This window comes from Dicentrarchus labrax, unplaced genomic scaffold (genome assembly GCF_905237075.1).
Source record: "Dicentrarchus labrax unplaced genomic scaffold, dlabrax2021, whole genome shotgun sequence".
Classification (NCBI taxonomy): domain Eukaryota; kingdom Metazoa; phylum Chordata; class Actinopteri; family Moronidae; genus Dicentrarchus; species Dicentrarchus labrax.
Genome location: NW_026136712.1, coordinates 19,861,672 through 20,005,850, shown reverse-complemented (window position 1 = coordinate 20,005,850; position 144,179 = coordinate 19,861,672). Strand labels below are relative to the sequence as shown.

General features: G+C 41.1%; 1 protein-coding gene across 1 annotated transcript; it reads left to right on the top strand.

The window, feature by feature from the left end:
• The first annotated feature begins 26,343 nt into the window (after nt 1-26,343).
• LOC127373613 (thyroid hormone receptor alpha-B-like) lies at nt 26,344-143,146 on the top strand. Its single transcript, XM_051418244.1, is given in 12 exon segments — nt 26,344-26,362; nt 26,461-26,543; nt 57,969-58,047; nt 100,303-100,653; nt 110,811-110,872; nt 114,884-114,984; nt 115,984-116,131; nt 116,557-116,762; nt 125,315-125,461; nt 127,535-127,708; nt 127,710-127,794; nt 129,342-143,146. Coding segments are annotated over 9 exon segments (1,230 nt in total). The 5' UTR covers nt 26,344-26,362; nt 26,461-26,543; nt 57,969-58,047; nt 100,303-100,597; the 3' UTR covers nt 129,593-143,146.
• The last annotated feature ends 1,033 nt before the right edge of the window (nt 143,147-144,179 follow it).

The following is a 144,179-nucleotide window of genomic DNA, read 5'->3' as shown; positions in this document are numbered from 1 at the left end:
TGTAACTATGAAGATGCCCTTGTCCTCACCAAGTTTTGAGTTTTAGTAACATTTAGTTAGTTTAGTTTCAGATTTTTAGTCACACTGTGGCACTGTTAGTCAAAGGTCACCACTTTGGTCCAGACTGAATTACCTTGACAAACTGCAGATGGATTACTGGGAAATACATGGTTTCAAGACAATGTATTCCGATGACTTCCTCGACTTTTTCTCTTGATGGAGAGTGAAATGTCTTTATAACTATCGGATGGGTTACCATGAAATGTTAAAGCATAACCTGCTTTATCATCTATTGTACTCTAAATGGGACTATCATTTTCAAAATTAACATAATGCTGTATTGAAAAAGACTTGAAACTAGTGACTGAGACCATAAACTTATTAGGAAAATGTTTACTAGGGTAATAAATCAAGAGAGTAAGATAACTTTTTCTCCTAAGCTTACATTCAATCTGACTTATTTCTTAAACCAATGGACTTGGCCCCTGCTGGTCATTAGAAAGAATGCAGGTTTCAGGAACTTCCGCATTAGCTTCACTCTTCAGATCTGGAAGCTATGTCCACTATTTCTATGGACTATGTCTATGGCTGTACTTTGTGTTTAGCACTGATTAGCAAATGTAGGCATGATAACATGGTAAATTAAGCTGCTGACCATGACAAACAACATATCTGTTAACATTCTGCACACATCCGCTCTCTGGACTCCACTGACTCTTTCAAGTCTCAACTCAAAACACACCTTTTTAAAAAGTCTTACTTGCTATAAATACTCTGGCCCCCAACTGTTTTACTCTTTGCATTCATTTATTTAGCTACACTGTATTTTCTTTGTAATTTTATATGTATTTTATATGTATTTACTGTGCTGTGTATTTTATGCCTATTTCTGCAGTTGTTTTTTTACCTGTAAGGTGACCTTGGGTGTTGTGAAAGGCGCCAACAAATAAAATGTATTATTATTATTATTATTATTGTGTGAACATGTTAGCATGCTGAGGTTAAAGCTGCTAGCAGAGTGATTCCTTCTTAGTGTGACTGCACTGATAAAGATGAGTTTGCCAAGTCAAGAGGGTATCTTCTTGGCAATCATGCATTTTTTTACATTTTAGTTTTGTCCCCCTACTTTTCAGTATAAGGACATATTCCTCCACCATGGCTCAGCAAGAAAACACTCGCTGGAAACATAAAGGAGGAATTTCATACTAAGACCTTTGAAAGATACCAACTTGTTTTGGCTTAAGAATGCAATCACAGAATGAGGACTGTGGATTTTGGAGTTGTGCTAGTAGTGGATCGCTTTAAAGCCAGTATGGACAGAAGGAGTGATTACTGCAAGCAAGAACTCTTTCAACCGACATATGGTATGTCAGTATTAACATAAATCCAACCATATTCTTTTAACATGATCATTACCTAACCTCATAGTTTTAGTTCCTTACGTTCAACCTTAACCACACTGTAGTTTCCATACAGACAGATTTTAGCAGTTAACATTCAAAAACATATTGATCATAATCTGGGGTTTTGCAGAAACCTCCAATATCATTTACTGTTAGCTGAGTCACACCTGCATGCTGACCTGTCCTGAATCTGACCTGACATCTCCTCTGATGTCTGACAAGCTGTGGGGAATCTGGTCAGCGATGTCCTGCAGTAACTGGTTGTCACAGCAACTCAAACAGATGACATTTTCACTCCAAACTAGACGCAACCCTCTGAATTATGCACACAATGCAATGGCCACATTAAAGGGAGCCAAAAACCAACACGATCAAATACAGAATTTATTCATTAGCATGTGGGAGTTCTCAACATGTCCCTTGTTTTGATTAGACTGTCAGCGGTGGACCTTATTTGGTTGATCTACTTTATTCTAGACAAGAGACCGTTCCTGGAACTGGAAGGGGAAATTAAGCAGTGCCACGAACTACACCAGCATGTAATCAAATATCCACTTGTATCAAGATATTTTATACACTTCCACATAAAACGTCCAAGTCTTGCACAGGCATGTGGACACTCACACACACACACACACACACACACACACACACACACACACACACACACACACACACACACACACACTCTTACACAGCCACAGATAGTGGTTTCAGTGGATGTGTGCTGCTGCAGCATTTGCACTTAAAATAAACCTTTATTCTCTTCCACCTCCTCCACTTCTCTGCAATTGAAAACCATCAAATGTAAATGTCACACTTCGGGCTATTCAGCGCTACACGATTGTGTTACTCCCAGCTGGTGACTTCCTGCATATTTGTCTGTTAGATTAGTGACAGAAATAGCTAACTGTTTGGAGGCTTCAGTCAGCATACATTTGCTCAGCACCAAATTTCTTCTGAGACTGAGGAGAGGAAGGAGAAATCTTTTGACTCAGAGCTGAAGCCATCCCATTGAACATTAGTTCCTAAACCCTGCCTGCAGTACGTGGGATTGTATGAATAAAAAAAGCTCTCACATTGCCATATGTTGAAAGATTGCATGGCTACATTGACGTCAGGATCCTATGTTTTCAGGATGGTGTCGTCAGCGCGCGGCCTAATTGAAGTAATGAGGGTAATTTTGTAGCGGGAACGAAGGTTCTGTTTATGCTGCCGTTATTTTAAACAAGTGTATTATCTCCTTCCGTCTAGGCATCTATCTGTCTTACCGTCTGTACATTCATAGATTTGTTGGTGGCCATTAGATAAGTGGAATTATGTACAGCAACCCAGGGATTGTTGCTAAATCGAAGAGTGAGCGCCGATCCACTCTGCTTGTCTTTATTCTGTGATAACAACCACCATGCTGCAAAGTATTGCTCACAAATTACATTCAGAATCAATACAATATGCTAAATGTCACCAGTTCAATTTTGTTTCTAATTCGATTCACTGTTTAAGGCAATGATTAAGCAAAAATGCCAAGCATTTGCTGGTTCTAGCTTCTCAAATGTAATGATTCTCTGCTTTCCTCAGATGTACACCACAATGTCAACGATTCTTCAGAAATAATTGTCAAATTAATTGCTAATAAAAATAATAGTTAGTTGCAGCCATACTACAAATGACTTTTCTCCAACCATAACTTCAAAACCCAAAGATATAAATTAAATTTACAATGATGAATAAAACAATGCAAAGCAGTAAATCCTCACATTTGAGAAGCTAGAACAAGACAATGTTTGGTATTTTTGCTTGACGAATAACTTAAGTGATAAACCAATAATCAAATTTGCTGATGTGTTAGAAGCAGGAAAAATGGGCAAGAGTGAGGATTTGAGCGACTTTGACAAGAGCCAGATTGTGCTGGTTAGACGACTGGGTCAGAGCATCTCCGAACCTGCAGCTTTGTGGGGTGTGGCCGGTCTGCAGTGGTCAGTAGCTATCAAAGGTAGGCCAAGGCTCATTGATGCATGTGGGGAGTGAAGGCTGGCCCATGTGGTCCGATCCAGGGAAGCCCAGGTGGTCATAATGTTCTGGCTGGTCGATGATTATCTGCAATTAATTCAGACCACTACTGTGCAGCCCTATGGAAACATGGACTCTAGCGTTCCCCCATTTAGATGGAGTGCACACTATGATAAGGAAACTGACAATTAATTGTGAGGCTCAGGTCTGGATTAAGGATTAATGACTTGATTAATAGATCAATGAAAATAATTCTAATTGCGTGTTTACTCCTTGAAAATATAAAATGTACACTGATAAAAAAAACACATTTGAGAAGTTGGAATCAAAAAATGTTTGGCATTTTTGCTTGATAAATGACTCAAAAACTGTAATTGGGTTATTATTACAGCACTAATCAATGGTATTACCACTCCAATCATGAGTGATTACATTCTAATTATATATGGTTTATTATGTGTGTATATTGTATATTTTATGTGGATTATTCTCTTAAGAAACACCTATATCAGTGCCATAGACAACTAAAACATTTAACAATTAGGGGACAATGCTTCACCAAATCCTTCCTGCCAGGTGGACTAATCTCACCTTCCAAAGGGAGGAGGAGGAGGGAGGAAGGAGCGCTGTGATGCGCAGTGATGAAGTCAATAAATAAGGAGAGGCGACTCAAGACAGGGAGGTGGGGGCCGATGTTCCGCATTTCACATCCGAAAGCCTCAACATGTGTTTGTGTGTACAGTGTGTGCTTTACAGTGGTGGTCCTGTAGAGAGCGGTAGATAGTTTTAATAAGTGGCCACACAGCCGAGCGCTCGCTTTACTGTACTGTACATCAGCGGAGGGAGGAGCGAGCGAACCGTGTAGTATTTCTTTTTGGTTCTTTCCCTCCAGTCGTTGCAACCCGTCCAATCGCTCCTGGGAGGTAGCAGAGGAAAAAAAAAAAAAAAAAAAAACTCACACAAGGAAGGTGTGTGGGGGGAAACAAACTACTTATTTCCACGAGAAAAGCGTTTGTCGGAAGGAGGTCCGGGGAGCTGCGAGGAAGGAGGCTGATTATTTGACAGTACGAGGCGGAGCAGCGGGGCTCGGAGTGAGGGGGACGTGGACGCCACTCAGCGCTTGCCGCTACCCTTGTGCAGGAACCGGAGGAGAGAGACCCGCTGACTTTTTCTCCCGCTTCATTTCCGCCTAACGTCCCAGTATCCAACCCGAACTGGTGCCCGGACCGCGTGGGGGCGGGGGGGGGGGAGAGGAAGAAAACAAAAACCCCCGACGGTAAGTGTCGTTATTAGGCTTTAACCCGACGACAACACGGTGCGGTTGTGCATGCAGTTGTTTGTTTGGCGGTGCTAGCTTCTGCAGCCCCGGGGGTTGCGTTTGACAGATGAGATGAGCAGCCAAGGTACACACGGTGTATCGTTACTGTACAGTAGGCAGGGTCTAACCTCGCTGGTCTGCAGCCATTCCGCCACAATTGTTGACTGTTCCCCCCCCCCAACCCTCCCTCCACCTCTGGTTAGTAGTTGTTGTAAACGAGTGCACTGCCGGATATAAGTGCACAGCGGTAATGGAAGCATTTACAACGTATCATGCTTGCACCGAGTGCTTGCACACAGGCCCGAACTTGGGTTTATGCTTGCTGCACTCTGGCGCGCGCATGGTCCGGTATCACGCATGCACACGTGCACTCAAACGGAGGCTTGATAATGCTGATCGATAAAGCTCAGCAAGCTAGAATGCAGCCTCGGTAGTCCGACAGGGAGCGTTTCTGTTCACCTACTTCAGCCACAGTCGGGTTTCCCCATTTTCTCCTTGAGGTGTCATTCTAATATCAGTATTATCAGCAATATTATCGTGTTTATCACAGTGCTATTGATCCACAATAAGTCTGTGATCAAAGGGAAACCCACCCTAAGTAAGCTTGCATCTCCTTATCTTTGTATATGAAATCCAGCATGTGACGATTGGATCATTTAATCCATGCATCTCTGCAAAATATACTTTATTATTGTGCATTTTCTATTACTGAGTGCAGCCCATATGATCACTGTCTGATCCTGTCAAGTTGATATGTATCAGAACTTGGCAGTTTTCAGAACAGACTGTTCTAGAGAGCCACAATGTGCATTTCATTAGAACTGTCAGAGTCCGTCTTAAATTACCATAGATTCTGTGACTCAGTTGTACACACACACACACACACACACACACACACACACACACAAAAAAGCCGTGTTTTAGGAAAACATGCCCACAAAATGCAGTTCAACTCAAATACAATGGGGTGTACTTTTTGCTCAAAGACAGCGTTGGCCAGGAAGTTGCGTAGACATGAATGCACTGATTCTAAAAGGCATTAAAATGTTGCCAAGAAACACTTTAATAATATAGCCTGGTGTCCCTGCCATAGCCCCGACTGACTGCTGACAGGCAGTTCGGACACTTTATCATTCACTCGGACCATGTGAAAATCTCCCCAGTGAAAATAATCTCTGTGCACGATTGAGCGCAGCAGATCATTAATATATCGGTGACAGTTTATTTAATGCGTTTGCAGCTGTTTGTGTGTGAAGGCCTTCATCGCCACATTACAGCACTGTAATAATTAAATCACTCACTGTAACCACTCTGCTCAGAGCCTTTTCAGGGTCCCGATTCTCAGTCGCATTCATTTTCACAGTAGTATCTTGCACTGTGCTGATAGAAAGTGACAGTCTAAAAGCTGTGTGCTCTCGCAGTTGAATCTATCAGGCTGGCAACAGAAGCATTTCCTCTGGCACTGAAGCTTATTTTAAAAGGCACAGCGTATGAATCAACACGGTAACCAGTGAACATTTTGAGTAATTGTGATGCCTTATGTCTAAATTATTACACTTTAGATGTCTTTGCGAACTTTTGAAATGTTGTAGTCTAATTTTACAGTCGGAATACAGAAGATTAGGCACAAAACATATTTCTCACAGCCTGTCTTACTGTGACATCTCATAGAAATAAAATTAGAAACACCAGATGAAGTTATGTTGTTGTTTTTTAAGTTAAGGGATGAGATTATAGGCTTATTAATTCTTCCAAAAGTTCATACACCTTTATTAATAACTAATGGGTCTGCCATTATTATGTAACTGTATGTGGTGCTAAACCACTGTAGAGTCTTAGGGTTTTAAACAGAAACGGGCTTAAACAAAGCTAATTTATGTAAGATCAGCCGGTATGGCCCCAGATGCCCACTGTTCATTAATCATTAGCCATCAGTTTAAATCGCAGTGTTCTCTCCCTCGGTTGATTATTAGCCCCGGACAAATGCGCCATTCAAGTATAAACATTTTCTCTAAGGATAAGTTTTTTGAATACTGTAGACCCAGTGTGGGCTAGAAGAAGGCAAAAATCAGTTCAAAGCAGCTCAGAGGAGTTTTCCACCACAAACAAAGTCCTAAAAAACTCTTAGCTGATGATTTCTCACACGCTGGAACTCTAATTTTTCCCTTTATTGTAAATAGTTTTTTTTCCATGCATAGGAGGAAAGCAAATAGGATTGGCATCAGTCCCACGGAGTGATGTAACAGTGTTGTACATGAGAGAACACACAGAAGGTGGATGGGTGTAGCCCCATGTGACCTGGTCTATATCTTCTCTTCTCGTCTCTTCCTGTTGGCTGGGGCTCCTTTAGGGGGCCAGAGGTGACCTTCTTCAGTGTCTCCCAGCAGCAAGCACCCCAGTGGGGCCTCTCTTTTTATGACCCTGTTTCTGTCTGTCTCTCTCCCTGGCCTCCTTGCTCCTTTTCCTTCTCTTACCCTCTCCTCTCTCTCTCTCTCTCTCTCTCTCTGTCTCCCTCTCCTTGCCTACTCCCATCCTCCTCTTATTCCCCATGGTGGGGCAGCAGTGCTTAATGCTTAGAAACATAGCTCGTTCACTTATATAACCTTGGCTGTGCAGCTGATGCCTGGTCTGTATCTGCTGTATAATGATGTCAGAGCTGTCTAGAGAGGCAGAGGGCATGCTGGGTAGGCCAGTATGTTATATGTTGCTATTCCTGAACTGAGCGTGGTGAGTGGGGTAAACCCAGGATTTGCCTCCCATTTCTCCCCCTTTTTTTTTTTCTCAGGCAGGATGACTCTGGAAGTCATGTGGAGGATAATGGAGTTACAGTTGATTAGGTGTTTGTTTTGTTTCTCAGTTTTAATGAAACGTGTGAAAGATGCCTCTCAGTGTAAGGAATGTCCCCGACGTGGCAGTAATTGTCCTGGGGGGAGCAGCTACATCGTTTGCCCATATGTCAAGCCGAATATCTCAGCGACCCTGATTTAGATTTTTCTGCCGTTTTTCGAGCATACTTACTCCACATCGGGGGACGTTACAACTACAGGTCAGCAAAGAGGACATATTTGTAGCTGATTAACAGAGGTTAGCGTCATATGTGACTAATGTAGTGCATGTTCCTTTATAAATGCACATCTTAGACTACAGTAGAAGGACATGCATGTTATTATTTTGCCTTTACTTTTTGCTTGACCTCAGCTGACTGTTGCTCATCCTATAGAATCCACAGCCCTGTACCACATTGCCAGTGTTTTTCACTATGACTAATTAGATTATAGCACCCATCTGCTATAGACTTGTATTTCGGTAGGATGTATTCAGCCAGGGCGAATGCAGCCAACCACAAAATGTCATCTGATCATCACGGGTTTCTGCACTGGAAGTGGGCTAATAGATTTTGTGGCGGTGTATAGTATAGCTTGTGTTTACCAACATAATGAATTTAGCTGCATTATCAGAGTACTAGTATAGAAATGTTGATTCCGTTTAATTCCATTTGAGCGAAGAAATCGGCCTCTATATGCATGAAAGGATTGCTCACAATCAGGGTTTTCCTGAAGGATATGGAGTAGCCAGCTAGACTGTAAAAAACCCAAATCTGGTGGCCTCTGGCACATCCCATCATATACACGCATCTTAATAAAGAGTTTGCCTACTTGACTGTAATAGTGAATTAATGGAAAGGAGAATTAGGCTTCTTGTGCGTTGTAGCCCAGTCTGTAAGTAGCTATTAACGTGTGAATATTTTAATTTTGTTAGAAACAAAACAGGAGAAAATTACTCCGTGACAGGATAAACAAAAATGCAAATGTGGAAAATAATAAATATATATTACTGCAGGCAGTCCCATTACATCATATTTTATTTTTTAAACAGTATTTGGGGCATTAGTTGGTCACTGGCAAAAAAATACAGAAGCATTTTTTACACTGTAAGATTACACGGTGAGGCTGAGACATGGCCTACATTTTACTCATATAACACATGACAACAGTGCCTCTTATTGTGTTTGTTTACAATGCTTCTTAGAGCTGCCTCTGCTCTAATAAGAGCAATGTAAATAAAGATAATTAATTCATTTGTTCATTCATTAAACCCACAAACGTCTGTGCTGCGTATACGGAAAGTGCAGTCCTCTCAGTGGACTTTTTAATGCCAACTGTGCAATCGTCGAGCTGCTGCCACCGGTGTCTTCCAAAGTAGAACGTCTAATGAGGATGTCCCGTCTGTCCAATCAATGCAATTCTTAAAGTGTTTTGTCATTAATTATTTTGTTAATATTTGTCAAACACTGAAGACAGCTCACCCGTCTCTACTCGGCAGGACACAACCTCTCAGCTGAGCGCATACATGCATTCATATGGAGCATGTGGGGGCAGGACTGATACAGACAGACACACGTTTCTCCATCATCACGCTCACATTGTTTTGAGGCTACTGACGTAAAATGTGCAGGTATAGCGAATTGAATATAGCTTCTTAATCACAACCGTTCTATTAGAATCAAGAATTAATTTAATAAAGTAGCCTGCGGGGCTTAAATAAGTAGTCGGCTGTTCGGCCGGCAGCCGGCGCTTATGGAGAGCTCTGTCAGATGACACTCATTAAGCCGTCTTTGTCTGTATATGCATATAACTCATTATGCATACTTATTAATAGAGCGCCAGCACAAACAAAATCGTGTCCTGCTTGTTTGGTCGGGTTAGTCACTGCCTCAGAGACATCTACTTCTCACAAACTTCCTCTTGTTCCACCAAATCCAGTTCTGATCAACAAACAAAGTAACAAGAAACAGCAGCACAGAAATTCCAAACAAAGTGACAGTTAAGTGTCCCCATTATATAGTTTGTTCACCAGACAGCACTGATAAGTTGAGTGTGTTTGTGAAGACCAACACGATGCTGAATATTAAATTCTCAATCAAATCTGAATAATCTGCCACAAATTCAGTTCTGTCATCAAAATATAAAGTAAAAATCATTGTTTGACCTTTGTAATTATATAGCAAAGAGGCGTGATATGTGACATTGTAAGAAGGTTACAACAACAGGTCCCATAATAGTAATACCTTTTGTGGTTTTAATCTTTTAAGCCAAACGAACTTGCTGTACAGCAAAGCTAGAACCTTTGGTATTAATCAATCAAAAAATGTTTTTGAATAATATCTGCCAGTTAATCAACGCATCATTTCAGCTGTCATGTGCAATCACATGAAATCTATTGTGAAGTTTTTACATTCTTCAAAAAGTAGGCCAAGTCTGCTCATATCAAAAGCAATGTGTACATCCTCTGTCCTCGCTGCCATAAAGGAAATTCCATGCCATTTCCTGCTGTAATATCTGGCACGCAGCGTAATGAGTGTGTCCTCGTCGGCAATTCAAACCTCATTAGCTGAGAAGAATGAGGCTAACCTTTCAGTGTGATGTCGTGGCTGGTTTGTGTTGCAGTGAGAGGCCCGTGAAGCTCCACTGCTGATAAGCATGCTGTCGTGGTGAACACGACAAGAGATTATCAGCGCGCTCTGCACCGGTCCTCACACAGACCACTGGGGGTCCTGCTGTCTTCGAGATACTGTAACATCTCATCCCCTAACACACAAACACAGACATCAGATGGCAGCTAACGTGCTCCAAGTTTGTGGCTTTTGCTCAGTGTTCTTTTTTGCCCCTCCCTTTCGTCTTCTCTTAAGAGGTTAGGTTTCGTTTTATTCTTTAGTGGGGTTTTTCAGTTGTTTCTGTTGAGCAGGAGTTTCCATGCAGATGGTTACCAGAGGCTCCCCATTGTCTTTTTTTTTTTCTTCCTCGTACCATTGAACCATTGTTACTCTCTGCTGCTCTCTGTCTCTCTGTGGTCGTCTCAGCCAGCTGATGTTTCAGCAGCTTCCAAATCAGCGGGGAAAATAATAATTTGTAAAATGGCCTTTATTGGCCAGAGTGAGTAACAAGGCTGTTTTACACAGCCGCACTTCTCACTTATTAACACCAGTCAGCTTGGCTCTGTCCGGGTACAACTGGGGCCACTCACAACTGGCTTTTCATCAACGGGAATACTTGGCACCGAGGCGTGTGAGGTTTATTTTTGCCAGGGTGTAGTGGAGCACTTTACGAGGAGGAGTCCATCCCACATTTGCTGGCGCTGAACTGCTTTCAGTCGCTCTCTGTGAGAACTGCCTCAGTTTATGCAGTGGGATAGAAATAAAGTCACTACGCATTCGCAGACATATTAAACAACCAGTTCCCAAGACAATAAAGTGGCTTTTTTTTCTATTGTGTCATAAACACTGAGGCGTTGTGGCATACAGAGGGATTCCCTTCATGTAGATTTGAGATTAAACTAGCAATAACAACTTAAGTATCTCTGTCCCCGGGGCAGAAGATAATCAGTTTATAATCAGAGTTCCCGAGAGGAATTAATGTGTGTGAATATGAGTCAGTTTGTGTGTTGGCTTTAGAGAAGGGAACTGGAAATGAAAGTAGTTTAAAGATCATAGATTTTTAATTGATAACTATTTTGCTTCGTCAGACGCAGTGTTGTATTACTTATGCTGTAACTACATACGGTAAGGATGTCACAATATCCCCAAAATATATGATTGATATCACTATCAATAAAAAAACTAAATCAAAACAATAAATCCCATGTACTTTACATACACTGCTTTAATAAACGTTTACATTAGAACGTTACAAACAACCAACAGTGGCCCTTTTATTATTTACATAATTCCCTACTGAACTCACAAACTCTACGGTACTGTGGAAAAACCAGTATTGTAATATAGTATATATAACACATTGACAAATGTCTATACATATGTACTAGGGCTTTAACTTATGATTATTTTCATTACTTATTAATCTGTGTGTGTTCATTCCTCAAGTAATTGATTAATGGTAGATAAAATGTCAGAAAGTTCCCAGAGCCACATCTTCAAATGGGTCCAAAACCACCAAACATTCAATTTACAATGAAATAAAACAGATTAAAACAACAAATCATCAGAATTGAAAAAATGACAGATGAAATTTAATAAACTATTTAAATAATTGTTCCAGCTCTAGTATTCATTGCACAATAGTATATATTAGCATTACAGTATACATTTGTACTATGTGTATATACAATACACAAGTCTTTATACGACAGTCAACCGCCTCCCGGTGGTAGAGGACAGCGTGGTTGATGGCTTTAATGATTAAGATAATAGTGATAATATGCATGTGATGAGAGGCAAAAGAACAAATCTGTCATAGCGCTTCCGCTTGGAAATTTTCCATGCTTCAACATATTATCTGCTGAGGTAATGAATAACTCTAAGCAAAGAGATGCTTATAAAACCCCACAATTAGAATTTTGGCCGAGACCCAAGTCCTACTATGGCTACTCTGCTCTTCCAACATGCACTGCATATAGGTCAGCATTTCATTAATGTCGGGGGAAAAAAGCCCTGAGTACAGAACAGTTTGACCTTTTTCTGATATCCCATCAGTGTGAGTTTAATGCGCTTTCCTTCATGCTTTTGCAAATAAAAGCAGGATTTCATGTTTTGGTAAACAAGGGTAGGAGATGATTTTGAATGTTTCTTACCAAGCCTCCACTGCTTGGATTCCTCTTGAATACCCCTGAATTAGGAGCTGGGGTAAGTGATTGGAAAGGCTGGAGTTTTATTGCTCCCTGTTTTGTAATCTGTCATGCTTGAGGAGATTTGGATGGACCAACGCCTGATAGTTTGGCAAGCTTCACCTCTTGATCAGTGTATTTTTCTTATTGGGATTGGGGGCCACCACATATGCCAGACGACTACAGTACTTTTGCTATAAAATAGCTGCATAATTACAAGACCAATATAAAGACCTCCAGTTATACAGTTGGTCTTCAGAAGAGAAACATGTAGGTTTTCATTAGGGCCATGACTTTTCACTCCAGACAGTGTGGAATTACAAGTGTCAGGAATGAATGAGGCTATTAAACTTGTTCTACAGCAGCAACCCTTTTCTGTCACATGTACCCCCGTCGTATTCATAATGTGTTCAGTTGAATATATTTCAAATGGGACATTATTTAACTATTAATAATATATAAGTGAATATAGTAGCTTTTTTTTTTTCATACAGTTTATTAATGTATAGGTTGGTTTGGTTAAGTCTCCATATTACCAGATGGATGTTCCAGCCATTTATCCATAACCTTTCGCAAAATATTTAAATCATTTTTTATCCATTACTTTTACGATTTAAATCATGTATCTATTAGTTTAGCTAATTTACTTTTAGCTATTTCTATATTTATCAGTTTCTTCTAGCTTGCTATTTCAGCATGCGTAACAGACTGTATGGTTTTCACACACTTTCAATTGCAACATTATTCAGGCAATATTTTTCATTAATCAATTAGTAAATTCTGTTGTATAACATAAAGCCCAGTGATAAACTATTGATCTTGCCCAATGTCAGCTGATATCTGACAGATATCCCCCCCCTCACCTCCAAAGGATAACCTGTAAATGAGCTCAAGTTCCCCTTTAGAGTACCCCAGGTTGTGAATCACTGTTCTACAGTTTCCATACAGAGTACAAATATGTCTTAATAAGCTTGTTCTGTACAGGTAATATATTTTATCACTAGGCATTAAAGGAGATTGTGCTTTGAAGCCTTATTAAGGTTTTAATATGTTCAGCTATGGCAGTTTGCTTCTTTCTAGCTGTTACTGCACACAGCTCTCTTATTAATTCTACAGCAAGCTGCTTCCTCAGTTGGTGAATGCCCTAGGTTTTGGTCACATGTCTAGCTTTCACAGTGGTCGAGTCACAGCACTGTCTGACTGGGGCAACAGGAGTGTATGTGTGTGTAAGATATTCCTCTGGCTGAAGAGTTAGACTTTGGTTTATGTTATGACTGTCTGTGAGGTTAAAGATCACTTCAGAGTTTAGTTGGGCGTCTTTGAAGTGTGACTGACAGCGACCCGCTCTCAGCTGGGCCTCTCCTTTACTGCCCACCAAGCAATTTTCTGTTTGGGGAAACTTTTCTTTTGCAGTAATGTCATCCAAACCTTTTCTGAAGCTGGAATTGTTTTCCCCGCCAATGGCCAATTTTTTTCTTCCTCCGATTATTTTAAGTGCTTCAGAAAGAAAGTTAAGTCGGCCACTTGTTGAGTCAGGTCAGTGGATTTGCTGAAGGAATCACATATACAGTGCCTTCCTGTAGTTTGGCAGTGGCTTTGTGAATAATAACTGAATCGAATCATTGAACAATGATGGTGGCGGAAATTATGTGCCATTAACGCGTATTACAGCTTACAGCTGCAGGTGGGTATGCTTTAGTGAGTGGAGGGCCATGCTGGTAACAGGAAATACAAGCGTGTCACCTTTTCAACAGTTGTTTTGATGTTCGATGCCAAAGCGAATTCTTTCTCTTGATTATTATCTCAAGTTCCTGCACAGTCACACACACTCGCACTCTTGTTGTTTGAAACTGTGCCTGTTTTCTTGTTTAGTGAGAGATGATCGTTTGTGATTTTCAATACTTAATTAATGTTTTAATATATGTGAAGATGTTGCTGTGATTAAAAAAAAGACAATTATTTTGTCCATTCTCTCTCAGTCCTTGTTGCTTTATGGACTGAATTTGTCAGATGCAGCAACACCATCAGCGGTAGCACTTTAGAGGCATGGTTCACCTGGAAAGTCTTTCTAAAAAGGGGCAAAGTGACCTTTTTTAATCCAAAGCAACCCTGCAGGCTCCACTTGCTGATGCTTGCAGGCTTGGCTTGCTGATGCTCGCTCTACATATGGATTTAACCTTTTAAACCTTTTATCGCAAACTCATGCTGTGCAGCCAAGCACGGCTCAAACCCAGATGTGAGGATTTGATTTTTAATAAAATTCTTTTTTTAGTCATAATGGACAGTGAACTGAATATCTTTGCAGTTTGGACTGTTTGGATGTTTGAAATCATAACAAACTGTTTTAAAATATTTGAAATGATTATATGAGGAATGTGGGAAAGGATGATTTTTTCACCCTCAAAGCTACTGAAATGGAAGATAAAATGGGAAGACTAAGAAGGAAAGTGCCACTGTTTGTTTGTGCTGCTTCATGTTAACTCTGTATTATAAAGTATTATTGACAAAAATGCATGTAACTCAAATGTAAATAGATTTTTTTTAATACCAGGCTTCTCAGTTGTTCATCATCCTCATTTGAATGCTTGCTTTGGAGTGATTTTAATGTGTTCCGGGTAAGATTCGAGTGAAAGAAAAAGGATATTTGTTCAGCTCTAGGTGTGAAACTTGCAAATAATTAAACAAAAGATGGAGCAACTGCTCTTGTGCTGGCAGCCAGCCCTTAATAAACACAATCAGACCTAATTGAATCCTCATCCAGAAGGCTGCTGCACAAGGGCCCTCTGCTGTTTATTAACACTCTGAAATTAAGCCTTTATAAAACTTAATGTGGGGCATGAACACTTAAAGATCACCAAGTTCCCTTCACACAACCTAGACATTTTTCAATTTGAATGCACCACTAATCCAGAGATTTGCCAGGCATTTTACCTGAGCCAGGGAGCGTGTTTCATCTCTACCTGTTCGGGTTGTTAGCCAAGAAGAGGGATGGAGAGATACGCACTGGGAGGTCCAGAATGCCAACTTAATGCCAAGTGCCCTGAGGCTGTGTGTGTTGTGTGTGTGTGTGTGTGTGTGTGTGTGTGTGTGTGTGTGTGTGCGCGCGTGTGTGCGCGTGCGTTTTGCTTTGTAAAAGCATTAAGAGAGTTGCTGATCTGGCAGGCGTGCACATTCCTCATCGGAGATGTTTCAACTGCAGCCAATCGTCAAAATCTGGCATATAGTATGCACTGGAATAACTTGATTCAGTTTCTTGCTGATATTGACAGTAACACTTCTTCTTTTTTGCGTGTGCACTTGTTGGCATTTGTTTTATGTTAATGCTCGCTATGTGTGTGGGTATATTCAAGGCGGCTCCCGTGTGAGCACTGTATTTCTGCAGCGTCTCCATGTGTTTGGTGTTGAGGACAGACTCTTGTTTCCTTCGACATAACTGGTCCGGATAGCAGGAAACTCAATAGGCAAAGTGTGAGGCAGTCACTCTGTGATTAGTGTATATACTACCGTCTTGCAGTAGCTTTGGCGCATCCACACTGGACACAGAAGTTCAGGGAGATTGCATGCAAGCGCTGCATACTTGCACAGCCACTCATATGCATGCATGTAGAAACAAGTATTCACACTAGCGGAGGTGCATCTGACGACTACACACATGCAGGCAGCTATTCTTAGTTGAAATGTTATCACTCAAGCTTTTACAGATGACCACACTGTGAAGAACACATGTTGCATTAGATACTCAGTGTTTGGTCAGTACTGTACATAGTGATATACACAAAGGCACTTACAGTTAATTTTTCACTCAGCCTGATCCCTGTTTGTACAGCTATGTCTAAACTGTCTCCAGTGAGTGTTCAGAGCGGTGCCCAATAACAACTGTTGAACTTTGTTTAATGCAAGATGACACTGAGTGGAGCAGTAAGCTGCCAAGGGCCTGTATCACTGGAACAACTTCCTGTATCGAAGCAATTGGGTGTCAAGTTTATTAATTCATTACTACGACATATTTTTATTTGATTTTGACTTTGATTTTTACATGTGCAATTTGTGTATTTTGATGTTATGTCTTTAGTAATTTAATGGATTTGATAGGACTATAAAATTAAACCCTTCTGTCAGACAACTAAGAATATGAATACATTTTACAAAGGTGTGAAAATGAACAGTGAAAATAATCAAATTGGGCTCACGGAGCATTCATAGATTTGGATCTGGATAGAGTCCCAGGGTGACTGACGAGGGTGACGAGGGTGACGAGCAGGCCGGGCCCTGAGAGGAGGCTCCAAATGCTGCCTGTGTTCTCTCAGTTGTGTCCCTGACCTTTGTCCAGGTTGGACGGGCTCCAGCTGGTCCCCAGAGCGAGCTCTCCCTACTTTCACATCTGTAGTCCTCTTCTGTGCCAAGACAGGCAGCGCTGACCCTGCTGGTGTGTTTGTGTACGAGAGAGAGAGAGAGCGAGAGAGCTATTAGCAGTTAACATTAGAGTGAGGAGCTAGCATAAAGGGAGAGGCAGTACACAGATCATGTGGACTTTGAGTTAATGTATTCTGTGTGTGCCTATTTGTGTGGGTATCATGTGAAAGTAAATCGTTTACAGTCCATTGCATCCCCTTGTTATTCCTGTGTGTACGTGTGTGTGTGTGTGTGTGTGTGTGCGCGTGTATGTGTTGGCAGACCCTTATCTGACACAGGGGGATTAGTTGACCGAAGGCGACCCCTGGTCTCCTCTGCCCTCTGCCTGTCGTAGTCCTTCCCCTTGTTTTTCCACAGATTGTAATTTAAGCATGTGTGCTCTGCTACTGTAAAACCAGACTCCGTAGTAGCTTCTGTACGTTAACTAAAGGACCATCAGGATCGATTAAAGGACCACACTGCTTGTTTTGCATGGCTTACTCCATTAAATACAAATTATGCATTCTTGACACTCCTGTTAATAATTTCCTTAAGCATACCATACCATTTTATAATGATTTCCAAGCTTCCAGGCAGCCATTGGTCTCATTCGATTTGTATTTCAGTATGCTATTAGATGGTCACTTCACCCATATTACAAAGAAAACACTGACAGTGCTGTGCAGTTTTGGTTTATTTGTCCACATTTTTCAATTTTTTGTCATTAAAGTCATAATCCTTTTTTTAAGTAATAGCCATTCAGTGTACTTACATTCTTTGAATACCCCCCAGATAGTAGTTTTCATTGTTAGTGGCGGGGTCAGCCATTCCTGCGCAGGATTCATATTTCCTTCTCACGCATGAGGGATTCACAAGGAACGTTCCAGCATATAATCCAACTGTAACTTTATCTCATTGATATCGGCCTCACCGTTTACTGTTCACTCTCCTGCAGCTGTATCAGAGCTGCAAGGTCCTGCAAATATAAACCTCAACATCTCCCACTGCTGCTGCTTCACATCAAAGTGTTGCTAGCGAAACATGATGTAGCTTTTATTGTGAAGCACAGCCTCAGTGTAGTAGTATAGAGCTGTAGTATTAAACTGCACTTGCTGTTGCAACAGTAACTCTGGTTATGTTGCCAAATCATCCGGGACTCAAATCTTACAGGATTATAATTTATTTTGATGCAGTAACCTGTGGCACTCATTTACAACACAGGTTAAGTACGGTGACTGTATGAGACCACTCATTCAGAAGGACTTTTGAGACTTCCGCTTCAACCCTACAACAGTGAAGGTGAAGGAAATGTTTCTTGAAAATGTCACCTGGAAAATGTGTTTCTTTTGAAATTTCAGTGAACCGCTGCTTTAAAATTCAAACCTAAAAGCAGACCTATAACTGAAGATGTAGTTAAAACATGCAGATACACAGTTTGCTGTAACCACTCTGTACTCTTCATGTGCTCACATATAGAAAGCCAAAGATTATGATGTGAAAATGCACCAATTCTACCAGGAGAAATGTCCCCTCATTATTTTATGTACAACTGTACGTACAACTTTATCCGTCATCATGGCCTAATGGGCCTCAGTTTCATTCTTTGGAAATGCAATAAATGCATATTCATGTCTTTGCATCTAAATCTAACAGTGGTGGCAAATGATTTTATTATTAGAAATGAGCTCCAGTATGTTTCCAGCAAGTGAATAATTGATTATTGAACTGTTGCTGCTGGAACACAGGCCTATATGCATATACTGTTGAGCACATGCAACACATGCGCCTGCCCCACACAAGGGTATACGCTCACAAACATGCACACAAATTCCCATAGAAGCCCACAGCAGAGAATGTGATATTGCTGTTGTTGCTGTTTTCTAGTTCCACTTTTTGCTGTGCCGTACTGTAGATCGGGCTGGGTATGTGGACGTTTCAGCGTGCAGGTTTGGGTCCTGGTGCACTGCAATTCAATGAACCTGAGTCAGACGGCTTCTTTACTGTAGATTAGAGGAAGGAAGGAAATAAGTGAGAAAGGAGGAGAGAGCGAGAGCAGAAAATGGGTCAGACATCTGAGAGCCAGGCATTCCTTTTTCTGCGATGGGTGTCAAGACATTATCCAATTGCACCTCTTTTTTTCCTTCTTTTTCCCTTCTTGCTTTCTCTTTCTCTCATGCATGTTTTTTTCTCTCCCCACTTTCCCTGGCCAAGGAAAAGTACAAAGAGAGGAGAGAGTTATTATGCTTGGCATGTCTGCAGCGGACAGGCTTTAATTTGGACATGGCCCAGCTGATCAATCTCCACATTGGCTCAGTTACAGCACTGTGTGTGTGTGTGTGTGTGTGTGTGTGTGTGTGTGTGTGTGTGTGTGTGTGTGTGTGAAAGAAAGAGACCACATGTAACAGCTAAGCTTTTAAAGTATGCAAACCAGCAGATTGCTCTAAAAGTAAAGCATACTGGATTAATCCTGTGTGGAAATGACTTATTCTATACACAGAGCCGTGGAGGAACAATGAATTGGATTAGAGCTGAAATGAGCATTAATGGAATACATGCTGCACTCATCTTTAACAAAGTAAAAATAGAGGAAATCAAGTTTATTCTGGGCAAGAAGGTTTGGATAGGCGCATCAGCTGAATGCCTGAAATGGAAATACGGAGTGCTGTCAGTGGCACATCTGACATGAGTGATGTTAATGTGCCACGGAGATTGTGAGCTGATTTGGAAAGGGGCTCTCTCACACGCAGACGAACACACATTTCCTCCGATTTACACTTAAGTAACTCAGGGTGATTTGCATAATATGCAAACAGATGGATGTGATTCAGCGGGTGGTTTGGCAAAGTGTCAGTGAGCCTGCAACATTTCCTGTTTGAGGCCTTTCTCTGGCATCGAGAGCACTTAGCCCACTTCTATTAGTCCTAGTTGTAGTTGTGTGACAGCAGCTCTCAGAAACAGACTGCAGGCAGGATCCCCGCAGAATACAGCTTATTCATACTTTTTGCTGTGAAGAGACTAGGGCTGATTATTTTCTCAATTAATCGTTTGTGAAGTAGTTTCTTCCCGCAGCCCTAGGTGACGTCCTCAAATGTCTTGTATTATCCAACCAATGTACCTTTTTTACAGCAGCCACTTAGTAGGGTAATCACAGGTGTTATAATTGGTACTACTTAAGGTGTTAAGATGTTTGCTCACTGGAAAGGCTCTGCTACACTAAATAGAACGTAGCTTAATTAGTAATCATTCATAACACCTGTGTTTATCCTACTGTTTCAGGTCAAAAAAGTTGCTGTGAAAAAGAGAAAAAAACTAAAAATCCTTACATTTGAGAAGCTGAAATCATTTTTTTTTTACATTTTTGCTTAAGAAATGATTGTTCAGTGATCAAAATAGGTGCTGATTAATTACCAGTTGCTCTATTGCTGTACAAGAGAAGAACATACTAAAAGTATAGGTGGACTAAAAGTTTCTTCCTCGATATTTGGCCCAGTTTCATTTTAAAATGAAAAAGCTTGATGTTGTTTGTAATATGAAAACAGCTCTGTCCCAAACGTCAGATTTGTCTGAAAATATTAACAATGGCTGCAGTCTAGTTTTGGGAGATGCTGTCATCTTACAAGAGAGATTTTTTTCATTGTGAAGATTAAGCATCACAGTCTGCCTACAAACGTTGGTGTGCAGGATGGGCACACCAATGTGTTATAAAGAAAGGGACAATACTTTAAGTATGAAACAGCTTTGCATGAAAACATAGAAGGTGACATTTTCTTATTATTGCCTTGATAAAATGAGAAGACCCGTATTTAAATTATTCTTTTTATGAACAATCCTCCAGGAAATATGCCATCTCTCAGTATTAAGAGGATGATTGCAGAGCAGACGAGCAGGCTTAAATAAATACTGTACTGGCCTGAATATAAGACCTTCCTTTATTATAAGATGTTCCTTGTTGTAGACCTGAAAATAAGCTGTATATCGATATAACAAGGTGAAAAATGTATTGTCAACTTACAATGAAATGCAGTACAGGAAAGCAAACTGTAGGTCTAGTGGTTTGAGATCTTAGTCCTCATCCTTGAAGTGTTTTCTCTTGTAAAAATGAAACGTGGTTATTTCCAGCATGAATCTCTCCTTTTGTGAAGCTTTTCCAAGAGATTTTCCAGTAATACTTGAGGCATTCCTTCATTCTATTTTTCAGTTACGCACTCTTGTTGTACACACACTGTGCAGCAGGGATGGGTACTGCTAATCGATCTGGTACTTTAACAAACAATGTAATGTGAATTCTCCATCGGTCTGGACTAGGTGTCCAGAGAATGCTCTGAATGAACCTAAACTGGGAATTTGTGCAGTCCATATAATGGTCTGACCATTTCAAGTTGAATTAATGGACGTACCCATATTTATAGCTAAACAATCAGCTGGCTAATGGTTACTTTTAATCATTAAGTCATGTATAATTTAGTTTACTCCATGTGGGCCCTAGGCTGATGGGGCCAACGAGAGATGAGCTACGAGCTAGGCAGCTTAAAACTGTGTATTTTTCCGCCTGTATGTTGATGTTGAGGATCACTCCTGTATCCGCCCTTACAGGCAAAAGACTTGTTCCAACGGGCATCGTCCGCATTGACTCTAGTGAAGTGTAACCGGACTCTTCAGTGTTTATTTCTCTCCGCTATTGTCGCAGAAAAAAATATGAGAAAAATATGTATACCAATACCTAAAGCTTACTAACTAAATTGATGTAGTTCATTGTTTTTTTTACCCGTACACAAACAGAAATAATTAGAATATGTAACTTCCCTACATTGTTGCTTTGTAGTTCTGTCTAGCCAGGGACTGCAGATGGAAAGTAGCCAGTAGCTAAATCTGGTACAAAGCATTTCATCACATTCTCTTTGTTCGAGATCCTTGACAAATAGATTAGAAAAAGAAAAATCTGTAGATTAAAGCTACAACAGGGACTTTTTAACCCATTATGAAACAATCTAAATGAACAAAACCATAATGGACAAAAAGATTGGCTATTTCTAAATAGTTATTCTTAATGCCTGCCACCGGGTCGGATTACCATGAATCACTTGAACCAATTGGTGGTGGAAACACTACCTCTTTTGTCCACAGGGGGTGCCAGAATCAACACAAGTTCCTTATAGGGGCTGTAAAGGAACAAGACACAGTGCTGGTGAGCCTTATTTTATCACTTTGGATAGAGCCAGGCTCGCTGTTTCTGCATGCTTTCTAGTTTTTATACTAAGCTAGGCTAACTACAGTATCCTAACTCTAGCTGTACTTCACACACAGACATGACATTGTTTGCAGTGATCAACATGTTTGGAAGGACAGCAAATGAGCGTATGGCGTGTGAAAAATGTGGCATATTATTCATTGTTTGTAGCCTTAGTGTAGCATGATTCTGTCAGCAGACACTAACTGAGGACATTTCAAATGAGTAGACAGTCATAAGGTATCTCTCTCAAAAGAAGGCAAGTGTGTTCTCCCTATTTAAGTAACCGCCTCAGCATGTAACTTAATTTGAAGGAAAATCTGGGTTTCTGGGATTTTCCCCTCTTATGTTCAGAATGTGGTCAGTGGTCACAGTTGTCGATGGGCTTCAAGGAACAAGTAATATTCTATAATGCCTTTAAAACCCTGCGGTCGGGCCCATACCTTAATCTGTCGTGGCCATCTGCTGAACCTCGAAATCATGTGTCAACCTATTGCCGTCGCTGCTTGTTGTTTTGCACCAAAGCATGTCACAAGACTGGAGCTCATCTGTAGGCGTTTTATGTTGTAGACAAAATAATTCAGTCTCTCTCTTCCGGGGCACCAGAGTGCAAAGTGGAGCAAGAGCAATGTTTTTAATGGTTTTCTGCTCCTCCTCCTATCCATCTGTCCATTTTTTCTGTATTTTCTAGTGACTGTCAGTGATCGCATCATCATTGCTCAAAGGCAGGAATATTAATGAAAGTGGCTCAATTTCTTGGTTTTCTCTGAGTTATATGATCTTAAATATAGTCAAGCAGCATGACAGGAACTTGTCTAACTGAATACAAAACAAAATCAGTAAAGAACATTTTGAATCTGTCCAGACATCCAATGGCAGTTTGTTGGTCCTCAACAAGTTTCCAGATGTTGCTTCTGAACAGCACTGAATCATTACTGTGTTTCCTCTTTGCAATACTAACCTGCATCTCTCTCTCTGTCTGGTTAAAATAAAACAGAGCATATAGTGTAGATGCGCTTGAGTGCTGTCAGGTTTAACCCTGCCTCCAAGCAGCTGGCCTTCTTATCTGTCCCGCCTGTACCGATGCATATTTATCCCTCCCTGAGTGGCTGAGAGCTGGTTTAGCATACGGATTAGCTGTAGAATCAGATGCAGACCCACACTGGCCTTGAAAACCAACTAGTGGTGTTGCTTTAAGAAACGTTCACCTGAGTACTTGAGATCTGACTTATGGAAGAGGTCAGTTGTGGAGTTGTGTGTCTCAGTCTCCCAGTCAAACACAAAACCTTTGACAAATCATACAGGTCCCACCGGAGGAGTGGATTTAAAATGAAACATCTTTATGGAAGTGAGTGTTGAAGTCCTTTGACCTCCTCAGTGAATTCTGTTAAAAAATAAAAGCCCTTAGGCTTCACTGCCTTAACAAATGTGAGGGAGCATACACTTTGGATATTATCACAGTTAAGTGGTTACTGTCACAGAGGTGAGGTGTGCAATATTTGTAGTATTTATATGTCAAATATAGATATTCATTAATAGTATACTAAATACAGTAAATTGGCCATATTGCCCATCAGTAAACAGTTTAGTGTAAACTCTGATTTCAATACTTACCTATATTTTTGCACTAAAGAAAGCTACACCTAGGGGGAATAGAAAAGGATATGAGTTGAGTGTTAGCAACTTAACTCAGAATGAGTAAAACTAAGGCTGAGTAATATGGACATCTCAGATTTTTTCTTAAAAACAAATGTTAATATTAACACTTTTCATATAAATGTCATGATGTAAAGTAGTCCATGTCAGCATTGACTGTGCCAGGTTACACAGTACAGTCATATAATTTAGTTTACAGCTCAAAACAATGTATAAATGTGGAGTACCTCTTTAAATCTAGATTTTTGCTGTTTAATCAATCGATCGATAACCCAGCTCTAATCTCGGCTGTTTTCCTTTCAGCTTTTCTGAGCCTCAAAAGATTATCAAAAGATTGTTTCTTTAAGGCTACAGGGAATTTGTTTGGATGCAACCGAAGCATACCATGAGCTCATTCAATGTACCTTTTAAACATCTAATATATTTCTGCTTACAAGGAACTGCATCTAGCAGTGAATGCTTTCGTTGTTTTCACTTCAAAACATTTAATGAAATCACAGACTATTAAAGTCTTAAAATAAAAGTTTAAAATCCTGACAACACATCACTCACACGGCTTCAATGTACTGACTTTGATTTGTGAGACAATAGCAAAAGGCCACCAATCCCCTCCCGTGTTTCTTTTGAGAATGCCGCCAACAAGCAGACACAATTACTATGTGCCTCCAAGAATTACTTCATTATCTTTTCAGTGCAAGATAGGAGTTGTCTTATTTTGTCCGCCTGCCAAGTCAGGTGGAAAGGTGAGAATGTCGTGGTGCTACTTGGCTGAATGTCATCAGATAATGATGATAGTCTGACAAAGACACTGACGATAATACTATATTGTATATATCAATGGATATGTGTTTTTTTGGTCTCAATCAGAGCTGGAACTAGTTAATTTAATACATTTTTAAAAACGTTTTAGGCTTGCCTTTACTCATCACACATGTACATACAACTACATGTACATTAAAGCTGTGTATCTATACGTCTAGATGTCCAAGGTCAGATACTAAAAGTATACATTTGTAATGATATGATGTGCTTTGATTTGAAAGATAATTCCATGTGATTAGATAATTATAATAATAATTATTATTAGTAGTAGTAATTATTTCCTTATTAAATATGAATATTTCTAATACAACAATACAAATGCCACAGAAAATGATGTCATCTGCCTCAGAAACATGCTGCAGAATGGGTATTGTTTACCGCTGCTCCTGAGTCAGTGTCATCTTTCATAATTTGGTACTTTCAGTTTCTGACAGCGCTGTACACAGTAGTCGGATTTTCTTTCATTGTGGGAATGTTATTGGAGATCTGAAGCAGGTTTATGACCGGGGAACACAGTGAGCCTGCAGGAGAGTACCGATACGCTAAATCGATTCATTCAAGTTTACATTATAAAACGATGCAGACGGGGTTTCACATTGCCAGAAATATGGTGTCTTTTGTAGTTTGTTTCAATAAAAATGAAAACAATTATCACAAAACGACTGTGATGTGAAAAATTCTGAGATTTTACTTTTAGGCCGTATCGCCCCAGACCTAACCAACAAACAGTCATTTTAGAAAGATTGTTTTTTGACACTTGTATTGATTTATTTCCTAATTTCATGCTGTAGTTAGTCTTACATCGCTGAATCTGAATCTCTCACTGTTGTGTTGGATTGTCTTTACGCTCCTAATTTCATGATTAATTAACTAATTAAAAAAAAAAAAAAACCTTGAAAATAATGAAAATCATTTTGGCCGCAGTCCTAATGTCAGTGTTTTTGTGTTTGTTGATACATATGTTTTCATGTTAATGGGTGTGTATAGCATGTCTGTGTACTGGTGTGTTTATCTGACTGTGTGTGTGTGTGAGAAGCCACAGATGGGAAGCATTATTCAATTTGTTGCTGCCAGTCACTTTATTTGATCCAATGCAAAGAGGCAGATTTTGGTCCTGTTCAGTGTAAGATGATTGAATGAGATGTAAAACGTAATATCATTTACTTCAACAGTCATACATCAAGGACATCGTTATAATGGTCGTAGCCTTTTAAAAGAGGTTTCTGCACAGGTATACTGAGCATGAATGCTGTTGCAATGATCTACTTACAGTTATGCAGATTCATACGTTCACAACTCTCATCGTCACCTTGAGGATATTTGTTGAGGCGTGACTGCTAATAATTCACTTTTGCTGCCAGGATTGTGACATCTTAAGCCGAAGTGTGTGTGTGTTTGTGCGTGTGATAGTCAACCTGTCTCATTAATGTTGCCTGAAAGCCTTGTATTGTAGTACTACGTCAGGTATAAATAAAAGGCCTTGTTGCCTGAAAAGTGGCTGCAGGGATGATTAAGGGAATACCTGTACCGTGGAGAAATGCCCTTCCATCAATGCATTCCTGAACAGATAGTGTACTCCTGGCCTTTTGAAAGTCTAGCAAGGTCCATACTATAAACTCCCTTTGATTCCTCTGGCCAGCCTAAGCCTTAAGTTAGACACTTCATTTGGCTAAAGGATTAGACTACTAAGCCTTTTAGTGGTAAGCTGGTCACATGAAAATCTAACATCGGTTTGCTTAGACAAGAAAACCTTGCACCTCCTTCGGGGATTTTCCTCTCTTGAACTCAGAGACTCCTCCCATGTCATCCCTGACTTGGCAGTACACACATGCATGAGTGGCCATGTGGATTTCCTTTTGCAGAGCTGTGGCTATCTGCAGGATTTGGCTAACTCCTGTCTCGCAGGATCCCTCTGTAAGCCTTTTCACTCTCCAGAGTGTTTGGCCTGGTGGATGTTTTTCTTTTGTTGGCAAAGGTATGAAGGAATCACCGATTTTCTGTTCTGATTACAGAGTTCCATGAGACCTGCTTTTGGATAACGGCTGGAATCAAATGTAAAGAAACAACACTGGAGTGAAAACAACTAACAACCAAGGTAAGAACTGTTTTCATAGCTTTGTGTACACCTCCAGAGGATGACATATTCGCTGCTAAGTCACTCAATATTCCTGTTTTTGCACATACTTAATTAACTGTGACCCTACGTCAGTGGGGTCTGTGAGTGTATAGTTACCTCGGTAGTGTCACAAAGTCAAAAGACTGGTGGGGTTGGTTGGTTGGTTTTATTTTTCCATGCTGGAACACAGTATCTAATTTCCACAGGTGCAAATATCAGATTTGGTTTTCGGAGGGGGGAGGGAAGGGTCCTGTATGTACAGTACATCTGTGCTATATAGCACGTATGTACAGCTCACTGACATGTTTGTCCCCATGCTTTTTGCCTGTCAAGACTGCACAGTAAATTGGAAAGTGATCAAACATGCAGCGTGGATTAATGCAGTATACACCAGAAGGCTGCAGCTTTCTCTCCTGAGAGCGTTTCCTCTCCTTTCCAGATGAGATTTATAGGCACAACTTTCTCTCTCTGCCACCTTAACAGCATGAGGGTGACATATGTGGACATCAGGTCTGTGTGTTGCACCAGCCTTCATTTACTAGTCAAATTGGATGTCACAAAACTTTGCATCATCTCATACGCAGTGATTCTAGGCATAATCACATATCTCTCCTAGACATATGTTTGAAAATGGATTATCAGACCAATTACACACTAAATATAATGTGAAATAACAGTAAGTTTAGACTTTGTGTTATGTCCTTCACTTTTGTGCCACAGGAATAAACATGTCCACATCCCTGCATGTCATGTGGAGGACTGAGAAATCACTCTGAATAGACAGTAAATGGACATTGAAATTAGCCTGGTGCAGCTCCCAAAGAGCATCATCTTGCACAGTGTTGAACTTGCACTTTTTCCCTTTTGTCCTTGCCACTAATCCCAGAATAATGTGGTTCCTCACTGAAAGGTTGCGCCTTTGTTTTACAGCAGTGTTCACGTTGACTGATGATCCTTTTAATAGTTTATATGTGCACTCAAGGTCGAGCACTGCACTGTGCATCGAGAGATGTGCGGCGGGATGCGGCAGTTGTTGTTAGGGTCGGGGTTTGGTGGCAGTTTATTGAATCTGAATGCACTACTGAATCCACTATACATATAAACTATAAAAGATACAATTGAGAACTACAGTCAACTTTTTTTGGCTGAGAAAGCAGAACCTGCTTTGAGTGGCAGCCTAACAAATTTTCACAAGCTGTATCTAAAACCTGAAAGTGAGAACAGCATATGATATGTTGATGAAATATGTATCTGATGTATTAACATAACAGCTGTAGACACATTGGTGCGACAGGTGTCGCCAAGTGAACCTTGTTTTTAGGAGCTACTTGCTGCATACGCTTGAGGCCCCAATTAAGAAGCTTAACTTGATAATGATATGTATGAATGAAAGTTTAACTGGGAGATTGCGTCAAAAGAACATTAATATGCTGTTTGAATTATTGAGGTTCAAAAACGTGTTGGCCTTTGGCAGGTTACTTACATGTTACATGTTTATCCAGGCTTCCCAGATGCAAATGTGCAAGAGTGTTTGTAGACATTGGTGTGGATGTTTTTTTTTTTACATAAACTTTACATTGGTACATCCTTTACTTTGTAAGGGGCTAGTACATGAATCAAAACAAAGTGGCTTCTGTCGGAGGGACGGGAGGTGAGCATGGACGCTGCACAGACACACACATCCCGCCCTTGTGCTTCTCAGGTGGCAGAGACAACGAGCTGAGCCACTCCCTGCACAGCTGTCAAGCCCATCAGGGGAATCACTTTCCCGCTCTGGCACACACACCACACACACACACACACACACACACACACACACACACACACACACACACACACACACTGTCACAATCACAAATGAGTACACACACCCCCACCTGGGCCCACTTTCACCGACGCATATACAAACATGCACACACACATAATCAAATATGTACAAACATGCACAAAGACAGGCACAGACAAATACAAACACACAATCTCACACATTTGAATTCATACATAGATCATCTGAGCTCTGACTGTGGATCTGTAAAGTAGGACTGGCAAACTGTGAGTGGGCTTGGAGCCAGCGGATGAATTACTTTTATTCTCTGACAGTTTGACTCACCACCTGGCTGGGTAATCCCAGCGCACGCTTTTGGACAGCTCCTGTACTAAACCTCAATTTCAATGTGAGTGAATTGAATTTCTCAGATGGCCATTCAGGCTCTGCTTGGCACTAACCGGAAGAAGTAAGCTTTATGACCGTTAATGCTGTGCAGAAGAGAGACACAGTGACATTTAAAATGAAACCATTACAGTCAGACAGATGTGCGTGCAAGCTGTCCCTGTATTAATGCTGTCTCCTTTTCTGTTTGTGACATTTGAGTAAGCATTTTTCTTGCTAATCAATAAACAAACTTAATAACCAGCCTTGAGGCTCTTGAAAGTCTAGACAGAACAGAGGACAGGCAATTTTGTTTTACTCTGCAAAGAAGCGAGGGATTAATTAGTATGCTGCTAAATGATATTTCCAGGAACTGAAGGAACAATAACGAATCATGATGGTGAGTAATCCCAGGTTGAATTGTCTTTGTGCAGCTTAATTTGTGGTTGTCTTAATACTGCGATAGGTTGCGTTGCAGCCAGGAGGCTTGGCTGGGTCGTAGTGCAGCGGTGGAGGCGTGACGCTGTAATGTATTGGGCTTTATGTTTTGAAGAGTAAGAGGCTCTCTGCTTTCTAGCATATGGTTTTATTGCAGTGCAGGATAAACAAGGTGCAGCTGTAATGTTAGGTTGCAGCATCATAGAGATAGAGTGGGTGGTATTTTATGAAACTGCGGTTTCTTGGACAGCTCTTTCATTCACTGAAAGGAAGTGGTTTTTGCCTCCTCTTAGCAAAACACAAAATGTTCCTCTTTTGCAGCTCTCTGTTGATACTCTGTTATTTCATTCATTCTCATGCAATCAGATCAACATGTGCATTAAAGACAGGCTCTGTTTGGGGTCAAAAGGAAGGCTCAAGCGGAGAAGCAAACCACAGAGAGTTGAAAGTGTTTGCGGTGTAATGTTGGGTAAAATTGTTTCTGGTTATGATTACTTACCTCTGAGAGCTGTGTTTTTGTTTGAACTAGAGCTGATTGGTGCTGCAGATTGCAAAGATTAAGCTAAAGTCCAAGTTTGGGATGTTTCCAAAGGCTGGAAGTGTTGAGCTTCCAGCAGCTGTTGAGTTCGTCTGTTTGTTGCATTCTTTTAAATCGCATTTGTATGATTCCTTGTTTGTGCTGTGAGTAATCATGCATATATTTGACATTGTTGCTTAAAAGATAATTAAAGCATTTAATCTGAATGGTTATTGATACATTTTCTGTCCAACTAATTGATTAATCGACTAAAGTTCATGTGCATTCTTGTGTATTTGAAGAATACAACATACAAAAACTTCTGAAAGTTGCTCCATTCTGCCACCTGTGGTAGGACTAGTACTGCAGTTTTGAAGCTGATGCTTTATCAATATTTGATAAGAGGATCAGGAAAATCAGCTGTTTATTATTTTGATTATTTGGATATATTTAACTCTAGTTGGACAGGTGGACAAACTATGTAAAGGCAACATTACTCAAACATATGACTGGCTCATCTGTACTGAAAGTTCTTGTTTCTTGACACGCCAGTTCTGATATATCTTTTCTGATCTACAATCGTCTGATAATATCAGCCATGTCAGTGTAACAGTCTGGCTCCAAAGCTCCCACGGAACCTTTAAGTCAGTTTAAAAGATTGATGTGTTCAACCTTCAAACAAGCCATCAGAAATTCATGCCCGAGTCTCAGAACACAACAAAATAAGATGTCATGTTTCTTTTTCAACTCTGACATTCATTTAAAATCTCCAGCAGCTCAAAGGACAGGCTAAACTGTGTTATTGCTAGTCTACAGAGCTGACGTTCTTCTTTTAAAGAATATAGTACATGCTGTGAGAGCACTTTGTTTCATCACTCGGATGTAACTGTGGATTGTAGGCCGTGACAGAAGAGGAGACAGGATTGACATATTGATTACAGTGAGTAGTGTGATGACAGCTGAAAGGTTTGCAAGAAAGCTATCTGAGTGGCTCGACCCTTTGACCCCTGCCTGGTAACCTGTGATCATAGCTTAGACAAGTTACATGCGTGTTGCATATCGCTGAGGTCTTCACCAGGCAGCCTAAATTGCCTGCCACTGCAGCGGCTCCTGTCAGACAGCCAACTAGATATCATGGTGTGAAACAGATATGATTGTATCAAGTGTTATCTAGTGTTTCCAATGCACAATGAATGACTTCTTTTAGCAAAGCAGACAAGGCACATTGTCCTAAGTTCACAAGTTTCACTGGGAGCTCCAGTAACAGCTAGTCTGACAGGAATACAAATTTCTGGAGCTTCGGCATTTTAATATATTTACATACTGAGAAATGCGTGAACATTTCCTACAGCCCTGTAGCTTTGTCATTGTGTATACAGACAAAATGCTTAATATATTCTATTTTCTTAGCTGCACTACAGCTTGAGATCGCAGGATGTTTGCATAGACTGACAGTACGAATAAAAGCCAAACAGACGTTAAACCGCTACCTACCCCTGGAGTCAGCAGTGCTCTGAACCTTTGATGGCAGTTACATGTTGATAAGGTCTAAGGGGAATGTGTAACATACCGATTTCTAATTACAGAGCATGATAGGACATCTGATATAGAGGATAATGAAGCATGGTCGAAGGGAGTATGAATTAAACCGCTGTGTGCAGGACCTCCGTGGTGATCACATCACGGCGAACGGTCTCGGGCAGCGCCTGCGGTGAACTCTTCAGGTGTCTTTTAAGGTAGTCCGTTTCAGTTTTTAACCATCAGTTTTTATTAGTAATTGATGAACTATTAGTACAAAGTTGCAATAATTATTCATGTAATTGATTAGTTGACTGAGAGAAATGTTTCTGCAACCATTTTGATAATTGATTTATAATTTAAGTCATATGTAGAGTAAGAATGCCCAAAGTTTGACGGTTCCAGTTTCTCCATTGTGAGAGTCAGTTGAATATCTTCAGTTAGCTTTTGGACCGTTTTCTGATCCAGCAATTCATTAAAAGGATGAATAAAAAATAAAAATAATTGTTTACACCATGTGTCAAGTAACATTTCCAAACATTTGCTGGTTCCAGCTTCTAAATGTGAGAATTCTTCAATTTATGCAGTTTATTTTCTGTTTTTACATTTGTGAGTGGCATAACTTTGGATCTCATTGGGCTTTCAAAACTTGTGATGTGCATTTCACTACTTTTCTTGAACTATCAATCAGTTGACAGAAACAGATTAATCAATAGGAATAGTTAGCTGCAATTTCGACCACAATCCAAGATTTATTCAGTATATATAAACACTGTCATTGATGTCTTGTGCCTGTTGGGTCTGTATAATTTACAGTTCAACAAGTTCCAGAACAACACTGTTTGTCAGTAAACTGCTGGACGGCGCTGTGGGAAAAACCGAGAAAAAGATCATAGTCATGTTTTTTTTTGTGTGTGTGTGTTATATTTTCTTACAAATACATGTACAAACAAATAATAAGCCACTCACACTTATGCACAGTTTAGTAACACTCAGTTTCTGACACAATATGTCCAAATAAAAATAAACATATACGTGCATAAGCAAACAGATAATGTCAACAAATATATTTCAGAGTTTCTCTCCTTCTAAAAACTCATGATCATAGTCAAAGGTAAAACAAACTAGAACTGACTGTTGGGAGTAGATGGAACGTAATTAGCGTGCTCCCAGCCAGATGCTTTTTTGTTTGAAGTATTTGAACAGTCTCCTCTTTGTTGTGACTGTAATTACCATATACTAAAGGGCTGAAGCAGGTTAGTGCTTTCATCAAACACACCTAACTGTTTAAGCACATCGTTTCTGACACATCCTCCTATACGGGATTATTAAACATTCATCTGCAGATGACAAAGAATCAATAAATGCAAAACAAATATTGAACTTTGGTTTTTTTCCAGCAACTATAGCTGTGCACAAACTGTTCCTATAATGAGTCATTTTATGTGGCTGGTCATGTGAACAGGCCAGTCCCGCTGATGTCACAGATCTGCTGTAAATAACAGCAAAGGAGCAGTTTCTGTGAATGTTGATTACATCTGTGTTCATGCTCAACATGTACGGGTTTTTAATGGTTGACGGTCCCATTTCATCCCGCTTTCCCACCCTGTGTGTCTCCTCCCCCTCCCGCTTCATCTCTCCCCAAGGCAATGTCAGTTGAGGCGTAGAACAGGTGCAGCAGAGAGTGATATGAACACAAGTTCCTGCTCAAACAGTTGGTCCCCCCACCGCCCCCGCCACATTACATATGCAGCATACAGTCCAGTGTGCCACTGCGCCGCCATCCACGTGGAAAGAGAAAACAGGTTCAAAGTACTCAACCCCGCGCCGGGCGCCTTTTCTTGTTTAATGCTGTGTTTGCTCTCACTTTCGCCCAGTCTGGGTTCAGCTGTATGGGATTATAGATAAAGACAGCATGTAGGGCGCATACTAAGACATCAGAGTATCTTGTACCTCCGGCTGAGGACAAAAAAGCTGAACATCTGCTGGTTTACAAGTTTAATGAGTAACACATCAGCGCAGATAAGTAGGGCTGTACAGTATATCTTGGTTGGGGAGAAAGTGGGTCATTTTGTTGCACGTTCTCTGAGGCAGTACATGTAAGAACATGCTTGCTCATATGGTTCTATACTGGGGGAGTGCATATAGTGTTCTGTACGTATCTGCGTTGAATAGGATCTGATAGTGTGTACTCTGCCAAGTGATAGGTACCCAGAGGTGCGGGTGTGAAGAGTCGGTGTTACTTTCAAAGCTCCCTTCTGCTCAAGAAAGGCTGCCTTTGTGGCCACGGGCACCTCACTGAGACTCAAAACAAAAGCCACTATATCTGTAGTCAGCATGTTTATTATGTCCAAATTGCTGTAAACATGGTTCCAAAGCTCTGGAAACAGCGAACATTTCCATAATCAAGACCAGACTGCTGTTCCTAGAAGGACAAAGACACAGAAAAATAGAGAAAACCCCCACAAAGAACACAACCATTTGAAAAAGAGGGCAGAAATGGCTTGAGAGTGGTGGGCAGCATTAACCAGTTTAGAGACGGACATTCCAGCTCTTTTGTTGTCAGGCCACAAATATTCTAGTCTTCCCTGCTCACTCCTACTCTTTTGCCACACAAATGAAGTGAACTTTGGAGGACTCCAATAAAGGCGGGGAAGAGGGAAGACTATTAAATGCCTGGGGTTAGGAACGTTGGCTCAGTACACGCAGTGGACACTCCTGTATCTCTCCACGTGGTCTCAACTCCTGCAACACTTAGCTCAGTCTGGTTTGAGTTTTACGCAGGCATGTGAGAGAGTTACGAAAGGGGGTTCAATCACTTTACGCTATCAAAGACAGACGAGGGACGAACCAAGTTATCTAAAATAGTGGATTTATTCCCGCGTGCACAAACATGTACACTATATTTGAATGAATGTTTTCTCTTTCCAGCAGGTACAGAAGGGGTTGGGCACAGGAATGCGTCAGCGTACTTTTTGTGCTGTATTTGGATGAGTTCCAGATCAGTGAACCGTATTCAGCACCTTTTAATTAAAGGCACAATTCTATAAGCTATTGGACTGGTTTCAACATGCCATGACTGGTTGAAGCCATACTGGGACAATTTCCCTCCACCGCTTTGGACTAGTAGACTTTTATACGTCATAATAAAGTCAGATCAAATTCACACCTCTTTCTTATTTCACTGGACGGTTGGTGGAACATTAACTTAGCTTAGGTTTCAGTCTCTGCCATGAGGGATATCATTAATAATATCAGAGCGACACAGAAGCCAGCACTGAGGCCAGACATATGACTCATATTATCATACATATTAGACCCAAATGAATCTCATTTTAATGCTTCTTCTCGGCGGTTGTATTGTTGCTTTGTGCCTTGATGTCATTTTCTTTTCTTTTTCCGTTTGTTTGATCTGGCTCTACGCTGCCAGCTGAGGTGTTATCTCTATTACATAAATTGCCCACGTGCCTTTTGGCAAAGCATCTTGTGTAGAGAACCTCAGCCAAGTCTGTCAAGGTTAGTTTAGCTGAAATTGTGCCAGTGTGGTTTGACACACCGTGTGTGTGTGTGTGTGTGTGTGTGTGTGTGTGTGTGTGTGTGTTTATATGTGTGGTAGGGTGCTGTTGTTCAGTATCTGGCCGTTTGTCAGATAGACCTGCACAACACAAATACCCTCTTTTTTTCCAGTCTTTGAACGCTTTTAAGCTGTTGAACGTTGTACATTCCTGTGAAATTCCTGGATTTAGATAAACTGAACTTACACGTGTGGTGTTGTTGGACAAAGTTTCTTTAGAAGGGCTTGTGCTGTCTTTTTTTTTGTTGCTGGAAATCAAGAGTCACAGTATGCTGTAGTGTTGTCAGAAGACCTGCAGTGTCAGCCTTGACCTTTGACCTCTCCATACATGTCCTCAGTCTGAGCAAGGCTGCTGAGATCATATCAATCACTTGCCATGTTTGCAATGCTCCTGACCTGCTCCTGCTCCTTGACACTTCTTTGTCTGTGGTTGGAAACGAAAGAAGAGACTTTCCTTACGTATAATGTATGCCCTGCTACCGACTGCTGATTATCTTCTCTATTAAGCGACTAATCATTTAGTTTATAAAATGTCCAAAGAAAAGAATATGGCAAAAGTTCTCAGCGCCTGAGAGTATGTCTTCAGATTGATTGTTTTGTCCAACAGTCAAATAGTCGAAGATATTCAGTTTGCCGTCATAGAGGGTTGCAAGAGTACAAACGTTCATCTTTGAGCAGCTGGAACCAGTGAATCTTGGGCAACTTCAATATAGTTGCTGATTTATAGACGAATTCAACCAGTTGTTTCAGCTCCAGTCAGGAATTTTATGTAGAAATGTATCAAAACAATGCACAATAAGACAGAGTGGATAAGTGCTTGTTTGTATATTGACTTAACAAGATAATGACAAAATCACTGGAGTACTGCAATTTTCCTCCCAAATGTAATAGTCTTTTTTATAAATCTTTGCCTTTGTGTGTCCCTTTTTATACCAATCTGTGTGTAAGTGTTCCAGCCTGTGTGTCCATGCGTGTATCACTTGCTATATTTAACTCTACATGTGTGTCCTTGTATGTTCGTAGCCCTAATTGGCTTGTGTGTCCTTGTGTGGTGTCTCTGAATGTGTCTCTCTGTGTGTTTGCGACTGTATGTGTGTCCCTGTATCTTAGTGCGTGTGCCCAAGGCTGTGTGTGTATCCATTTATGTGGCTGTGTGTGTCATTTGTGTGTGTGTGTGTGTGTGTGTGTGTGTGTGTGTGTGTGTGTGTGTGTGTGTGTGTGTCTCCTCCCGTCCAGATAATTCCAGCACTCTCCGTATGCTCATGCATACAGCAGTGGGAGACGGCTTCAGAGGCATGCCTTGGGATGTGGTCAGGAGAGGCCTATGTTTTATGGTACATACTGTACTAAGCTGTACTGCTGCAGTAAAGGTGCTATAAATAGAAGCTGCTGATAAAGAGGGAGGGAAAAAAAAACGGGGCTCGGTGTGAAACAGACTCACCATGCAGGCTCCTGTGTGAACACTCAGCCAGGGGCCACTCAAGGATCACTGCAAGTCCGGGCTGAGCTAAAACCAACACTGAGGTACATAAGAGCATATAAGCCGGGACAAAATTGAAGGACCAGCGTTCTTCAAATTTATGTGTTTATATTACAGGTTACGGTTTGGGTTTCAAGACTGTATGTATTTATGATTTTCATTAGGGAAGTAACATACAGTCATGTACTTTAAGTGTGCCACACTGCAACCACATCAGACACCATCATGGAGGTCTACTAGAGAATCGTCCGTCTGCAAATATAGCTAATGTTGATCAGTGCGTCTAGAAAAACAGGGATACATGTTCAAGAATGTCGGTGTAATATTCATTAGTGTTAAAACTTGTAAAAGATAGGTTTGATGAGGTTTGTTATTTCCACATTTAGGTGACTGTAGCACGGTGTAAAATCCTAGCCTTGGCTTGCACCTGTGGTAAAAACCTACCCAAACCCAACAGACATAAATTAAATGTTCAATAACAGGACTGGTCCCAGGAAAGTCGCAGAAGCAGCAGCCGTTGAAAAGAAAAGAAAGATGTCGGGGTTTTTTTCGTGTACTTTGTAGTTCACACTCTCCGTCTCGCCTCTAAAAAGTTATTGTTAGTTAGTTGTCTTTGTTATATGCCTAAGGGGATTTTTGTTTAGATAATATAATATAATTTAGCTTTATTGTGCTTCAGCTGTGATCGTTGACTGAACACCCCGGTGGGTTTCTGAGGTGGATATGCAAGTGCAAGTACATCAAGATTGATTTCACAAACAATATATTTTGCAGTAAATCGCTTACAGGTTTTCAGGAGATTTTTGCACGATAAACCTTTTTAAAATGCAACCTCTGTAGCTGCCGAGAGATTGAAGGAGGCAGTCTGGTGAAGTTTTATGGTGGCTGAGCAAAAGAAATAGAGGAGTCTTAACCCCACGGTTGGTGACTCATTCTCAGGAAGAGGAGTTTTGTAGGTTCTCAAACAAATTGTTTGCCCTCTGATCCAGCAGGCTATAATGGGGCTTACATGGATGGATGAAGGCAGGGAACAGTGTTTGCTCAGCCTTAGATGAAGGTGAAATGCATATGGATGGAAGACGAGAAGTGTAGCTCTCTCAATGGAAAACCTGCAACTTTCCTCTTGTTATTACAGCATGAGATTTTAGGCCTTCGGTGCAGTATGTCACAAAGAAAACCTGGATTTCCTTTAAAGGTGTAAAAGTGCCTTTTGACTGTAATTTGCCTGTTAAACAGCGTGCACTCCTCCAAGGTGCTAATAAGTATTAAAGAGATTTAGCCCCGAGGTTGCACCACATCAATTTGTAAAACATGAATGAAAAGCTGGTGTCATTGGCAGTTTTTCTGTAACAACCTCCTCCAAGGAATCTCATTTAGAAAAATTTGCATGAAATGACAACCTGGCTGTGCGGAGCGGTTTTTGTTTAATTTCATCTGTGAGTGTGCAACAACACCAAGACCTTGCATGTGCACTTTCCCAATGCTGCGCATGTGTCTTCCAAACGTCGGCAAACTCAGGACACGAAGAGACTAAATCCTCAGCTGACACCCAGCCCTCATAAATGGCACTGTAACCGGTTTTATGACCTTGTTTTCCTTTTTTTCCCCCCACTCTTCTGTCTTCTCACTTTTGCCTGCTTCGCTCTCACACTCATCCTTGACCCCGATCTCCCCTCTTTATTTCTTTTTATGCTGTGCTTCACTTCTTTAAATATCCTTTATGCTTCTACACTAACACGCAGTGATACACACACACACACACACACACACACACACACACACACACACACACACACACACACGCATATGCACATGTGAACCATTGGATATGTGTTTGGCTCCATGCACACACTGCACCCCCAATGTTCCCATTTGGAAATCTCCCATTCCCCTGTTCCCAGAATCTTGTTTCACCATAGCAACACCAGCATGTCTGCGCTCTCACTCACACATACGCACAGCTATTTCATATTCCCCACATTCCCTTTTTTCCCTCTCCTTTTTCTTTTTATACCCCAGTTCAGGGCTGGTTTTTAATGGCGCCCCCCTCCCTGCTTACTGTGTTCCTTCAGGAATTTTGGCCCACGTTCAAAAATCCTAAATCAAATACAGGCTGCTACAGCACCCAGGGCCCCATCGCTCCACGTCTGTCACCCCGCATGTTGACCCCAGGGAGTGTTTGTGGATGTGGGAAGGGGGGGCTGACAGCCAACCTGTCCCGAGAAGGTTTTGCTGACTGTTATGTCGTTTTTTTCCCCCCTATCTCTTTCCTCCTCTCTTTCTCTCATTCCTCACGCGATCACTTCCTGTTTGTCTTCTTTTTGTCACTACCTGATAAATTGTCCAACAGCGTTTAACTAACCTTTGCGACCCACATCACTCTTAATCTCCTTCAGTGATGGCTGATTTTGTAGCCCCTTGTAAAAAAAAGAAACTCTTCCTACTTTATAATTTACAAGCTTCTGTATATCAGAGACCTACACTTATATGTGATAATACAAAAAAGAAATCATACTATAAAATTAAATTATGGTTCTTAGCCCTCTGGATAAATTAATGGTAGAAAATAAACATAAGATACAACAAGAGAGGGGAAAAAAGACAACCCAACATAAATTACGGTTATCCTATTCCCTAATAAAATACAATCAAAGCATCTTCATGTTCCCTCTGCGCTCTCAGATACCCCAGATTCTGATATTGTACAAGGAGAAATTTTTAGAAAGTGTGCCAAATTGTCTAAAAGTAATCACACTTATTTTGTGTAAAGTATTTGAGCTTTTCTAAAGCAAGGGCACTAAAAGATTCCACAACCTGTGTTTGGGCTATACACACATACATATATTTTTGCTTTCAAGAGGCAAAAATTAAGCAAAAATATTTAATATTTTGACATCATAAAACCCTCTGAAAGGGCTTTGAAAATGTGGTTTGTATGTACATGCACCTCACTCTAGTTTTGTCTCTGAGTCCATCCCCGCGCTGCCTTCTACTTTGTGTAAGAGAAGAAAAAAATTAGAGTGGAAGGAAATTAGTTTTACAGATGTTGTCTATCCTGGAGCGCAAAGCATAGTCATTTCTTTCTCTCCCTCCCCGTCCTCTCTTCATCTGAGTCCCCTCCTGACTCCTCTGCCTTCCCGCTACCTCTGCATGACCCTCTTGTCTCATGCGCTCATCGTTTGTCTCTACAATACATCATATCCTATTGGAATGTACATGCTGATTAGCAAACTGCCTTTATTTGATTCACTGCACTGGCGTTGTGTAAAGCTAAGATCTGCTAAGCTCTGTCAACACAGGAGTCCCTCTGCTCTGCTTTTATGTGGGTTCATATACATGAGACCTAGCGTGTATAGAGCTGCTCAAGACAGCTTTAAAGTGTTTTTTTGTGCATGTGTGAGATGCTCAGATGACAAGCCTGCTGCGCATTAGTCCAGTGATTTAGTGAGTTCGACTGCGGCGCCAGCCTCAGCCCCTCCTGCCTCGACTCTCTTGCTCGTTCATCCTCTATAGCCTTAGCCTTTGGTTGTCCATTGTGTTTGGTCTGGTTCAAATTCCCAGTTTGGTGGCTCCTCTGAAAGAGGCGGAACACATGTGCAGAGCCGATGTGTTGTCTTGCATATTCGCAGCAGAGCCAGCTCCCTCCCAGCTCACCAGCTCTCACTGTCATGTTGAAAACTAGATTTTTCATGCCTATTGTGTGTTATGTCACTGCAGAATGGCCCTCACCGGTACCTGTAAACACTTATAGTACAGTCTAGTGATTACTCTTCTCATCCGCATTTAAAAATAACATCAGAAATAATCCCTAGCTGCGTGAATGAAGTCAAAAAAGACAAAAAGCATGATGCTTATGATTAACATATTTTCAATGGGGACTCCTGGTAATACACGTGGCTTTTAATGGCTGCGCATTAATTCAGCCTTTCACAAAGGCATCAAACATATTGAAGCTGCGAGGGATTGAAAAGTGTTTTTGGAAGAGTGTTTGTGGCTTGAAGGGCTTTGGACATCACAAGTTTTCAGTAAAGGCACATCCTTTGCTACAATGAAGGGATCCTGGTTTCTGTTTTCAACTGGTAAAGCTGTCGTAATCCATCAATCCAGCCCCCTCTGTTCCCAGTCAACCTACAGTGAATGTAAACTATAGTGTGTTTATCCCATCTAAGCCCGTTGTGGTCTATCTTGAAAGCCAAATATGGGTAACAGACCTTTTCTAACTTGTTTAGGAATCACATTTTTTCCCTCATTATTACATTAGAGGTTGTCCTGTTTGATCTGCTGTCCCTCAGTTGCCCTACAGAGCTGCTTTTAGCAGTGTGTTGATTTCTGGATCTCTGAACTGGTGTTGTGCTCACAGACTTTTGCCCAGTTAGATAAACAGTTCAATCACAGCTTTGCAGATGGGATTAAAAATAGAGACATCATCTTTCCTACAAAGCTCGCTGCCTAGCTACATGCATGAAAAATGGTGACCATAAAATGGAGACAAGTGTGGATGAGATCGGCACAGCTGTACAGGTTGTTTTCAGATTAATTCGGTTTACATGAACACGTCAGGCTGAATGAAATAAATGAAACAAAATGGCAATTTAGTTAGATTTTTGTGCTTGGTCATACCAGAAAAAAGAAAAGCAAAGTTCACTTAGTGACTTTGGCACATGACTGTAGCTGGCGATCAGCTACATTGACACAGCTGTAATAGTTCGTTTGTGGAACTACAGAAATAGATATTAAACTGGCATGTTTCCTCTTCACTTGGTACTGATTGGTAAGAGCCAAACCAAACAAATATAAACCCTCTTTAAAGTTAAAGTGGCTAATATGGACAAAATGTCAGACGGAATGAGTAAAATGAAACAAAATGGCAGTTCCGCCTTATCATCAGGCACCAGAAAGGCCCCTTACACTGCAGTGGAAGCTGTTGCATCAGGCAGTTAGAAGTCTTTCAGCTGTTCTCCGACCTTACATTTCAGCAGTAATGTATTCATGCCAACTACCACAGAATGTCCTCCAGGGCTGTTGTTGTTGTTGACTTATGTCTTTGAATAACAGCCTGTGTTTTAACATTTTGAATTCTCTGGAAGAAATTACAGGCCTGTCTCGCTTTAACATTGTTCAGCTGGAAACGACATAATTATTTGATATTCTCAAATGAATATACAGTACGTCAGCTATTTATTGTACCTGTAGAAAGATTGTCAGGAACCTTTTTGCAGATGTCAGTCTGTATGTCCATTTTATCACAGGTCATATAACTGTCACATCTCCAGTTCTCTTCAGCACAAAGAGACGCATACAGTTACTCCACAAGGAGTGTCCCCCTGTTTGAGATACCGGATCCAGCCAAAACATAGTAGCTCAAATGTTGAGCCATCAATTATGTACAGTACTTTGTCAAAGGCATCACGTTTTTGTGTAAAGGGTTCCACAGTCATGGTAGAGCTTTTTCTATTTCCATTTTGGCTCCGACTTAATGCACAGTGGTTATTCTCTAGTTGATGTCAAACAGTGTGTCATGTGATCCACTGGCTCTACAGAGCACAACTGTAAAACATTATACGTCATTTACTCTGCTGTTACTAAGGAAACCAAATCAAAAGGGACCCTTCACGGTGGAGTTCCCTGCAATATTAACTGCATAATAGTAAAGAAAATCTTTTCCCAAGACAACAGGATGACATTAATCCATACGCTCATGGGAAAATTTGAGTTTTCTCTGCTGTGGCTCCCGCAGGTTAAAGACTGAAAGAATGCAGATATACAGTAGGGAGTGTTAGATCTCTACAGGAAGTTGTTGGTTAGCCGCTGTTCTACCTTTCCCCATGCATGACACAGTACAGTATCTGTGCTACGGCTGACAGCGTTGTTGTTGTTCTGCTTTTAAAAAAAAGCAACAGCGGCACATGTACACAGTCAGAAATGTTGGCACGGCGGTCAGTCACAGTGCAAGGCTGCCAGTATTGATGCTTTTTCTTGCTGCCTGTCAGACGCCCGTCTGTTCCCCCGCCAGACCTCTTCTCCAGTGTTGTTGTGCTCATCTGGCGAGGAGAAAGGAGAGGAGGGAGGTGGGAATTGGGCTGAACTTGTGACAAAGTCAAAGTTAGTTCAGATCAGCTGGGAAAATGTGGCTGCTGTGCAATCATAAAGCTGCAATGTCATCCAGCATCTTTAGCCGTTGGGAAACTGCAAACAAATACCGCTGTGTATTTACTACAGAGTTTATTTACTGTACTTGTGTTTGTTTTGATTCCTTCCAGCATTGATTTTTCAGGGTATTTAAAACGAATTCCAAGACTGCTGTTGGAAATGTAACAGGAAATGCTCCAGAATCTGACTGTATTTCTCATCGTCAACAACCCGTGATTCACATGCTTCTACCTGTTTCTAACAACAATAATTTCATGTTTGGCACAGTTCGGGCTTGAAATGTATTCCAAGAACATGCACCGCTGTGTTACATGAGTTTGGGTAAAGATACTTTTCTTTATTACCTTACTCTGAGGATTAAAAATATTTTTCCTAAAAAAGCCAAAGTTCTCAGATTTTAAATGTTGTCTAAACACTAGCAGCCAAACAAGAACTTTGTCTGAATAAAACAGTTTAACATGGGCAGAATTTGACCAAGAAATAAAAAACAAATATGACAATTAATTTGATGCCAGTGGATTTTGTCCCCCATCAGAATTCATATAAGAAGGGATCTCTTTGCATCCATTAAGGATTGGAGGAACAAAATGACTAACAGAGCTCTCAGTGCACTGTACACATGGGCTTGTGAGTATTGTTTTGTCATCCTTAGCCAAGTTTAGCACAAAGACTGAAAGGCATGGGAATCAGCATGTCTGGCTCTGTCCAATGTGAAAAAAAATGCACGCAAATACCTCTAAAATTGACATGTTTTATCTTGTTTGTTAATCCCCTAAATGAAGTGTGATCACTATTTCAGCGATGAAAAAATATGATAATATCCTAGCCAAGCCAGTTTAAACTAATACAATACTAAAAGATTTTGCTTTGCGTGGTGCAAAATAATGGCAAAGGACAAAAGTGCCTGCAAATGCATGCAAGAGTAAAGAAAACTGCTCTTTGCATTTCAGAATATTGCACTTTAGTACTTGAGCACTGAAGTGGCCCTTCTATGAGGTAACAATACCAGCAGTGGCCCCAAGCCAATTTGAGTTTGAGACCCCTGTATTAAAGGATTGTGACCAGACCAAGATATTCTGTATATACTTCATATAAACATCAGTGCTCTCTGTTGACACTATTTCTATTTTTTTTCTATTTGAATCAAACATGGTTTCTTATCGCCCAACATACAGCATACGCCGAATCTATGATAAGCTAACATATGAGATCTAGTCAAAAGCTCCTCCGGTTATCTTCAGTCAGTTAAGAGTCAGTTGTAAGTCGGGCTCTAGTAAAGAGATAGATATTGATCTTCTAATCTCACTCTCAGCAAGAAACCAAGTTATTGTATTCCTCAAAATGTTGAACTTGTTGACGTTTCCTTCCTTGCTGTTCTTCTGGAAACCTTTCCCACAAGACTGTCTTCTCGTCTTTATTTTATGTGAGTGTTTGCCATCCTTCAAATAACCCCCAGCCACCACCTTTATTGTATTGTTAGACCTACTAAAAGGCTGCAGCAGGCTGCATCACCATCTGATATGCAGTCAGCTGTAGCACAGAGCTGTGCTTGTCGGTTCACTCGATGAAGATCTCCCTGTGTTAGGTATAGCTCCACTGGTGTCGCCTCCCCAGACGGGACAATGAACTCTCACATCAGTGTCCACAGACGAATGGGCTGCGAGGTAGACACTTTTCTTATCTATGTCCTGGGTCTGAGACAGAGAAGACAGGATTATTAAGCCTGGGCCTGTATCGCAGTGCAATGTCATGGTTAAGTACCCAATGTACTATACATTACACACTCTGCACTGTGGACAGCATATCAGCATTAAAAGCTGGAGGTAAGCAGCTAGAGCAAACAAGGGTGTGTCTGCATAAGTCCTGCTATAGAATTCAGCTTAAATGACGTGTCTGTGAAATGAAAGGCTTTATCGTTTTCTTTAGAATAAAGAAAACGATAAAGCCTATGGACTGAGACATGGACTGAGACATGGTGTCAACCCATATGCAGAGTGTTATGTAAGATTCTTAAGGTGGAATGACTCTGTTAAGATGCAGATACAGCATGGCCTCTCACTCTTGGCTGATTTATAATTTTATGCAGTGTAGCTGCAGGGCCACAGGGCATTATCAATTCATCTTTGGATGAACTGTTTATTTGTTTGGTCAATGTAATGTCAGAAATGTGATGTCTTTATATTGTTTATCTTGTTTAAACAACAGTCAAATCTCAAACATATTAAATTAAAATGATATAAAACAAAGAAAAGAAGGAAATTGTTTGATAATTGTGTTTGCTTAATAAATGACTTTAGCAATTTACTGATTACCAGAAAATGTTCTCATGATCAACTAATAGTTTCAGCATTACAGCGTACTGCACTGCAAAAAAATTTACTTGTTAAGAAGCAACAAAAACAAATTTCATAGTTTCGTAAAACATGAAAAGGATGCCAGACTTATCTCACGCCTTTGGCAGTTTTCGGAAATTTCTAAGAATGAACATCACCCTCTCAAAACAAGACCGGTTGCGGCTTATTGCCGCAAACTTCTGAAGCAGAAGGTATTTGTATTGGCAGGAGGTTAAAATGATCTCAACCCATTGGCAGAATAACTTCTCTAAAGGCTACACACAAAGGCCAATGAGTCTTTACAGACACCACAGTGACTGTGATTGGTTTATTTAGGTCTCTTTGTGTTTCCCTGCACACCTTCCCTGTGCCACTGCTCTGCTTCTGTTTGACAGTGAATGTGAGAGTAGGCTGTAGGCAATGGGTCTCGGTGCACCTATAGAACCGAGGTGAAACCAGAACTTACAGATTAGTTTACAGAAGTAAGAAAACCTCATTCAAAATTACATTTGCAATAATGCAAATTATTACGAAATCAGCCCTGCTAGTTAACCGAGCTCTGCAGATGAAGCCATTTGTCTAGACATTGATGGGAAATTTCCTTCATTGTAAAACAGTGTAATATCTGTGTTCATTTCATATTCCAGTTATTAGACATTTTGGGAACTTTCTTGCCGAGAGAACAGTATGAATATCAATACCACTCTCATATTTGTCCATTAAATATGAAACTCCTGCCTGAAAACAATTAGCTTAGCATAAACTGGAAAACACAAGGTGACCGAGAGGTTGCAGGTTGTCAACCAGCAGAGACACCCCCACCCCCCTATGAAACCAGAACTTGTTTTTACATTTCATTGTGTAAGGTTTAAACAAATGAGATGCTAATTAGTGAACTTTAGAGGTGCTAGTAAACAGAGCCAGGCTCGCTGTACTTTTAGCTCTAACACCATCAGTACAGGGTCCCCTTATGGTCTGAGTGATTTCAGTCATGAAAGGGTGTACGTGTAGGCTACGTGCGGACATCCGTGTACCGCCAATTTGTTGTCACCGCACGGCCACTGCACTGTGGGGAACGCAGACTCCAGGAAATAAACACAACTACTACGTGGCTGTGGTGTCCACAACTGTCATGTGTGACCGGATGTCGTGGACAAAGATTAAGCAACAGATAAGCTGATGAAGCGTTCACGTTTTGAAAAAAAGACAAATGACAGAAATCTTCCCTTTAACCCAGTCAGCTTTCTATCCCGCTCTGTTGCACTTTCTCGTTTTTACTGTCTCTCCCGTCATCACCCTTTCTTACTCAAACTACACCAGCTCACTCTGTCATGCTGTTGCCCTTTGACAGTCTAAATTCAGTCTCTCTCTTTCCTGTCTCACCTTAGTTGTATCTGTGGAGGCCACATAACAAAGCTAGCACATGCAGAACCTGACAAAGAGAGAAACCTCACAGGGCTTACATTACATGGCACTGCTGTGCACTTTCATGCAGTGAAAATGGAAAATCCACAGAGGAAAGCAGTGAATCATAAGGGCCTAGAAAAACACATATAAAGACACATAGGCATACAAGTAGTTGGAGGCTTGAAAGGGCTTTGCAAACTCTCTCTCTCTCTCTCTCTCTCTCTCTCTCTCTGTGTGTCTGTGTGTGTGGTGCCTGTGACAGTGTGTTATGTGTATCAGCCTACTGCGAACGTATTGATTTTCTGTGAAATTAAGGCTTTTTGTGTGTTAAAAGTTTTCTGTGAATCGAATGGTTTTCTTGCAATGTCTCCCACATTTTCCACTTACTTGTTGGCCTTCCTGTCAGATAATAACATTTCTGTTTATAGCATGTCTTGATGGGCTGAAGGATGGCTTTTTTGAATGCCTTACTTTTTTATAAAATCCTTTATTTTTCATTTTATATAAGATGCTGAAGTTGTCGGATGTTGAAATTTGATCCAAACACAAGCAGCAGGACAAGAACTTTGACTAAATAAAGTAGTATAAATGGGGAAAAGTATGATTTGCATAAAGAGTCCACAGTCGATGGTTTTATGAATTATTAATATGTATAAATATAAAGCAATTTTAAAACCCACAGCCAAAATGTAGCACAAATTCAATAATTAATCAGTACTTAGTAATGCAAAGATATTAAGAAGTCCCCATATTTTTTGGTCTCTCAGAATTATATTAGACCTACAGAAGTAGCGTGCGGTGGACCATGAACCCGCTGTAACGTAACATAAGACATATGTGTAAGATATACACATATTTTAGTCTCAAAACACAGAAAATCAAGACGGCAATGTAATGTGTGTAAGAATTAGTTGCATCAGCATCGGCAGATAATTAAATTCAGGGATCAGATCGGTTGCATCTCGAATACCCTGTCTATGTAAAAAATGAATAATGTAACACTTTCATTTCAAATTGAAAAAAAATATTCTTTGTCTCTGCAAGTTCAATCTTAGGGTAAAGTTAACATGAGGCTCTCGACGACAGTCCAAAGAGGCATGTGACACTTTTTTGTCAAGAATTTGCATTGGCCTCATGAGATTAACTGTAACCGATATTTCCAACAACTTCTGGCTGTAGTAACAATGTGTCTGTATTACGGTTCTGCCTGGTCCTGCAAGTGGTAATAACATGTGAACCTGTGAAAGATCCTCGGCTCCCTTCCTCCTGTGAGTTTGGCGTCATCACGGAGATCTAAGAATGAAGGTGTTGCAACTCTTGGTGTGTTTGTTCATGTGTGTATGGGTGGGACAACTAATAAATATTTCCTCTTGCAATACTTTCCCAATACATTAAAAGCACAATATGTTCTGTTGCGATACTGAAGCGAGGGATTTTCTTCTTTTGTTACAGACATTTTACTCCTAACTGTTCTCTTCCCGTCTCTCTTTCTAATGGCTGCTTGACATTTAAATCATGGCGAGTGTGTGCTCATATTGCTTTGTGTGTTTTAAGGCTTAGTCTGTGTGTGTTTTGGATTACCGATTCATCGTCCTTTTTATCTATGAACTTCTGTTAAACCCAGAGCTCTTCATTACGCAGTAAATTAAAACAATATACAGTGTAATTGGTTCTTGCTTTTACAATTATTTTGCCATTTTAAAGTATGTTTATCTTCAGCTGCACACATATTGCAGATAGCTGGAGAATGAGCTGTGTTGGGATATCCTCACGACCAAAAAATGTTACTGTATTATTGTATAGAGTTAACAGTTTGATTCCTAGCCCTAAACGCATGCTTTGAACCCAGATGGAGGCACACATGACTTCTGCTGTAGTGAGTTATGTTACATGGTGTCAATGTCAGTTCCATGTGCATGTGTGTGTTGTTTATTTGTGCAGCGGAAAAGAGGAAAGCTTCAATTTAAAATTAAAGTAGAGATTGGGCAGCAAAAGTGGTTACAGATGGGCCAGAGATGGATACAGAGTCATAGATAACATACCCATAGCCACATGTGACATCATGTGGTGAGTCACATGGGCAGTATGTGGCAGTCTGTGTGGATGATCTCAACCACTAACTCCTAAATGTCTCTGATTGTGTCACACAGCAGTTATAATGGGGAGTTGCTGAGCAGACAGTGTGTGTTTGTACGTGCATTCAAGTTGCATGCTAATTTGGACTGGTTTATTCATGAACATGCATGTGATTGCTGCGATGACTGTTTTTATGGTGATCATTCAAATTTGATTTCCTGTGTATGTGTGTCTGCCTGTTGCCAATCTCGCATACTACTTGACCCATCAGCCTCATATTTTTTGTGCACATTTATGACTGTATGCTCAAGGACCTCTTGTGGTTGTGGTGATTCACAATGTTTGAAAAAGCTATTGTATTGGCTGCTATGTTTTATACCGCTAATGACTGTTGACTTAGGTTATGAGGCATTTCCGCCAGTCGGCTAGGCTGAAGACAGGGCTTACCTAGGCTGTTGCGGGCCACATTTTGGCCCTTGGTGTGGCTCTAAAACTGATTTGATGATGAGTTTGGTCTCATCTGAGCTGGAGTATCTGCAAATCAATAGATTACCCAATAATTACCCGGTATGTTTTGATCCACTAAAGTTGTTAGGGCAATGATACATGTTGTTTCTTTCCCAGTGGCATTCTGCGAAGACCTGTCCCTACCCTGGCTCTGATTGGCTAGTGTTGGTTTGGTTAGGGTTAGCCAATCAGAGGCAGAGTACGGGTGGGTCTTTGCAGATTACGGGTGGGAAAAAACATAACCTGGGGTGATCGTCTCCTAGTCTTTACTTGGGATAATGGATTTGTTTAAATCAATGTGTGCTGAGGGCAAATGTACGTTTCAAAGGTTAATTAGACTCATGAAATTACAGTCGTTAAAGTTTTGAATGTTAAACTCATCGTGTGGTAGAATCTGCAGCATCAGACGGCTCCTTGTGTCTTACAGCCTCTCATCACGTATGTTCTGAAGGCACTAACTTTAGAACTCACCCATGGCCTCTGCCTGCAGTGTGCTGGGTTATGTTAATGACATGGCTGCACAAAGGAACTGTCTGCTTAAATTATGGAAGAGTGTTGGGCTCATGCCTCCTGCTCCCCTTTCTTTTTCTTTGATATTTCTTCCTCTTCTTCCACGCAGTTCCTTCCTTTTTTCACTGCTCCCCTAATGTGGGCCCTTTGATTTCCCCTCCTCTGCACCATGAGGAGAGGTGGACTAATCCTCTGAATCAAATGTGTCACCTACTCTAAGCAGGAATGAATAGACCCTAGATTACCACTGGACACTAATCGCATTTAACCTCCACGATGATAGCTTCTGTTCTGGGCTGGGCTGTGAGTCTGTGGCCGGGGTGATTTAATGCATGTCCTCAGCTTTGGTGGGACCCAGCTGTTGTCATGCACCTGTTGAGCTTCTTCCTTCCTTTTCCTTCCTGGATCCTGTGGAGGGAAGCTCATTGTGGGATCATGAACATATTTATGGATTGCAAAGACAGAGAGGAGTCAAGTTTGCTTAAAAATCACATAGAATCAGCCACTTACCTCGAGAGAAACAACAATAACATATCTGTGGATCTGGACTATAACTCAGAAATACCAAAACTTCCTATTTGTTACCACTTGGATTTTATTTCCATAGCACATTCTAATTACATTCTCACCAATAATGTGCTATCCTTTAAGCTTTTACATAAACTATAGAACATCTAGCACAAACAGAAACATCATCTTTGGATTTGTGATTCTTCTGCTCTAAGTCAGTTAATGTCTAACAGAAGTTTGTGTAATTGCTTGTGGGTCGTGTAAAAAAGGCTACAGGAGTTACAGCTCTAATTCAGAACATAACGGAACTGGCATCTTCATCAAAAAGATGGGGAAGACCCATCTTGGACAAACAGCAACAAAGAATGTCCTGTTCCTTCAGTTCTTTCAATGAATGAATACTCTCCAGTTCTGATATAACTGCCCACCCCTGTAGCTGCCAGTACATCCCCAAAGGACACTGTGTGATAGATGCAAATATTGGAGGTATGTCCAATGTACCCAGAAGAAAAACTGTGTATTTACAATCTCTCTCCATCTCATGGCCATAGACAGTGAATGATTCCTAGAGCTTATTCCTTTCCTCACCCTCTGTGTCCCTTTCTGTCTTTCTCAACACATATTTCATGCAAATACAGTGTTGAGGGCATGGAGCAAAGCTATTTGCAGCCTGACCCAACAGTAAATTTTCATTTTGACAAGCCCCGTTGCATTGTCGTCTCCCTGTTAGCCATGGCCTTCCCACTCCCCCTCCTCCTTCTGTCTCCTTGAACCGTCTACTGTGCAGCCCCTCATCAACAAGGCCTTGTGTCCCTCGGTCTTTCAGCCTCCGTGTTTGTCTATCTCCTTATTGCTATCCCCCTCCTCATCTCTCTTTTGTCATCTTCTCTCTGAGTGCTGTGCATTTTATGACTGCCTGTACAGTGAACCCAGTCTTTCACCGGGACAAAACGACCGCCCTTGGAGTGACACCATGAACATTCAGTTGCCCCCTCCGGCCCCCCTTCCTTCCCTTGCTCAACCTGGAGAGATTGACGCAGTTGGCCTGAAGGCTATTTACTGTAGTTTGTGTGTGTGAGGGTTTGGGCATGCACATCCATGTTTGTGCGAATAAATGGTTTTATCCACTGTTACCCTCATGGCACATGGCTTGAGAATTGATTCCTGATGTTACAGGCCGTATCTAAATTAGTATAGGCAGAGCGAAAGAATGCATTCAAACCCAAAACATGTTCTTGTTTTGAACTACATGAAACTGCTAAAATAGCATAAATGAAACATTTTGCCCCTAACTTAAATCAATTCCAGATGGGCAATACAGATTCCATAAAAGAAGTGTTTACGTGCGTGTGCTGCTGTCATGCAATTCCCAGAATGTTGCGGTTCTACCATGATGATGCCTTTACTGACTCGCATTGTGGATCACATACACATGACATAGTGGGCTGTCACTGAAGGCAGCAGCTACCTTTCATTCCATAAAGTTGATGTAGGTGTCTCCCAGTTTGGTGAAACAACAAGGTCCAGTTTGACAGTAGTGCATATATTGTACAGAAATGTTAATCTTGTACAAAAGCCAGTTTGATATTTTACTACCCCCTAAACATTTTTTTTAGAAGTTTGATTTTTTTTCGATAGTTTCAAGTAGTGTAAATTCCTCCTATTAGTTAAATAGAAAGGTTCAGTTATCCATTCTTTAAAACTAAGTTTCATCACAAATATGATGTTTGTAGGTTTATATACATTCATTTATTATTTCTCATGTATAATTCGTAAGAAGGATACATCATTTCCCCTTTTAGATAACAGTAAAACTCAGTTTAATCTGCAAATAATTCAAAGATTGCTATCAGCTCTTTATAATTTAAAGTATACTTGGGTTCATTAGTGGTGCACTGTGGTGCTTACAGTATTTGTGTTTTTTCCCCATTTTTCTCTTCTCTCATTTGAATCTTAACTGGAAATTGATGTGGTTAGAGTCTTCTTACATGCTGCAAAAGCAGCATGTCAGCAGCTTCAGTCCTCTGTCACTGTCTACACTGAAAACATTCAACCACACTACTGCTGTGGGCTTGGATGTTTTTCAGCCCAATGCAAAATAAATGTAGTTCAACATGCATAATACCCTCATACACATGCACATAGGCAAACTCCTGACACAGATTGCACACCACTCTCTCAAAGCCAGAAAGACATTTGTGAAACAGTAGACAATAATAACTTTTCTCTCTTGTTATCTGGCTTGCGCTTTCTTGCCAGACAAGTTTCTGATCCCTCAGGCTGCTGGCATTGATGCCTATAAATTACTGCAATTGTTTCACAATACTTTTTCATCTTGTCATTGGTATATGCGGGTTGGCTGTGTTCTGCCTTCTTCCAAAGACCAAAAGGAGCTTTGGATGGTAGAGCTTATTTACTACTTATTTTGACAAAGTGAGTTTGGTCAAAGTTAAGTGCAGTAGACGCAGGAGATAGTGTGCAGGTGGTAATGAGCTGGATTAGGATCCCACTAAGGATCCCAGTTTTCATGTGAACTCAGCAAAGCCATTGACAGGACATCTGCTTTATACCAAGCCACTACGGATTGGTTTTGAGCCCTTTCCCACAGAGAAGTCACAAGAATATCCATGATGCGGACTGGAATCTTGGCTGGAATTTCTGCTGAAGTTACACAAGTTCCCTCCACCCAACCCAGATAACCAGTTGATCAAAACCATTGCAGTACACACTTCTCTTTTAACTTCTTCTGCTTTGACTTCCCCCTTTAAAATATTGAGTTGTTAAGAAAGCACCTCAAAGTATTTCTGGAGGCAGCTGGTGTGTCTAAAACTGCCTTGTTTTTAGGTGTAATTGGGGCTTTTGTACGTTAAGATGACACTTTGTAGCCTCAGAGCTCTCTATGACTTGCACGGCCTGCATTGTCAGATGATCGTCTCCCCGAAGGCACAACAGCGAAGCAGGAACTGATTTTTCCCATCCGCCATCACTCATAGCCCTGACAGGCCAGTGAATTCCCCACACCCCTTCCAGCCTGTAGTTCAAAGCCTTACATTTGCCACCAGAGAGGGGGTGCAGTGGTGAACTTGGGGCCCACTGACAGAATTTACCCTCAAGATGTTTTCAGTTGAATGTCCTCTGAAGTGGGAGGATTTTTTCTGCTTCTGTTTTAGACGTCCTCAAGTCCACTGTGGGTATTTTATGTGGTGAGATCATATTGGTGGTGCTTTCACTTTGGCATCTTTTAGACACTCGGAGGAAGTACAAGAAGCACATATCCTACAAAACAACGCTTTCTTGCAGTGTGCATCAAAGGCACTTCTGTGGCAATGTAGAACTTCTAAGTTGTAACTTCTAAGGGTTGTAAGTGCGACGCCTTTGCTGCAGTGTCAAGAAACAGCACTGCCTTTTGCTTTGTACCCACTTATGATTGTCGTCATCGTTGGATTGAAAAATAGTAGGAAGCAATACTCTCTGTTAATATTCCCCATAAATCTCTGACATACTTAAATGACAGTCCCATAACTTCCCTAAACGAGAGCTTGCGGTCAGATTGTTAAAACATCATAAACTGTATTTACAAGGCAGGTTTTACAGTCTCTCTGAAAATGTAAAGATGTGGTGGTGATTTCGGGATGTGGAGGGCCGACTCGGTCAGATAGATCAAACAACCAGTCACTGTGAGCACGGGACTCAGCCTTTTGATCAATTTTATCAAAGCCCCCCACTTCCAGACTGTTAAGGCTAATTTAGAACTATCAGATAATCAGATATCTCTTTTGGTTTTGCATTTTAATGGAACAAGGTCTCCATGTTTTTAAGTGCTCCTAAATCAACATAAGCAAAGATTAGCAATGCATTACCTTGCATATTTTCTTAAATAAACCATAGATCCATATTCTCTTGTTCAATGTTCTCTTTTCACCTTTGTATTCGTTTCCAGAGGTGTCATCTGCAGCACCGAAGATGCACTTTGCTATGCAATATTGATAATGAATCTTTGTGCATTGGCATGTGCAACCTCCCATCCTTGTGTTGTTTACTCGTAGCACCTGTGGTCGCTTTGTTAACAGGAAATAGGAAGTTGCTAACTTACATCTTGCTCTGCCATGACTTTATTGTTGATGCAACTGATGTAGCTGCCTCCTCAGACGTCTGACGTGACTTCTGGGCAACACACATATATATTATTCAGTGCAAAGAAAAGAGCAATCCATCATGAACGGTTTTGATCATATGTGCTGTATTACCCTTGCTACAGTTTAGTGATGGCCATACCTGTGGTTTAGACCAGCCTTATATGCTGTACAATATTATTTGACATTGCACCAGGATCAGCTTAGATACACTATATAAGATAGCTATCCAGTCAGTACAAATATAGCACAAGCATGTGATCACATGCCACACTAACGCTACTGAAATCCAACTTGACACAGGACCCCCATCAGCATGTGCAGAAGGCCAACATAGTTTCACACATACAGTACAGAACACACACACGAGACAACTGTATATTCATTTATAATTCTACAAGGCTAATGCATCACAGATCAGTCCGACTCAGTTTAGTATTGGACATCCATAAATGTGGGGGAATTGAAACAGCAGAGGCTGAGATATCCTGACATTTAGTTCTTAGCATGAGTCAGCTTTACAAACACTGGATCCTATATTTCTGCCTGTTAAATGCACTCATCTTTCAAACTTCATGCCCACAGTTATTAACACAGGTTTTCTCCCAGATATTCTGCCAAAGGTCTCAAGCCCATCTCATAATGACACCGGTGACATCACATTGATATCACCAGGGTTATTTTTATTCCCAATATTTTTTTTTTTGTTATTTTATCCCTATGTATCCCTTCATAGACACAGATTTTCTTCTTATGTGTCAAATCGGTGGAGTTCCCCTTTAAATTCTACCTGAACGTCACACTGTCAGCTGTTGACAGGCGGGATAGTTGTTACATTTTTGTAGGTCAGCCATTCTCCAACAATTCAATGTAAATACCAACAGGAGGATTCATATTCGGTTTTTGACAACCCAATGCTGGTTAACCACCTGTCAAATTCCTGCCTTGAAAACCAACACAGCATGGGGACCGAGAAATTCATTCTCCCACACACACTCTTTTTCCTCCCCTCTTTTCAGAACACTCAAATTATATCATTAGTTAGTTTTAGCACCAGCGGGAGGGCATCATATGACTGCTTCTCCATTCAGGCTCCTTGTTGTTTGCCCAGCTTTCCTCGCAGTGAGCTACCTCTCTGCCTCTGCCCCGTCTTTTTTGCCCATGCAGGTCTGCAGGGGAAGAGCCCTCGAGCTAATTAGAGGCTTGCCAGTGGAATTTCACTGCGACAAAGGGAGCTATTCATGTCGGCAGGATGGTGAAAAGGCCGCACTGGCAGCAGTGATAGCATTGCTCGGAGGGGTTAGCAAAATGAAGAGACTTGACTTCCAAAGACACCCAAGCTCTCAACTCAATGCACTACCCCCACTGCTCTTTGTTTCTGTTTTGCCATCTATCATCTTCTGTTGCTCTGCAGTGTGGATCGGGTAGATCTGAGTTGGCCCCTGTCACAGACCGTTGGCACAGGGGCTAAATAGTTGACCTCCCATCTGACCATCTTGTCCTCAGTGAGTTGATCTGGTGTCTGTGTGGCATGTGTGACCCATATTTCTTCAATGCACTTTTCATTCCAAACCGCCATACACTGCACAGACACAATCCATTTCACCGCCTCTCACTGTTAGTCCACTGCCACAGAGATCCTTTGTGTAAACTCAGTGTATAACCTTTAGCCTCATTTATTAGAAAAATTAGTGATGTTGCACTTCTGTTTTACTTCCATCCATCAAACTAACCATCCGTCTACCCATCCATCTCACCATCCTTTCCTCTCCGCATCATTTGTGTAGGAAAATAGATTCTTTATGTTCAGACAGAGGGGAAACCCCCTCCATGTACTATGCAACCCACCCATGTCTTTTTCATCACATTTTCCATGCATGCTATAATGGATCAAATTCTCTCCGACAGCGTATGTAATTTTAAATCCCTGTATCAACATATGTGGTGATGTAGTGCATTTTCTGGATTATAAATTTAGAGACTTAATTGTGAACATTCATTCTTGACCACAGTTGATAAAAAACAAAACTTTTGGAACTTTGACTGCATCTTGCAGTCTTCTTCAGTAGATGGAGTTTATTCACAAAAGCTAGTGATGGATTTAAGGAACTGTTGATAACATAAGCCGACAGAATTAGCTGTTTTTGTAAAAAACTAGTGAATAAAATACCAGAAAATTCAAGATTCACTTGATGGCTTTTTCCAAAGCTTTCAACCATGACCAATGGTAGACCTCAGCAGATGGGCTTTACTCAGAAAAAGTTAGTAAGGGGACTTTAAGTTGAGGACTTTTTTGTTTACAGTGTGTATAAAATAACCAGACAGGAAGGTCTGTTTTTGGATAAGCAAGCAAATTAAATTAATTAAATATGTGAAAAGTCAGTTAATTTCTTCACATTGATGCAAAATCAGCATCAACCAAAACTTGTTGATTTTTTAACAGCGCCTGCAATAGCCTAACATTGACAATTGATGAATTTATATCATCTCACAGTATACATGATGATTCCGTCCAACAATAGTGTTCACACATGTACTTGAAACTGTAACATACATAACCAGCATGTATTAGATGACATTATTACAGCAGGAGACACTGACTCTTTGATAGACACTTCCTAATTTCACAACACAAACATATCCACAAATAGAAAGTCAGACACACACACACATGCATTGCCTCTAGCACTTCCTGTCCCATGGGACCGTGAAGACATTAACAGCTTCCTCTTTCCCTTCCTGTGTCAAAGCACTTTCCAGGTTAGGTGGTTTTCTTACCTTCATCTTTCTCACAGATTTTCTCACATTTCTGGATATTTTCTCTTCATTCGGTCTCTCTTTTCCTCTCGTCATCTGTTTCTTTTTCATTCTCTCTAGCTCCCCTTTGTTGTTGTGTTGGTATTTTTGTGGAATTTTGTGCAGTTTCTATGGAGACACAAGGCATTATGAATTGTTGCAGGGATGAATTGTCTATAAATGCTGAGACATTTTGACATTGCATTTCGTTTTCCCCAGATATACATGTTAGTAAGGTACAGCTACAATCACATTTTCCCTTTGTGATTTATAGGAACTGCCAGATAGGAACTAAAGTCAAAGTCAGCGTAGCAGAACCTATCTGCCACTCAGCTGACCACTGCACTGAATCGCTGCTCTTTTGCATAAAGCTGAAGTCCGCTGAATTTTCTCCCGTTGCCAAGTCGTTAAAGTCTCGCAGTCGTCACCCCGCTCTGTCAGTTCTTGTTTTCACGCTTCAGACTTGAAATAAAAGACTTCTGTTCTACCTTTTGTTGGCACCTCTAGTACAAGTGTACAATTATTCATATTGCTGTAATTTTGTTATGTCACTGTCAGAAAGAATGGAAATAAGAACATTTCCCAGAATGCTGAACCGCTTCTTTAACCATATGGAAATTTGGCAGTTCGCAGCAGATAGCAGCAAGCTTGGCACACGAATGCCGCACCAACTTCTTCTCTGAGATGACGTCAAAGTTAGACTCTAAATGTAGCAGACGTCTGTAGTTATGAATGCTAACATCTGCCTGATGTCACTCTGTCAGTCTCTAGTTCCAATGCTGATATTAGAACCAGTAATGCTAGCTGTAGGAGGATGCTTCTGCACTTAATATAGCATGACTGTGACGCAGGCCCTTAGATACGCGTTTGGCTTTCATGTGAGGTAAACAGGCGGGGGCTTCTGAGGTCACAGTTCTGTTTTCTCCAGGGAAGCGAGGGGAAGAAAAAGATGGAGAGGAAGAAGGAGAAAGGCTGTGAAAAGAGAGTGAGAGAAAGAGGCAGACAAATAGGAACAGTTAAGGAAAGAGGGAACAAAGTCTTTAAGCTAAGAAGAAATAGAGGGGGGAGAAGGGATGAAGGGAAAGAAGTTAACAGAAAAAAGACAGACAGGGAAAGAGAGAAAAGTAAGCACGAGGACAAAGCAGGGATCACAGGGAGGAGGGTGGGTAGGGTGGGTGTCCATGCCGGCTGTATGGTCTTGTTTGTTTTCTATATACTATATCCCTCCCTTCCTCCTCCCCTCCACCCGCCGCCCTCTTTCTCAGCTGCTCACCCACCCTAACAATCCTCTTTTTATTTCTTCCAGGGCGGAGACAACACAGACCACACGACGCAGGAGGCCTGGGGAAATCATTAACCGCACACAAACACATACAATATGACTGGTAGGTTCTTCCCATCTCCCTCGTGTGTTTACTACATGTATGTTTACCATGTGTGTTCAAACATCACAGACTCAGACTGTTTTGATTCATTATCTGTATCTCTTCTACTGTCTTCATTCTCTTAATTGTGCACAGCGATTTGTCACATGTGCATTGTGTTCTCTCTCCAGTCGCACTCGCAGTTCTGTATCTTATAACAAGGAAGCTTCAGTGACACCCACTGATGAGTTGCCACAGGTATTATAAGGGGTGTGATTTCCACTGGATACGAGGGTGTCATGTTACCCTCACTTTCCAAAATCTGATGTTGAAACCTTTCAAGTTTCAGTTTGATTTACACAGTACAATCCCTTTAAACAGTGTTGTCTACAGTCCAGCTATCCCAGTTTAGATGACGTCATCTCAAGTTCATAAAAATGTTGACACGCTCATCTGAGTCACCTTGAGTCATTGCTGTGCGCTCACAGGAATATTAAGCTTCTTCAGAAGGAGTGAGTGCTTTGTCAATTATTATTTTTGTTTGACCTGTGTTTTGGCTGTCAGGTTCAATACAGGTATTTCAGTTTGGGTTTTTTTTTGTAAAGCCTTTTATGCCTTTTGCTGAGAATTGACAATAGAGAGATAAAGAGAAATCAGGGGGAATGACGTCGAGGCTACAGTCAATATTTTTACAACAATGTAGGTAATGACGGTGTGAAAAAAATGTGACAACATGAAAGGAGAAGCTCGTAGCAATGATTCATCCGAATCTGCTACTCACCTCAGCTTTAGAGAGCTTTATAGTGATTTTCAACTCAATGTTTAGCTGTCCACTCTAACCGCTCTCTTGGTGTCATTTCTAGCCGGAGCAGGCCGCGGTTTTCAGCAGAAAATCAATAGAAACCAATACACTACCTGCTCAGCACCAAACAGCACACGGACACAGTCAGTGACTAGCTGGTGGGCATAGTGGAGCGTTCAGCAGCTGAAGAGTCATTTCCTCAGGAGATAGTGGACGCCAAAAAGAGAGCTAAAAGAGAGTGACAGGTGGCTCAGAATAAAAAGATAATGTTGCTCTTTAACTGGTGGATGTGTAAATGAGCAACTGTTTGCTAACAGGTTCGCCCTAACTCTTTACATGATTTTCCATTTATCTTATTTATTCACTAGTTAGCGACGTAAATGGAACCATTGTCTTAGTCTCAGTTCTCTATCAATTCACCTAAATATATTTATTACAGCACAAATACAGACATTTTGGCTGTATGTTTAATTCTTCTGTTTGATCTGTGAATCAGAAAGTGCAGGCAGAGCATTTAAGTTTTCTTCATTTAGAAACTGTGTTTGAAGTAATTGGAATGCCTGAGGGAATGTATATATACATATATTTTACATGTTTAATCTACTGGTAAGCAGCTGAAGTAAAACTGATTCATTTCAATATTTATGTTTTTGGTCTTGTAGTATTTCCTCATTCAACTATTTGACATCATGAATATTTGACATCATTGCATCACACTTGTCATAATATCTTGCAAGGTTTTAATGGTTATTAATGACAAAACTTGCTATGAGTAAATGTTTTTTCCCTGAGGAACTCTGCAAGGCAGGAATTTGAAATAACCAAGACTTTTATTTAAATTATTTTTCCATGACTCTGCAAAAGCATCTTCAGCAGTCACCAGACTCTCCTCTCATCTCCTCTCCTCTCATCTCCTCTCCTCTCCTCTCCTCTCCTCTCCTCCTTCCCTCTCATCTCCTCTCCTCTCCTCTCCTCCTTCCCTCTCATCTCCTCTCATCTCCTCTCCTCCTTCCCTCTCCTCTCCTTGCATCCCCTCTCCTCTCCTCTCCTCTCCTCTCCTCTCCTCTCATCTCTTCTCATATCCTCTCTTCCTCTCCTCTCGTCTCCTCTCATCTCCTCTCCTCTCCTCTCCTCCTTCCCTCTCATCTCCTCTCCTCTCCTCTCATCTCTTCTCATATCCTCTCTTCCTCTCCTCTCATCTCCTCTCTTCTCCTGCCCTCCTTCCCTCTCCTCTCCTCTCCTCTCCTCTCCTCTCCTCTCTGCACAGCTGGAGAGAATGGGGAAGCGCATAATTGCAGTTTAATCCTGCACTAAGTCCCTGCTGCATTAGGGAAGCAGCAGTGAGAGATAATGCATAGCAGCTCAGGCAGAGTGAGACAGAATAACCCCAAGAGTTGTTTGGACAGATGTTTGGTGAGAAAGGCTTTAACGGTAGAGAGCTCATACTGGACCAAAGGGGACTGGTGTCAGTCACAGGTTGAAGTGCTACTTGAGGGAACCGGACACAGGTGATACAGAAGTGATTGCTGCTGTTCAAGGATAATAGCACAGGTTTGAAGCTGGAACTGATCAGTGTATCTCACTGTCCATGCACATATCGATAGTTTTATTCCTTTTCAAATAAAATGAAATAATAAAATCATTTTCCTGTGGCAGCCCCCTCATGTGCAGCATGTGCACATTAGGTTTGGTTGTGTCTGTCTGTCTTGCAGTGGGGGAAGAGGTTGTAAAGAAGTCACTTTTACTATTATAAGCATTTGACTGTGTCATAATTGGTTATGATACTGTTGTAAATAATTGACATCCAGGGTGTTGACCCCTGACCCCAAGTAAGAAAGGTTAATGACGTAGTTTGACTGGAGTTAAGGTTGCTTTGAGCAGCCTAAAGATTGTTGTTGCACAGTCAAATGGTATTTATAAGTTACGATGCTTTTGTGCGCTACATAAAAAGCCTCACATTTCATTGATTTGTTAGATTATTGATTCGACACCTTAAGAATTCATATAAAGGCATTTTGTACCTGGATTTTCTAGGCAAACCTAAATGAGTACATGTATATAAAACCTAAATGTGCACATGTATTTGATAAATAAGATTATATAAATAAATAAACACAAGCTTTCAGGTGCAAATTATTAAAACTTTCCTGAGCAGATCCAAAGAATTGGTATCGGGCATATTTTGGATCGATATCGGCTAAAATAAATACTGTACTATAGTCCGGTACTCTCCCATATTTGCAGCCAGCAGTGTACACAATATTCAGGTAATGCTCCTTAAGAAGCTCCGCAGCTTCTCGTTATTACAGCACCGACTGCCGCTTTCATCAGTTGAAATGACAAATATTGCATTAACATTAATTCAGTGAGAAACTTGATGGCAGGCCAAAAAAGCTGTTGCTGGTTCAGACAACTCTCTTCTGCTCTCTGCAAGCCGGTGCATTCCGAGACAAATCCCAGTGGGCCGCTGCATTAGTGGGCCATAAGAAAATCCATAAAGTTTTTACCGGCTGGCTCGACCCTGTCTGGCTCTTCACCAGCCCTGTGTGTGCCAGGATGCGCACGCTGCGTCACTGTCAACACACGCTTATGTCATAGGGTCCACACTACTGTTGAAGCCGTAAAATGGCGATAAACATTTGGGGTTGCAATTAAATACATTTACACTCATAGAGCCAAGTGCCCTCAATAACCCCCCTTCCTTCGGTCAAGGGAGGGCTGAATTTCTTTCCCAAGACACCCCAGACAGCAGCCTTCATGTCAATTTAAGGAGTCACATTGATCTCTTCATTGGAACGTCCATGTGTGCAAAAATATATACATATACATATGTGTTTATTGATTGCTTGAGCCCTAGAATATTTAACAGTTGCAAAGGAAAATGCAACTCTATACTTTCTGTCAGTAAAGAGAGCGTCTTCAATGTCAACCATTAAAAAGAGAAGCGCTGGTGATTCATGATGCTTGTAAAAGCTGTGAAATGTGCTCCCTACTCGCTGGCTGCAGCCGTGACCTTTCGAGCCACTTTCAAGCCGAGCTTTTCTATCAGAGTGGTCCCCATAGGACAGTATGTCCACGCTCTTTGGTTAGACGAAGGCCATGGAATATATGGGATTTCTCCACAGAAGGAGGAGAGTTTTCGTCAATGTGGAAAAAAAATCGTTAAGGAGGATATTTTAGAAGGTGTGTTTAGCTCCAGGAAGTGAGTCTTTCAGAGCGCGGATGGGGGTGGTGCAGACTTTAGACTCACACTTTTGGGTTCAGGGGTTGATGTGCATGTATGTGTGCAGGGGGGGGGGTTTACTGTTCGCATATATGCAGCCATGTGTCCATGTGAATGTGTGTCTGTTAGTGCTTGTGTGTGTCTTTAAGTAGGAGCCAGGCGGGGTGTTAGGCCGGGGCGCAGGCAGGCGAGGAGGTGGGATCAGTCTGCCATCAGTGGACTGGAGGCAAGCATTCTTAACACCTCGTAAATCTCACCTGGTGCTACAGGACCACTGCTGACATAGCTGCTGCAGTGCACACTCACACACATGCATACACACACCTCATACACACATGTACAAACTGTGTAGCATGCTCATTTTTTAGTGGGTGCATGCTGTATCCAGCCATGTGTATATATAGTAAGTGTTACTGCCACACCACACACACACACACACACACACACACACACACACACACACACACAGGGTAAAGTCAGAGCCAGAGAGTCAGTCATGTCAGCAGCAGCAGTGAAACTGGAAAACTGTAGTGATGTATAATCTGTCTGTATAATGTATCACATTTCATCCGTCCACTCTTTTGACATACACAAGAGCAAAGTAAAGTTCATTTTGGCAGAATTGTAGATGCACTGAATCACAACCATTGAATTAATCCGTCTTCCATTTGTCCTGGTCCTCATCACAATCCAGTGAGTCTCACGTTAGTGCTCATTGATTGGGTTCTTTTGGTAACATTAGTTGTCACTCACTGTCCAGACTCAGGCTGGGTCTGTTTTTCAGTGTATTTTAATATCTGTCAACTTTTTGTGACTCTAAGCCAGTTGGTGGTGTAGCCTAAAACAGGAGTCTATTGTTTATGGTCCCATTGTGTTTTAGTGGTTTTGATTTGATGGACAGTGATGGTAATGTTTAGCTTATTTGTGTCTTAATTATCTGTAATTGTAGATTGTAGTTGCGATTTTAGGTTTTTTTTTAGCCATTAAGAAAATCCTTCATCTGTAGACAAATGACCTTTACTGTTTTGGTTGTGTAAGTTTCTGTATATACAGCCCAGGGGCTGTGCACAGCACTAAAACAACACATTTTACGCTTGAGTTAAAAAAAAAAAAAAAAATGGACTCTGCTTTTGGGAAATTGCACTTCATCACTATTGTGCTTTTTTAATTTATTTATTTCTTTAAAAAGCCAGATGTACTATCGCTGACATTTAGGCAAATTACCCAAATCACCCCTACACATGCATAGATAATTGCTGGTATAAGTGCAGTCAGAAGACAACAATTACTTGCATTGACATTAGGGCTTGGTTTGTTGTCTCTGCTGTTGTTGAGAATGTGTGCACTCAGTGAACTGCTGTATAGGGAGGAATGCAGTATACAGCCAGAGCCCATTATATATTCCCTGAAGTTGTGTACCCGTATCTACTGTTGGCAGCTCCACAGGTACCTTAATGCAGGTGTGAACTTACACACTGTAGATTCTACTGACCTTATATGTTCTTTGTGTGTGTGCTTTGCCCTGAAAGCCTTAGTGAAGGATTCAAGGTTAAGGAAAGATTTGGTCATCTAGTGCATCTGACTGCAGAAGTTAACGTCTCCTCAGGTGTAAACACTTGGTAAAACACAGCAGGCAAGAATCCAGTGATGCGATATGTGTGTCAAATTTTAGGAAAAGTGTCATAGTATAGAGAATACACCACCATATGTATACAATCTGAGTAAAACAAGTTTACTTTTGCAACCAGACCATTGGGAATCTGCATTTGTATGTATTTGTCCCTGTAGCGTCCAACATCATAGACCTCACTTCACATTTTCAAAACTGCTATCTGGCTGTTAAAAATCTATTTCTATATATGTTTTTGAGAATCAATACAATATCACAAAACAGAATATTCTTACACCCCCACCTGGATAGTAGTTTTGGAAACTTACTTTCTGTCTGAAAAGGGTCACACTGTGCACCTGTTCTGTCTTTTAAATCCAAGAAAATTGATGATGACTGATGTGCCCACTCAGCACACACAGTCACACACACACAGACTTTAATGAGCGCAGAGCCAGGTTTACTGGAACTTGTTTTTGGAAAAAGTATGACAGGTAGGCTCCATTCAAGGTAAAATCTAATCTGTATGCCTGAGGCATCCTGCGAACAGCCTAGCATTCTTCCAATTTAGCTCAACCAGCTCACCCCTGACAGGGACTCTGTTTATTAACTGAAAAAGACACGACTCTCCTCAGTATGTGATGCCATTGTTTCTACAGTTTCTTCTACAGGCGTCTCCTATGTTTTTAATAGGTGACCATTAATCATAATTAGTGTTTTGGCTAATGTCACATCAGCGGAAGACATTTACGTTTTTTTTTTCACACTCACCAGAGAAGTGTTGAGGGACAATAAATGTGTTATTGCCACTCTCCTCTCTGTCCTCTTTTTCACATGGCTGTGCAGAACACACACATGCCTGTGAAAGCCTGTGCAGTAAATGGCCACTGTATAGCACACACCCCCTACAGACATACATAACTATAACTTAATAAATAATAATTTTATTTACTTACTGTAATACCGATTTACCCAGCTAACACTGACAGTAGCATGACACTACTCTAAACACAGAGCACAGCCTTTTACGTTTGAAGGAGCTGGTTGAATCAGTAATATTGGATTCTTCTACAATAAGGAAGACATTGATCTCAAATGCTCCTTCAATATATTACAGCTTCAGCTAATGTTTTTTCATCACTGATTAATCTGTCTGAAGATTTTTGCTTGATAAATGATAGAAACAGTTAATCGAGTATCACATTTTTCTCAGTTGAATAATAGGCTAATTGTTTTTTCCTAACTTGGGAGAATTCTGAAGAAGATGAATAATGGGATAAATGAATGATGAATGCCGTATGCAACTTTAGTGTGACTTAACACTCACAAAAACACTTCAAAATGGCTAAAAATAAAAATGTTATGCCTTGCCAAAATTAACAATGACTTACAGAAAGACTCAAACTTACACTCACACAGGTTGGTGGGCACACACCCTTGAGAAACCCACCTAAACACAGACGGGGGGGTGTCTCCAACAGCAGCAGCACAGTGTGTACTGTCGTGTGTGTGAACCATCACTCCTCCGGCTTGTAGCTACCACAGAGAGATACAGAGGGGATCTCGGCTTCATGAGGGTGAATGTGTCTTTGCTGCTCTCTGTCAGACCATTATCAACTGAACTAACTAGCTGTGTGCTGCCAGCCTGTCCACAGCTCATTGATCACTGGCTCCCCCTGCTCAGGGGCTATTTGCTAGCAGCTCAGAGGGAATGGTTTCCTGGCAAACAGAGTGGGTCCGGGAAAGGAAAGAGTGTGTTCTGTGTGGCCGACCTGCATGCTCACTCACCGAAGTGAGCAATTTTTTTTTTTTTCCTTACTCTGACAGGCTTTAGCTTAACGAGAGATCGAATACATTAGCCCAGAAAGTACACAGTGCCGACCCCGCAGCTGACCACCGCACTCCACTGCTGCTGCTGATGTTTTTGAGTGAGTGTGGTTATTTGCAGCTGTCATACACAAGTGAGTTTTGTGGTAGTTGAAGACCAGACTCATTTATTTTCCTGTGGCAGTTCGATTTGTATTTGTGGATGTCAGCATCGCCAGCCCCGCCCCGACTTTCACATGCTTTTTTTGGGTCTTTTTGCTTTCTATTTCAAGACCTGGTACGCATTAATGAGCTGTTATGTTAGCCACTAACAGTGGTGCCTCAGCCACATCGTTGCTCTCTCTGGCATCATATCAACATATATACGGTAAATGCAGCCAGGCTCAAAGTCCAATGTTTTATGAGCTTGCTGGCTGCTTGCGGCAGTGCTATTATATACTGTACATGGTCCCTGACAAATCAGTGTAATAAACTAAACTAGACTGTTGCACTGTGTGCAAAAATAAATCTACACATAAGCAGCATCAAGCAGGACTTTTGCACTGACGGCTATGGGAGACAACTATTAAATCCAGCCTGGTGATGTTCTTTAGTTTTTATTATCAACAAATCTATCTCTCAATACTTTCCAATTTCTGTACCCTGTCTGTGGTTACTATGGAGGGGATGTTCTAATAATGAGTCAAAGTTTATACAGTTTAACTTATTTATTTAGTTGAACTTATCTTCTAATAAAATGTGTGTGGGCCATATAGTTTGTAAATGGAAATACTGTTTTTGTTGGGGACTATTTTCAGCCACAGATTAATACACATGTTGTGCTCCAGTGAGTATTTACAGCAGCAGGACGGTGTCTGTGGGATTGACTCAAAATAAACTCCAGTGTGTGTGTTCATGTTAATGAAGGAACATGTCTCCCGGTGCAACAGTGTGGCTCATTTATGTGTTTTTAATAGTTTTTGGACAACAATGGAGCTTTATGGTACAGAGGAATAAGATATATCAGGCTTTTCGATACACACATTATTGTTAGTAGAATCAATTAATTGTTGGATTTGTTGAAAATAAGAAAAATATAGAATATCGAGATATGCATAGTGCATCGCTCCAGTGCAGCATGCCTGAAGAGCATGCATACCTTTCTCTGTCTACTAGTATCCTCCTTGATCATTTATGTTGCAGTAATTATTGTTTGATTTGTTTTGCTTTTTCATACAAAATCCCTTTGAGGTCAGAGGCTCAGGCTGTCATCAGAAATTACACTGTGCGAGTGCAATCACATCAGATAATGAACTGGAACAAATAAGCCTCCCTCTTCCTCCTCTCTCCCTCTCCCCTGCTGTGGCAGTGTCGAGTGTAATGACTCGTCCACATCCTTTAACATCCTTTCCCTGCTTATCTTTCGGCTCGTGTCGCTCCTCCTCACATGCCCACCATCATCTCAGTTGACTGACATAAACACACTGGTGCTGTTCAGCAGGAGCGCCTGCTTATTAGGAGCAGCACACTTGGAGGGGACCCAAAAAAGTGACTGTTGGCGTTGTGTGTGTGTGTGTGTGTGTGTGTGTGTGTGTGTGTGTGTGTTTTTGCAGCCTCCTAAATGTGCTTATGTGCAAGTGTTTTTAGCATGTGTGTGTGTGTGTGTTTCTTCTACGAATTTACAATCCCCTAGGACAACTATGACAGAATGTAAATATTCACACACAGTATTTTATCCCAAATTGGCATCTGCATCGTCAGGAACAAACATTGTGTGTTTCAAAGCTTATATTTAGTGTAAGGGCATAAAGAAATCCTTGTTGCGCTGCCAAATCATGTTGCAGGTCTTTCTCCTTCTATTAGTCCTGGGAGCGAAGATTTTTCACACATGTCAACATGTATTTTCCCCCTGTGTATACAGTATTTCATCGGGCCCTGGGCACCACTGATGACATCAGAGCACGTACAGGGCGGGTCTTTGCCGATCAAACAACCCCGCAGGAACACAAACGGCAGCCTGGCCATTGTCCCATCAGCTCGTAAATGTCATTAGGAGGATGTGGGACGTGGCAGCTTTGGGACTGATGAAACATGTTGAGAGGACTTTTATCCCGCTCAGTGGGATACAGTTGGAGGTTGGACGTTATATAAGTTAGAGCCTGGTTTCTTTAACTAGCAGTTAGGGCCTAATTTGGTTTGCAGGCCTGCGTCTGGTCAGTCCCCACATGACGAGTATATTCAAGTGTTACCCTGGATTCCACGCTTAGAAATTGGATATCCGCATTATAAAGTTCTGACACAATAATGTAATAAAACTGGCAATAGTTGGAGACTCGGTGGTTATTTAACTTATTTATGAAAATAAACAGTGCTTTATATGGCTAAGTCAAAAGTGCCATTAGTCCTGTTTCTATTACAAATGTAGGCCAGTGTATGAGGAGTTGTGTTTTCCAATGATTCTGACTATTGGATCAGTCATCACAAACATTGTTCAAACCTTCAGAAGTTTATCTTAAATCCTATCTGTTTAAGATAACAACCCCTTCACCTCACCCACCCGTTCCAAGCATGTAGGAGAAAGTACAGTGGCCACGCAAATAACGTGAGAGACTTTATCTAGAGCCAGAGTGTGGTTGGTCCATTCTGGGCTACCGTAGAAACATGGCGGCTCAACATGGCGTTGGAGAGAACTCGGTTTTCTAGGACTCATTCCAAGATAACGAAAACAATTCTTACTTTCAGGAGATTATACGCTCATGAAAACACACCTATGAATATTATATTCCATTTCTGCCAATAGATCCTCCCAAATGTTACACACTGCACCTTTAATTTCTTTTACCTTAAGGCTGTACCTTGTAGTATTCTTATCGACCTTTGTGGTGATAGAGATGGGGATGGAATGAAACAAGGGGCTCCTGTCTGGACCCAAACCAGTGACATTGAGACCATGTACTCCTCGACAACTGTGCTCTTTTTTATCCTCTCTTTCTGGGGCTCTCTGGTGGAGTGGAGGCCCGCGATCGTAGTCAGAGACTGATTAGTGTAGTATCCACAATGGCAGGTTTCACAGACCAACTCTGCACATACTCAGACACTTCATACAATCAACATACTGTATAAAGCACATTCACTCATACTCATACCTAATGATCTGGTTTATTAGAGCCCACCAACAGCATGAGTCTGGTCCACTGTCTGCCTGTTTGATCAGCTAATTACCACCATTATGGGCACACGCACATACACACACACACACACACACTCACAGAGACACATTCACAGTCTACCCATGAGACTGATTTTCTGCAGGGAGCTTCTGGGCTTTAGCTCCCCCTCTCTCCCTCTTTTCTTTTCCTCACCCTCCCTCTTTTGCAATTTCTCTTTTTTTCTGCACTCCTGTCCTCAGAGCAGCCTTGGTAGCGTGTGAGTTATTAAAATAAAAGGTCTGAACAAAAGAATTAATGGATAAGTGGCCTTGAGACTTGTTAAATTGATATCATTCTTTCACACAACACTCCGAAAGATTGCCGTGCACGACCTGGCTGAAATGTGAAATGGAAGAATTTGAATGGGCAGAAATAGTGCATTTACAGCCGCTTAGTTTAAATGCTGTTACTTAAACATGCTTAGCTAAGTCCTACAGTATTTAGGCTTTGACCTTGATCCTGTTACACTGCTACTGGCCTCATGAGTTTTAACAACCAAACAATGATTTAGCAGTTGCCAGCTATGTGATATAATTTGTTAGTGTGCTAGCACCATGGCTTTAGGGATGGAAGTGGTCTGTTGGTTGGTCAGTCCACCAGACTGCAATATCTCAACAACTGCTGGATGGATTGCCATGAAATATTGTACAGACGTTCACGTTCCCCAAGATGAGATGGTGAACATTGTAGATGTTGACTTATCTTATCTAATCTTATCTTGACACCTGCTAAACACTTGTATTTTAGCATTGTAGCTGTGAGCAGAGTAGGCTTAGGCGGCAGGTCAAAGGTTTGTGTGCAAACTGGGAAACAAAAATGTGCAAAAAGATGAGGATTCCAAGATCTTCTGCCTGCCCACCTCTCCTTTTCATTTTAACTACCGTCTCTCCTTCTCACCTTCTTCTATCTTCCTTTCATTTACCTTTTTATGTTTTCATGTCACATCTGCCTTCTCTTTTTTTCCCCGTTCTCTCTTCTTCATTTCTCCTCTGTGCTGCGGCAGAAAGAATGAGCACATTTCCTCCCTGTTAATTACCATAATCGATGACGGCTCTGCCACTGTGTTACCCATACTGCTGCTTTCTGCTGTACTACCACCCATATGCTCTCCCTGGCTCGAGGGAAAACGCATTACCACCTCTGGAGCAGTTCCTGCTCGGAAAGATTAGGGTCATTACCTGGCAGCGGGGCCTGGAGATCTGCTTTGTGCATTAGAGCCTTAAACTTTAACCTATACCAAGTAACTCTAAAACAAACAAGCAGAGCCATTAGCAGCTTCTCTGGCTATTGTGTTCCTTACGATAGGGAGCCAGAAGGCTCTCGGAGCCAAAACATACGTTTAATACCTTTTTATCATCTTTTATGGCAGATTTCCTTTAGGCAGGTTCATTTATTTTATATACAGTTCATTTATTTTTCTCGGGATCGACTCCAAGGTTTATGTTGTTTGGTGTGTAAGGGTAGACAGCCAGAAAAGCAGAGCTGGAATTCCCCTTATGTGAGCAGTGTGCCGCTGCAGCCTTGTGTTTACTCATCATATAAAACTGCAGTTTTACATTTCATTTAATTTCAGCCGGTAAAAGACAGCTAAGCAGAACGAACTGGATCGCGTCTCCAAACCGCGCTGTTAGGTTTCTAATTTTAGCAGGTCATTAGGAAATATTTCTTTTACTATCTGCCCCTCTTTCTGGACCCACACAATCCTTCAATCTTACATCTACAGTCAGTGGCTAAGCGGTGTGTAGATGGAAGGCTTTTATAGGTGGTCTGTGTTAAAGTTCCCACTATGGCCTAAGTGTGTGGTTTAAAGGGCAGGCTCTTGGAAGAACCACAGAAAGTATAAAAATACTGCAAGAAAAACTTCTTTGACCCTCTTTTTTTCTAGATGTTCTGTACATCCACAGTCCCTTTCTGAATCACAGCGGCTGTCCCATCTCTGAAGCTTTTCTGCATTTAGCACTTCGCCCCATGAAGTATTTTACTGCGAGCCCATCAATGAAATAACAGCGGAGTAAAAACACAGTGAGTAGGTGTGAGCAATGTGTTTTGACACAGCTAGTCACTCTTGGCAGCTGTCCTTTGCAGCGCAGCCCAGGTCTGACGTTTGCTAATGCGCTGACTCTTGCACTTGTGTGTGTGTGTGTATGTGCGTATTTTTCTTGTCTATGGGAGGAGGGTGTGTGTGTGTGTGTGTGTGTGTGTGTGTGTGTGTGTGTGTGGGTGGGTGGGTGTACAGATGCATAATGTAACAGAGATGCAAACCTCTAATTGTCCAGGCAGAAAGGCCAGGAACTAGTGCCAGGAACCTCAGTAAGCATTTCAGAGTGGGTGTGTCGGGGGTATGTACCACTTTTAGCCAATCGGCTCGCGGCACCACCAGGAAGTTGTGGTTTGGAACACGTGTTGTTGCGGCAACAAGGGAACTGAAAGGATAACGAACGGGGAAGAGAAGAGAGGGAGCTGTTTATTGCCGGAGTGCAACCTCTGCAGCTAACCCGAGACTTTTCTTTCATTTCCAGATACGTGACATTATATGGGACAGATACTTTCACACACTTTTGTAATAATGGAAGTGGTGTGAGATAATGTTTGGGCTGTAGACATGCTTGCACACAAAAATACACATGGATGCACGCGCAGATAGATAGAAAGAAGGCCGAAACATATCTGCATGGGCGGGTGGTGAGAGATTTAGTCTCACCTTTCACAGCAGAGCTTTGTCACACACTGAACAAACGTCTCTCTGCTAATGTTCTCCCCACACTCTTCCATTGTCAGCTAATGGACCGGCACAGGATAAGGCCTATTCCCTACAGACACACACACACACATCCAAACACACAAAAGGCATCACAAGCCACCCAACATACCCAGTTATCCTCAGAGAAGATTGAATGACATAAGCCGTTATCACCCTGCACAAATAACGTCACACTATTACTGCAGGGGATGTACACTGCTGCAGTTGCATGGTGAAGTAACAGTTCAACAAAAGCATCACGAAACAACAGAATGTGCGAGGCGGCCTGGACGTTGCCTGGAGGGTACGTCATATACAGGCCATTCAAACGAGTTTCCCGACTGCCTCTGGGAACACACACCAAACTGACATTAACACCAGCTTTTGGAGAAAGTTTGTGTGAATAAATCCAGACTGGATTAATTAATAACAATCCCCTTCCACATTCTGACAAAATGTTGTAATACCTTAATTATAGTGTCTTTTTTACTGTTGTACGCTCTGTCAGACACTCAAATCAGATCAAAACAGTGGCTCGGTATCAAACAGGCGTCTGATTTGCTGCCAGTCACTCTAAACAAAGCGGTGAGCAAGAGTGAAACTCTCCTGTTGTTTCTCTACTCTCTGGCATCTTAGACTGCTGTTTCATCAAATATAACGTTGCTCTCTTGTGGCAAGCAAGCCCGTTTTAAATTGAAGCTCTACATCTGCTCTTCCTGCCTTTGTTGAATTTTTAATAACAGTATAACATTTTTACAAAAGATTTTTACTTCAGCGTACATCAACTTTTGTTCACATTAAAACCGGTTGTCGGTTCAAGTCCCCAGACTGGTGAGATGCATCTGGGTAGGGAAAGATAGCAGCACTTGCCCCTCCCACATTAACACCACTGAGGTGCCCTTGAGCAAGGCCCTTACCTCGACAGCTGCAGTGTGGCTGCTCTGTTTGCCTGATGAAAAAGAGAGCATTTCTCTCAGTGAAACTCCCCCCTGAATAAATAGAGGTGAATAAATACAACAAAACACAAACTCTACATGCATTAACATAATATATGTTGCAAAATTCACGCAGTCGATCCCCCTACCTGTCAGACTTGTCAGTATTGTATTAATTGGGTTATTGTATTAACCAGGTAAGCCTTATTCTCAGTAATGAGGTGTGTGACTTGCTGTAGAGTCTTGTACTGAGAAGTGTGGGTAAAGAAAGGGCGCTATAGATAGAATTAGTGAACAAAAGACTGAAAGAGGAGATCAGGCACCTTCCCCCAGCAGAGAAAAAAGGCATTTTATTAGATCAGATCTTCCGTTTATGCTCTGTGTGCAGGCACAATAGCTGCTTTTCCCTCGAGAAGCTTACTGGTTGGCATTTCCTGCTCTGGGATGGCCCTGTCCAGATTAGAGGAAATTGATTTAATGGCTCTGGTTTAATGGCTCAAAAGGCTACATCCAATGTGGATACTGCTTTTGGTCGTTTTCCCACTTTCACTTTTTTTCCTAGCTCATCCTGTTTCTTTATTTTCTGGGCAGCACGTATTGAGATGGAATCGGAGCTTTTATGCGGGTGTGTGTAAGTATGTGTCGATGCTCGTAGGAGAAGGTATAGCAGGCAGGGTCTAATAGAGAGGCAGACCTTGGATCAATAGCAGCGGTAAACCGACTCCAGGCCCAGCAGGGCGTTCAATTAACTGGAGCTGGTACACATCAACAGAACCGGGTGTCTCTGCTCGCCATCAGTGTTGCTCAACTGCATTAATACAGACGTCCAAACTTCCAGGTATGTGAGTGAAACGCTGCATGGGAGCACACAGTGGAAAAGTCAGTGATGCTTGACCAGTTTTGGAACAGCGGTGCTCCGATTTCCAGTATATCAGTGGTAGTCCAAAGAGAGTAGCGTTAGTCTTTTAGCAGGCTCACATTAGTTGATAGGTCTGGTTTGTTATAGTCCCGATGGGGTTAGCCAGAGTCCACATCCTCCATTAACTTCACTTGCTGTATAAGGGTCGATGCCTCGCTGATCCCGAGTGACCCAACTGCCTCCAGGGGAAAATCCTTAGGATGAACATGAGAAAAGAAGATTATAAATATTATAATACATCAAACTTGTTCCTGTAGGAGCAGGAGCAATGTCATGTTATAAGACAAATACCTCATAAGATACATGGTTTGTTTATTCGACATAAAACGGACAAATTCTGCCCCATGGAGGCCTTCATCAGGGGTTTAAGGTCCTGAAAACAAATTTTCTCAATCAGCTTCTTACTATGACCACAATATTTTCTGCCAACAGTTTGTTACTTCTTGATGGATTTCTGTGGGGGGGGTTTAGGTTTTGCCTGTGCTTGTTTCACTAGTTTGAAGTGGGCGGGACAAAGGTGATGTCATGTATCTCTGTGGCCAAACCAGGATTTAGCAAGCTTTTTTTATCAAAATGTGATGACAGTTGGTTGTGTGGTTATTGGCTCATGTTGCCGGCACTGTCAATCAGATCTGATCAAACTACACCAACACAGCACCCGAAAGCAACAGAAGACTTCTTCATGTGATAAATAAAAAACTGTAAACCAAAATACAATAAACAGTAGGGTAAGGGTTAGTAGACCTGTTGAAATAAATAAAACCACTTCAGATTGGAGGAGGCAGGAGTTGTTTGGTATATACAGTATCATGGTATCGTTACTATTTAAACCCCGTTTGCTACCAGGGCACAGGAACAAAGGTCACATTCACAATCCAGCTATGTTTAGGTTTATGATAAGTAAGATAAACAACAATCTGACTAAGACAACTGATTACAGTTTGGACTTTTTGTGTGGACACACCCAACATGTGTTTAAGTTGTGACACACCGTATATGTGGGGCTATATGAGGGTGTTTATCTACAGCATGTGAGGAATGTGTATGTGAGCATTACGTTTTATGGGACGCTCCTTCAGCACTGTCACAGCTCTACATAGATACATGACAGGTGGGAGTCATATTGTCAGCCTTCAGGTCAGGGGCCTTTCAAGGACGAAACGCAACCTCAAAATACCCCTGTGCACCGTCAACAACAATTTAAATATATAGGATGCTACTAATAATAGTTTTTATTATTGATTAAACTGACGATTATTTTCTTGTTCAATCGGTTGCTTGTTTGGTATTATATTGTCTGAAAGTCGTCAGAAATGATCATCATCATGATTTCCCAAAGCCAAGGTTGACATATAGAAATGTGTTTGTCCAATCAGTCCTAATACCCAAAGGTACTGAGGTTACTATCACACTGTACAGAAAACAAGAAAACAAGCAAATATTTACATTTAAGAACATTTTCTGGTGTGTTAGTTCACATTTTGTACATGCATATGCTCATAATAATTCACAATATGACCTTACAAAGGTACTGATAGAATGCATACACACAATATCATGACACTTGTAGGCTGAACATGTGGTCTCAGCAGTGAGCATGGGTAGACCAGCTAACGCATCACCTCACTGTAATAAACTGGTTTTGTCGTGACTTCTGTAACGTAACAAAACAACAATGGCCATTATGAACGACCTCATATTAATTATCGTGTGTGGCTATTAGGTGACAGGCTACAATGTTCACAAGCAGTGAACAGCCTTGGATGGCACCCATTCAACTAAGGGATTTAATTAATTAAAGATAGACACAACAAGGACATGTGCCCATTCTCCAAAACACCCTGTATGGCAGTTAATAAAGATAACCCTGGGGTTTTGAGCAATGAGCAAGGTAATTATATAGCCACATACAATGTGATTAGCTGTAGTGTATAGAGGTCGCTGAGGGGCACACACACACACACACACACACACACACACACACACACACACACACACACGTGATCCTTTCACCAGCGTTGCGGGACCGTTAGCGAGGGGAAGCAGCATGGCTCCAGTCCTCTTTCCCGGTCCCCTAAGGTCCCATGTTATTTTAATGTTTCCCATCTGACATCGGCCACGCATGTCTGGCTCTGTTAGTCAACGGCGCAGAGAAGCCAGCGTAGCCAGTCTGTCTCCTGTGTTACCTCGCGTGATTGTGTGCAGTGTGTGTTTGAGCATGACAGATGAGGAGATGCAGTGTGCTATGTAGGTTATCTGTTTAGACTGCCTGTGTAGTCGCAGAGAAGCCTCGAGGGTCCGTTAGTCTGAGTCACCACGTTTAGGTTTGAGTCTTCTTCTTCTCGTCCTGGTTTTTTGGTGCAAAATAAATAATTATATCCGTCGTGTTATCATTTATACATCGCATCGACCTGCAGGATTGCAAACAACCTTGAAACTTGTACATTTTGTACTTGTGATATTTTTCTACACACATATAAATATGTTTATGTTTATCAGCTGTGGTTGCCAGAGGGTTTTATGCACATTATGGCAACCGCAGAGAATGTGCCTAACATGGAATCTCTCATCTCCTAAATATGTTTTGTTGAGGGGATTAGGGGAATGTATACAGGATTTTGATTTCATAAATATATTGCAGTTGATTGCAGTTCAGTTATATAAAGTCACAGTTTACTGACTTTCCCTTTAAATCCTTGGATTAATACTAGTAATGGGCTATGATTCATTCCTTAGTCAATAGAGGTACCAAGAGGGTGCTGCCATCATTATAGCTACACACAAATAATGCATAGGTGTTCAAAAGCTCAGTAAATAACATCTCCATAGGGGTTCTGCATTCAAAGCGCTGGCTGAAACTTCAATGAGATCAAAAGCCACACATTTGCTTTATGGCCCAATTACACAGCAAAGATAAAAACTCTCCAATAAAAACTTTCCAAAGAAAAACATTTCTATGACAAGCAGCAAAACTATAGCAGATTGTGCTGATTTATGATTGGAGTGGTTTTCATGTCATCTGCTCGATCACTGAGCTTTTGCTGAAAAGGATTCTGCACCGGCTGCCAATACAGGTACTGGATTTTAAAAAGGGAAATAAGCTAAATATGTCATGTTGCTCCTGGCAGTTCATTAATAATTATTCAACACACTCTTTTCCTATCATTTATTCACTGTAGCGCTGCATATCCATTGAGACTTTAATATTTTACTCTTTCACAAGAAGTCTTGGGATGCAAAATAGGACTTGTGCAAACATAAAAGAGAATGTTTTAAAAAAAAGTTCAGTTAGACAAAGGGCCGCCTCATTTACTTGCTCAAACAATTTTTAGTTATACATATTTGCTTTAGGCTATCTAAAGGCTAACTCCACCTAAAACTTTCCTTTGCTCAGTCCTTATTGATGTTTTTTTAAGCCCCTGCTAATCTTCTCTTTTATCATGTTCTTATTTGTTTTTGCGCACTGTGCTCCACGATAGCAAGTTGTTTGATTTCATCAATTTTTATACAGTACAAAAATCAACATCTACAGGCTTGAATTTGCCCATGCTAGATAAATCACAACTTTGGGCATGAAGCTCTAAATTGGGTCTTGCAAAAGTTTGATTGATATTACTTTCTATATTTTCATATCCTTAGCTGCTCTCACCCCCAACCCACAGGAATAGGTCATTTTCACGATTCTTGATACCAGTTCGATACCACGGTATAAAAACAAAAACAAAACAATAAATCCCATGTACTTCAACATATACTGCTCTCTCTCTTCCTCACACACACACACACACACACACACACACACACACACACACACACACACCGGTACCAGTACCCTGCCTCTCTCTGTTTCTCTCTCTATGTTTGTGTCTCTGCTGACGTTCTTCAGCAGTAAGTTTCCCTGCAAATCCGTTTTAACAACAGCAGGGGTGACGAATGACACCAGCTCATGTGTTCACTGCTGTTCACTCTCGCTTTACCTGGTCCGTGCAGGTACGTCTGTCTCTGTGTCTCTCTGCAGATCATGTGCAACAGTCCAACGACTTTACAGGACGTGCTACAGTACTTAGGGTACACTGGACCTTTAAGATGAACACAGTACTTGGTTCAAATCTTACTTGGATTAAGCTGTACATCCCTTGATTAATACCCCTGTTGTCATGATAAGGTTATTTCTTATAGATGGGAGGGAAATGATAGCAATGTTAATGTTAATGTTTTTACTGACATTAAGATACACCCATGCAATTTGTGGGAGTTTGAGTTGGCACAGACATCATAACCCAAATTTAACAAATTAAACAATCTTCATCTCTAAATGTTGACTTGGCCCTGCTTTAAAACAACTCTTGTGATGCAACTGTCCCACGATTCAGTTCTTAGTCATGAGAACGTATGTGCTGCTCTGCATGCAGGTCTCTGAAATCAAAACCACTTCAGCTTGAGTAAAAAGGTGTCACGCTTCAAACTGGCTATCAGATGTCTCTCAGCATCAGTTGGAATCACACCTCATGCTTCTCCAGACGTCTTCAGACTGCTAAAAGATAAAACAAGCGCCCTGTGTGGTTTGTTACCTTGCTGTGGTGAACTAGATTTTGTCTGAGGTGTTGCTGTTGTTGTTAGTTCTTGTGGAGGATTTTAATCCCAATGCTGATGCTCAACCCGTGTGAAGAAACATGCCTGGTGTTGTTGTTCATCCTGTTACACTTACTGTCACATTTTTACCCTCTATCCTCTATAAGACTTCCAGTAAAGAGAGACATACAATAGATATAGACATACAATTACAGTATGGACAATCAGGATGACAAAATTAACAAAGAAACCTAGAAAAGGGACAGACTACACAAACACACGAGGCAAACCTTAAGCACACCTTTCAGATAGCATGCCACTGTAATACTTAACACCTAACAATGACATGAGATGGTGAGCGTAATTCTACTTAGCTGTGTCTTACACACCGGCTGCCACCACCACCTACGTGCAGAGCTAAGCATTCAACCAGTATAGGTTCATAGTGTTCAAGACCAAGATGATGTCTTTAAATTCCTTGTTTCGTCCACAACCCAAATATATTCAGTTTACTGGTATAGAGGAATAAAGAAAGCTGAAAATCTTCACATTTAAGAGAATTTGATATTTGGAATTTAATAGTTGACATCTGATCAAATAATCTTTATAGGATCCACCTACATAGGACATGTAATCTGTGACCTTCTAGCTGTGATATTTAATCCAACAGAAAGTGCCTGGTTAGGCTCTTGCACCCATACAAAAGCATATCTACATTAACTGGTGCAGCATGTCTGTTGAGTACAGTTTTTGGTGTGCAGTTGGCACCCAAATAGAGGTTTGGATTCTCATGATAACTATGAAAGCAGTCACTCACTACACATTTCTGGCACTTTGCTCTGCCAGTTACAGCTTTGAAACCTGTGTTGTTTAGAGATTGTGTCTGGATACAAGATAAAGGTTTGATGGTTTATAATGATTTACATTATAGAAACTGATGAGTGAAGTAGAGTACAGTATTTTGGGGTCTTCACAAGGTCACGAGTTGAGGTAAAACAGAGCGGAAATAACTGATGCTGTGTTAGTCAGGCATTATACAGGACTGTCATGGTGAAGAGGGGAGTTGGGCCTGAAGGCATAGCTCGCAACTCGGTTACGCTCCAAACTTCCATATGTTGTCTTGAGGTTTGGGCAGTGACCGAAAGAATAAGACCATAGACACAAGCGGCCGAAATGGTTGTCTTACACAGGTGGATTGGCCACTCCTCATTGGCACTTAAAGGAGACAGTTAAGGCGGCTCGAGCACATGATTGGGACTCCTCCTGGACACCTTGGGTACGATCAACTGGGACAGACCCAGAACACGTTGGAGGGATTATATACCCTATCTGGCCTGCTTAGTTCTTTAGCATGCTAACATTTGCTAACTCAAGTAAATACAGCTGAGGCTGATGGGAATGTCATTCGTTTTGCAAGTACCACACTCCTTTATCAGCAAAAACATGAACATTCACCATAATTCAATCATACTGAATGCACGATTTACCTAATATCCTCTCATGGTTCCAATTTTCTCAATAGGCAGAGATGGTATACGGTGCCACTTTGTAACCTGATGTAGGCCTGATAGGATCAAATTATATGGACTTAATAGAGGGTGCGTTATAGTTTATGGTATATCTGATTTGCCCTCCAGCAACATTCTTGTGTATATCTTGTTTCCATTTCTAAGCATCAGCGAGGACTGACATAGAAACATGACACAAAAGAGAAATTTAACGTTCTCTGTAAAAGAAAAGACAAAAATGCTTGCACCTGACCTGGATTGTCTCACTTTATCCATGAAGTGTAATCGTGGCTCATGGCAAAGGAAAAGTAAGACGGACTGTGAAAGAAAAGATCACAAATGAAAGGTAGAAGGCCACCAGCAGAAAAAAGCACGCCAGTCAATTATATTATTGATGGCTCTGCACTGACCTGTAGATCTCACAGATATGAGCTCTGCTGGCATGTTAACATTAATCGAGAGCCCATTAGTCTAATGATAGGTCACATGAGCCTCAGGCAGCTGGTATAGGCCTGCTGTTTGTGATAAGGCTGCTGAAGCGGCCTGTTTGTCTTTGGGTGCAGCTGTTAGAGGAGGGCTGTGGCCGCAGCATAATGGGCTCTTTTAGCATTAACATCTGAAGAGACGCAGGCGCAGCATGGTCCCGAACAACAGTGGCACGGCATTGACACAACTGGTTGTTTCAATGTATATTTTTAATTTTTTTTATTTTGGATACACCCTTTTTTATGGGGGCTTTGATAGCATTTCTAATAGTTGCAGACAAATAAAATAAAATGTTTAAACTGCCTTTTACTGAGAAAAAATACTCTAATGTAGTGCAAGGTTCTGCATGTCGATCAGACAGTGATCAGAATTTTAATAATGAAAATAAAAGTGCAGCAGAGAAAATTAATCAATCAAAGTCACAGGAAAATAGTTTTTAATTTAGATTTGAACGAGGCTAACGGGCTATTTTGCAATATCTAGAAGTACTAAATCAAACGAGGCAACTGGATTAAAGAATAAAACAGCAAATTAATTTGCCTTTGACTTAATATTTCTAAATATCCTACAGACAGAAAATCTTAATTGGTCATTTCACAACTTTAATTAAATGTGAAAAGTCAGGGTGCCCAAGGGGTTTAGGGCATGGACGGTGATTTTCTGTCATCTCTCAACTCAGCTACCTGATGAAAGGTAAAACGCTCAAGAAAATCATTTTTAAAAACTCCTAATTAATTGGTTAAAAAAAAAATAATGTTTTGGACAGTTCTGGTGATAATTGGTAGTTGACTGTAGAAACAAAGGGATGGACATTGTGTCACGTTGCATACTCGGTATCTGCCTTCGGCCTCTAGGTTACAGGGGGACCTTGTAAAGCCTTAGGTAACTTAGTCCACGAGACTCCACTATACAGGCAGTGTTCAAGTGATTTAATAGAGATACTGTAACTCTACCCCTTTTTACACATGCTGTACTTACTCAATACACACATCAAGTGTCTTTGTTTGTGTTACAGACTAGATGACCCAGAATGTCTTGCTCTTCCAGATCTGTTAAACAATTCTTCATGTACTGCAATGCAGTGTGAATAGGAAAATATGTTTACATTAACTGCTGTGTGCATAGCAGTACAAGATGTTTATGATTAAACCTCGAGATGGAACTAATGTTCGTAAAGACGTTGCCTTATATGTCCTTCTCCTTCCACAATCTGTCTGTAAATCTTTCCTTTGCCAGCTTCCCCTTTCTATCTTTTATCTCTGTCACTTAATTAGATGCTGAAGCAGCTGTTAGGGCTGCAGCAGCTCAGAAATAGATTCCTAGAGTGATACTGTAAATTATTTTTAGCATGTATTATGTATGTTTTAGGAGACAGGATGTGCACTACAAGTTAAGGTTTGCTGCTGTATCAATATTTTTTAAATATCCTATCATTGGGACATTGTCAAAGCTAAATATGCTGTTGGCTAAATGTTTAATTTGGCCTCGGACGCAATGTATACATGTAGATACTGTAATGCTCTTGTAACAGTTGGTCACATCTTGACATATTTGCAGTTGTTCGGGCCTGTGCGTTGCTACAAGTAAAAAAATGCCACAAACATTCAGAAATACCAAAATAGAAAATGCATGATTTTTTTGGCTACCATGTGCATAAGTCTTCTGTGTGCACGCGTCTCTCAGGAAATAATACAGACACGTATAGCTCCCCACCACTGTGCTCTGCACCCTGTCTGCCTGAGTCCCACTGCTGTCCTTCCTGCAGCAGCAATAAGCTTTATTTCAGAGATCACTGCAGGAAAATCTCCTATCTAACACAACCCTTTGCTCAGCTTAAGTAGAGCAAATCCTACCCACGCTGCTGTAGCTTTGTGTCCCATGGCAACATATCATCATCTCCTATTGCATCTTTGTCTATGAAGCTGTGCTAACACCACAGTTGAATCTAGATTATAGATCCCAGTAGCCCTATGTTCCACCGCTGGGCTTAATGGGGCTAGGCAGAACTTATTCACTATTTATGTCACTTGGGCTTTCCTGTAGCACAGTGAAGAATAATAGCCCTCTTCTGAACTTTATTCCCACAGATATGAGTTAACCGTTTCAATGAAAACACGTTTGATCTCAGGTTTTTTAAGTCTTTGGGTTTGCCCCAGTGTTGGCTGGGTCCCACTAGACTACTGAGAGCTGTGAGAGCGGCTGCTGGCTGTGCACTAGATACCGGATCTGCCATTACACACTGTGTGGCCTAGAATAAGCAGTTACAGTAGTTAATTGATTGTCTTTGAGTCGCAACAGCTTCTTTGTCTTTGATGTCTCGGTTGGGTCAAATTGATAAATGAAGGAATTATTTCAACAATAGCAGCATGTATATAATGGCAGAATTCCACTCACCCTTATGTTCTACATTCTGCATTGCTATCTTTGGGTAAAACACGCTTGGGAATCTGCTTTTGGTATGTTTGTAATGCGTGGTATGTTATTAATGCGTGTCAATGTTTTTCTTCCTTTCTTCCTCCTCCACAAGCGTTTTGTGTTGGTTTATGTACCTGGCATTTTGGCTAGGAAGATTTCAACAGACCATCCTTGTAAATTATAAGTGAGATATAGCTCAATCCAAAAAGATAGAGGAAATGTAGACAATCTTATCTTGTCACAATAATATATATATATATATATATATATATATATTATATACATGTCAGTTTGATTTTTTTTTTTTACTTCAAACTCCAGCACTGTCCCTTAATACATGTGCCTGGAACCCACACCCATAACCTTTAGGAACCTTTCCTTTGAGGTACAGTAAAAGTAGCTGCAGCTAACATCAAAGCTTGTTCAAAATGTTCTGCAAAGAAAAGGTGGCCAAAACTAAGGCTGGAAAGACGGTGTAGGAATGAGTTATCATTAGCACCTGTAAAATCAGACGTGATAGACAGCATTCCTTCTCTATTGTGCATGAGTGTGTCCGCCTGCATGCATGTACTGTATATCAAACGTATACAGATCATAGTGTGAAGTCAACCATGCATTCTTCGTCTCCTCCAGCCTCCTTTCTTCTCTGTTCCTTATTTTGCCGTCCTCTGTTGACTCTTTTGTTTAGAGCAGCCTGTGGGTTAGAGCATGCAGGGGTCAGCGGGCCAAATGAACACAGCGCTCAATAGTTGTTTTCTACGAGGGAGAAAGAGAGTGTGTGTGTATGTGTCGAGTGTGCTTGATTCTTTAGCGGCCGTAAACAGCCTGCAGTGGAGCAGTGAACTTAAGCGCACTGAACTCCTCCGACCTTTCCATGTGCATGCGTCCATACTGTACAGTATGTGTGGTCGTGTTTCTGGACGCATGTCTGTCTGTGCTTGATGTGTGTGTCGGTGCCAGCTCAATCCTCCGTATGTATGAGACGAGTGTTTGAAGGTATATTTGTGTCTTTTGAGCTATTTTGAACACAGATTCCGTGAAGTGTGACGGTGCCTCGCTGGGTTCCCAAACGGCTGTTCTGTATCTGGTCGAACGGGACCATCCTGCTGTAGTTCATCCTCATTCTTGTCCCCATCAAGCAGCACATATGCAGCGCTGGCTTCCCCTCCAGGGCGGTGCTCTGACAAGAACTAACTATGCGCGCGTAAGGTTCCATTTGTCCCAGAGGCTTTTCATCCATAATACAGTGCAGGTTAATTAGAGTACAAACCTGAGATTTGCCATCTTTGCAATTTTGTACCAGTTTTTCTTTTATCTCCAGACAATGTTAATATTTTACATTACTGCACATTTCCTTTTTATATTAATCCACATCTAATTACTTTTGATTAATGCTTTTTTGTTCATCAATTTTGACTTTCAGCTGAAATTTTTTCAAACTTTTGTAACATTGTTATGTGTAAAAGTAGTCACAAGTCAAAAGAGTCAGCAAACTCACTACGTAAAGTTTGTTATTCAACATCAAATGAACGTTTGCTCTCATTAGCTGTCAAAACTTACCAGTCGTACTAGACTAGCTATAGTAGTGAGCATATTAAATTAGACAGAGGTACAATTCATTGCTTATTAATTCAACTTTTATTTTGTTGGAGGAACATTGTGCTATTTCTTCTGTCAAAAGTAACACAGTCTCTCTTTAATTATTTACAGCAAGCTGTAATTAAAAGCTGTAACAATCTGTTAAACTTTTTGTTTTGCATGTGGAGCACAGTTCATCTCTCTGCTTTGGAAATCACTTTGATTATATTATATGTGATTTTTGCATTCATCTGCCATATTGTGATATCTAATTGATATCGGAAAGCAACCGTATCGCCCAACCTTCAAGAGGAAACAAACAGAGGAGAGTAAGAGAAAGCAAAGGCAAATTATAATTATAAAGAGGCAATGTGGGCTGTTTTTTTTTTTCTTCTTGTGATCTCTTTTATCATATTTGTGAATCAACTATTAATTGTTTCCACAACCTAGCTACTGTGTAGCCTTGCATTCTAATCATAGCCATGAATTAGCTAGATACCCATCTTGTTTAACCTTCAAAGTCCATTAAATGTTTTTGGTATTTTCAAACATCGCCTCAAAAGAAACAATAATGAGCAGGGGAGAAGGCCTTGGTGGATGTTAAAAGCTGGACCGGCACCCACACACAGTCGAGTGTTTGTCTGCTTCCACCTCAAGGACGGGTAGGAACCCATATTGGCCAAAGAACACACACGTGCTTCTTTGTTAAATCCCCCTTCCAGTCAAATATGACTTTTGCTTATTGTTGCTACATTTGGATGTTTGACTTTCACTGTGCAGAATGATGTATGCGCAGAGTTTGACACCTGAAGGCTGTTTTCACTTTCATCTGCTAAAGTTGGAAAGCTTCTCTGTGCTCACCTTTAATCCAGGCACGTGTCCATAGGAGCAGTGTGATGGGAACTTTAGTCCACATATACTGAGAACAGACTTTACAGTGAAGTAGTAGACATCTTGTGTCCAGTAGTTGGCATAGACATATTTGCATTTCCATGCAATCTCAGCTTTCTAACTAGTATTTTCATATCTTAAAACCTGTCTGTACTTTGTCCCTTACATATCCAACACTACAATCTACAGTACGGACATTCACAGGAATTCTACATATTCTAATCTGGATCTCAAGTGATCACAGAAACACACATACCGCACCAACCACAGATACCCTGCCATATAGCCCCAACACTTACTTTATAGAGCCTACCCGATCATTACGCAGATTCCAAACCTCCAAGGCAGAAACACAGAGCGGAGGTGACAGTGATGTGCTGCTGACAGCCTGCCCTGCCCTTTGCTCCTCCTCCCTCCGTCTAAGGATGCAGTGCGGCTCAGTTTCTTCAACCTTTGCCATGTGTAGTTTATTTCATCTTGACTTTGGAGTCGTGTGGCTGCACACACAGTTAGGAAAATAATATGTGCAAAGAGGGATGCACTGATACCACTGTACATGCACTTACATTTGAGTACAGTTCCAAGAATTACTGTTTTAACAATGATTATTTCATCAGATGTTCCTCACTTTTTTAATTATATTATGTCTTCTCTTCTGCCTGCCTGCTCAACCTAATATAATAATAAGATACTGGTATTGCTAGGATCCGCGCTGTCCTATGTGCAAGACTGAATGTGAGTTAAAAGAGTTTTTATGGAAGTGAGTCCTGGATTCTCTGTGTTTCAACATTTAACCCAAATGAAACACTTCTTAGGGCATTCAGTTTCTGAATTATGCTGTACAAGTAGTTAGTTTAAGGGAAATAACCACTGTGATGACAGGTAATTAATCATCACCATGCACCACCACATGCAGTAGACTCACACACGTAGACTCTTGAGGCGTTTTTAAGGCAGGTGGAACTGTGAACACACATTCTAAAAGAGTGCACTGTGCTCCCTTAACTGTTTTGCCCTTCACCCATAACTACTGACAAAGTCTTTCAGAGACTCAAAGACATGTTTAGGCAGCAGAAAATTCATCCTGACATCCAACCTCAAAAACATTTCTGTCTTCTTTTGCTGTTTCTTTTTTTAATCACATACACAACCTGGACGTGGATGTTTTTTATAGACCACCACATGGACACAATTTCCCTCAAGTTCTTCAGGAAAATACACACTGGCGGCAAACTCCGGATGAACTCACACAACAAAAAAACATCCCCCTCAAAGCACATCCAGTGCTGTGTCTGTCGCCTTAGGACTGATTCTGTATGTACTCTATCTTTGTGTGTGTGTGTGTGTGTGTGTGTGTGTGTGCATGTGTGAGGAATATCCATGAAAAGAAAACAAGGAGAAAGCATGGAAAAGATGAGATGATTGAGTAACTGTTTCGTTTTGTTCCTCAGGGATGTTTGCAGTGAAAAAGCTCTGACAGGCTTGGCTCGCGCCGCGTTCTTCCACTGCTTCTTTTTTGTCCCCTCCTTCTCTCTTTCCTCACCCTCTGCTTTTGTTCTGTTCCTTATCACCGTCTTGCATTTATGAGTCTGAAAACTGTAAACTGCCTGTCCCCGTGATCTATTCTGACATTGTTCAGATAACAAGTGAATCCCTGAACAGCGAGGAGTGTGTTTGCACTTTTGGACACGCGGCATGTGCACAGCATATGTACAGTGTCTGATTAGATGTGTGTGTGTGTGTGTGTGTGTGTGTGTGTGTGTGTGTGTGTGTGTGTGTGTGTGTGTGTGTGTGTGTGTGTGAAATGTATTTGTAAACGCTAGTTGGTGTTACTGTTCACATGTGGGCAGCTCTACCATGTGTGTGTCTGTTGTGTGGGGCTTGGTGCTAATCAGATCCAGGACCACACAGGGGGAATCAGGGCCCATGGCCCTCAGTACCCCAACCAAACTCTCTGCCAAGAAAATCACCTTCCAGCCTGTTGGCTCCGCATTTCGGACCCTCCTACTTTACCACCTTCTCCTATTTCATAGATTCTGCTGTATTCAGTCAGGGAAAGATTGAGATTATAGTGTGAGGGAGGTGTAGTTATGGCCCAGGGGCGCACAGGGGCCTCACCAAGCCTCGTAGGCTTCATTACACCCCTGGGTGGGAGGGATTGGTGGTGGGGGGCATGTATGAAATGACCACGTTGGTCCTTTGTGAGCGTATATGTGTGTGTCTGTGGTCTCTTTACAGTATGTGTTTTATTGCTCATTACAGAGGTGACAGGGATGTGGAGATGAATGGAAAGGCTTGAGGGGGGGGAGAGGTGACATGTAATATAGAGTGTGTGCAGGTTTGAGCACATATGTGTCTTAAAAAAACATCTGTACATTCAAGTACAGTATGGTTCTTGTACCGTTAAAGGATCCATTCACAGGGTCTGGTTCACATCAGACTCTGAATTCATTCATGATCCCCAAAAATTGATTCATTTCATATTTTCTCTCCTTACTAAATGCATCATGGAAGACGGACAGAATGGAAAAGATAGACAATTGTTGCTGTGAGCACAAAATGCAGTCATGGTTATCTGCTTACTATAATGCTGTGGGGGTAGACAAAAAAAAACTGGGGCCTGATTCTGATTTTATTATTTCAATTTTGTTTGAAAAATTCAGGAGAGATACAAAAGCTTTTAGGGCTTTTGCTGTCAGGCTCTTCCTGCTGTGGTTTTTGCAAAAATACAGGAAGAAATATGTAAGAAGATGCTGAATGTTTGTTTTAAAAGGTAAGATAATCATTTAAAACGTAATGGTGATCGTCTTCTGCAAAAAATTGTGTTTGTTAAAAATATTTTTTGTGGCATTTATCGCCTTTAATCGATAGTAACAACTGAAGGGTGACAGGAAAGGGGGGATGACACACAGCAAATGTCCAAAGGTCAGATTCAAACTCTGGGCTGCTGCAGCAAGGACTCAGCCCACAGGTACATGGGACCAGCTCTACCAGGTGAGCTCTCCGGGCACCCTGAAAAAATGGTGTTTAAATATCTTATAGAAACACCATGATTCTTCTACTTGAGCCTTGGGTCAAACCAGGCACTCTGGTGGATCATGATCAGTAAACAGTAAGACCCTAATGTGTACTCCCTTGCCTATACATCTGTACATCTGTCCTCTTTAACTGAGAGAAGCGTCTGACACGCACATGACCCGAATAACATGACACAGCTCGGTCCTCTGTGGGCGAGGTCTCCAATATGGTCGGAACGGCCTCGGTGTTGTCACTTGGTGTCATCTTATACATGACGACGGGAGGCCAGTTAGCATCATGAATATGTGTGGCAGGCACTGCTTGGACACGTATAGCATCTTGCAGAGCCTGGACCTGCTGTATGTAGGCCAGACAGCTGACCGTGTTGCCCCCATACTGAGCACAAGCTCAACAGCATCAAATAGAAAGTTTAACTCAAAGTTCAAGGAATTACTAGCTTGTTTTTTCTCTTGCCAGTGGCTATATTTGTACCCAAAAAAAAACCTTGTAGGACCCACCTGTATCCTGCACGTCCAGCCACTGCCAGCGCTGAAGTTGCACCCCTCTGCCACAATTTCGTAGATTTTTCCTGGCTGAAGTCTACAATCAACAAGTAATACAGACCTTGAGACCGAAGCACACAGACAGGCTTCAGTGCAGAAACCAGACGAGCTGTGGGCTGCATCTTTCTCTCCCCATGGAGCTCAGACTGGCTCCCCCTCAAACATAAACCCGTCTCAATTTGTTGAGGCTTTGCTATTTTGCCTGATACATTTGCACATATTTATTTATATAATTTTATTTGTGCCCTTGTTTATATGCCTGGTTTGTTTTTATTTGAGCTAAGGCTGGTGCCTGGATCTTAGCCCTGTTTGTAAACTCCAAGAAACAGACAAACACACACACACACACACACACACACACACAGAAACAATACTCTGCCAGGCTTGTATAATGCAACACTATATGCACGTGCACACACATGAAAACAATTGCTGTGGTTTCACTACCTCTTTGGGAGATGGGAATCCGTGAATCTGCTCCTGGATGTTCTTTTATGTGAAACAAACAATGTTCAACACATTTAAAAATCAATGCTCTTGTGTACTAATACATCGCAACAGCTAGTGACCTGATGTATTTATTCTGTTGAATATGAAGCGTAAAATAAAGAAAACATAAGAGAAAAGGAAATATGTGAGGAAAATATCAAATATGAAAAAGTCAGATGAAATGCGTTAAAATACAACGCTAATATTTATGCACATATATTACTTTTTTCAAACAGATACAGAAACAGGGGGGTTATTTTGCTGAATCTTCTCAAAGTCCTAAGGTTTTCTCTTTATTAAAAATGCTACTTTGTTCATTGAGAGACATCTTGATAGCTGTTTCCAAAACATAATACGTGTATGTTAAACCCCCCCAACATGTATCTTTGTCACTCATTCTGTAGGAAACATGTCAGTTTTTCATATATTTCTGACCTGTCCCTGCTGTGACCTTTTGGGGGGTTTTCCTGTTGCTCCATCTCTAATCCTGGAAAAGGAGACCTCTCCCCGGGCTGTTGGCATGGCAACAGCACCTGTATGGGTGCAGCAGAGGGATGAAGTGAGGGATGAAGCGAGGGAGGGCAGAGCAGAGCAATTGCCCATATTGCTGGCACAGTTAGACGAAGTTACCCATGCACATCACAGCCTGTGTGTGTGTGTGTGTGTGTGTGTGTGTGTGTGTGTGTGCGTGGTTGCGTGGTTGCTGCAGGTTAGGCTCAGGGCCCAGACACACCACACACACACACACACACACACACACAACTTTCCTCTTGCCTGCTCTGTTAGCACTGCCAGCTCAATCTGCCCATTGTTGGATACGCACGCAATTATACACTGACCCACACCCACATATACACACACACACACTGAAAATGGAATTCCCTACTCTGCTAGCCCATCTAATTATACCACCTGTACATGCTGACACACACTCACACCTTTCCTTCTTTCTTAGAGTGAAATTTGGCATGACTGCTGCCTCCAAACATTTGTACCCACACAGGGATTCAATCACCAATGCAACATAGGAAACTCTCTGACCTTTAAACCAGTTCAATCTTCAGCTTAAATCAACACTTTCTCACATGGATCCTGCACGTATTATTATAGGTGTTGCTTCCTTTTCATTTTTTTTTTAAATAGCCAGTATTGTTGAAGAGGTTGATGTAATGTAATGACAGCTTGTGTCATTGGGGGCTGTCTTCATATTGAAACTGTACAGACTCCTCCTTATTAGAGACCCTGTAACTTTTTATTTTCCAAAGCAATATAATAATAATAATAATAAAATCTCTCTTCACGTGTTGTCTTGTTACAATTAGACACTTTCATTAGCTGTGAGGAAATGAACAAGTGTGGGGAAGTGGACATCTCCGGGAAAACAATCGGGAAAGCACACATGCATACAGCCTCCAACAGTTTCACAAAGAGCGCAGTTTTTCTTAAGGTGGGCTGGCGAGGAAATGCAAGGCAGAGGGGAACAGCTGAATGTGTGTTTGGTTTGGTTTGGAAAGAGTGCAGGGTTAGCAGAGGTTGAAAAATACATATGGACCTGAACAAAGCGCAGACATCTGAAGGTAGTCGGATCTGTCAAGAAAAAAGCCCCAACTTCAGTCTTTGGAGGTCTCGGGCTCTGCAGCATTCACGGACCCACCTTAAGAAAAAAAAGAAGCAAAATTGCCAGTGGAGGAAAAGAGAAGAAGTGAAAAAAAGAGAAGTGAGCTGGATTTGTTTTCCCAAATGCAGTCACATTCTTGGCAGCACCTTAGCTTGTCCTTGCCAAAGGAGGGTGGGAAGAGGAGGGATGAGAGAGGTAGAGAGAGAAAGAGCAGATTGTTTTTCTTTTTTCCCCCTCTTTTTGCCCACTGTCTAGTAGATTAAAAGTTAATATGTTAACATTATCTATAGATGTACGTTAATCTTTGGCCTTGGCTCACATCGCTTATAAGCAGACACATGTCGGTTTATCTTTCTCTATGTACGTAGGGCTTGTAAAAGTATACATTGCCTCATTTAGCCCCTGCTGACAAAATGTACCATTTTATGTTTAGTCTCAACAATTACACAGACCAGTCACAGGATATCCATGGGTATTATTATTCCCACTGCCTTCAGCCCAGTTTTTCTGTCCTTATATAAGCCTTTAAAAATAAATCAGCGTACTTTTTGTTTTATATCACCATTAATGCACAGGGAAATTGCTGCTACTGACTTCAGTAGGTTTGTTTTTAAAATCCATAAATAACAGTTGTAAAAGACTGTAGAACATCACCATCTGATCAATCTGTAGTATATTGTACTGACCTCAGATGCATTTTGCATTTTAATACAAAAAATGTTTATTCATAACGACTGCATGTCATAGTGTTAGCTGTGCTACTGGTTGGTAAAACGGTAAAGTGACATCAAGTACAAATATAATTTACTGACAGCAATTTTGATTACTGCTTAATGGTTTCAGTATTTATTATGTAAAAATACCTAATAAATGTTGGTTGCAGCTACTGAAATGTAAAATTATTCTGCTCTTCTTAATGTATGTCAGTGTCAACTAAATATATTTGGCTTTTGGAGAGTTGGTTGAACAAAAGAAGCAATTTGAAGATGTCACCTTGGGCTCTGGGATTTGTGATGGACATTTTCTATCAGTTTGACATTTTAAAGTTTTAATTGACAAATAATATAATTAGTTTCAACCTTGTATTGTCTATACGCAGCCTGCATATAGACATGCAGCCTTAAAGGGTGAACAAAGGAAGATGAAATCGAGACAAAACAGAAAAAAGACACAAATGGGGCTCACAAAACATCTGTTGTATTTATCTCAGCCTCTCATGATGTTACTTGTTAACATTTACATGTTGTCTGTTGTAATGGGACAATAAAACGTTAAGACCAAGCAATGTTGTAATGCCAGGAGGAAGAAGGAGGCTGGCAGCATCATTAGTGAGTTAGTTGTGCCCTGCAAGTATGCAGATGTCATGTGTAGATTTATGTCTTCGACTGCTCATCGCTCCCAGTGCCAGGCGCCAGCCAGCTCTGCCCAGCTGTGCCACTGGCCTTCCCCTTAATCAGCTAATAGTGATGAGCAAGGCAGCTAACTCCTAACTCTGTGGTTCTGCTCATTGGCTGGTGTCAGAAAGCTGTGGTGTTACTGGGTAACTACTGGGTGTGAATGTCATTCAGTCTCTTCTGCATAAATAAAGGTTTAAAAAGAGTTCCAGGCTGCCTGTTTGTATGTCAACCAACTCATCTTTACATATCCAACTGGTTTTCTTCAGAATCTTCTGTACTTGCTTTCCTGTTTTAACTTCTTCGTCTCTGGCTGCCTCTGAGACAGGACAGACACTTGAGATGTCCCCAAACCCTCCTACGTAGGAGCAAGAGACGTAAAACGTGATTGAAGTCATTTTCTCTTTACAGTCGTTTTGTGTCTCTGTGTGGTCATTTTGCATTTCTTTGTATTTTTTGGCATCTTTTCGTAGCTGTTTGATTGATTTTTAACAAGAATTATTAGCAGTCACTTCAGGGGCTCTTCGCCCGGTAGGCTCGTTCAGTAAACGTTGCATATTTGCAGTGTTGATGTAGCACAAGCAATTTTGGCATGATGTTAATCGGGGAGCAAAGGTTACAGAGATCTCACAGATCTTTCCCAGGGGTTTTGTTTTACAACCCATATCGTCGTTATCATTGGTTTTGAAAGTGACACTAAGACAACCAAAGTGTCAAAGAGCGAGATGAAGCCAGTCGGAGAAGTGGTGACACAAACAGTTAAAAAACAGGGTTGAAAGAAAGATAAATGAGATGAGGAAAGAAAATAGGTGAAAGGAACAGATAAGGCAGAGCGATTGTTGGTGAAAGAAAAAATAATAAACCGCATTGGTGACAAAAACTTTAAATTGCAGTATCGTGCCATGGGGTCTTGTCTGCCCTGTATGTGTCCTTGGCTGGTGCAGACATATATATATGCACACATACAGTACATACAGAAAAAGAAACATACTGTTACCAGCAGAATCAGGTAGGACACAGTGTTCCCATTTTGAGCAAGGCAACACTGAGGGATTTAGTGTGTATACTATATAAAGGCTTATAGATACACAGTGCAATGGGGGCTCTTTGAGAAAATGTGTTGCAGTAACAAACACCCTGCTCTTCACAAGGAAAAGAAACACGTCAGAATTTTAAGGAACTATTGTTTGGTTGTTCAACATCTAAATTTGGGGATACATGAGACAAACTGAGTGCTGCTGATCACAGCTCGAAAGCTCAGTGTCGAAGTAGGTTAAAGTTCAAACAGTTTGAAACCAGAGATTCATGTCTTGGCATTTTTCTTGAGCAGCTTCCCTTGTCAAGCCTAGCGTGCTGCTGAGTCAGGTGTTGCTCTCACCATAATAAATAAACGGATGTATGAAGTTTCTAAGTAGTTTGTATTTCTGTTCTTTACTTGACAAGCACGAAACCCCAAATCGCCACTTGTGTATACACATGTAAGTTGAACATGAACATTTTTGTGTATGCAGACGTCTGTGTTTGTGCATACTTACAAGGTCACATTTTGAAAAACGTCCATACAGATAGTATTAGGTCACTTTGCTTTGACCTATTAGCACCTATTAATATTCCCCTGACAGTAATTAGCCTGGCGAGGGGGCGAGCAGAGACATAGCATGAAACATGATCTCTTTGCCTTTGACTGCTTGCGACCCTGGGGTACTAACACCCACGTCCCTCCTTTCCACCTCCGGTTCTTCCATGATCAGACTGCGTTCGCCCCATCAACAACTTGGCCCGGCCCTGTTCCATTACTTAACCACTAATTGCTCAGGCCACCCTTGGGAGTTGGGAGCACTGACCCCACGTCTGCTGTCATGGTGTGAATTTTAACAAGGGTTCTCCTCTGGAGCTTAAGGGCTGAACTTTGCCCACTGGAGCCGAGCATGTATGCACCTTCATCTTCTACTGCACCAGTGCCGAGGTTACATTATACCTGCATTCATGGGGAAAGACGTAGACATCTAAAGGTATGGTTTTGAGCTGTTATGTGGTTTATTTAGGTTCATTCTTGCTGTATTAAAATGGAATAAAAAGCTTGAAAGTCTGTTTCAGTGTAGTAAAAAAGTGAACACATCTAAGCTGACATGTGATCTGCTGCATGCCAGAACATGCCAGCAGCTGCAAGAAGCATGTAGTACCTTTTGGAATAGGCTGCCCCCTTAAAGTTGATGATTCAAATGATTGGTCAAAGAGCTCTGAATCAAAATACAGATTCTCAGTCAAAAGTAGTGACTGTATTTTTTTCCAACTTGGTGTGTCACTGTGACATTTAAATGGGCAGATATTTTAAAGGAGACATTCAGAGGGGGAAAAGGAGATGAAGTCAAAATGCCTCATGCCTGTCTCCAAAGTGTTTTTCATGTTCTGTCAATGCACCAAAAGCAATTTATAAATAGAAGAGAAGAGAAGTCTTTATGTTTTGTGTATTTTGCTTTTTAGACTTTTTGGGAAGTCAGCTACACACCTGTTGACAGGTTTGGCGACTGTGTCACTCTTCGTCTCTTATCATTTCCATCTCTTGATGAACTGGTTTTATAGCTGAGAAACTGCAGATAAACGATCAGGATTTTATAACCAAACACATTACTGTAGATCCCAACATCTAGATAACATTGACTTGGACAGGTGTGTTGTCACACAAACGCAACAGAATTGTCAGGGTGAGCTAATAGTTCAGTTGTTATGGAAATTGCTCTAACCGTCGCATTCATGTCATACACAATGGAGGGTAGAGATGGAAAAGGTGTCCATGTTCCGTGCCATTGATGGTTGTATAGTATGTGTATGTGTGAGGGGAAAAATACTATATAGACAATATAACACTATGCTCATAAAATTTGGGTTTAATTACCTTTAACAACAGACTTTGGCTAACATAATTTGGGACGTTGATGTGAATTTAGAAGTTGGTATCAGACATTAATCCAATATGACACATTCTAACATCGAAGCTGCCCAGTACAAGAGTCTCATCTTCTGGCTGCTGAGCAGCTCCACTGTAGCAGGTTTGGTCTAAGGGCCATGCTCAAGGGCACCTCAGTGGTGGCAATGAGGAAGGATTTGTGTTGCTGCTCTGGGGATTAAATGGCAACCTTGCAGTCAGCTAATGCAGTATCTCAATATGTACTGATAGCATAAAAAGGGTTATCCCAATAAGATGTCGAGTCGTGTGAAGGCCATGTTGATGCCTTTTTTGTGTGTATTTGTTGGATGTGTGTGTACGATATGTGTGTATGGGGGTAGAAACTTAAGGTGTCTGGACTTACCTTGTCCTTGATTCTTGAACTGTTGGAAGGGGAAGGCACTACTGCACGAGGGTTTTCAAACACCTCCTTCCAAACCTTGGATCAATTATGCAGCACGCATCCAAGGCTACAAATATGAAAAACTGCCCCTCCTAGGTGCTCTTCCTTCTCCATGCTCTTGCTGCAAATGGTGTCAGTACGATAGCTGACAACTTATCAAAGTGTTTCCACTCTCATGAGTTCCTAAATACTGATCTCAGTTCCTAAATATTGTTTCAGTGCCCCTTTTCTTTGATAATACTTTGAATTGATTTTTTTTTTCTCAAAACACAACATCCTTGAACTTAAAGATTTCTTCCCGCTGTAGAACTACATTTCACACTTGCCTGCTTTATACATTCATTCACCTTTTTTTTCTCCTCACTTTCTGAAGAACACAGGGACATGGATCTCTTTGGCCTGGAACAGAGGAGAAAGAGAGCAACTCATGTTGAATTAATTCAAAGCTTCTCCAGGCATCAACATGCATTCACTAGTTATTCTTTTGATGCATTTTAAAGGCTGTATTTCAGAGCATGCAATTAAAGGTGAACCCTGCTTCAGGGAAAATGCCAGTTTTTATCGGCTCAATTAAAATTTGGAAGCTGTCTTGGAAGGGAAGAGAATCAAGGTGCATGTGGCTGAGTTGCAGTGTGTGTGTGTGTGTGTGTGTGTGCGTGTGCGTGCATGTGAGTGCTCACTACAAAGACCTCTGAACTCGTGTTGGAATGATCACAGAAACTGTCATACTTTTCAAGTCAACATTTGATTGCAAATCACAAATTTGATCTACGCTCAGTGCATCTTTTTGAATGTGACACTTTTCAGATGTCTTATGCATCAGAAATACGGAATCTGTGCTATTAATCTGAACTATACATGCCTATAGTCCTCTCTTTCCATACCCATATATATGTGTGTTTGTTCAAGATTATATAAACTAAAAGCAAATCCTACAAGTTCCAAGGTGCTTTACTTAAATATGACCTTTAATAGTCTCTGTTTATATGCACATACATACTACACACTATACGGTGTGAGAGTGATTAGCTATGGTGACTGGTGCTGCTGTATTGAGTGTCGAGATGGACACTGAATGAAGTTTGACATTTTTATGGTATTTTGGGACATTGTAAGACTTTTTTTGGACAAAACGACCCAGAAGTCTCTGGCCCGACACAAAACCATTAAATCTTAATCCCTTCGCCAACAGGGCATGCCTTTTTTTTGCGTTGTTGACCATAGCTGATGTTTTCTGCCAATGAGGAAATTAAAAACTTTGTAGAGCACCTTTCAAGCATTAGTCACACTAGTGTCTCATACCCAAAAGATGGATTTTGGGGGCTTAATGGTGGTCGAGTGGTTTAAGGCTCGTACTGTATATCTGCACGCCAGGATGTCCTTATATAGACCCATTTTCACTTACAGACATTTTGACTTGTCAAAGCATGAAAAGCTCAGGTGTAAATATTAACATTAACAATAGCTCCATTCCATTAAGTGTCCCAGTAAGCCATGTCAGTGATTGAGCATGCACAAGGCCTGGAACTGGCTCACCTAAATGGAATGCAGCCATCATTAATGTTGTTAATTCCACCTGTGCTTTTCCTGCTTGACAAGTCAAAATGCCTGCTGTGAAATGGGTCTATTGAATCCAGCGGGGGGCCTTTGTTGCATGTCATCCCTCTCTATCCCACGTTTAGGAAACTTATTTTAGGTGGAGTGTATTAGCCTCCAGAGGAAGGTTACCCAAGAACATGTTCTCACCTATTTAAAATTAAGGAATCACATGTTATTACTTACTAAACTTCTTTGTTTCCTGACACACTCATAGCATTGAGTTGGATATTCCCATTTTACTGCTCATCGGTGTGCACAGACCATAGATGGTTGTATAATAAATCTGCAAGTGTAAAATCCCAGACATTTTATCTATATATGTACATTTGTGCACAAATCCAGCTGAACGCCCTAAATCTGCTTTTTGACACACCCCGTTCTCTTCCTGTTATTCGTCTTCTAGCTCTGATAAGTGAGTTTATTTTGTCTTCATTCCAACAGACACTTAAATCAGCTCTTTCTTTTACCTTTCATCAACTTTACCTCCATGTGCCCCAGCAGAAAGTACTGTACGTATGATCTCAATCTCACTTTATCTCGCTTTCTTTCTTTCTTACTTTCTTTCCTTCTTTGTTTCTCACTTTCCCCCCCTTATCTCTCTCATGCTCACTGTCCCAGACCACTTGACAAACTGTATTTTCATGCCCCGACCTTGGATAAAGCGGATATTAATATGAGCATAACATCCTGGGTGGGAGCAAGGGCGAACGAGTACATACAAGGACAGCGTAATTCAGAGGGCAACTATGGCAGAGAGGGGAGGGGGTTCTAACAGAGATTTGTAAGACTACTTTTGTTCTTTTCTGGTGTGCTGTGTGAATTTTGACAGTCTGGAAACCAACCGTGAGTGTGCGAGAGCTGCTGATGACTCAGCGGGTGTTAAAATAACAAGGGAAAGGTTGTTTTTCCCACTAATAGTCCCATGTTTCTTCAAATGAGGTATGACATTTCTTCATTTGTTTGCTGCTACATAGAATTAATTACAGTTGCTAATCAAACAATGGGCCCTTTTCTCATCTGTCCCAGTGAGATAAACAACCAGCTGTTTGTGCTACAAACACAAACAACAGCACTGAGGCTAGCGCCACTTGTAGCAACAGTCGATGTAATATAGAGAAAGCTGTTGATAAAGCACACTTAGTGATGAACCTCGGGCTTTACGTCATTACTTTCCTCTTCACCATGGCACCAAAATTGGCCCTGCTAGGTTCAGAGTGGCAGTAAACTCTGCCCCGGCCTTTTTCCATAACAATGAATGTGTGTGTGTGTGTGTGATTCACTGGAAGCAGCTTGTTTGTGATTGTGATTAGTGTGTAGTGCATGCTAGAGAAACCGTGTTTTGTTAGGAGGAATAAGGTTCTTTATTAACGTTCTTTTCATAATAAATGGGTATATGGTTGCAGAGATGGATGTTTATGATGTCTGAGATGGTAATGTTACAACGTGCAGCAACGAACGAGAGCCCTACTCATAAAGCAGAAAACTTCAGCCTCATCCGTGCTGTTCTTTTGCTGTGTGTCTTATCCTTACCTCTTCATGAGTCATAAATAAAAATGTTATGCCCTTTATAAGCTTATTAAAAGCGTTTTGACATTGTGAAGGTTGCAGCACTTCATAAACCTTACACCTTAAGTCAGCATGTTTTTACACTTGTAGATTCAGTCAAACAGAAGGTTCCAGCATTTATTCATAAATTCAACTAATAAAAAGATGTGTTAGTGCATTGAAGTCACTGATTTGAATGCAGTTTGTTTTATGAATTAAAAGGACCACTTTGCGTCAAACAGTGTCATGGTCTATTAGTCAATAAAGTATATTTTATTTCAGTGCTGCTACTAAGTTATTTTAATTATCAATTAACCCGTTGATTATTTTTTTATTAATTGGTTAGTCTATATATAAATATATATATATATGTATATAATGTCAGAAAACAGCACAAAAATAAATGAATTCTCATTACATCCCAGAGACTAATCTTTAATTTGCTTGTTTTGTCCCACCAACAGTCCTTATTTTTTGTGATAAATAAAGATTATGATTTAGAACACAGAGATTCATAATGTTATTAAACATAGAAAACCGAAACCAAATTACTAAAGCAAGAAATTCATAATCAAAACTACACACTTATTTCAAAATCATCATGTCACCAGCACCTGGCAATCTTGTATAATATGAGATGCCACCATAATCACTCTGAAGGTTTTGGGATGTGAATCAGTTGCCTTCTGCTATATGACGATTCCAAAATAACATGTATTTATGTGACAAAACCTGTTTTGAATATGGCCTATAATCTCTCTATTAGCAGTTAAAGCAATAATAATATCAGTCACGTCTAAGGACATTCTCATGCCCTATATCCCAGTGTTCCGGATTAGAAAGGCATTGAGTCAGGGATTAGCGGAGGGAAGAATAAAGGCTTCCTTGGACAACAGAGGAGGGAGGCAGGGGCTAATGGATCAAGACCCTCTGAGTACTTGCACACACACACAAACACAGTCTTTCATGCAGATTCAGACGCTCATCTTAAAGCTACTTAACCCTACATAAGAGGTGACATTCCGTAAACAGTTTTCCAAGAACTATCCAGTTGAAGCAGCAGCAGTTGAAGGTGACAGAATTTCCCCTCTGACCTCCAGGCGACCGTATGCAGTCTTAACTTGGTGTGTGACTCGGAGGAATTTCTCTTTTTCTCTCTTGCTGCGGCAGTTGTCTGCATCCATGCATGTCGTGTGTTATAATCAGATAAACAGTGTGTATCCAGTGCATTGCAGTAAAGGATGAAACAACAATTTGGGTGTCGGATCGGGTTGGGGTCTCAACTTTGGAGGTGCTATTCAGATTCATTGAGATTGGGTTCTTGGGGTCTCAGTTCCAGCTAGCGCTCTCTGTATCTTATCTCTAACCCCAACTGGTCGAGGCTGACGGCCACCCACCTAGAGCTGGGGTCTGTCCGAGGTTTCTGCATCTTGAAGGGGAGTTTTCCCTTGCCGCCATCGCCAAGTGCTTGCTCATGGTGGGAACTGTTGGGTCTCTGTAAATAATTTATAAGGAGTACAGCTAGACCTGCTCTATTAAGTGTCATGAGATAACTTTTGTTATGAATTGGCGCTATACAAATCAAACTGAATTGAATTGAATTGATGAATAGCTTGCCAGCTTCATCCCTAAAACCCTTTGAGAGAATGCATAAATCTTTAAGATATATTTCTAAGACTCTCATGAGGCGTTTTGTTGACAAGACCTAGATAAATTCTTTCCAAAAATGAAAGGAAGTGATAGCATGACTTTTTTATGATAGAGACAGCTAGGGCGGCAACGAGTGCCTTCTCAGTGCAAATATCTTGTTTTGTCCGGCCAACAGTCCCAACTGATATTCAGTTTACTATCATAGCGGACCAAGAAAACAAGGGAATATTCACATTTGAAAAGTCAGAACCAGTCACCAATGAAAAATCGACATAATCTTGAATTTTCTGCTGATAAACGAATGGTTTCGTCTGTAGAGACAGTGTAATCTAACTGTGTCCTTTTGTTCTCTTCCAGGCTGGATCCCACTCCACCCTCCGTGCCCTTGAGACTGACATCCACCGCCAGCCCCGGCCCTAGTGCCTGCAGATTTACACCAACAGGACCTCCAACAACCTTCCATATCCTGCAGTGTCACAGCAGCCTCGAAGGGGGGCGACTCCTTCTGGAGACCCCACTTCCTCCAGAAGCCCCAGGGACGGGACCATGTTTCACTGACTGACCCCTCCCGACCGGCGAATGACAAGTGTGCATCCGAGGGTGGGGCTTGCCTCAGTCTCTCATGATTGGCTGCTGGATGGAATTAAGGTGAATGGAACACGTTCCCGAGGAGCAGGACCCTAGCCCATCAGAGGGAGAAGAGAAACGGTGAGTTGGATATAGTTTTTCCCTCTTAGAGGCAATCCAATCCTCCACTGCTTCAATTTCAAAAGCCTTTTATCAGCTCCTCCTTTACATTGTCTTTCCTGATGTAAAAATATCCCCGAAGTGAAGCCGGCATGGCTGTTTTTGATGTGTAATGTTATGTATGGATGAGGTTTTTTGAGGACAACCAAAAGGGAATCTTTATTTTCCCGTCTCTCTTTTATCGTCTAAATCTTTCTCATTGTGCTCTCTGTTTTTAAGTCTCTGGGACTTTTTTTTTCCAGACAAGCTAAACAACGTGGCCTCTTTTTCCTCCCCGCCACTCTCTTCCTCTCGTCTGAATTGTTTTCAGAGAACTGGGCCTATAGCTACATCTGACCCCCGACGCTCCACCCCCTTCATTTCTTGAGAAGCAGAGCCAGTCAGACCGGCCCGAACACAAACAAACACAGCACTGTTTAAGCCCCTTCTCATTAATGAAAACATAATATTAGTGGAATGGAGCCTCTCTCATAGTGCTGTTGCTGGAGGAAGGGGGCCTCTGTGTGGAACAGGCCTCTGGGTAAAGGAAAAGGTTATCAGTCAATATCAATCTGCTTTGGTTTTGAGACAGGAATTCAGTTCATTTACAAAATTCTGTGATAATTTTAGGGGACCTTATTTCCTTCAAAGATAAATTATTAGGTTAACCTCTCTGTCTGGGAACACGTGAAGTTGTAATGCTGATGACTTGTCACCACCACACCATGTGTTTTGAAGTATAAATACAGGTCGGGTGTTTGTGTCTTCAGAAAATAAGTGTAGGAAATTCACAGAAGCTTCTGTTTAATCAGATTATGTTTTCATTTTGTATGTGAGGAAGTAACACTGCAGGCAGCATTTTTGCCAAACGTATATTTACATTACTGAAACAAATTTCCTTTTTGCTAATACAATTTTTAAAATAACAAGTGTTTGCATTATGGACAATCATGCAGTCAAAAGAGAAACATTTGAGCAGATTTATTGTCTGATTATTTAGTTAAAAAAACAAAGCACTTCAGTTTATGACATATAGTATTTAGCACTGTCAGGTGAAGAAGTAAGAGGATAAGAAGAGCACGTGAAGGCAGCACTACCCATAGGTTATTAATGTCATGTGTTTGAATGACTCCTGATCTCCAGAACCTTCCTGAACTTTTCCACTCTAAAATCTTTTTTAAAATGTCCCTACAATTAAACTTATATGCGATAACAGCAATATGAGTGTATGTTATTATGACCATGTGGAAGGACTAGCTTGCTGCCTAGAATGCAGCATCCGATTCCCCACCCTTGTGTCTCCATGTGGCACATTACAAACTTGTGTTAAGAAAGTCAAGCCAGCAGAGCCTGGATAGATTCCTCAGCACATGGACACCTGTCAGGAGATTAACAGCTCTGCTGCACTGGGTCAGGGGCAGTTGGCGTGGTCATGGATGTAGGAGCCAGTGCACAAGCGTTCCTCTTTCATTTGACATGTTCGGAGGTGTAAGCATTCTGTACATCTCTGCTTGTGTTGCAACACCTGCACAAAGTGCTGGCTGCAGCGCTTTGCACCTCACGGATAATTAAAAGCACAAGGAAGAAAGCTCTCTGGGCTTCAGACTGGAGCAGTTGCTACTTAGAGTAGATCATCAGTGGGGTGTTCGGCATGACAGTAGATTAAATCTCTGTCCCTCCCTTCTGCATGTTGCCATCCTGTTGTTTGGAACTGGTCGGGCTTTTTGAAGTGATGCTATGGTTACCAACATGCAGACAAAGAGTGGAACACCTGTACCTATGGATCGGAGATATGCACTCAACACATTTTCATTTGTTTTAAACATAAATGTGAAAGATTCTTTGACAATCAAACATTAAAATAATGTTATATATTTAACATATTGCATTTCATTTAGCGCAATCACTTCCTTTTTGATTTTTTTTAGCTGCTAAAACCAGAAAGGTTGATGCTATCTTGTGTGAATTTGCTTCATATTTAGGCTTGATAGCTCATTAGGATGCATACATTCTTTATGCTATGCTGGATTTAGTTCAGATGTTGATATTTAGTTGCAGCTTGCCTCACTTCTACTGGCATGTCACCACAGCTGATGCAAGGTCGCTTGCAATGTGTTGCATTAACAGAGCCAAAGACTTGCGCCATAGTGTTTCATTGTTTCTGCATCCATGAATCTTTGTTGTTCAGGAGGCCTGTTTTCAACCACTGATCTGAGACCCTCCAGTCAAGCAACTGTGAGACCGGAGCAGCTTTTCTTTCAGGACTATACAGATAAACTCAGTGACAATAAGTGATTCTACTGATTTAGTAGCATTTTTACATTATTTCTCTGTTGCTCCCACTTTCCTTTTTTTTTTACCATGTTAGACATGATATCAGTGCTCATTGGAATTTCTTTCACCACAGGTATGAGCTGTTTCACTCAGCTGTAAAAAGCGTGAGATGGGTGATAATCACTCTGAGTATCTGTATCAGGGAACAGACTCAAATTTGTTTGTGCACCCAGAGAGAGGAAAGATAAATCTACCATACATAAATTCACACATGTAGAGGGACAGAACTATCTAATAATTTGCATCTCGACACACTGGGAGAAAATATATTTTTCCAAGCCACATATGTATCTAAAATGTAACATTACTTTGTTCTCCAGTGACATAAAAGTCGGTCAGGCCTCGCTGTGTTTCCTTCCTTACAGATTACCACAGCCCTTGTCTCGGTGTTGATCAGATTCTTTCCCCTGCCATGCTACAGTGCATTATGTTTGTAGTAAACAAGATTCAGCTTTTCCTTCCCCTGGACGTGATGACAGGATGTCCTGTCATGCCTGAGTTTGACTCCTTGTTAATAGCACTCTTGCTATGGATTTTATGACTTGTTACATAACAGTTTTTTTGTCTGTTAGGTATTTATATACTCAACGAATGCCTTCAGGTTGAATAGAATGGGAGTTACTGTACATACCGGTATTTCTGTAAGTTGATGAAAGTGTATTGTTTAGTGTATGGGTGTGTCTGCACAGTATGTGTTAAGTGCATACATAAACCCATAACATGAATTGTTGTCCATTGTTGGAGATGGAACTGGTGATTATTTTCATACATTTTGATCCTTTAACCTCATCTTCACCTCACCTCAGATCACTGCAACCTTAGTTAACATGAAAGTGTACCTCTGGTTAAACCTGTTGAGCCTAAAAATCAACAATTTCCACTAATGTGAGAGAGAACAGCCGATTACTGGCAGGATTTTGTATGTGTGTCAGTGTCAGTCACCTAATCAGAGTAATTGACCGAAACGCTGCCAATTTCAGTGTTCTCCTGCAGGAATCTCAACGGCAGTCCTAACCGCTGTGGCAACATTAACTGAAAACTGTCAAACAAATTAAAGCTGATTTCTCCCCCGACCCTCTCCCTTTATAGATAAAAAGGACTCTTTCTAAGACAACAAAAACAAACCTTTTAATGGTTGTCCAGTTATAGAATAGAATGCAATTTATAGCAAAACGCACACAAGATTTGCATTGGGAATGTGAAACAAATGCAGCTAAATGCAGACTTAATGTAGTAATTTAGTCTATACAGTCCTATTTTTAAATTCTGTTGTACAGGATGTACCAAGCTGTATATATTTGCGGATTTTGCTCCATGTTTATTATTGGTCATGTGTGGGTTGCTGTGTACTTGGGTATTTGGACAGAGGGAGTTGTCTTGCTTTCACTTAGTGGCATGCGATATCCCCTTGTAGCTCAGCCTGTAATTTAGACAGTGGCGGGACACATGAGGGAACAAAGTGTCCATTAGCACTGGATGTATAGGACGGGACAGACCCAGCTATAGGCCTGTACCATGCATGTTAAACAATAGGCTACTGTGGCCCAGTAAACATAGGACAGGGGGCCTCATTCAGATGCTGTTATGGATATAATTCTCTCTCTGAGTGTCTTTGTATTGTCTAAGGAGGAAGAGTTTCAAAGCAGGTGCTTCTTAGTCTTCCATTAATGACCTAAAGGGTCAGTTCAGCCAGAAAACAATAAACATGTTTTCTCACTTACCTCAGTGAACTTGCCTTCAAGGGATAAGGCTAGCAATATTCCATATTTTTCAACAATTCCCATTAAAAGACCAAAACCAACTTGACCTACTAATCGACCCAGCTAACAAGTATAATATTGTGTGTGTATCAAAGCCTGATAAATCTTACAGTATTCTTCTGCACCAGAGCCCCATTGTTGTGCAAAAACATACTAAAAACACATCAGTGAGTCACTCTGAGTGACACGTTCCTTCATTACCATGAACACACACCGCATTATTTTGATTCAGTCCAACACACGTGTATTCAGTCACATCGGAATATTGTCCCCAATCAAGTAACTCTTTGAGTAAAGTTTGATATTAAATACACCGGCATGGCTGTTTTTGATGTGGACCAGCTGTAGCGGGAAATGACTGGGCCCTTTTTTTAAAATGAAAGTATATATTTGTGGACCTGGGACACCGCTAACCACCTCTACCAGGAAAACCCTTTTTATTATATTTTTATTGTATTGTATGTATGTTATAATGTGTGTTTTGCCCTTCTGTTTTGCTATGTCTCACTAAATATAAAAATAAAAGAATATAAAAAAAGGTTAAACACATGTTGGTTTCGATATTTTTATGGGATTTGTTGAGGAAACGTATTGTGTGCCAACTTAGGGCAAATGATCTGGTCTATTATCTCTTAATAGCGTATTGCTGGAGCGTTTATGAAACCTGCACCGTCTTCAAGTCATCAAGTGTGCTCAGTTAGCTGACAGCCCAGCAATTACCTGTTTGACACACCCCGCAGACAATGTCAAAGCCACAGGTGGAGACACTGGCTGTCCTCCAATCAGGGTAGGCTGGGTGGTACTACCAGCAGAGCAAGAAAGTCCCACAGATTGGAGAAGAGGGAGGGAGGGAGAGGCAGAATGCATTCGAGTGGGTCAGCAGGCTAAAGATAGCACAACTGGCAGAGACATCAGGGTGTAAGAGAGTGAGAAACACAGACAGACCAAGTCCATGCATGAGGGCTGTGTAGCAGCAAGTACACCTGCAACATCAACTAGAAGTACTCCTCTGCTGCGATGCATATTTTACAGTCCCACTGCGTCATCAGGTCAGCATTGTAAGTCTTTTTCATGTCATCTGTTTGGCTTATGTTGATTCTCCTATTCTTTATTTGTTTAGGCCTATGTGTGCATTTAGTTGTGCAACATTTGTACATGTTCCACATAGCCATTTGGCCATAGGAATCAAACGGTTGCTCCTAACACGTCAACTTAAGTTTCATACTGAGTGTGTGTGTGTGCTGGAGAGAAAGTACAGTGTGCATGTTTCTGTGGGGTTGGCTCAGGTTGCTGAGAGGCACAGTGTGAGGGACCTTGGATATTTAGAGGTGTGTTGCAATCCGTATCCAGTCAGAGTTTAGCAGTTGGAAACTGAAAAGCGTTCTGTGGTGTGCCTGTGCAGCACACAGCGTCATGCCCCGACCTGCAAAAACTTGCATTCCATCAAAAAATATTCTATCGTGCGCTACGTTTTTATCCGTTATCAACCGACACGATTGTGTTTGCGCACACGTTCACCAGCTGTGTGACACAATTTGGAATCCGGTCAGGCTGCCTGCTTATTTGCATAAGCCCCCAAATCAAATTTCCCTTTTGTTTGTTTGTTCTGATGTTTGTCTAGAGTAGTGCTTCAAACCTTCATGTTAGAGAAGTTAATTATTGTTTAAGATGCTTCCTCCTGCATTATATCTAACCAGATGGGCACTTTCACACTGGACTATATTTTCTCTAGTAAGTTTTTGTTTTCTTTCCTTTTTGCTTGCTTCTTAGAGCCACTTGACACCATTTCTCTCTAAATCTTTCCACTGAGAGCTCTTAGAGCAATGAAAAGCACTTCTGAGGCTCTGCCAAGAGTGCTAAGCTCTTTTTTTAGCTGCAAGGCCATGAATATTTTCATTGATGCTATTTTGGGATTGATCAGATCTTAATACAAGGTTAGAGCTGGAGATTATTCAGAGAGCATTGGTTTATATTATAATTCCGTTATTGTGTCACTGCTGTTAGTTAATCTCTGCTCAGCTGAAGACAAAGCTTAGCGTGTGGCAGGTTGTGGCATCTTAGGTTATGAGGGACCTGTTGTTGAGATGCAAGATCTCAGTGAGGAAAATGCAGAGAAGGCGAAGTTGTCATAGGAGTGAGAGAGACCTGAATAAAGAGTATCTGTTTATTCAGTTTGCCTATTTCCATCTTTACACAACATGATGCTACATGGGAGGACTGAACTGTCACATAGCTGACAGTTAGATGGTTGTCGCCTCCGGCAGCTGTATGTTGTGTCGTGGAAGCCGACTGGCACAAGGACCGACGCTTACGTTTGAGTGACACAAACCCTGCCTTGTCTTCCTGCTGCTGTGACAGCTTTAATTATGTTTCTCAGCTTACTGACACTTACCTTTGCCTACAAAGTGAATCAAAATCATTGGCCATGCTCAAAAGGTTCTCAGATTGCAACCTTTTGCTGTTGTTGTATGCCGTGAGGTGTCGCTTCACAGGTGGGCCTCCTCACTCCTCCAGCTTCTGGAGAGTTGTCTTGTCGGTTGTCCTCAATTCTCCTCCCACAGCCCACCGTGACAGGAACATAACATTTTTTAAGTTGGGTTAGTTTCTAATAAGATGCTACAGGAATAACAATCACAATAAATCAAGATGTAACTCAGTAGGCAATATAATAGCTTAATTGAATGCCCTGTTAAGCCATCTGATGTGTTCTGAAAAGGCTGAAGGGAGCCATAACTGAGAACAAGACGTTGCTATAATTGAGGCCAAGGTAAAATATGAAGGGTAGTTTAAGTTGGCATTTAGACTCAATTACAGCAACTCCTGATCTTAACAGGCATTTATATTGTTAGGTTTCCAAGGGGGCCAAACATTGTTAGCTGGTTTGAAATATAAAAACAAACTGGCTTATAAGAGAGGTTAGGCAATCTGCAATGGTCTATGGGACCCTTTTGATCATTTAGAGGGAACAGACAAGTCACTTTGCATAAAATCTCCTCATTAGAATCCATAGAAACAAAATATGTTTTCATGAGTGAGTCTGGTAAAGGCCTTTATTAGGTTGTGTCTCTACATGTAAGCAAATAACAGACTGAGAGGCTTCCTGATGAAAGTGAAAGTAATGTTGGAGAAGAAAAAAGTCTCATCACAAAGTGATGCCGTTTCCATCAAAATCCATCACTGCATCCCAGTTCCACATTACATATTCTAAAGTGACAAATCAGAATAAAATCACAGATGTCAGTGAGCATAAATACACCGAGAGTGAGTTTTCCCACCATGCAACAGAAATGAAGGAGCTAGGGTCATGTGTTTGCGGGTTGGTATGGCGTATCGTGGTTCGAGTGTGTATACCATCTTCTTAAAGACCCCGTTTTCCACGACACTGTATGGTCGTAGGTCCTTACATATGAAGACGGCCACAGACTGCGTTATCTTCTGTGCGCGGGCAGAGTTTGGCGGCGGTTTGCAAAGGAAGGATCTGTCGAGTTGCGTCTGCTTTGAATCCACAGGCTGGTTTAACACTGCTGCTACCTGCTTCGGTTGCCATGTTGTTGTTGTTGTGTGGTCGAGTGCGGCCTCCGTCCGTACAACGCAAATCACACACAGGTGTTGCTCACCGCACCCCCACTGGCCAGGGGCTTGAATCTATTCAGAGGATTTAATGAATCGATATTGAATTGGGAAAAAATATATTGCAATGCATTGATGAATCGATATTTTTACCCACCCCTACCAGCCACACACATCTTGTGTAATTACCTGTTCATAATAAAAATGACATGGAGTGGTGTGACAGCATAAAACAGCCTTGCACATTTATAAGCAATATTTCTTTAAGGAGGGAGATTTTCCACATCATTTATTTTGGTTTATATGTGTTTCATGTGAACACATCTTGTTTGTATTTATATACTTTTGAACAGAAACATTTTTATTTATTTATTGTTGCAGACAGGGAGCTTTGGAGGGAAGAATGATGAACAGTGGAGTTTGGAATGAGAGTTTGGATACAAGAGATTGAATTTACTGAACCTTTCTGTCACAATGTTGCTAATTGACATTTTCAATGAAGATATTATCTTGACATGTCGCCCCCCCTTTCTCTACCCCGTTTCCTGTCTATCCTCAGCTGTCCTATCTAATAAAGGAAAAAAGCCCCCCAGAAATAAAAAAAAAAAATGGCAAAGACCTTTAATATCATATGAATGAGAAATACTTGATTTATTGTATGATCTAAGTGCCATACATTATGGTCAGTACTTTATGGCATTTTATATATATTATAGTGTTCTAATTCAAGTACTTTATGAATATATATTGCCCAAACCCCAAAATAACCCTCTATCCATAGACCTTTGATTCAAGGAAAGAAAATTCTCCAAAAAACCCATTAATGAGACAAAAGCAGATAAAGAACATACTAAAGGACATACTGTAATACAACTCCTTCAGCGTGAATGTAACTGTAGGCTTGTGTATTGCATCTTAAGAGAGCGTGGACCCGCTTTTACTTATGATGCTAATGGAGTCCTGCTCCCTCTTCTGGAGCTGGTATTAAAGGGCCCTGGTGTGAGAGCGGGCCTGGAGGCTATCAGGAGTGTCTGAGAGCTGAGAGCTCGACTCTTGGGATTCTGAACACATCCAGCACTGACAAGGAGCACTCACTGACTCTCTCCCATACTCTCCTTTCAGAAATGTTTTTTTTCCCCCTCTACTTAATTCTCTCCCTCCTCCATATCTGCGCTTTCAGAATTCCCTTCAGAGCAGCCAGTTCCCATCTGTGCTTTACATGCCTTTCACATGTGTCAGCGTGGTTGCAGGTGTGTTTCTGAGTGCACATGCTTGTTGAGCGTGTTGTCTTGATCCACATGAGCGTTGCTGTCTTTGTGCTTCCTCCAGTACTGTGGGCCTTTCCCATGTGTTCTTTGATAATTAGAGTTGTTTTGGGGGATTAATTGTATTCCCCACAAAATTGTTTTCCTGCTGCTGGGATTTAGTGTGGGAGAACCCTGGAGTTTTTTCTGCCAAGTACAACCATTTGTTGCCACAAATGCTCCCTAGTCATAAGCACTATGTCACAGGAAACTGTACTAGTGCTTATGATTAAACCTTTCCTTATATACATTATACATAATACATAACATTACTCACCTGCCTCCCACAGTTTTATTACAGTTATATTGTATTCCTATATTTCAGTTGATGCATTATTGTATGTGCTAAACTCTAATGAGATTTTGTTCCATTACACATTCCTTCTTTTTACATATAAGAGAGTTTAAGAGCACCGTTAAAGGGAGCCCGAGAGCTTAGAATTTCATTGCAAGCAACTGCTTTCCTGTATTTGTGCAAATGGCAATAAAGAACTTGAACTTTACTTGTTAGTCTAAAGAGCTCAATTACTCCTCTGTTAGAAATTAAAGTGGCAAACTATGCTCCTCTTTTTAAACTAATTGGAGTACCAGATGGTTTGCTGGTACAAGGATACAGAATTTCAGTCTGTTTGGTTTCTTCATGAGCTTATGACTTCTAAGTTTGTACTGCTTCTTCATATTATTCCTTACTTACTATTTAGTTCATTGTTATGTGGCCTCATATACCCTATTTACATTTGATATTTACATTTGATTTTTACCTTGATACAATAACTGGAAAATGACATCTAATCACAGGCCTCTGATGGATGTCAACAAACATGCCTCCAAGGGAACCTCTACTGCTCTGTGGGATGTACTATGTTCTTTGCAGAGGAAGCATTTGTCTGGAGCTATTTGCTGGGCAATTTGAGATAGCAGGAAGAGGTGGAATTATTTGACCTTTCAACTTGTTGAGCAAATTTTTCTCTTTCAAATGTGGCCAAACTGTACAAACTACTTTCACACCTGACTGAGATCTGATCACAAGCTGGAACAATTCCAGCTGGACTCTGGCCAGTCCAGTTCGGATTGCAATGCATTCAAATATAGAAAGGTGTTGTATACTTACATGCACTTTTACTTATGTCTCTTTCTTTTTCTCTCTTCTTTCGCTTTTGTTAACTCTCAGGTGGCTCAATGGCCCGAAAAGGAAGAGGAAGAACAGCCAATGTTCGGTGAAGAGTATGACTGGTGAGTAACTCACAGTTGGTGTTATGATGGAGATAAAAAGAAGCTCTGAAGTGGGAAACAAACCTCCACCTGAATTTTTAAGTCTCTTCAAAAACACACCTCTCTCTTAGAGAATAAAAGCTCTCCAAATGCAGGAAACCAGCTATTTTGAAAATCACTTTCCCAGCATTTTGTTCAGCTCTGTTTGATACATTTTTGGATTCTTCTTTAGAAAAGGAAGATTGTAGCTGTCAGTCTCGCCGCAGTGAATACAGGCAGCTGACTGACTGCACAGAAGCTAGTGGTACATGATTCATTGCTGGCTTGTGCACATTACGCTTTCGATTTGTCACCTCCAAAGAAAAAGTACAACATCTTGGCAACTGTCATCAATAAACGAAAAGCCTTCTGCTTTGTCTTCTTTCTTGTCAGATATAGCACGATGTCTGACTGACAGCTTCAAATCCCCCGAGCCTAAAGAAAGGGAAGAGAGAGATATTGAATGAGATAGGCTGGGAGGAACACCAACATAAAAATCTGACTCTACAGGATAGTTGATTTGGCATTTGTAAAATCTAACTCCCAGGCCAGTACTTGCCACATGTTTTCCCTCCCAGCAGGCTTGTTGCCTGCCTATCTGCATCACTGCTGGAATCTTGTACCATATTCTACCTGCCATGGTCCATTTCAGATGAGCAAATATGACAATATGTCTGCCTGAGGGACATGGTTGTCTGAGATCGAATTACATACACTGTAATGATGTCAGCTTTTTCCTGTGGGAGAGTGGACCCTCAACCAGTCTTTTAGGACACTAAGGAGGATTTAATATAATAATAATAATAATAATAATAATAATAATAATAATAATAATAATAAGTTGTAGCCCTAGTCCATTTTCAGACACATTAGTACCTTGTGTGTAGAATTTAGTGGCAACTAACTGAACACCGCTGGCTTAGAATGAGAGTGTATGAGAATGAGAACGTGCTGTGAAGTGTGTAGGAGAAATTATGTTTGCCACGAAACTCAGGAAAAATGCAAGAGGCCCGATCTAGAGTCAGTGTTTGGTTTGTCCCTTTCTGGGCGACTGTAGAAACACGATAGAGTCCATTCTGTAGATAAAGCTCATTCTTAGGTAACGAAAGCACAGTTCTTATTTTCAGGTGGTCATACACTGATGAAAACATACCCATGAATATTATATTCCATTTCTGCCAATAGATCTCCTAATTGTTACGCACTGGACCTTTAACCTATTTATAGTAATAGATGAGCAAAGGGACAATAAGCACAACAGTAGTGACCACACAAGATTTCATATAACGGCTGTTGTTCCAACACCAGTGTATAGTTTCTTGTCTGCTGATGGCCTCACTGTTTACAGTCTCAAATTTCACCTCACTGTGCTGTTGTCATGTAAGGACCTCAGAGAAACAATCCTGAGACTCCTTCAGGGACCTGATTCATACCACCCTGATCCACACGCATTGATAAAACAAAATGGCAGATGTTATGTTGGGAAACTTGTGAAGACAAAATATTTATCTTGACTCGCCACACAAGAAAAACCTCCTTCCCTTTCCTGGGTTTTGTTGGTGGAGGTATTGCAGGGCCCATTATGGGAGGGGCGGGTAGCCAGAGCCAGAGAGCCGCAGCAGTATTGATTTTGGGCTTGGCTTCCAAACACAGCCACAGCAGGCTGGCTCGGGGATCCGGCTGCTGCTGCTCGCCCTGCCAATACTCTGGAGCTGACATTTTTCCTATATGATCATTCTCTAATGCCCTTGTTATCTTTCCTTTGGCTCGTTTCTCTTCTCCTTACTCTTACTCCCACTTTTCCATCGCTTCTCCTCTTACGTCCTCTTCCATTTAGTTTTTTATTATTTTATTGTTGTCTTCTGGATCCCTCTTTTTCTTTATCCCTCTCTGAAGGGTTGAGTTTCACTCTTTTACTACTTTTTATTAGAAAATGCACTTGTGCTCTTTGTCTCTCAATATTTCTTATACGTTTTCACTTGAGTGCTTTGCTTTTATCCCTCTATCTAAATTTGTATTTGGATTCCAAATGGATTTTTCTTATCAGCAAAAGAGTTTGAGCTCTTCAACAGTATATAAAAACCAATCTGGCCAAAATTCCACTCGTGTCCCTTTGGCACTCTCTCTAGTCTCTCCTTCTACTCTTCTTTTTTCTCTCCTTCCCACCATCCTCTTCTTGCCCCCCCCCACATCTGAAACAAAGCCAAAAGGCAGAGCCCAACTGACACTGCCAGTCACAGCTCTTACCACGCCTTGGTATACACACACACACACACACACACACACACACACACAAGCATACTGTATATGTCATGAGAACGTCACACACGTATGTGCAGAGTAAAAAGATCTGCCAGTGGGTGTTCAGACTTAAACATCCACATTTGTGTATTTATTTGTGACTTGCAGTGTACCATCTCCTCCCCTCCTGGTTTCTGAGCTATATATCATAAGAAATGTCTGGAAATCTGCTATTTCCTGTGTCTGTGTGCTCCCTCCTTTACTCTCACTGGTGTTGCCTGTATAGAAAAAGAACAAAGTGTCCTATTCCTGAGTTTAACGCAGACGAAAGGCTCCAGAGAGGAAGAAGAGTACAGAGAGAACACAAATACTGTAAATTTAGATCACCAACTTCTGTGTGCTTCTGCTTGCACGCTCGCTTGCCTTGAATTGCCCCTTGAGGGATGAGTATTTTGAATTGAATTGAATAAAGTTTATGTAACTTTCATACCTTATAACTGTAACAACTTCTGTTTGGTTAAAATCCACTTATAATAAAATTAAAACTGTAATGTAAAACCAGTCATAATTCAAAATATAGACTTCAGTTAAAGTTTACAAGAATAATATATTATCAACCTTTTACATTTAGTTGTAGTTTCAGTGTTAGTTGTCTATTAAAAGACATGCCAATCAATAGGAGAGTAATTAGAGAGGGTGGGTGTTGGGTGGATCACACATTCTACTTGTAAATGAATGTTACAGTAAAAGAGAGTGAGGCAGTTGCAGTGGTTGTCCTGTCTGGGACCAGAGCCATTGTGTGTGTCTGTGTGTGTGTGTGTGTGTGTGTGTGTGTGTGTGTGTGTGGTAGAATTTACTAAAGGTATCTGGAATATTCCTGAATCATCCTGTGTTGTAAAAGTTGATGAATCCATGCACCTTTAAAGATGCCCTGGGGAGGTTTCTAGTAAACAAACAAAAGCTGTTTACATTCAGTGCTTCCCACCAAAAAAGTAATTTTGTGTATCCTTGAGGATGGAGAAGTATGTTGAATGCATTTCCCTTTTTTAAATATTTAAAACCATGCATTGTTTACATCCAGGTTTGCTAGTGGTCTCCTTCTTCTTCACTGACTTTGCTGGTGCATTGCTGCATTTCTTGGCGCATTACTGCCACCAACTGTCTGCAGTGCATCATCAAAGTGCATCATGCGTCCATGTGCACCTGCAAGATAGAAACGAAATGGGGACCCATTTGTAAAGACATTGCGCTTCTACAGGATCCCTTTAACCTTATTACAAAAGTATTGATTGTGCTGCCCTGCAAGTCAGATGCTGCTGTACTGTTGCTGGACTCACTGTTGAGAACTGTTAATGTAATGTTCACAGTAACCGAAACAAGACGGGAACACCACCGGCGCTAACGTGGTGCTCCTTTCTTGCTCTCTGGGCTTTTAATTTCTTAGATGTCACATATTGTATGTTATGTGAAAAGCTTATCCTTGGCCAATAATGAAAATGCCTAGAGAGAGTCAGGAAGCTCATGATTCTAACTTCCATTGTGTTTATGGTACAGCATAAAAATAGTGGATGGCTACTGTTAAGTTTTTCCACAGTATAAGTGAATGAGCAGAAAGCAGCTGGGTTCGGTCTCCAACCTCGCTGCAGTGGTGATGAGTACAAGCAATGTGTAGGGGTGTATTGGATGGGGTGTGTCTGCTAGGTAAAGTACATATTCCGTCTGACTTTGTCTTTGCCTCTGCTTCTCTCTCAGGGTACATCCCCAGCTACCTCGAAAAGGATGAGCCATGTGTGGTGTGTGGTGACAAGGCCACAGGTTACCACTACCGCTGCATTACCTGCGAGGGCTGCAAGGTACACACACACACACACACACACACACACACACACACACACACACACACACACACAATCCCAGGTTTCAGACACACCAGATTCATAATACCTTCCATAAAACCTGATATGAGGCCTCTGAGGTCAACTGCTTCTACACACACAGCTACATATCTGACACACGCTCATGCACACACCCCCTTCTGAAACACTTACTTCAAAGTTAGCACATTGTGTTCAGCCACAGAAAGATGATGTATTGACATGTTTTTACAGAACCTGTCAGTCTGTCACGTCAGCTCTCAGTCTTGTATCATTTGTCTTCCTGGCTGTCAGCCGGTCGTATGATCAGTCTGCTTCTGTTCCTTCCCTTCATCTTTGTTCATCAATGACATGTGATATCTAAGGCACCACTGAAAGGATTGTGAATACGTTTTGTGGCCAATGATGCATTTGACGTATGATTGATCAGGCCTCCAATTAAAGACATCAGAGTCGTGCTAATTCTTGAACTTCTCAATCTATGTGCTGTCAATAATGCATGTATTTCTTCACTCAGCAAAATAATACTTTTAAGCTATTGATACAGTTGTAAAATTGAGGCTTATTTTATGTATATGAATACTTTTTTAGCTATGATTTGTTAGACTCACTCCTACGCTAATGCCTTACAGCACTTACAGTACTTGGATGTTAACATTTATAATAAATTGCCTCAGATTTGCAGAGTTATTAGAACAAGTTTTAGATTAAAGATTTAATTTGGGTATTAGTTTTATCCCACAGAAGAGGCAGCAGTGGTAGATAAAAATGTCCCTGTAACAAATGTGTTGCGGTAGACTGAACGCTTTCATTCCTTACTGTCAATCTTTTCTCTTTGTCTCCTGTCTTCAACTCTCATTCACCCTCTCGCTTTCACCTTGTCCTTTTTACCATCTCTGTATGTGCCTCTCTGTACATTCCTCTCCTTTGTCTACAAACCGACCGTCCATCCATCTCTCCCTCACTGTCTGTCTCCAGGGTTTCTTCCGTAGGACCATTCAAAAGAACCTCCACCCCTCCTACTCCTGTAAGTACGATGGCTGCTGCATCATCGACAAGATTACACGCAACCAGTGTCAGCTCTGCCGCTTCAAGAAGTGCATTGCAGTGGGCATGGCCATGGACTGTGAGTGTTACACCTACGTATTTATACACACAGACAAACTGAAAGATTGAAAGTGTAGGACAAAGAGAGCGTACATCCAGGGACCTACAGACGAAGCTGTGGTACAAAGTTTAATGTTTGAAGGTCACACTGGAGAGAAGATCTTTATGACTTTAAAATTACACATTTCATATTGTAAGTGTCAAGAAGATGTAGTGATGCAGGGGAGATAAATAATGTGTGGACTTTATATAGAAGGCTTTACATAGAATCTGCAGCTGTAGATGATTTGCAAACTTTATGCAACATGCAAACTAATTACATACCTTCTTTGTTGCTTTCTTTTGCTTGGCACTCTCTTTTTCCGCGGGTCTTTTTCCTCCTCCTCCTCCTCCTCCTCCTCCTCCTCCTCCTCCTCCTCCTCCTCCTCTACCATCTCCTCCCAGTGGTGCTGGATGACTCAAAGCGGGTGGCTAAACGGCGCCTGATCGAGGAGAACAGGGAGCGACGCAAGAAGGAGGAAATGGTCAAAACTCTCCAGAACCGTCCAGAACCCACCGGGGACGAGTGGGAGCTGATCCACCTGGTGACGGAAGCCCACCGACACACCAATGCTCAGGGCACACAGTGGAAACAGAAGCGCAAATTCCTGGTAATAACACATGGAGAAATAGGCAAAGTGATGTACTGACAGTTACCAACAATTACCCATTAAATCCAGAGTCAGTTAGTCAAAAAAGTTGAGTTGGAAAACTTTGAATGAAGTTAAGTTCTGACACACTGTTCAAGCAACTAATTCAGATTTTAATGGATAACTGCAGTTTATTGCGACCTAGGTCTTATTTTTATAGCTCATTGTTATTTTAATGAATTGCTGAGATCTGGAAATGAAGTCTGACGGCGCAAAAAATAGTGGTGAGGCGATCAGACACGTTGTAAAAAAGCTAACACTTAAGCCAGATATAAAATGTCATATCTCTCCTTGCATGGGAAAACACTCAACTATGGCAAGTACTCATGTTTACCACACATAGTTTCACCATCCATTTGGTTAACCTGGAGGTTGATTTAAAATCTGATTGTTTTACCACTTCTGTTTTTTGCCCTGTCTGACTTCTTTTATTATGGACTCCCCCAGATCTCAGTGTACACTGTTATTATACCAGACAGAAACACTGGCCAGAATGTAGAAAATAAGATCCAAGTTGTAAAAAACCGGAGTGATCCTTTGACATACAGCACTATGTAAAATGTATAAACAAAAAATACAGATCAGGAGAAAATATGTTTATGTTGCATGAGGTTTATTCTGCATGTCCCAGCAGTACAGCAGTAACAGTTTGTTCAAGCACTCAACATGGGTTGGGTTTGCACTAACATTAACCCCCGTTTTAAGTGCAAAAACACTCAACAAAGAACTGCCACGGGGGTAATTTCAAACTGTAAACTGCGCTTTAGTGTTTGTGCTTCCATCTTTCTGCTTTGAATCCCATCAGAACAGAACAACAGGACAATATGGATTATTTACTCACAAAAACATTCGTGCTAAAATAAAAAATTATAGGTTTTCATTTTATCTGGGGGAGCTGAGGCTCTTCACATGCCTGACTGTCAGCGTAGCTCTTTATGACTTTATCTCTCTGTATTCCCTGCTGTCAGTCTCTGTCTCTCTGCCTGTGTCTTTATTCCTAAATTCTCTCCAGCATTTTGGGGTTTATTCATCCTAATCCTTCTGGGTTCTTAACCAGACTTAATTCCCTTCATAGTTTTCATTCACACCTCGACTCTTTTTTTTTCGCTTTAATCTCTTTCCTGTCTTCATTTCTTTGTTTCCTCTCTCACTGTCCCTCGGTGTCTACCCTTACTTTACACACTATTTTTTCCTGTATGCTTTCTGTGAGCTCCCTCCTTATCTCAGCCAGCGCAAATCCTCAGTCATGAGCACTCATCTGCAAGTTGGCAGGGATGCTGGCAGTCAGAGTTTCTCCCTCTCAAACTGTCATCCTGCTTCACTAGAGCTCAGATTTATTCTGGACAGCCCTGGTATCAGTCTTCCCCTCTCTCAGACAAACACAGACTGATGCTGACCTCATGTTTTGGCCCAGGATTATCCAAGGTGCTGACTTCATTTTAAGTAGAGATGGATTTTTTTTTAACAGATATCTGATAATTAACTGTCTCTCATGGCTGATACCAATAAGATTTTTCACATTTTTGTATGTAGAAGTTAATAACCTGTATTTTATGCACACCTGAGGGTAAGAAAGGCTAAGTAGTGAGCAAAGATGAATGATTTCATATTCCATTTCTCTGATCTAACGAAATCTAACAACTGCTAACACAACAAAAACAGACAAAAGTTCAAATGTTCATGTATTTCTTCTAGTAAAGTTCATACTTTGGCTTTCATGGAACATAAAGCCATCAAACATTTTACACAAGAATTCAAAATTAATTATTATTTCCCATTATCTGCCGCTAATTTATTGGCTCACATATATCGTGCATCCCTGGGTTTAGGCACTCGTTAACAATTTCAGAGCAGCACTGGACCAGAGCTAATGGCCAAATCAGAGGGCTTTATTTAAAAATCAGGGACCTGTAGGTGTTTAATGTGAGAAACGTGGGGGTTCATCTGGAGAGGGGTAGAACAGCACTTGTGGTAGTGGCATGTATTGTGGAGGGAGTTGCTAAGCAACAAGTTCAGGGGAAGGGGGCCATGTGGGCATATGTAGGTGAGGAGGTGTGAAGCAGAAGTATAAGAATGTCCTTAAAGAGAAAAGATCAAATTTTAACACAGTTTGCAAATTATTTAGTTTTTTGTGTGAAGCAGGCTTATTATTATGATTATTCCACATGACTTGAGGATTAAAATTACATTGAGAAGGGAAAGGTTAGTACTAGAATTTAGGTTAAGAAATATTTTATGAACCTACAGTAAGTTGTAGAAAGTCTGTCTCTAGAGCAGGGCCTGCAATAACCAGGATTTAGAAGACTGATTAGCACAATATCCCATGCTACTGTGAAATTCAGTACGTAAGCCCTGAGCTCGGTTTATCTAAAAGGATAAACACTTCTATTTCACACTGGCTTCACCCACTAACGGGGCTCTGGAGGCTGTAGCCGCTGAACCCTGAATATACATTTACATGCTAAGCCGACCAGGATGAGCCCTTTCAGTCCTTTGGGGATGGCAGCTACAAAACGGCAGAAGTGACGCCGCTCCTCAAACGCCGTACGTTAGTTCGCAAGTGACTACTCACTCAGGGATGACTTTGTTGAATGGTCCACTGATTACAGTTAAGCTCTGTATCAGGTCAAGCTAAAAAAAAAAAACTGCTGTCTTTTGATTTAGGGAAGAAGAAGCAAGGGTCAAAGTGTTGTTTATGTTGATGAGGGGTTGCTGTATGTGTATCAGGCTTGAAAATATAGTAAAAATACTGCCAGTATTCTGCAAATTGATGTCTAAGGATATGCTCTAAGTTCTGAAAGTAAATATCTGGGGTGAGAGGATTTACATGACAGAAACATCTTCACCTGCACTTTGATCTAAATTCATCTATGGCAGAGGTTTTCAAAGTGGGAGGCAGGCTTCCCGAGGTGGGCTACATACAGTTTCAGGGAAGGCTCAGTGAATGGAAGTGAAAAAATATTACATTAGTTATTACATGAAATGTGTGTGATTCCGTTAAACAGAGATACAGTAGAAACCAACAAATGCCTTAGGACAGAGATTTTTTATGTGTTTGGTGTAGTCCAAAGTTATGTCAAACAGCAAATATAAGCCTATGTTAGCTCAATTGTTGAGTGTCATTGGCATCGAATAACATAAATTATTACATAATCATGATCTGATAGGCATCCAGGATTTGAGCGAAACCAAGCAAGTAAACTAAGAGGGCGGTAAGGGGGTTGTCTTTTTCCAAGTGTTGTGTGAAGGGAGGCCCACAGTCTCACACTTTGAAAACCCCCATATATCTTAAGTCAAATCTTTACTTGGTAGAAAACAGCAACGATTTCATTAGGCATGGATTCAACAAGACAAACATCACATCTTCAGTTTGATGGATTAGATCATTCTTATTTTTCAGGGCTAAATTCATAACACAAACATCACTCATCATAACTTGACGTAGATGTGGGCAGAGCATATGAGTCAGTTCACTGTCATGTTCTGGATGTATCCAATACAGCAACAGTTTAGGTAATAAAGAGCCCAGTGGTTTAGATTTTTCACAGCTGCTTAAACCGCAACAGCATCTCTTGCCCATTGTATTATTTGGCTGAATGCAACTAAGCCTCCAGATCTTTAAGCACACGCTGGTCTAAGTTACAGTTACACAGTGTTCTCTCTCGCACACTATGCGGTCAGGCATCTGGAAACAGCTTTTAAAAGAGGTTCAATTCATACAGCTGTGTGTATACGTGCATGTCTACACATCTGTCTAGACGTAGTCCTAATTATTTGAGAGCCATTTGTATTTAAAAAATGCAATTCTTGGTCATTAGCGTCTCTGTGATGCACCAACCCTCTCATTGACCGTATGTGACTAATATCAAAGTAATCATCAACTAAATTATAAAATGCATGGACATTTTTGTGTGTATCTGTCAGTATGGACATTAATGTGTTCTTGAATCCAGGCAAGAGGTCGTGTTGGGTCGCGTGTAGCCAAGATCAGCAATCCCATCTCAGATGCATAAAGAATTAGTATATTCAAAGTGCACATTTTGTCAGCGTGCAGGCATTTTTTTCTTTTGAGATACAACAACAATATGCATGTTCATACAAATAATCAATTATGAATGCAAAATTGTTAATTCAGTCATGTTTACTAATATGCAGGTTACTATCCATTAGTTCCTATTATCTTGCTAGTAAAGGTCAGTCCATACTTTATGCTCCAGGTCTTTTATTTAGTTTTCCAGGCCAAGCGAAGCATAAACCTTACTGGCATACTTTCAAATGACACAAATCTCATATTTCCAATAGTCTGTGAACCCATTAACTTTATCTATGGTCATTTGCTGTTGGTTTCAGGAACATTACGCAAATAGGACAGCTCAAACTGGCTGGTTTAAAATGTTCTGCTGAGCTACGTGTATGAAGGACATATGGTTTTGGTTGAACACAGACATTCAGAATTAGACGTTCAAAAACATCAGCATTTTTTCATCCACATACCTGCAGTCATAAAGTGATCTTATCACCTTGTCGTGCAGTGCAGTGTTCTGTACAATGTATTACAGCATATTATTACCAGTTGATTGATATCAATACATTGGGGGGGTGGGGGGGACCTGAGGTTCAGATGTCTATATTTCATTGATATTGAAAGTGTGTGGGGAGTTTTTGCACGAAATGTGAGTTTGGGAGTCAGATATTTTAGCGCCTTGCAAAGTGGCCATTTGGTATTAACAACTCCATCAATCCCTGTGATATCACTTTACAGTATATAAAGTTAAATGTTATGGGACAGTAAGAATCTTACTTTTCTAACATCATGAATTATCTATGAGGCAGTTTCTCAACTGCTTAACAATATTTCCTGCTAAAAACGCATAATACAGTTTATAGTTTAAAAATGTGTCTTTAACTCACAGTATGTCATTCCGGCCTCTAGGGGTCTCTCACGTCAAAACAACAACAAAAGACGTGAAGTAGCGCGGGATCGTGGAAGTTGTAGTCTTCATTGTTAAACAACCACCTCTGCTGATGAACATGACTCAGGCAGAACTAATGTTCACAGACGAGGTTATGTATTGAAATGTTATTCACGTCACGTTTAGTCATGTTCGCCAACTTCCTTCTTCACTTTCTGACGTATCTCGTGTTTCCACGGAAGTTATAGCAACTAGACAACAAGGTAAAAGGGGATATGCCGCCACTGACTGGCAACCAAATGAAAAGTTTCATTACTTTGAATAGAATTATGTATTTCTTTGGGTTTGAACATTGTTGAAAACAACACAACTCTACAAAATATTGAACATAAGTCAGACATTTTTAGACATTTTAATGCGAAAATGTTACATATTAAAGCTTTAATCACATAAAGCATGAACCAAGTGTACAGTTCATAGCACAGTGGTGAAACCATCCATCAGCCAGATTAAAACATATTGGACTTCATTTCTCTTCTCCAGCTCTACTGGAACAAACTTTCCAGCAATAATCCATCTAATAAAAGGTCAAGAGTTGAAGCTCAACACATAACTGATGAGACTGCAGTAAAAAAGTTTCCCCCCCTGTTCTCCCCTCGGTTTAGCCATTGCCAATTCCCAGTGTGTACCGGGATTCATGTCAATGTCGAAATATCTTGTGCCTCTTTTGGGACACATCACAAGCATTTTCTTTTCTTTTTTTCTCCCTATACATTACAGAAAAGAGTTTCTTATGAGAGCTGGCTCCACATTGAGCTTAGCTTCGTGCTATCTCACAATATTTAGTCTTCCTGACCAACCAGCCTGTGCAGCAGCAAAGACATAATTCCTCTCCAGCTCTGCGGGTATACTGCCGCCAAATGTTTCCCCTCAGTGTCACCCAGATGGCCATGCAGTTAATAAACAAACATTAACATTTGCAGGAACATCACATTGTTCTATATGAAAGCGCATATGAAGCCCCCACAGGCCTGAGATGTGGAAAACATTCACAAGCACAAATATATTCCCAGTATGGCGGCTCCAGTGCCACTGCCACGGCTTGTGTGTGTGTTTGTGTTGTTGTGTGTGTGTGTGTGTGTGTGTGTGTGTTGTCTTTCATTGTTGCTGGTTCCTTGTTGGGTGGAGCTAGAGGCCATTAAGGAATTGGAGACAGCTGGCCACTGTCTCCAGGTTACATAAGACCCAGCCCATCATGGTAGTCTGGAGGCTTCCTCTCCTCTGGCACCTCGTTATGTTATGATGGGGTTTTGATTTCCTGTATAGTTTATGTAGCATTATCTTGCTTTGTCTGGCAGCATGTTTCCCCTTCAGTCTCATTTGTTAGAATGGACATTTTTGTTACATTTGTTAAATTAATTTAAATACTTTTCTTTAAATGAATCCCTCACATGTGCTTCAAGCAACTGTATCAGAAGTATCAGAGCTCCAGCAACGCTTGAGATTAAAATTCTTATGAAATTACGTACAAAGTTGAAGGAAAGAAAACATTTTTTTTTATCAATGGTAGTAAAGTTAGTTGCAGCCCTAGCAGAACATTCGGTTAGCACAATCTTTGGCCAGGCTTGGAGATATCAGTCTCTGAGATTCCTGCTGCTGGTTTGTGCATTGAAAAATGACATTTAAAAATAAATTCAACAGCAACATCTGTTTCCAGAATCTATGCCCCCATTAATCTGGGTAATCCAGAGACTTCACTGTAAACTGCTTTTTAATGACTACATTCTACTGAAGAAATGGTCCCTATGAAACATGTGTGGACAATGAGTGCTGTGGATTATTGAGAGATTCTGGAAAGACATAATGCTGTTGCATTTTTTTTTAAACGCCATTTTTCAGTTCTGTCAGCACCTCTGTTGTATTGGGATCGATGCAGAAATCTTGAATATCTTAAAAACCTGTACAAATAAAACCAAAACATCTTCATGGCCCGATGCCACTGGAGGTAAGGGAGAAAATATGTTTCTCCAAAACTGTTTAAAAGCAACGCTGTTAACAGGTTTGAGTTAAACGCCATATTTATTTCATCTCAACTGTAACTCGTGACACGCAGCTGAACCTGCGCTGGCTTTGTCTTGTGGTTTGTTTCCAAGCTTCTCCACTTGACAGTGTGGCATGCATTCAGCAGTTCTGAACCTCAGCTGCTCTCTCTGTATCTCTCCGGAGAGCTATTTACTCAACACTGAAATGAAAAATGCCGCTGACCTCCACCAGAGAAACCAATGCTTTGTTTTGGCTCTCTAATGACAAGAGATTCAGTCCATCAACGTTATTATTATGATTATTTAAATTTTCCATAATTGCTCAGCTCTCGGTTTCACAGCAGAGGATTGGCTAGGTTCGCAACTGACTTACGCAATCCATCTCTCTCTGGATTATGATTGATGGTACCTTGTGCAAGGTGATTATTTCTATACTTTTATCTCATCCCATTTACTATTGAAGCCCAGCCTGAATAAATGACTTCGGTCTTGACACATGCTTTATTCAGTGGAGCGTGAGACAATATTTCTCATAGTCACAGCCTCGATTCGCCAACTCTGTAAACATATGTATTACTGATCTGCAGTTCCCCACTGCAGTCCTCCTCTAAGTAAGCATTATCTGTCTGGTGACATGTCCCATTCCTTTCCCAGAGCACAATCTGCCATCCTCATCTGATGAATTGGTTTTAATTTGTCTCCTAAGGCAAGTGAGTGGAAGTTAGAGAGGAATAAAAAGGCAATAAAACCGACACACAAATGTTGCATCCGGTCTTAATTAGTTAAAACTGTGTTGCTTCTGTTAAATTTTACTCTAATCCCTTACACCATTCTTATCCATTCTTCTTAAATCTTATTTTATTCTTTTGTGATCTTCAATTCTAAGAACACACCAATACTTTCAACTTTAACTTTTTCTAATATACTCTTTCGTCATCACATCATAATGCTCTACACTTTGTTCTCCTCAGCTCAATCATGCTCTCCTCTCCTGCTCTATCATGATATATGCACTTGGATTTAAACATTAAGTCTTTAAAAACAAATCTAGTTCTAGTTTCATTTGTAAAAAGGCCTCAGTAATCACCTCAAAGAAAGCTGGGCACTCTAGTTTTTCACAGACGTTACTCAAACAGGGGTAAATAGTGCATTAGTTGGGGAATTTCTGTGGATTGATACACATTTGGTGCTCTAGTGAGTATTTACAGCAGCAGGATGTGTGTATGTGGGGTTGACTCAAAATATACTACAGTGCCCTTATTCACTCTGATGAAAGAACATGTCAACCATTGCAACAGTGTGCCTCATTAATGCATTTTTTTAACTGTTTAACAGTGGAGCTCTATAACACACAGGAATAAGATATATCAGGCTTGGGCTACAGAGACAATATTTATTACGAGGATCAGTTCATTTTCGGTTTCTTGGGACATGCTGACAAAAATAAAAATGTTATACCCTTAACCTACTCCTCTATTCAAAGAGGCTCGTTTGCTGAAGTCTAATGTCACGTTCGACTGCGCTCTAATCAGACACCTATGCTTATCTTCCCATGTAGCCAGACAAAATCGGCCAATCCCCGGTTGCGCCCACGTCAGACGGAGACAAGGTGGACCTGGAGGCCTTCAGCGAGTTCACCAAGATCATCACTCCTGCCATCACCCGTGTCGTCGACTTTGCCAAAAAACTGCCCATGTTCTCTGAGGTGAGTGGTGGTTAATGGTCTTGAGGATCAGAGGGTGAGTGTGGGAGTCTGGACAGATAAAAAGAACTGTAACACACAGCAGACACAGCCAAGCTTCTGTCATCCTGTGAGTGTGCGTTCGTTGAGGAAATGTGTGATTTAGGAGGTGAATTTGTCTAACAGAATTAGCAGTTCCCCTACTAGAGGAGGACCACAACGGCATGCGGAACAAGAGTTATGACCAGTCTTACAACTTAACAGTAGACTGTGGAAAATTTCTAAATCTTCCCGTTGTTTAATAGAAAAATACAAGGCTGCAGATTAATATGCTGATCACTTACACTTTGCCGTAGCGCTCACAATGCGTGTCTGGCTTGGAAATTAAACCCCAAAGCAGCTTTTGTTGCTGGTGACAATCAGAGTTGCACTTCTGCTCCAGTCGGCCCCGCCTTAATTAGCAACATGTAATCATGTTTCTTGTCTCAGTAATGAGAGCTTGTGTGATTGGATAATTATCAGGGTAGCAGAGTTACTGTCTAGAGGGACAGATGCAGTGTGTGTGTGTGTGTGTGTGTGTGTGTGTGTGTGTGTGTGTGTGTGTGTGTGTGTGTGTGTTAGAAAAAAGGAATAGCTGTGTAAGTGGGAGTCTGTAATGAATTACAGGAGAGGAAAAGTTGTAACTGTAATCCATTACCGTTTTGGAAACATAAATCAGAGATACTTTTTTAATTAGCATATTTTAAAGTAAGATTATTCTTTCATTATACAATCTTTACTATTGTGATGAATACTACTATTCAAATGAGTGCGTAAACTAGAATAAATTCCTCAAACTGCTGCTGGATATTCTATTAATTTTAGAGATGAAGAAACTAAACAGTAGCAGATAAGGACACAGCCTTTTAGTATTCCAGACACTGACGCAGATAATCAGTCATGTTTAATATGTTATCTTTTAGTCACAGTGTAATAGATTATATTGTGAAATAAGCCTTTTTTAATCTGATAAAAGAAATGGAGAGAGAGAACCTGTTTAGCCCACATGAGGTCTGTTCACTGCAGTGAATTACTGATAAGAATACACAGAAACAAAGCCAGCACTCACCAAGCCACTAAAAATTAAGCATGCCCCCAGGTACAAATTTACAAGAGAAATCAAGCCAATGAATGCCAATTAATCTACTCAGCAGTCAGGAGCGAAATAAGAAACAAGCTTACATTAAGGTGAGATTTAATTCAGCACATCAGAGTCTGTAGATTTAATCAAATGGGTTTCAACCCAGAGATTCTAATATCCATGTAAATCAGGGTGTATTAGTCATAATCTGCGTGCATCAGTGAAAAAACATGTCTTCTCTCTCGCTCTTTTAAACCCGTCATCATGTTTCTCTCCCTGCCATCGCTTCCTCTGCACCCCTTTTATTCCTTCCTAACTTTTCTTCTGATCCTCTGAGATGTGAGAATATAGCAACACAACTAAAACAGAAGTACAATGTTCCAATAAACATGAGTGGGCCGATGAGCAGACTGGTTGCAAGAGCTGCTTTTGAATCTGAATTAGTTCCAAATATGTAAGACAGATCAGTTCCTGAGTTTTGGTTCTGCTCTTCTTCCATGAGCATGCATCGATGCATATGTATAATGTTTAGAATATGGGGAACTGGGGCGAGCGATCACAAGTGTCAAATGGCCCCTAGTCATCATACTTCAGTATCTGCTGATGCTAGACATCCATGTCAAGTAAAGTCATATTTACCAATATATACTTAATTATCTTTTAGAAATGACTGTTAAAAGAAGCCAAAATCAGCTGAAAATAAAAGCTTTCAACTTATTTTGGTGTCTGTATATACCTGATTATGCTCTGATAAATGTTTTAAATTGTTTCATCCTCAATATCTCTAAAATGGTAACTTTTATGATTAGATAAATGTGAAGTTTGGTGAAATTATCTTCCATAATTTCCTCCTACCTCTTTGTAAAGATCATTCTCTGGTCTTTACAGCCTTGATATGTTGAATTATATGCAATATGCTAATTATTTTGAGATAAGAATAACCTTGCATTAAATATTAAAAATCCTTTTTTCACTAGTTACCTTGTGAAGACCAGATCATCCTGTTGAAGGGCTGCTGCATGGAGATCATGTCACTGCGAGCCGCAATGCGCTACGACCCAGAGAGTGAGACACTGACGCTGAGTGGGGAGATGGCTGTGAAGCGTGAGCAGCTGAAGAACGGCGGGTTGGGCGTGGTGTCGGACGCCATCTTTCGATCTGGGCAAGAACCTGGCACAGTTCAACCTGGATGACACAGAGGTGGCGCTGTTGCAGGCCGTGCTGCTCATGAGCTCAGGTTGTTGTTGACTTTCAACTTCGTTTGTAAAGCTTCAAGCTGCATGCCAGTGCTTTTGCTCTGTGTTGCTCATAACATTGGTGGTCTAGCAGTTTGAGCTTAATGTAATGTAAATGTGAATGTTCAGTCCTCTGTGCCCTTAGAGACACAATTCCACCACAGTCCATATTCCTAGTCATTAGCCGCTGCTTTACACTGCATATAGTGTAGCCTATTGTGAATCAAAATGTAATTATGGCCTGAAGATAAAAGTCCACATACATATTCAGTGTTGAAAGGGGGATCTAAAACTCATCCTTAATGTGATTAAAAAGCCTTCACTCTTGGTTTGTTCATTGTAGAAACTCTCACACGTTCAGTTTTAGGACACATATCACATAATATGATCAACGTCAAGATGATGGATGTAAATAAATGGAGGATGTGCAATGTAATCATTCTCAGGGTATCCACAGATTTTCTCATTATGTATGAAAAAAGATTTGTTCGTGCCAATAATTTAATATTATTCTTTTAGTTGAGTTTTTCTTTTTATCTTAAAGCCCGGTCACATCTGTGAAATTTGGCAGAGAAATCTGTTCATTTGTTGAAATTGCTGTGATCACAGGATTCGCTCTCAAATCCAATCGATTTTTTTGTGCCTGCTTTGGTGAACATTCACTTCATTAACCAAAACCAAAACCTAATTATCTTAGCAGTGCTGAGGAAGTTATTGTAGCTTATTACCGGTGTTGCACCATTCACTTTCATTTAACTACTTATAAGCTGCTCCACAAAAGGGTGTGCGGACAGCAAGCTTGCTATTTCTGGGAGCTTTTTTCCTCTTTAGCAATAATTTATTGAACGAATGAAATAAAATGCCTACAGCTGACCATGTTCCCGGCTGGCTTTTGTGTTAGCATTTAGCTCGCCAGATACAGTATTTATCCAGCTAGCCCTGCGAGTACTCACTACGTCACCAAACTTCTAAAACCACATATATCTTGAAGATGTGCCATTCATTTCGTTGTGCTACTTTCTGGTGTGACTAGGCCTTTGTTACATCTCAGATCTACTATGTATGTTGTCATTGTGAACAATAATTCAGTTACCACTCAGAAATGTAGTATATTTCCCCTCACAGCTGTCAAATACTTATATCCGTTAAATCCTCCAGTTTTATCTCTATATTCAATGATTTATAACATTTGTTAAATTTGTTAATTAGAAATGATGAAAGCAAAATAGATTTGATAATGGGTTCAGACATGATAAGTGAATTTGAAGCTGCATCCTAGTGATGACAGTACAATTATATTAACTGTCCATAATAACACATGAAAGTGTTCACTGAGCTGACTGACGGTCACAGTTTCCTGCCACAATGTTTATTGTTGTTTATTCACTAATTTTTTCATCTTCCTTCCTTTCTTCCTCCCTCTCTTCTTCTTCTACCTTTCCTTCTGTCCTTTACTCATTCTCCATATATTTTTCCTCCCCCTCTTTTCTAAATGTGCCCGCTTACCTTTTCCCGTCTTTTCCCCCCCTTCCACTCTTCCTGTCACCAGACCGTTCTGGCCTGACCTCCATGGACAAGATCGAGAAGTGCCAGGAGACCTACCTGCTGGCGTTTGAGCACTACATCAACTACCGCAAGCACAACATTCCCCACTTCTGGCCGAAGCTCCTCATGAAGGTGACAGACCTGCGGATGATCGGGGCTTGCCACGCCAGCCGCTTCCTTCACATGAAGGTGGAGTGTCCCAACGAACTCTTCCCCCCGCTCTTCCTGGAGGTCTTCGAGGACCAGGAAGTGTGAAATACATTTGCCACCACGCAAAGGGATGAGGAAGTTGGGGCAAACCGGGAGATGGGAAGGGCCATCATTCTTATAGGGGAAGGATGGAGGGAGAGTCCTCTTGTCAGGAATCTGCATTTCTCCGACATCACATTTACAGTATGTGGTTTAAAAACTGGAACCAACAATAACAGAAACAACACACCAGCAACAGGAGAGTCACGCAAACTGAGGATTTTGTTTTTTAAACACCCTCTCCTCCACCTTTTTCTCCTCCTTTTCCTTACCCCTGTTTTAAAATCCGTGTGGGGGCCCTTCTGTCTGAGCATGATGTCTTATCTAGTAAGAGTTGTAGCCATTTGCCAAGACACATACACAGATACACACAACACACAACACACACACCGACACAGCCACAGCCTGTTCCACCTCAGTTCCTCAGAGCAGCGCTCTTTGCAGGGGTCCGTTCCCCCTCTCTGGTTCTTTTTAGCGGTCACAGATCTACACGTTTTGAAGCCCATGCTTCCAGCTTTCATGCTGGCCAGCACCTCTCAGTATTATTTTTGAATAACTGTTAAGGCAGTAATTTAGAAAATATGGACATTAGTGACATATTATTGCTCACATTCATGCAAACACACAATCAGCGAACACTGCACAGTGAAATTCAGCAGATGCTTTAAGCATTACTCTGGTATATAATAGCTGTAGTAAAGCAGAGATACCAGACCTAGCTCATTATCAATTCCTCAACTCAATCTGAGCCGTTACAGCATTTTTTGGAGCTTCTTCTTCTTAGATCCCAGTGAAACCGGTGCTATATTTATATAAGGCTACTCCAGTTTTATGAAATTGTGTTGTCTACCTTTGAAAAATGTGCAGACCATGGCTCCATATCTACCTTCATTTGTGTCATTGGACCGGCTCCTGTGACATACACACACACGCACACAGACACACATATGAGCAGATTTGCCTAGTCATTGCCCGTACTGCTTGTGCCAGCAGCTACCGTCTTATGAATGACAATTAAGCCCTTCTCTCTGAGGAGTTACTGCATTGAAGGAAAGAATGAAAGAAAGGAGGAGAGGAGGAAGAGAGTTACTTAGAAGCGAAGAGAAGGGAGGAGCGAGGAGAGAGAGAGAGGAAGCAAGATTTAATAGGTGGACTGTAGATTCAGAGCCAGGGGTCAGAAGTAAATCTCCCACAGGCAGCCTCTGAGGAGGTTTTGAATAGCAGCAACCACCAGCAAGACAGCAAAGCTCATCTTAGACACACACACACACACACACACACACACTTTCTCTCTCTCTCTCCCTCCCTCCCTCCCTCCCTCCCTCCCTCTCTCTCTCTCGCTCTCTCTCTCTCTCTCAGCCTCTCTCTATCTCTCTCTCCCTTACACACACACACACACACACACAAACATGAAAACACACATCACCTCAAAGTAACGTGAATGCCTCATTTTACTGTATGCACTGTGCGGCAGTGTTGATATACAGCCCTAACCTGCAGGGTTTGTACAGAGTCCTCTCCTCACGGACTCAGCTCAGTGTGGCCCCTCCAGGCTTCCATACACATTTGCCTTTTTTTTACCATGGGCGTCACTGAGAGCAGGCAAATGCCAAGAAGGCTACCATTTACCTCAAAGTGGACACACCCCCAGGCTGGGGCAGCAATACTGCCCCTGTGGTGTCAGGCACTACCTCACCTCTGTGGACACAGGGCAGCTGCCCACAGCCTACACACAGACATACACCATTCAAGTTGGCGCATGTGTAGATTAACACACAAGTGTGCATACTTTTTTGTAGGTGCACACTTGGATAGACAAAACACTCACAGCACACACACACACACTCTCAGTGCTATCACTTGGTTGAAATGAAATACCACTGAAGACAGGAGGGCCAGCCATCCCCCTGGAAGGTCGTACCGACTCCAGGGAATGGTACCCATTACATTCGGGTTATCTCTTTTTGTTATATGGGACCAAGTGTCATCTTTTGAGATTTGGATTTACCTTCTTTCTGTCAAAACAGAAATCGACTCACTGAAGTGACGAAGGACTGTGTGGATGTGCAGCACAGCTGACACCCATCTACGAAAGTAGCAAGAGGATAGATAACGGAGAGTAACTGAAAACCCGTGGTGGCCACATCCATTGAATTAGCATGCACAGAAAGGGCATCTTCTTTCTGCATCATGGCAATCTTCCACAGTACACTTATGATGCCTGCCATTGGATCTTGATCATAGAAATAAGCTTTTGTGTCATGCATGGACAGTGCATTAGACGTAAAGAGGTGGAATGTTCTCAAACAAAATAAAGAGGCAACTCAAAAGCTATTTTAGTGTCCTGCACTTTACCAATGCTCACCACTATAACAGTAATATCTCACTGCAGATGTCCATGGCAGATATCATAGCGTACTAGCCAAATGACCATTCAAGAATGTTGATTTGATTATAAAAGCCCACTCTGTTCATTCCAATTCTGGGGCCGAGCCAAGTTTAACTGGGTTTACCACTCTTACAGGAAGAGAATGGAAGAGAGACTAAGAAAATCTGTTTTATATTCGGAGCCAACCAGTAGTTCATACTGGGCACTTGTACAGGATGGGTAATCTGCACCCCTCAGAAGTACCTAAGCAAAGTAACTTGTGGCAGGAATCATGGGTAATCGTCACAGATGGTCATGCCTCACTTCTTCAATGTCTGGAGCAATGCTAGGAAGAGGGAGAACAGAGGACCTGGAATGCCACCTTTGGGCACAATGGGGGAGTCTGGTCCCAGAAGAACCCCCTCCACAGGCATCATTACCACTTTCTGAGAAACATCACCTACTCTGCCCTGTCCTTCTCTAGCCCCTGACAGTTCCCCCTTTAGGAGCCTAGGTCTGACAGACCATTATATTAGCCCCCACCCAGCCAGGCTGGTGTTGGAGTGGAGTTTTTGCACTACTGCAGCAGTCCTCACTTCGGTCCACTACTCATCAAAGTTTAATCTACACCTGTTGTTGGATTACCAATTAGTTTCCCTTCTGCTCTGTGTAAAACAGGTCAGTTTTGGAGTTTTGGCTGCTCTGTGTAACAGAGGCTGGCAGTCGCAGTGGGCTCAGTCCCAAACCTGTCCCGTTGTCAGTATTAGACCAACAGCACATGACCCTCAGCCCTCAATCGACCCAACCAGGGGTGGAGAGAGATACCTGCAAAGGAGGGGCTGTGTAGCACTTACTCATTCTCCCTGTAGTACAAATTTTCCATCATCCTTCCTATTGCAGTGTCAGCCCAGTGACGTTTCAAATTCAGAGCCCTCCTTCAAACAGCCTCCCTTCCATCATCATCCTCTCTCCCCCTCTCCTCTTCCCTAGGAACACTACCTATCGTTCCCACTCACTGTGGAGTAAGATTCCCCCAGTTTGGCCCAGAATCAATGACAAATCAAATGGGATCCAGGCCTCTGCCTTGTGAGACAAGGCTGGCCATAACTGCCCTTTAGAGTGGCGTCACCGGATGAATGTGAACTGCAGAGCATCAGCGATGGGAACGAGAGACTTGAACGCGAGAATGTGAAGATGTGAGAGAAGAAGAAAGCATGGGACAGGAAACAAAAAGCTGAGGGCCTCAACCCTCACTGCCATCATTGACATGGGTGAGAGAGGGTGATATGGCCGGTTGTACAGACAGATGTTAACAAACACTCGGAGGAAGGGGAGATGGCGATGTAGGAATATGTACGGTCTCCCCTTCAGTCCCCAACTAAAACAACCCCATATGAGTCCCCACTCCCATGCCAGCTGACAACCCCAAATGTCTCCCTTCAGCTCCCTCCAAAAGGATAACCTCCAACTTTCATATGGTGAGGATCGGAAAGGGATCCCACATTCCAGAGATGCAGGTTTGGAATTCCAACACATCTTTGTAAAAGAACTGAAAAAGAGAAAAAAAAAACCTATTGATGTCCTTTGTTCTCGTGAGCTGACTGGGTATGTGTGTGTGACAGAAGGGGTTATAATGCTGCTTTACCTTCTGAGTCTGATTTAGATTAAGAAAAAAAAGATATATGAAATGATTATAAATCCATAAAACAAAAATGAAAAGAGATGACTTTTTAAAAAAAAGACTCCTGAACAAAATGATTGGAGATTTTTTTCATTTTATCATTGTTTTCTTATTTTTCTGTTTGTTTTTTGACGCTTAAACTGCTCTGTGTAAAAATGGAAAAAAAACAAACAGCTGTAGTCACTTTTTGACCATGCGTGCAGTGTAACATAGAAAATATTTCACTTCTTTTTCACATCTATAGTTTGTGTTGATAAGCCAACTGATCTGTTTGTCTGTGTGTCTGTCCAGCTGTCCGTCCCCTTTTATCAGGAGGAATTTACAACCAACAAAACAGGAATTTCTTTTTTATATTTTGTTTCTTTTTTATGAAATACAACTTTGGAGAAAAAAAAATACCTAAACAGGAAAAATAATGCAACATAAACTGAAAATACAAAAAAAAAAAAAAAACTGAAACAATCTTGTCATACCTCACACAACACAAAACTCAAAGGAACTTGGGAGGAGTCATATTTTGCAGGCACATGTGAAAGTTCAGATGCATATATAGATTAAAAAAAAATGTATATGTTAAGATAATATGTGCTTGTGTGTACGCATCAGTAGAAGTTACAAAAGGACTCTTCCCTCAAGCTTTTGTGCTCTCTATCTTATTGATTTGGTTATCGGGTGACGGGAGATGCAACACAAACGTGAGAAAATGTTGTGAGACGTTAGAGATCATCTGCTAATGTGAGCACTTCTCCAACTTAAAGGCACAGTCTATAGACAGTAAACTCAAAATGTGAATGGCCCAGAGACTGAGGGATTATGACTTTTGTAATGGCTGAGTGTTTTATGGTATTGAATGTAGCTGACAGGAGGGGGCTGGACCTGAGCCCGGCACCCACAACCTAACTTCCACACACCAGCAGAAAGGATAGTGGTGTCACATAGACGTTACAAACAACCAACAAAACTGAGAATATATTGCCCATCTGCAAGGTGCAATACTATGTTATGTATTATTGTATGTTTTTCTGTTTTGATTTTATTTTTATTTCATTTACATTTTATTTTGGCCATAACCAAGGATGTAAATACAAAAACGTACAACACTCAAGATTTATTGCAACAAAGTTAACCGCTCCATCCCACTGTCATGTAAGAGAAAAAAAAAAAACAAATTAATGTGTAATTACATTTGTATGTGTGCACTCTCTCTCACATGTGCATGCTGATCCATATTCAGAAGTGCCCCGTGACATTAATCATAAACCCTGTGCCTCTTCTTGTTTGCAAAGAGATAGATTCGTACACCTCCATATTCTCACAACATCATGAGATGCCACACATGAATGCCTATAGTGTGTGTGTCCATCTATGGAATCATACTCAGTTATTCCAAACTGTTGACGTGAGTGTTGCCAGCAGCCACATTGGCTAAAGGTCAGGAGGGCTGTGAGCCTGTTTGGTTGGATAAAGTGGGAGGTGGGAGTGGGAGATGTAAATAGAACGTAAGCGAGTTATTATTTGGCATGAATGTCAGCTAACTTGGCTGCAACACACCCACGTCATAGTTGGAAAAGTCCATAATGGATTTCCCCCATTTGTCTGCCATCCCATTGCCTCCTAGAAGCCAGCCTAAAAATCCTGCAGGCTCAGTTGAGATAAGGTGGTCATGATTGAGCATAAACCTGGACCAGTTAACAACAGGGACCGGTAGAGACCCTGTTTACATTTGTCATTTCAAGTGTGATGTATGGCGGATAAAATCCAGATGCAATGTACGATACTTTCGTTTACACTAAGCCACATATGTGCGCCTCCATTGGCAAGATCCCAAAAGTTTGGAAACTGAACAGCAGCGTACCTTAAGACACTGTTATCACAGGGGACAAGCTATAGAGGTATAGATGGCTTCCACAGATAACATACTGATGAAGTTACACTTAAGAGGAGTAAATTACTTCTGGATTTACACCTTTTCAACATCTAGCTAGAATGCCAGAGCTGGTTTAAGCAATTAGACTTCAATCCATCTCGAATGCTTCTTGGACACATTTACACAACTTTTTTTTGTGATCCAATAGTTATCTCACACGCCTAAGACACATGACGTGTCAGTGAAGTGTAAATGGAGTCTTAGACGATGATGACAATTTGAACCGAGTACCAGATTTCTTTTCGGCTCTGTCTTGTTAAAGCTGAAAGTAATTTTGGTCTTTAATGACACCCCCAAGTCAAGCAAATTGCATCTGCCAGACCACAATGAGCAATGTGAGGGTTTCAAGGCTGGCTTTTATGCGGATTCCAAGCCCATCCCTCCTATATTATAATCCTGGTTTATTCTCACATGTTGACACATTGGACAAGGGTGGAGATTGTCTGTGATGTTTTTTTGGTTTTATGGTTGTGTTTGGTTCCCCCCCCCCCATGCCAAATGTAGAGTTTGTGAAGACATGCAAGTAGCAAGATGTCTATGCAATTTCCCTCCAGCTCCCTTCAAAAGACAGCTCAATGTTACAACAACGAGCCAGTCATGCTTCTGAAATCAAATTCGGCCTGGCTTGAATTCCAGATGTTCTTTGTGGCCTAAAGACCCTTGCCACTTTGTGTGGGCGAGGGTCAGGACTGCCCAGATGAGCTGGCCTTTAGCCCAGCCTACTGGCTGGTTTCGGTCTCAAAAAACAAGTAGGAGGGGTACTGGGGATGTTGTGGAGAATAAGGATTCTACGAGATGTGCTGTTTTTTGTAAACTGTTTAGAAAGTGGTGTGTGTGTGTGTGTATGTATCTGTGTGTTGTTTGGACATTTGGGTACTACTAATGTCTAATTGATGCGATGCTCTCATTGTTTGGTGGGTTGATCATTAAGGCTACAGAGCCTCAAATTCCAAAAGCCCCTAAATTCAAACCTTCTGCAATATGTGTGTGAAGCATTAATTCTTCTATCCTGCGACCAAGTAAATGTAACGTTAAAGAGTATTCCGGGTGGTTGATGTCAATCAGTGGGATGTACGTAGCATAAGCAAGTTTACTTAACCCATTACCTCTGCTTTTGTGACGTGAGCAAAAGATTTGAAAAATCTCACCCCACTGTAGATGAACGTCTACAACCTTCCCTGACCATTAGTTGTACTAGAGCACTTAACTAAAAAGCACTTTGAATTGCCCAACCCCCGAATCTTTGGTGGTAATAATTGTGACAAAAAAAAGACTATAAATTACACCCAAGCCAGTTGCCTTTTCCACAATTTAATGTTTTTTAAATTAGTTTAACCCGAAAATAAACTGTGTTGCAGCCTTTAGGCAAAGACAAATGACTAATTATAAAGTTTACAATTATTTTTAATGAAGTGCAATAAGTGAGTGAACCTTTTGTCGTATTTCTTGTCTCATCAGATCTTATTTGTACATTTGTGGGAAAATAATAATCTCTTGATTGCTTTTAAAATGCGCCCACCCGTGAGAGCATCCGCTCCAGACACACACGCTCACACGTACACACATAAACACAGACCACTTTTTGTGATTGGGTAAAGGAAGCTATTGAAGGATTCTCTCAGGTAAAAGAACATTTTCTAATAAATGATGATGAACCTTAGATGAAAAACCATTGTTAGCTCATCTTTTTTTTGTCCTCTCAATTTACAATCAGCAGTGTACCTTTTTTCTGTTCTGTGTTCCTTCCTGGTCAAGTGTCATATTTGAAAAGGTGTAGACGTCCAAGGATTTGGATCCTAAGTCTACTTCCGCCACAAAGAATCATGCCCCCGTTGCTTTCTTAATCCTAGATAAAAACCGATTTCTTCATGTGTGGAGGTGGAAGAGTGTTGTGTTTGTCTGTTGGGGATGTTTGGGAGTTGTGTTTGGCACTGTATGGAACCCCATTCCCACCAGGAAAAGTCAATATCACCAACCACAAATTTGCATCAAGGGGCTTTACAATCTTAGAGCCTCATTTCGGATAAGGAAAAAGGTGACATTGGCAGAGTTGTTTTAACTGATCGACACGTCCCTCTAGAAGAGACACCTCATATGTGAATGTGGAACAGTTAGCAAGACGGCCTTAGCGTGTGGGTGGTGAGAGGTTAAGCTTGTAGGCTAGGCTAGCCCCTAATGCCAAAATCGTTTTGAAAATAGAAAAGTATTTGGACTTACAGAACAGAGTAGAAAAGTAAAGATAAAGGAGAGTGATGAGATTAAAACAGGAAATTGACGAGGGAGAAAGAGTTGATCTCATAGAAATCCCCAAATCACATAATGTGGGTCACAGGAGGCAGTGTCTCAGCGTTGAAAATGAAATGTTAGGAATGACCCAAATAAAACATTCTCATGGTAAATTTGATACTTGTTTCCAAATTCGACTTATTACGACATAATTTTAACTTAATGTGTCAAAATGATCACATGCTATCTCTATATTTTATACTTAAAAAGCCAAACGTTTTACTATTATAATCCCTAACTCTGCATCTTTTTGTCCCCTGGTGGAAATGGGCTTCCATAGTACAATGAAAACACACAAGAATGTTTTTGTCTTTTTTTTATTATTCAGGTCAGCCTATTTTTATTTCAAAATCCTAAATTAATCGCATTCAAACTTTTCTCATAAACACGTACCAGAGTGTGCACCCCTTAGTGTCACTAATAGTCAAGTCTTTGCACTTTCTCCCTTTACGGTCAAAGTGCCAGGAGCAATATCCAGCCCTCCCTCACCCAGTTGGCTAATGGTGTAAATACAGCAGTACATGGCTCCCATCCAAGCCGGGCTCCATCCACCCTTTGGGGGGCAGAGGAACTGGCTGTGTTCCTCCGTCCACAGGCCTGTTCTATTTCAGTGGGCTTACTGTTTAACTTTGTGATGTGCTGAAAGATTGGCATGGCTAAAACCAAGGCTGTGCATGTATATAGGTGTGCATGTGATTGTCAGTGTCCATGTTCATGTGAGAGAACTGTTCTGTGTGTGCAAGTGTGTGAACGCTTTGCTATAATGATGATGATGGTCTGTGGTGCTGATATCTGATCAACCTGCTTTGTTTTCCCTCCCGAACCCTCAAAAGCACCTTTTTAGGCCGCGGTACATGACAGAAGTCTGTAAAACAGAGTCCTGCCATAGACTTGTATTATTTCCTTTGAAGAATGTAACTAATATTGTGTTCAGCAGGCTAACAGAGAGTTAAAAAAGCAGGGGGTCTTGGGAACCATTTATATGTGGGAGTGGTGAGCTTGTAGGAGATAAAGACTGAATTGCAAGAGTGGGTAATATTTCAAAAGAAAAGCTGCAACGATTCCCACAAACAGAAGCCAGACTGTTACTCGCAGAACAGAGCAGATTACTGCCACGGCTACAGTTCAAGGCTTTGCTATTTTGTTTCTCTTTTCCAAATGATGGCCTTATTGATTGCTTTTGTATCCCTCCTCCTCTGTGGTATTGTTCCACAGCATGTTTCATAGGGCACTAGAGGATTTATTATGAAGGCCTGCGTTTAGAAAATGCATGCTGCAGTCGAATCTCTGGTAAAGAGTGAATTAGTGTGCTGGTTGGTAGCAGTTGAGGACTCCCAAGAGTGATTTTTAGGTTATCGCAATGCACAATATTAAATGACTAAATCCAAGTAGAGATCCCCTTTTGGGGAACATTACCACAACAAAAGAATTAGTAGAGAATTTATCCGCCCATGAGCTGAACAATTGCCAAATCTGCTTACTGGGCATACCATCAACACTGTCTTCATCAAATCTTTGAAACATTTAGATACGTGTTTAGACTGTTTGATTTTTAAATTGTGACGGTTAACATACTGTTTCACACCCATCCCTCGTGTGTTAATGGAGTATAAATAGAGAGATGTATAAATCATGAGCTAACACTACACCACCTCACCCCGTCCCTTATCCGTTGGCACATGGAGCTCCATTCACTGCTCTGAACTACAATCTGGCCACTAGACTTTATGAATAGCTTTGATCGGACACTGTCCTGATTTGAGACCATTACCTAGTACACCAAATCCCGAGACAGAACTAAGAGCACTTATAGGTGGTATTGCGAGTTGTTTTGTGCTGCTCAGAAAGGAGATTTATAGTCATGGGGATATTTTTGTAAACGGGTGGGAAATCACATGCCTAGACAGCTAAGAATGTATGCAAATTTGCTCATCTATTTATAGTTTATCAATCAGAGATATAGATCAGAGATTGGATAAATTGTGCGAATTGTATGGTAGTTTGAGGAGATCTATGAGAAAAATATGCAATGTTTGTCAGGTTGAAAAAAAGGTTTTGAATTGGTTCAGAACTGCTCAGGTTTGATAAAGCGGCCTCAAAGGGTGCTTTCCGTCCTCTCTCTACCATCTGCTCTTGTCTCCCTTGTCCTGTGTTCTTTCAAACATCCTCCGAGCATATACACTCAGCTCTCTTGGCACATACCGTACAAAAGCCCACTGTTGTATGCAAAACCAGAGGAAATGCTCTCTACTCAGCTAACTTTGAAACCTAAAGAAAGGGATCAATTTATGAACCGTTTTCCAGTCTGTAGCAGGTCCAAGCCACTTTATACAGCACCAGCAAATCACCTACAAACTCCTCTTTAAGGCTTCATGTCCACTGGGAACATCTTTACTGTGCCACCTTTTTGCTCACATTGTTTACAACTGAAAGGACTCAGTGTTGCATGTACAGAAAGCTTAGCATGCTTAAAGTATGTTCTTCAAAACTTTTAGCAAAAACACACTATGCTTCAAAGTGGTGTCTTCAACAGCCGATGATTCGCTAAAAAGCAGATACCTGGTGGACGCAACAAGTTCTGTCTTGTATGCAGCAGTTGGTGCTGGTTGATGTTTCCATGTCAGATTTTATTTCTAGATGGGGCTATGTTGTACAAATGTCTATGAACTGTCTATGTGTCTGTATTCACTATTTTACAATCCACTGTCTTATTGAGATGAGATATATGGGAGGCTCAAAATGAAAAAGATTTTTTTTACACACCTGTATAGAAACAAAACAGGTGCATCGGAGAACATGATGGTAAATCAAGAAAAAGTCAACAGTGATGTGAGGGCAAAGAAACCTTTATTTGACCTTTATTATTAACAGAGTGCGAGCATTGACAGTGTGCAGGAGTTTACTTTGTCTTGATTTAACGTAACGGTGCCAGTTTTAATGCCTGAACTTTGCATTTAAACACTTTTAGATCCATCGCCAAGTTTGGCCAATAGAAGCATATTGAAGTCAACCTCAGAATCTGTGGAGGTCTCTCTGGGTTACGTTTTGACTTCTTGTTTCTTTTGAAATTTTTATTGTCAGTTTTTCTTGGATTCTCTCAAGGTTCCTGTTCAGCCTGCTCCATATATTTGTGACTATGGAAACACATATTATAACTTCATGACTTCAAACCAGCAGTAGATGTTTCACAAAACTTACAAAAAAATAATAAACATGCAAATGAGCTATAAACCACAAACAACAACAGCTAATACAACTACTTTTCTTACTTTTGTATCACTCCTTCAAGAGTTGCTTGCTTCACTGTGACTGCAGAGGCTGCTGGGAAAACTATGATGTGTTCTGCAGACACTCAGGGTCTGATCCTATCAGGGTCAGGGTTAGCCGGAAGGTGCCAAAGAGAGGATTTGAGGTGTTTTTGTTAGTTATGTTGAAAGCCTATCAACCTGTTGTCACAGCTCTCCATGCAAACTATAATCAAGGCAATTACATTATCTCTGGAGACATCTGGGAATGACAACGTGCAAGAGATTGAAGCAGAGTTTGTCACTAGACTTCATTGTAGGTAGCACGGTCCTGCAAGGGCATCTCCTGAAACCCGGACATTTCAGCCACTCAGTGCTTAATAAAATTATTTATGGGAAGAAAGCTAATCTTCTTATCTATGTTCAAATAATAAAAATAGAGAATTACTTTGACAGAGAAAAAAGGTCTTCTTTTGAAGTCAACACAAACAATGTAATATCGAGTGCTGCCCAGCAGCAGTAAGCTCAGTGCTGCCACTGGTCACAGAATGCATGTAAAGGAGAATACTGTTTAATGCAGTAGTATTGCTTTAATAGTTCCTCTGGCCACCAGCAGCAGCACTGTGCCATCTTTGGTTTTACATGCTTTGTATTGAATGTGGATGTAGACAGAGAACTGAATACAGTGCCACTGGCAGTATTGCAATGAAAAATCCCCCACAGCCCAACAAGCATTTCCCCCCATACAATTAATACTCGTTGTATTATGTTTTTTTCTTATAAAGCTTTCCAGAAAGGGTGTGACATCCCCAGGGGGCCAACTTAAAATTTTTGTTACTTTGCACTTACCAAACGCCATTTTATTAACCACCTTTTAAGTCACTGAGATGATTGCTTGCCATTCGGAGAGGTTGTATTTTAAACATTCTTCCTGTACTGAATTTTGTGAGCCAGTGAGTGACTACAATGTCTAGGTTTGTACATATCGTGGTCCGAGATCAGGACATGCTAAATGGAGATTTCTAGAGAGCATAAGAAGCCAAAGGGAATACAAATCCAGATGGGAATCTGTAGTAAAATAAGTCATTGTGCTTGCACTGTATAACAGAGTTTGCAGGTACATCCTAGGCTGAAGTCTCCTGCAGTGAACAGAGGACACAGTACACAGGGAAACACATGGCCATTCACTGTACTAAGTGTAGAGCTCTATCCAAAGGTGCCAGATAGTTATATATTTTCAGGGTAATACAAAGAGTAGTTTAAAGTATTTAAAAGTGTATTCAGTTTACTGACAACGTACAGGATACTATTAATTGCCCTGATACTACAAACCCCAGCATCCTGGTATCTGGTGCAGGTTGAACCAGACAGTAAGAAGTATCTGAAAATATTATTTTTATTCTAATTATTGTTATTGTTTAACTCTCAGTTGACGTCACTGTCACAGGCATGCAAAGCAAAGGAACAATATTTAGGATTCATTTCCACGAAGCACAGGGGCAAACAAACATGCAAGGACATACGATCAAGCTTTAGGCAGCGCTCTGGGCTAAATAAATACACACTGTCTTGTCTTTCAATAAACACACACATGCGCAGGAAACCTCCGAATATCTACTGTGATCTCCTCTCACACCACCCACACCTTCATCACACCGAACCTCTTCTCACCTGGACCTGTCCTCCCTGTGATTACCCATTACCCGGTTGTTCCCGAGCACCCACCACCCCCCTCTTTACCTCCTCCCAACATGAGTCCAGTGGGTGGTGTGATGTCAGGTTTTTGTGGTGGGCTGCTTTTGACAGGTCCAGACAATCAGCGTGTTTGTAAATGTCGATGTGTGATTTTCAAATCTTTGTTTATGGTCAGGGTTTTAAAGGAAGATATTTTTATGGTAATTGTCGCTGGTCTATTTTACTATATATTTATGTAATAAATATGTGACTAAATTTACATCTCACTGGCTCTTTTTGGCTCTCAGTTCTCCAGCCAACTACATCATGTGCTGGAGGGTTTTCATTAATGGACTAATAAATTAAACCCACAAAAACCTTTTCTTGTTATCACCTCATTGTCTCTCTTATATGCAGTTGTATATAGACTTTTGAGTCACTGTACATAGGAATAAATGTCATTTATTCTATCATGATGGTATCATATCTTAAAATTGAAGATTAGAGCTGGATATCTTAATATCTAATCCTGATTCCTGCAAGTGCATCATAGCGATTTGTACTGTCCTTACATGTTACTCTAAAAGATGAAAAGTATATTATCACTGCATCAGTACTTCACACAAATATACTCTGCACTTATAATAGATGAAAATGTAAATGTCCCTTTATACGTAATCCAAGATGAGCACTTAATCCTAGAAATATTTGCATAATTGCAAAACAATGTTATTAACAGTTGTATGCAGCAAAAGGATGTAGACTCAGTGGGCTGAAGTAATGGCTAAATGAGGAGTAAACAAGGTTTGTCTGGTCAAATCAGTGTCGGACTGGATAGGCACTGGCAGCACTGCTCAGTTCATCAGCACGTCACACCGTATCCCGTCTGACTTTTTTTGACAGATCAAATCAAATGTCTCTCAGAGTGCTGTGAGGTTTCCCAGTGAGAGACAGCTGGTCCTAGGGCTATGACGGCTAATTCTTCAACCCAGAGTGATTCTTCGTCACAGATGGGAGGGTTGTTGCCTGCACCCTTAGTTGCAAAAAGAAAATATTGCTTAATTCAGTGTATCTCTGTTGATGATGTTTTGCTGTCCTATAGTGAGCTCCAGCCTGTTCTGTGTTGCTGAAATGCAGAAAAAAAATCTAATTTTTACACCTTGTAAATCCTCATGTCATGGGTTTATGATACTTGCTTTTGCTGCAAGTTGAGGCAATTTGGATTAGGGTTAGCAACCCAGCAGCTCAGCAAATTGTGGAAAACCTGTCACCAGCTCCCTTGTGACACCTTAAACTCATACAGTACAAATATGAAGTAATATGTTTTTCCAAAAACCTTGAGGGGGAAAAAAAATGTTCCACATAAAATGGGATTTATGGTTGAAGAGTGTTCAGTTATTGCTGTCTTGTAC